Raw genomic sequence first — 144,179 nt, 5'->3', positions numbered from 1 at the left:
AACTCTTACTCTGGCCTAATAGCTACTGTCTTAACTCGTACTCTGGCCTCATAGCTACTGTCTTAACTCTTACTCTGGCCTCATAGCTATTGTCTTAACTCTTACTCTGGCCTAATGGTTAAGGTCTTGGACTCTTACTCTGGCCTCATAGCTACTGTCTTAACTCTTACTCTGGCCTCATAGCTACTGTCTTAACTCTTACTCTGGCCTAATGGTTAAGGTCTTGGACTCTTACTCTGGCCTCATAGCTACTGTCTTAACTCTTACTCTGGCCTCATAGCTACTGTCTCAACTCTTACTCTGGCCTAATAGCTACTGTCTTAACTCTTACTCTGGCCTCATAGCTACTGTCTTAACTCTTACTCTGGCCTCATAGCTACTGTCTTAACTCTTACTCTGGCCTAATGGTTAATGTCTGGGACTCTTACTCTGGCCTCATAGCTACTGTCTTAACTCTTACTCTGGCCTCATAGCTACTGTCTTAACTCTTACTCTGGCCTAATAGCTACTGTCTTAACTCTTACTCTGGCCTAATGGTTAATGTCTTGGACTCTTACTCTGGCCTAATAGCTACTGTCTTAACTCTTACTCTGGCTTAATGGTTAAGGTCTTGGACTCTTACTCTGGCCTCATAGCTACTGTCTTAACTCTTACTCTGGCCTAATGGTTAAGGTCTTGGACTCTTACTCTGGCCTCATAGCTACTGTCTTAACTCTTACTCTGGCCTCATAGCTACTGTCTTAACTCTTACTCTGGCCTAATATCTACTGTCTAAACTCTTACTCTGGCCTCATAGCTACTGTCTTAACTCTTACTCTGGCCTCATAGCTACTGTCTTAACTCTTACTCTGGCCTAATAGCTACTGTCTTAACTCTTACTCTGGCCTCATAGCTACTGTCTTAACTCTTACTCTGGCCTAATAGCTACTGTCTTAACTCTTACTCTGGCCTCATAGCTACTGTCTTAACTCTTACTCTGGCCTAATAGCTACTGTCTTAACTCTTCCTCTGGCCTCATAGCTACTGTCTTAACTCTTACTCTGGCCTAATGGTTAAGGTCTTGGACTCTTACTCTGGCCTCATAGCTACTGTCTTAACTCCTCTTACTCTGGCCTCATAGCTACTGTCTTAACTCTTACTCTGGCCTAATGGTTAAGGTCTTGGACTCTTACTCTGGCCTCATAGCTACTGTCTTAACTCTTACTCTGGCCTCATAGCTACTGTCTTAACTCTTACACTGGCCTAATGGTTAAGGTCTTGGACTCTTACTCTGGCCTCATAGCTACTGTCTTAACTCTTACTCTGGCCTCATAGCTACTGTCTTAACTCTTACTCTGGCCTCATAGCTACAGTGTTAACTCTTACTCTGGCCGAATGGTTAAGGTCTTGGACTCTTACTCTGGCCTCATAGCTACTGTCTTAACTCTTACTCTGGCCTCATAGCTATTGTCTTAACTCTTACTCTGGCCTCATAGCTACTGTCTTAACTCTTACTCTGGCCTAATGGTTAAGGTCTTGGACTCTTAATCTGGCCTCATAGCTACTGTCTTAACTCTTACTCTGGCCTAATAGCTACTGTCTTAACTCTTACTCTGGCCTAATGGTTAAGGTCTTGGACTCTCACTCTGGCCTAATAGCTACTGTCTTAACTCTTACTCTGGCCTAATAGCTACTGTCTTAACTCTTACTCTGGCCTAATGGTTAAGGTCTTGGACTCTTACTCTGGCCTCATAGCTACTGTCTTAACTCTTACTCTGGCCTCATAGCTACTGTCTTAACTCTTACTCTGGCCTCATAGCTACTGTCTTATCTCTTACTCTGGCCGAATGGTTAAGGTCTTGGACTCTTACTCTGGCCTCATAGCTACTGTCTTAACTCTTACTCTGGCCTCATAGCTACTGTCCTAACTCTTACTCTGGCCTAATGGTTAAGGTCTTGGACTCTTACTCTGGCCTCATAGCTACTGTCTTAACTCTTACTCTGGCCTAATGGTTAAGGTCTTAACTCTTTCTCTGGCCTAATAGCTACTGTCTTAACACTTACTCTGGCCTCATAGCTACTGTCTTAACTCTTACTCTGGCCTCATAGCTACTGTCTTAACTCTTACTCTGGCCTAATGGTTAAGGTCTTGGACTCTTACTCTGGCCTCATAGCTACTGTCTTAACTCTTACTCTGGCCTAATGGTTTAGGTCTTGGACTCTTACTCTGGCCTCATAGCTACTGTCTTAACTCTTACTCTGGCCTAATGGTTAAGGTCTTGGACTCTTACTCTGGCCTCATAGCTACTGTCTTAACTCTTACTCTGGCCTCATAGCTACTGTCTTAACTCTTACTCTGGCCTAATACCTACTGTCTTAACTCTTACTCCGGCCTAATAGCTACTGTCTTAACTTTTACGCTGGCCTAATGGTTAAGGTCTTGGACTCTTACTCTGGCCTAATAGCTACTGTCTTAACTCTTACTCTGGCCTAATAGCTACTGTCTTAACTCTTACTCTGGCCTAATAGCTACTGTCTTAACTCGTACTCTGGCCTCATAGCTACTGTCTTAACTCTTACTCTGGCCTCATAGCTATTGTCTTAACTCTTACTCTGGCCTAATGGTTAAGGTCTTGGACTCTTACTCTGGCCTCATAGCTACTGTCTTAACTCTTACTCTGGCCTCATAGCTACTGTCTTAACTCTTACTCTGGCCTAATGGTTAAGGTCTTGGACTCTTACTCTGGCCTCATAGCTACTGTCTTAACTCTTACTCTGGCCTCATAGCTACTGTCTCAACTCTTACTCTGGCCTAATAGCTACTGTCTTAACTCTTACTCTGGCCTCATAGCTACTGTCTTAACTCTTACTCTGGCCTCATAGCTACTGTCTTAACTCTTACTCTGGCCTAATGGTTAATGTCTGGGACTCTTACTCTGGCCTCATAGCTACTGTCTTAACTCTTACTCTGGCCTCATAGCTACTGTCTTAACTCTTACTCTGGCCTAATAGCTACTGTCTTAACTCTTACTCTGGCCTAATGGTTAATGTCTTGGACTCTTACTCTGGCCTAATAGCTACTGTCTTAACTCTTACTCTGGCCTAATGGTTAAGGTCTTGGACTCTTACTCTGGCCTCATAGCTACTGTCTTAACTCTTACTCTGGCCTAATGGTTAAGGTCTTGGACTCTTACTCTGGCCTCATAGCTACTGTCTTAACTCTTACTCTGGCCTCATAGCTACTGTCTTAACTCTTACTCTGGCCTAATATCTACTGTCTAAACTCTTACTCTGGCCTCATAGCTACTGTCTTAACTCTTACTCTGGCCTCATAGCTACTGTCTTAACTCTTACTCTGGCCTAATAGCTACTGTCTTAACTCTTACTCTGGCCTCATAGCTACTGTCTTAACTCTTACTCTGGCCTAATAGCTACTGTCTTAACTCTTACTCTGGCCTCATAGCTACTGTCTTAACTCTTACTCTGGCCTAATAGCTACTGTCTTAACTCTTCCTCTGGCCTCATAGCTACTGTCTTAACTCTTACTCTGGCCTAATGGTTAAGGTCTTGGACTCTTACTCTGGCCTCATAGCTACTGTCTTAACTCCTCTTACTCTGGCCTCATAGCTACTGTCTTAACTCTTACTCTGGCCTAATGGTTAAGGTCTTGGACTCTTACTCTGGCCTCATAGCTACTGTCTTAACTCTTACTCTGGCCTCATAGCTACTGTCTTAACTCTTACACTGGCCTAATGGTTAAGGTCTTGGACTCTTACTCTGGCCTCATAGCTACTGTCTTAACTCTTACTCTGGCCTCATAGCTACTGTCTTAACTCTTACTCTGGCCTCATAGCTACAGTGTTAACTCTTACTCTGGCCGAATGGTTAAGGTCTTGGACTCTTACTCTGGCCTCATAGCTACTGTCTTAACTATTACTCTGGCCTCATAGCTATTGTCTTAACTCTTACTCTGGCCTCATAGCTACTGTCTTAACTCTTACTCTGGCCTAATGGTTAAGGTCTTGGACTCTTAATCTGGCCTCATAGCTACTGTCTTAACTCTTACTCTGGCCTAATAGCTACTGTCTTAACTCTTACTCTGGCCTAATGGTTAAGGTCTTGGACTCTCACTCTGGCCTAATAGCTACTGTCTTAACTCTTACTCTGGCCTAATAGCTACTGTCTTAACTCTTACTCTGGCCTAATGGTTAAGGTCTTGGACTCTTACTCTGGCCTCATAGCTACTGTCTTAACTCTTACTCTGGCCTCATAGCTACTGTCTTAACTCTTACTCTGGCCTCATAGCTACTGTCTTATCTCTTACTCTGGCCGAATGGTTAAGGTCTTGGACTCTTACTCTGGCCTCATAGCTACTGTCTTAACTCTTACTCTGGCCTCATAGCTACTGTCCTAACTCTTACTCTGGCCTAATGGTTAAGGTCTTGGACTCTTACTCTGGCCTCATAGCTACTGTCTTAACTCTTACTCTGGCCTAATGGTTAAGGTCTTAACTCTTTCTCTGGCCTAATAGCTACTGTCTTAACACTTACTCTGGCCTCATAGCTACTGTCTTAACTCTTACTCTGGCCTCATAGCTACTGTCTTAACTCTTACTCTGGCCTAATGGTTAAGGTCTTGGACTCTTACTCTGGCCTCATAGCTACTGTCTTAACTCTTACTCTGGCCTAATGGTTTAGGTCTTGGACTCTTACTCTGGCCTCATAGCTACTGTCTTAACTCTTACTCTGGCCTAATGGTTAAGGTCTTGGACTCTTACTCTGGCCTCATAGCTACTGTCTTAACTCTTACTCTGGCCTCATAGCTACTGTCTTAACTCTTACTCTGGCCTAATACCTACTGTCTTAACTCTTACTCCGGCCTAATAGCTACTGTCTTAACTTTTACGCTGGCCTAATGGTTAAGGTCTTGGACTCTTACTCTGGCCTAATAGCTACTGTCTTAACTCTTACTCTGGCCTAATAGCTACTGTCTTAACTCTTACTCTGGCCTAATGGTTAAGGTCTTGGACTCTTACTCTGGCCTAATAGCTACTGTCTTAACTCTTACTCTATCCTAATAGCTACTGTCTTAACTCTTACTCTGGCCTAATGGTTAAGGTCTTGGACTCTTACTCTGGCCTCATAGCTACTGTCTTAACTCTTACTCTGGCCTCATAGCTACTGTGTTAACTCTTACTCTGGCCGAATGGTTAAGGTCTTGGACTCTTACTCTGGCCTCATAGCTACTGTCTTAACTCTTACTCTGGCCTCATAGCTACTGTATTAACTCTTACTCTGGCCTAATAGCTACTGTCTTAACTCTTACTCTGGCCTCATAGCTACTGTCTTAACTCTTACTCTGGCCTCATAGCTACTGTCTTAACTCTTACTCTGGCCTAATGGTTAAGGTCTTGGACTCTTACTCTGGCCTCATAGCTACTGTCTTAACTCTTACTCTGGCCTCATAGCTACTGTCTTAACTCTTACTCTGGCCTAATAGCTACTGTCTTAACTCTTACTCTGGCCTAATGGTTAATGTCTTGGACTCTTACTCTGGCCTAATAGCTACTGTCTTAACTCTTACTCTGGCCTAATGGTTAAGGTCTTGGACTCTTACTCTGGCCTCATAGCTACTGTTTTAACTCTTACTCTGGCCTAATGGTTAAGGTCTTGGACTCTTACTCTGGCCTCATAGCTACTGTCTTAACTCTTACTCTGGCCTCATAGCTACTGTCTTAACTCTTACTCTGGCCTAATATCTACTGTCTAAACTCTTACTCTGGCCTCATAGCTACTGTCTTAACTCTTACTCTGGCCTCATAGCTACTGTCTTAACTCTTACTCTGGCCTAATAGCTACTGTCTTAACTCTTACTCTGGCCTCATAGCTACTGTCTTAACTCTTACTCTGGCCTAATAGCTACTGTCTTAACTCTTACTCTGGCCTCATAGCTACTGTCTTAACTCTTACTCTGGCCTAATAGCTACTGTCTTAACTCTTACTCTGGCCTCATAGCTACTGTCTTAACTCTTACTCTGGCCTAATGGTTAAGGTCTTGGACTCTTACTCTGGCCTCATAGCTACTGTCTTAACTCTTACTATGGCCTCATAGCTACTGTCTTAACTCTTACTCTGGCCTAATGGTTAAGGTCTTGGACTCTTACTCTGGCCTCATAGCTACTGTCTTAACTCTTACTCTGGCCTCATAGCTACTGTCTTAACTCTTACACTGGCCTAATGGTTAAGGTCTTGGACTCTTACTCTGGCCTCATAGCTACTGTCTTAACTCTTACTCTGGCCTCATAGCTACTGTCTTAACTCTTACTCTGGCCTCATAGCTACAGTCTTAACTCTTACTCTGGCCTCATAGCTACAGTCTTAACTCTTACTCTGGCCTCATAGCTACTGTCTTAACTCTTACTCTGGCCTCATAGCTATTGTCTTAACTCTTACTCTGGCCTCATAGCTACTGTCTTAACTCTTACTCTGGCCTAATGGTTAAGGTCTTGGACTCTTAATCTGGCCTCATAGCTACTGTCTTAACTCTTACTCTGGCCTAATAGCTACTGTCTTAACTCTTACTCTGGCCTCATAGCTACTGTCGTAACTCTTACTCTGGCCTAATAGCTACTGTCTTAACTCTTACTCTGGCCAAATAGCTACTGTCTTAACTCTTACTCTGGCCTCATAGCTACTGTCTTAACCCTTACTCTGGCCTAATGGTTAAGGTCTTGGACTCTTACTCTGGCCTCATAGCTACTGTCTTAACTCTTACTCTGGCCTCATAGCTACTGTCTTAACTCTTACTCTGGCCTAATGGTTAAGGTCTTGGACTCTTACTCTGGCCTCATAGCTACTGTCTTAACTCTTACTCTGGCCTCATAGCTACTGTCTTAACTATTACTCTGGCCTAATAGCTACTGTCTTAACTCTTACTCCGGGCTAATAGCTACTGTCTTAACTCTTACGCTGGCCTAATGGTTAAGGTCTTGGACTCTTACTCTGGCCTAATAGCTACTGTCTTAACTCTTACTCTGGCCTAATAGCTACTGTCTTAACTCTTACTCTGGCCGAATGGTTAAGGTCTTGGACTCTCACTCTCGCCTAATAGCTACTGTCTTAACTCTTACTCTGGCCTAATAGCTACTGTCCTAACTCTTACTCTGGCCTAATGGTTAAGGTCTTGGACTCTTACTCTGGCCTCATAGCTACTGTCTTAACTCTTACTCTGGCCTCATAGCTACTGTCTTAACTCTTACTCTGGCCTCATAGCTACTGTCTTATCTCTTACTCTGGCCGAATGGTTAAGGTCTTGGACTCTTACTCTGGCCTCATAGCTTCTGTCTTAACTCTTACTCTGGCCTCATAGCTACTGTCTTAACTCTTACTCTGGCCTAATGGTTAAGGTCTTAACTCTTTCTCTGGCCTAATAGCTACTGTCTTAACACTTACTCTGGCCTCATAGCTACTGTCTTAACTCTTACTCTGGCCTCATAGCTACTGTCTTAACTCTTACTCTGGCCTCATATCTACTGTCTTAACTCTTACTCTGGCCTAATGGTTAAGGTCTTGAACTCTTACTCTGGCCTCATAGCTACTGTCTTAACTCTTACTCTGGCCTCATAGCTACTGTCTTAACTCTTACTCTGGCCTAATGGTTAAGGTCTTGGACTCTTACTCTGGCCTCATATCTACTGTCTTAACTCTTACTCTGGCCTAATAGCTACTGTCTTAACTCTTACTCTGGCCTAATAGCTACTGTCTTAACTCGTACTCTGGCCTCATAGCTACTGTCTTAACTCTTACTCTGGCCTCATAGCTATTGTCTTAACTCTTACTCTGGCCTAATGGTTAAGGTCTTGGACTCTTACTCTGGCCTCATAGCTACTGTCTTAACTCTTACTCTGGCCTAATGGTTAAGGTCTTGGACTCTTACTCTGGCCTCATAGCTACTGTCTTAACTCTTACTCTGGCCTCATAGCTACTGTCTCAACTCTTACTCTGGCCTAATAGCTACTGTCTTAACTCTTACTCTGGCCTCATAGCTACTGTCTTAACTCTTACTCTGGCCTAATGGTTAATGTCTGGGACTCTTACTCTGGCCTCATAGCTACTGTCTTAACTCTTACTCTGGCCTCATAGCTACTGTCTTAACTCTTACTCTGGCCTAATGGTTAAGGTCTTGGACTCTTACTCTGGCCTAATGGTTAAGGTCTTGGACTCTTACTCTGGCCTCATAGCTACTGTCTTAACTCTTACTCTGGCCTCATAGCTACTGTCTTAACTCTTACTCTGGCCTAATAGCTACTGTCTTAACTCTTACTCTGGCCTCATAGCTACTGTCTTAACTCTTACTCTGGCCTAATAGCTACTGTCTTAACTCTTACTCTGGCCTCATAGCTACTGTCTTAACCCTTACTCTGGCCTAATGGTTAAGGTCTTGGACTCTTACTCTGGCCTCATAGCTACTGTCTTAACTCTTACTCTGGCCTCATAGCTACTGTCTTAACTCTTACTCTGGCCTAATGGTTAAGGTCTTGGACTCTTACTCTGGCCTCATAGCTACTGTCTTAACTCTTACTCTGGCCTCATAGCTACTGTCTTAACTATTACTCTGGCCTAATAGCTACTGTCTTAACTCTTACTCCGGCCTAATAGCTACTGTCTTAACTCTTACGCTGGCCTAATGGTTAAGGTCTTGGACTCTTACTCTGGCCTAATAGCTACTGTCTTAACTCTTACTCTGGCCTAATAGCTACTGTCTTAACTCTTACTCTGGCCTAATGGTTAAGGTCTTGGACTCTCACTCTGGCCTAATAGCTACTGTCTTAACTCTTACTCTGGCCTAATAGCTACTGTCTTAACTCTTACTCTGGCCTAATGGTTAAGGTCTTGGACTCTTACTCTGGCCTCATAGCTACTGTCTTAACTCTTACTCTGGCCTCATAGCTACTGTCTTAACTCTTACTCTGGCCTCATAGCTACTGTCTTATCTCTTACTCTGGCCGAATGGTTAAGGTCTTGGACTCTTACTCTGGCCTCATAGCTACTGTCTTAACTCTTACTCTGGCCTCATAGCTACTGTCCTAACTCTTACTCTGGCCTAATGGTTAAGGTCTTGGACTCTTACTCTGGCCTCATAGCTACTGTCTTAACTCTTACTCTGGCCTAATGGTTAAGGTCTTGGACTCTTACTCTGGCCTCATAGCTACTGTCTTAACTCTTACTCTGGCCTAATGGTTAAGGTCTTGGACTCTTACTCTGGCCTCATAGCTACTGTCTTAACTCTTACTCTGGCCTAATGGTTAAGGTCTTGGACTCTTACTCTGGCCTCATAGCTACTGTCTTAACTCTTACTCTGGCCTAATGGTTAAGGTCTTGGACTCTTACTCTGGCCTCATAGCTACTGTCTTAACTCTTACTCTGGCCTAATGGTTAAGGTCTTGGACTCTTACTCTGGCCTCATAGCTACTGTCTTAACTCTTACTCTGGCCTCATAGCTACTGTCTTAACTCTTACTCTGGCCTAATAGCTACTGTCTTAACTCTTACGCTGGCCTCATAGCTACTGTCTTAACTCTTACTCTGGCCTCATAGCTACTGTCTTAACTCTTACTCTGGCCTAATAGCTACTGTCTTAACTCTTACTCTGGCCTAATAGCTACTGTCTTAACTCTTACTCTGGCCTCATAGCTACTATCTTAACCCTTACTCTGGCCTAATGGTTAAGGTCTTGGACTCTTACTCTGGCCTCATAGCTACTGTCTTAACTCTTACTCTGGCCTCATAGCTACTGTCTTAACTCTTACTCTGGCCTAATGGTTAAGGTCTTGGACTCTTACTCTGGCCTCATAGCTACTGTCTTAACTCTTACTCTGGCCTCATAGCTACTGTCTTAACTATTACTCTGGCCTAATAGCTACTGTCTTAACTCTTACTCCGGGCTAATAGCTACTGTCTTAACTCTTACGCTGGCCTAATGGTTAAGGTCTTGGACTCTTACTCTGGCCTAATAGCTACTGTCTTAACTCTTACTCTGGCCTAATAGCTACTGTCTTAACTCTTACTCTGGCCGAATGGTTAAGGTCTTGGACTCTCACTCTCGCCTAATAGCTACTGTCTTAACTCTTACTCTGGCCTAATAGCTACTGTCCTAACTCTTACTCTGGCCTAATGGTTAAGGTCTTGGACTCTTACTCTGGCCTCATAGCTACTGTCTTAACTCTTACTCTGGCCTCATAGCTACTGTCTTAACTCTTACTCTGGCCTCATAGCTACTGTCTTATCTCTTACTCTGGCCGAATGGTTAAGGTCTTGGACTCTTACTCTGGCCTCATAGCTTCTGTCTTAACTCTTACTCTGGCCTCATAGCTACTGTCTTAACTCTTACTCTGGCCTAATGGTTAAGGTCTTAACTCTTTCTCTGGCCTAATAGCTACTGTCTTAACACTTACTCTGGCCTCATAGCTACTGTCTTAACTCTTACTCTGGCCTCATAGCTACTGTCTTAACTCTTACTCTGGCCTCATATCTACTGTCTTAACTCTTACTCTGGCCTAATGGTTAAGGTCTTGAACTCTTACTCTGGCCTCATAGCTACTGTCTTAACTCTTACTCTGGCCTCATAGCTACTGTCTTAACTCTTACTCTGGCCTAATGGTTAAGGTCTTGGACTCTTACTCTGGCCTCATATCTACTGTCTTAACTCTTACTCTGGCCTAATAGCTACTGTCTTAACTCTTACTCTGGCCTAATAGCTACTGTCTTAACTCGTACTCTGGCCTCATAGCTACTGTCTTAACTCTTACTCTGGCCTCATAGCTATTGTCTTAACTCTTACTCTGGCCTAATGGTTAAGGTCTTGGACTCTTACTCTGGCCTCATAGCTACTGTCTTAACTCTTACTCTGGCCTAATGGTTAAGGTCTTGGACTCTTACTCTGGCCTCATAGCTACTGTCTTAACTCTTACTCTGGCCTCATAGCTACTGTCTCACTTCTTACTCTGGCCTAATAGCTACTGTCTTAACTCTTACTCTGGCCTCATAGCTACTGTCTTAACTCTTACTCTGGCCTCATAGCTACTGTCTTAACTCTTACTCTGGCCTAATGGTTAATGTCTGGGACTCTTACTCTGGCCTCATAGCTACTGTCTTAACTCTTACTCTGGCCTCATAGCTACTGTCTTAACTCTTACTCTGGCCTAATGGTTAAGGTCTTGGACTCTTACTCTGGCCTAATGGTTAAGGTCTTGGACTCTTACTCTGGCCTCATAGCTACTGTCTTAACTCTTACTCTGGCCTCATAGCTACTGTCTTAACTCTTACTCTGGCCTAATAGCTACTGTCTTAACTCTTACTCTGGCCTCATAGCTACTGTCTTAACTCTTACTCTGGCCTAATAGCTACTGGCTTAACTCTTACTCTGGCCTAATAGCTACTGTCTTAACTCTTACTCTGGCCTCATAGCTACTGTCTTAACCCTTACTCTGGCCTAATGGTTAAGGTCTTGGACTCTTACTCTGGCCTCATAGCTACTGTCTTAACTCTTACTCTGGCCTCATAGCTACTGTCTTAACTCTTACTCTGGCCTAATGGTTAAGGTCTTGGACTCTTACTCTGGCCTCATAGCTACTGTCTTAACTCTTACTCTGGCCTCATAGCTACTGTCTTAACTATTACTCTGGCCTAATAGCTACTGTCTTAACTCTTACTCCGGCCTAATAGCTACTGTCTTAACTCTTACGCTGGCCTAATGGTTAAGGTCTTGGACTCTTACTCTGGCCTAATAGCTACTGTCTTAACTCTTACTCTGGCCTAATAGCTACTGTCTTAACTCTTACTCTGGCCTAATGGTTAAGGTCTTGGACTCTCACTCTGGCCTAATAGCTACTGTCTTAACTCTTACTCTGGCCTAATAGCTACTGTCTTAACTCTTACTCTGGCCTAATGGTTAAGGTCTTGGACTCTTACTCTGGCCTCATAGCTACTGTCTTAACTCTTACTCTGGCCTCATAGCTACTGTCTTAACTCTTACTCTGGCCTCATAGCTACTGTCTTATCTCTTACTCTGGCCGAATGGTTAAGGTCTTGGACTCTTACTCTGGCCTCATAGCTACTGTCTTAACTCTTACTCTGGCCTCATAGCTACTGTCCTAACTCTTACTCTGGCCTAATGGTTAAGGTCTTGGACTCTTACTCTGGCCTCATAGCTACTGTCTTAACTCTTACTCTGGCCTAATGGTTAAGGTCTTAACTCTTTCTCTGGCCTAATAGCTACTGTCTTAACACTTACTCTGGCCTCATAGCTACTGTCTTAACTCTTACTCTGGCCTCATAGCTACTGTCTTAACTCTTACTCTGGCCTAATGGTTAAGGTCTTGGACTCTTACTCTGGCCTCATAGCTACTGTCTTAACTCTTACTCTGGCCTAATGGTTAAGGTCTTGGACTCTTACTCTGGCCTCATAGCTACTGTCTTAACTCTTACTCTGGCCTCATAGCTACTGTCTTAACTCTTACTCTGGCCTAATAGCTACTGTCTTAACTCTTACTCCGGCCTAATAGCTACTGTCTTAACTCTTACGCTGGCCTAATGGTTAAGGTCTTGGACTCTTACTCTGGCCTAATAGCTACTGTCTTAACTCTTACTCTGGCCTCATAGCTACTGTCTTAACTCTTACTCTGGCCTAATGGTTAAGGTCTTGGACTCTTACTCTGGCCTCATATCTACTGTCTTAACTCTTACTCTGGCCTAATAGCTACTGTCTTAACTCTTACTCTGGCCTAATAGCTACTGTCTTAACTCGTACTCTGGCCTTATAGCTACTATCTTAACTCTTACTCTGGCCTCATAGCTATTGTCTTAACTCTTACTCTGGCCTAATGGTTAAGGTCTTGGACTCTTACTCTGGCCTCATAGCTACTGTCTTAACTCTTACTCTGGCCTCATAGCTACTGTCTTAACTCTTACTCTGGCCTAATGGTTAAGGTCTTCGACTCTTACTCTGGCCTCATAGCTACTGTCTTAACTCTTACTCTGGCCTCATAGCTACTGTCTCAACTCTTACTCTGGCCTAATAGCTACTGTCTTAACTTTTACTCTGGCCTCATAGCTACTGTCTTAACTCTTACTCTGGCCTCATAGCTACTGTCTTAACTCTTACTCTGGCCTAATGGTTAATGTCTGGGACTCTTACTCTGGCCTCATAGCTACTGTCTTAACTCTTACTCTGGCCTCATAGCTACTGTCTTAACTCTTACTCTGGCCTAATGGTTAAGGTCTTGGACTCTTACTCTGGCCTAATGGTTAAGGTCTTGGACTCTTACTCTGGCCTCATAGCTACTGTCTTAACTCTTACTCTGGCCTCATAGCTACTGTCTTAACTCTTACTCTGGCCTAATAGCTACTGTCTTAACTCTTACGCTGGCCTCATAGCTACTGTCTTAACTCTTACTCTGGCCTCATAGCTACTGTCTTAACTCTTACTCTGGCCTAATAGCTACTGTCTTAACTCTTACTCTGGCCTAATAGCTACTGTCTTAACTCTTACTCTGGCCTCATAGCTACTGTCTTAACCCTTACTCTGGCCTAATGGTTAAGGTCTTGGACTCTTACTCTGGCCTCATAGCTACTGTCTTAACTCTTACTCTGGCCTCATAGCTACTGTCTTAACTCTTACTCTGGCCTAATGGTTAAGGTCTTGGACTCTTACTCTGGCCTCATAGCTACTGTCTTAACTCTTACTCTGGCCTCATAGCTACTGTCTTAACTATTACTCTGGCCTAATAGCTACTGTCTTAACTCTTACTCTGGGCTAATAGCTACTGTCTTAACTCTTACGCTGGCCTAATGGTTAAGGTCTTGGACTCTTACTCTGGCCTAATAGCTACTGTCTTAACTCTTACTCTGGCCTAATACCTACTGTCTTAACTCTTACTCTGGCCTAATGGTTAAGGTCTTGGACTCTCACTCTGGCCTAATAGCTACTGTCTTAACTCTTACTCTGGCCTAATAGCTACTGTCTTAACTCTTACTCTGGCCTAATGGTTAAGGTCTTGGACTCTTACTCTGGCCTCATAGCTACTGTCTTAACTCTTACTCTGGCCTCATAGCTACTGTCTTAACCTTTACTCTGGCCTCAAAGCTACTGTCTTATCTCTTACTCTGGCCGAATGGTTAAGGTCTTGGACTCTTACTCTGGCCTCATAGCTACTGTCTTAACTCTTACTCTGGCCTCATAGCTACTGTCCTAACTCTTACTCTGGCCTAATGGTTAAGGTCTTGGACTCTTACTCTGGCCTCATAGCTACTGTCTTAACTCTTACTCTGGCCTAATGGTTAAGGTCTTAACTCTTTCTCTGGCCTAATAGCTACTGTCTTAACACTTACTCTGGCCTCATAGCTACTGTCTTAACTCTTACTCTGGCCTCATAGCTACTGTCTTAACTCTTACTCTGGCCTCATATCTACTGTCTTAACTCTTACTCTGGCCTAATGGTTAAGGTCTTGAACTCTTACTCTGGCCTCATAGCTACTGTCTTAACTCTTACTCTGGCCTCATAGCTACTGTCTTAACTCTTACTCTGGCCTAATGGTTAAGGTCTTGGACTCTTACTCTGGCCTCATATCTACTGTCTTAACTCTTACTCTGGCCTAATAGCTACTGTCTTAACTCTTACTCTGGCCTAATAGCTACTGTCTTAACTCGTACTCTGGCCTCATAGCTACTGTCTTAACTCTTACTCTGGCCTTATAGCTATTGTCTTAACTCTTACTCTGGCCTAATGGTTAAGGTCTTGGACTCTTACTCTGGCCTCATAGCTACTGTCTTAACTCTTACTCTGGCCTCATAGCTACTGTCTTAACTCTTACTCTGGCCTAATGGTTAAGGTCTTGGACTCTTACTCTGGCCTCATAGCTACTGTCTTAACTCTTACTCTGGCCTCATAGCTACTGTCTCAACTCTTACTCTGGCCTAATAGCTACTGTCTTAACTCTTACTCTGGCCTCATAGCTACTGTCTTAACTCTTACTCTGGCCTCATAGCTACTGTCTTAAATCTTACTCTGGCCTAATGGTTAATGTCTGGGACTCTTACTCTGGCCTCATAGCTACTGTCTTAACTCTTACTCTGGCCTCATAGCTACTGTCTTAACTCTTACTCTGGCCTAATGGTTAAGGTCTTGGACTCTTACTCTGGCCTAATGGTTAAGGTCTTGGACTCTTACTCTGGCCTCATAGCTACTGTCTTAACTCTTACTCTGGCCTCATAGCTACTGTCTTAACTCTTACTCTGGCCTAATAGCTACTGTCTTAACTCTTACGCTGGCCTCATAGCTACTGTCTTAACTCTTACTCTGGCCTCATAGCTACTGTCTTAACTCTTACTCTGGCCTAATAGCTACTGTCTTAACTCTTACTCTGGCCTAATAGCTACTGTCTTAACTCTTACTCTGGCCTAATAGCTACTGTCTTAACTCTTACTCTGGCCTAATGGTTAAGGTCTTGGACTCTTACTCTGGCCTCATAGCTACTGTCTTAACTCTTACTCTGGCCTCATAGCTACTGTCTTAACTCTTACTCTGGCCTCATAGCTACTGTCTTATCTCTTACTCTGGCCGAATGGTTAAGGTCTTGGACTCTTACTCTGGCCTCATAGCTACTGTCTTAACTCTTACTCTGGCCTCATAGCTACTGTCCTAACTCTTACTCTGGCCTAATGGTTAAGGTCTTGGACTCTTACTCTGGCCTCATAGCTACTGTCTTAACTCTTACTCTGGCCTAATGGTTAAGGTCTTAACTCTTTCTCTGGCCTAATAGCTACTGTCTTAACACTTACTCTGGCCTCATAGCTACTGTCTTAACTCTTACTCTGGCCTCATAGCTACTGTCTTAACTCTTACTCTGGCCTAATGGTTAAGGTCTTGGACTCTTACTCTGGCCTCATAGCTACTGTCTTAACTCTTACTCTGGCCTAATGGTTAAGGTCTTGGACTCTTACTCTGGCCTCATAGCTACTGTCTTAACTCTTACTCTGGCCTAATGGTTAAGGTCTTGGACTCTTACTCTGGCCTCATAGCTACTGTCTTAACTCTTACTCTGGCCTCATAGCTACTGTCTTAACTCTTACTCTAGCCTAATAGCTACTGTCTTAACTCTTACTCCGGCCTAATAGCTACTGTCTTAACTCTTACGCTGGCCTAATGGTTAAGGTCTTGGACTCTTACTCTGGCCTAATAGCTACTGTCTTAACTCTTACTCTGGCCTAATAGCTACTGTCTTAACTCTTACTCTGGCCTAATGGTTAAGGTCTTGGACTCTTACTCTGGCCTAATAGCTACTGTCTTAACTCTTACTCTATCCTAATAGCTACTGTCTTAACTCTTACTCTGGCCTAATGGTTAAGGTCTTGGACTCTTACTCTGGCCTCATAGCTACTGTCTTAACTCTTACTCTGGCCTCATAGCTACTGTGTTAACTCTTACTCTGGCCGAATGGTTAAGGTCTTGGACTCTTACTCTGGCCTCATAGCTACTGTCTTAACTCTTACTCTGGCCTCATAGCTACTGTCTTAACTCTTACTCTGGCCTAATAGCTACTGTCTTAACTCTTACTCTGGCCTCATAGCTACTGTCTTAACTCTTACTCTGGCCTCATAGCTACTGTCTTAACTCTTACTCTGGCCTAATGGTTAAGGTCTTGGACTCTTACTCTGGCCTCATAGCTACTGTCTTAACTCTTACTCTGGCCTCATAGCTACTGTCTTAACTCTTACTCTGGCCTAATAGCTACTGTCTTAACTCTTACTCTGGCCTAATGGTTAATGTCTTGGACTCTTACTCTGGCCTAATAGCTACTGTCTTAACTCTTACTCTGGCCTAATGGTTAAGGTCTTGGACTCTTACTCTGGCCTCATAGCTACTGTCTTAACTCTTACTCTGGCCTAATGGTTAAGGTCTTGGACTCTTACTCTGGCCTCATAGCTACTGTCTTAACTCTTACTCTGGCCTCATAGCTACTGTCTTAACTCTTACTCTGGCCTAATATCTACTGTCTAAACTCTTACTCTGGCCTCATAGCTACTGTCTTAACTCTTACTCTGGCCTCATAGCTACTGTCTTAACTCTTACTCTGGCCTAATAGCTACTGTCTTAACTCTTACTCTGGCCTCATAGCTACTGTCTTAACTCTTACTCTGGCCTAATAGCTACTGTCTTAACTCTTACTCTGGCCTCATAGCTACTGTCTTAACTCTTACTCTGGCCTCATAGCTACTGTCTTAACTCTTACTCTGGCCTCATAGCTACTGTCTTAACTATTACTCTGGCCTAATAGCTACTGTCTTAACTCTTACTCCGTCCTAATAGCTACTGTCTTAACTCTTACGCTGGCCTAATGGTTAAGGTCTTGGACTCTTACTCTGGCCTAATAGCTACTGTCTTAACTCTTACTCTGGCCTAATAGCTACTGTCTTAACTCTTACTCTGGCCTAATGGTTAAGGTCTTGGACTCTCACTCTGGCCTAATAGCTACTGTCTTAACTCTTACTCTGGCCTAATAGCTACTGTCTTAACTCTTACTCTGGCCTAATGGTTAAGGTCTTGGACTCTTACTCTGGCCTCATAGCTACTGTCTTAACTCTTACTCTGGCCTCATAGCTACTGTCTTAACTCTTACTCTGGCCTCATAGCTACTGTCTTATCTCTTACTCTGGCCGAATGGTTAAGGTCTTGGACTCTTACTCTGGCCTCATAGCTACTGTCTTAACTCTTACTCTGGCCTCATAGCTACTGTCCTAACTCTTACTCTGGCCTAATGGTTAAGGTCTTGGACTCTTACTCTGGCCTCATAGCTACTGTCTTAACTCTTACTCTGGCCTAATGGTTAAGGTCTTAACTCTTTCTCTGGCCTAATAGCTACTGTCTTAACACTTACTCTGGCCTCATAGCTACTGTCTTAACTCTTACTCTGGCCTCATAGCTACTGTCTTAACTCTTACTCTGGCCTAATGGTTAAGGTCTTGGACTCTTACTCTGGCCTCATAGCTACTGTCTTAACTCTTACTCTGGCCTAATGGTTAAGGTCTTGGACTCTTACTCTGGCCTCATAGCTACTGTCTTAACTCTTACTCTGGCCTAATGGTTAAGGTCTTGGACTCTTACTCTGGCCTCATAGCTACTGTCTTAACTCTTACTCTGGCCTCATAGCTACTGTCTTAACTCTTACTCTAGCCTAATAGCTACTGTCTTAACTCTTACTCCGGCCTAATAGCTACTGTCTTAACTCTTACGCTGGCCTAATGGTTAAGGTCTTGGACTCTTACTCTGGCCTAATAGCTACTGTCTTAACTCTTACTCTGGCCTAATAGCTACTGTCTTAACTCTTACTCTGGCCGAATGGTTAAGGTCTTGGACTCTTACTCTGGCCTCATAGCTACTGTCTTAACTCTTACTCTGGCCTCATAGCTACTGTCCTAACTCTTACTCTGGCCTAATGGTTAAGGTCTTGGACTCTTACTCTGGCCTCATAGCTACTGTCTTAACTCTTACTCTGGCCTAATGGTTAAGGTCTTAACTCTTTCTCTGGCCTAATAGCTACTGTCTTAACACTTACTCTGGCCTCATAGCTACTGTCTTAACTCTTACTCTGGCCTCATAGCTACTGTCTTAACTCTTACTCTGGCCTCATATCTACTGTCTTAACTCTTACTCTGGCCTAATGGTTAAGGTCTTGAACTCTTACTCTGGCCTCATAGCTACTGTCTTAACTCTTACTCTGGCCTCATAGCTACTGTCTTAACTCTTACTCTGGCCTAATGGTTAAGGTCTTGGACTCTTACTCTGGCCTCATATCTACTGTCTTAACTCTTACTCTGGCCTAATAGCTACTGTCTTAACTCTTACTCTGGCCTAATAGCTACTGTCTTAACTCGTACTCTGGCCTCATAGCTACTGTCTTAACTCTTACTCTGGCCTTATAGCTATTGTCTTAACTCTTACTCTGGCCTAATGGTTAAGGTCTTGGACTCTTACTCTGGCCTCATAGCTACTGTCTTAACTCTTACTCTGGCCTCATAGCTACTGTCTTAACTCTTACTCTGGCCTAATGGTTAAGGTCTTGGACTCTTACTCTGGCCTCATAGCTACTGTCTTAACTCTTACTCTGGCCTCATAGCTACTGTCTCAACTCTTACTCTGGCCTAATAGCTACTGTCTTAACTCTTACTCTGGCCTCATAGCTACTGTCTTAACTCTTACTCTGGCCTCATAGCTACTGTCTTAAATCTTACTCTGGCCTAATGGTTAATGTCTGGGACTCTTACTCTGGCCTCATAGCTACTGTCTTAACTCTTACTCTGGCCTCATAGCTACTGTCTTAACTCTTACTCTGGCCTAATGGTTAAGGTCTTGGACTCTTACTCTGGCCTAATGGTTAAGGTCTTGGACTCTTACTCTGGCCTCATAGCTACTGTCTTAACTCTTACTCTGGCCTCATAGCTACTGTCTTAACTCTTACTCTGGCCTAATAGCTACTGTCTTAACTCTTACGCTGGCCTCATAGCTACTGTCTTAACTCTTACTCTGGCCTCATAGCTACTGTCTTAACTCTTACTCTGGCCTAATAGCTACTGTCTTAACTCTTACTCTGGCCTAATAGCTACTGTCTTAACTCTTACTCTGGCCTAATAGCTACTGTCTTAACTCTTACTCTGGCCTAATGGTTAAGGTCTTGGACTCTTACTCTGGCCTCATAGCTACTGTCTTAACTCTTACTCTGGCCTCATAGCTACTGTCTTAACTCTTACTCTGGCCTCATATCTACTGTCTTAACTCTTACTCTGGCCTAATGGTTAAGGTCTTGAACTCTTACTCTGGCCTCATAGCTACTGTCTTAACTCTTACTCTGGCCTCATAGCTACTGTCTTAACTCTTACTCTGGCCTAATGGTTAAGGTCTTGGACTCTTACTCTGGCCTCATATCTACTGTCTTAACTCTTACTCTGGCCTAATAGCTACTGTCTTAACTCTTACTCTGGCCTAATAGCTACTGTCTTAACTCGTACTCTGGCCTCATAGCTACTGTCTTAACTCTTACTCTGGCCTTATAGCTATTGTCTTAACTCTTACTCTGGCCTAATGGTTAAGGTCTTGGACTCTTACTCTGGCCTCATAGCTACTGTCTTAACTCTTACTCTGGCCTCATAGCTACTGTCTTAACTCTTACTCTGGCCTAATGGTTAAGGTCTTGGACTCTTACTCTGGCCTCATAGCTACTGTCTTAACTCTTACTCTGGCCTCATAGCTACTGTCTCAACTCTTACTCTGGCCTAATAGCTACTGTCTTAACTCTTACTCTGGCCTCATAGCTACTGTCTTAACTCTTACTCTGGCCTCATAGCTACTGTCTTAAATCTTACTCTGGCCTAATGGTTAATGTCTGGGACTCTTACTCTGGCCTCATAGCTACTGTCTTAACTCTTACTCTGGCCTCATAGCTACTGTCTTAACTCTTACTCTGGCCTAATGGTTAAGGTCTTGGACTCTTACTCTGGCCTAATGGTTAAGGTCTTGGACTCTTACTCTGGCCTCATAGCTACTGTCTTAACTCTTACTCTGGCCTCATAGCTACTGTCTTAACTCTTACTCTGGCCTAATAGCTACTGTCTTAACTCTTACGCTGGCCTCATAGCTACTGTCTTAACTCTTACTCTGGCCTCATAGCTACTGTCTTAACTCTTACTCTGGCCTAATAGCTACTGTCTTAACTCTTACTCTGGCCTAATAGCTACTGTCTTAACTCTTACTCTGGCCTAATAGCTACTGTCTTAACTCTTACTCTGGCCTAATGGTTAAGGTCTTGGACTCTTACTCTGGCCTCATAGCTACTGTCTTAACTCTTACTCTGGCCTCATAGCTACTGTCTTAACTCTTACTCTGGCCTCATAGCTACTGTCTTATCTCTTACTCTGGCCGAATGGTTAAGGTCTTGGACTCTTACTCTGGCCTCATAGCTACTGTCTTAACTCTTACTCTGGCCTCATAGCTACTGTCCTAACTCTTACTCTGGCCTAATGGTTAAGGTCTTGGACTCTTACTCTGGCCTCATAGCTACTGTCTTAACTCTTACTCTGGCCTAATGGTTAAGGTCTTAACTCTTTCTCTGGCCTAATAGCTACTGTCTTAACACTTACTCTGGCCTCATAGCTACTGTCTTAACTCTTACTCTGGCCTCATAGCTACTGTCTTAACTCTTACTCTGGCCTAATGGTTAAGGTCTTGGACTCTTACTCTGGCCTCATAGCTACTGTCTTAACTCTTACTCTGGCCTAATGGTTAAGGTCTTGGACTCTTACTCTGGCCTCATAGCTACTGTCTTAACTCTTACTCTGGCCTAATGGTTAAGGTCTTGGACTCTTACTCTGGCCTCATAGCTACTGTCTTAACTCTTACTCTGGCCTCATAGCTACTGTCTTAACTCTTACTCTAGCCTAATAGCTACTGTCTTAACTCTTACTCCGGCCTAATAGCTACTGTCTTAACTCTTACGCTGGCCTAATGGTTAAGGTCTTGGACTCTTACTCTGGCCTAATAGCTACTGTCTTAACTCTTACTCTGGCCTAATAGCTACTGTCTTAACTCTTACTCTGGCCTAATGGTTAAGGTCTTGGACTCTTACTCTGGCCTAATAGCTACTGTCTTAACTCTTACTCTATCCTAATAGCTACTGTCTTAACTCTTACTCTGGCCTAATGGTTAAGGTCTTGGACTCTTACTCTGGCCTCATAGCTACTGTCTTAACTCTTACTCTGGCCTCATAGCTACTGTGTTAACTCTTACTCTGGCCGAATGGTTAAGGTCTTGGACTCTTACTCTGGCCTCATAGCTACTGTCTTAACTCTTACTCTGGCCTCATAGCTACTGTCTTAACTCTTACTCTGGCCTAATAGCTACTGTCTTAACTCTTACTCTGGCCTCATAGCTACTGTCTTAACTCTTACTCTGGCCTCATAGCTACTGTCTTAACTCTTACTCTGGCCTAATGGTTAAGGTCTTGGACTCTTACTCTGGCCTCATAGCTACTGTCTTAACTCTTACTCTGGCCTCATAGCTACTGTCTTAACTCTTACTCTGGCCTAATAGCTACTGTCTTAACTCTTACTCTGGCCTAATGGTTAATGTCTTGGACTCTTACTCTGGCCTAATAGCTACTGTCTTAACTCTTACTCTGGCCTAATGGTTAAGGTCTTGGACTCTTACTCTGGCCTCATAGCTACTGTCTTAACTCTTACTCTGGCCTAATGGTTAAGGTCTTGGACTCTTACTCTGGCCTCATAGCTACTGTCTTAACTCTTACTCTGGCCTCATAGCTACTGTCTTAACTCTTACTCTGGCCTAATATCTACTGTCTAAACTCTTACTCTGGCCTCATAGCTACTGTCTTAACTCTTACTCTGGCCTCATAGCTACTGTCTTAACTCTTACTCTGGCCTAATAGCTACTGTCTTAACTCTTACTCTGGCCTCATAGCTACTGTCTTAACTCTTACTCTGGCCTAATAGCTACTGTCTTAACTCTTACTCTGGCCTCATAGCTACTGTCTTAACTCTTACTCTGGCCTCATAGCTACTGTCTTAACTCTTACTCTGGCCTCATAGCTACTGTCTTAACTATTACTCTGGCCTAATAGCTACTGTCTTAACTCTTACTCCGTCCTAATAGCTACTGTCTTAACTCTTACGCTGGCCTAATGGTTAAGGTCTTGGACTCTTACTCTGGCCTAATAGCTACTGTCTTAACTCTTACTCTGGCCTAATAGCTACTGTCTTAACTCTTACTCTGGCCTAATGGTTAAGGTCTTGGACTCTCACTCTGGCCTAATAGCTACTGTCTTAACTCTTACTCTGGCCTAATAGCTACTGTCTTAACTCTTACTCTGGCCTAATGGTTAAGGTCTTGGACTCTTACTCTGGCCTCATAGCTACTGTCTTAACTCTTACTCTGGCCTCATAGCTACTGTCTTAACTCTTACTCTGGCCTCATAGCTACTGTCTTATCTCTTACTCTGGCCGAATGGTTAAGGTCTTGGACTCTTACTCTGGCCTCATAGCTACTGTCTTAACTCTTACTCTGGCCTCATAGCTACTGTCCTAACTCTTACTCTGGCCTAATGGTTAAGGTCTTGGACTCTTACTCTGGCCTCATAGCTACTGTCTTAACTCTTACTCTGGCCTAATGGTTAAGGTCTTAACTCTTTCTCTGGCCTAATAGCTACTGTCTTAACACTTACTCTGGCCTCATAGCTACTGTCTTAACTCTTACTCTGGCCTCATAGCTACTGTCTTAACTCTTACTCTGGCCTAATGGTTAAGGTCTTGGACTCTTACTCTGGCCTCATAGCTACTGTCTTAACTCTTACTCTGGCCTAATGGTTAAGGTCTTGGACTCTTACTCTGGCCTCATAGCTACTGTCTTAACTCTTACTCTGGCCTAATGGTTAAGGTCTTGGACTCTTACTCTGGCCTCATAGCTACTGTCTTAACTCTTACTCTGGCCTCATAGCTACTGTCTTAACTCTTACTCTAGCCTAATAGCTACTGTCTTAACTCTTACTCCGGCCTAATAGCTACTGTCTTAACTCTTACGCTGGCCTAATGGTTAAGGTCTTGGACTCTTACTCTGGCCTAATAGCTACTGTCTTAACTCTTACTCTGGCCTAATAGCTACTGTCTTAACTCTTACTCTGGCCTAATGGTTAAGGTCTTGGACTCTTACTCTGGCCTAATAGCTACTGTCTTAACTCTTACTCTATCCTAATAGCTACTGTCTTAACTCTTACTCTGGCCTAATGGTTAAGGTCTTGGACTCTTACTCTGGCCTCATAGCTACTGTCTTAACTCTTACTCTGGCCTCATAGCTACTGTGTTAACTCTTACTCTGGCCGAATGGATAAGGTCTTGGACTCTTACTCTGGCCTCATAGCTACTGTCTTAACTCTTACTCTGGCCTCATAGCTACTGTCTTAACTCTTACTCTGGCCTAATAGCTACTGTCTTAACTCTTACTCTGGCCTCATAGCTACTGTCTTAACTCTTACTCTGGCCTCATAGCTACTGTCTTAACTCTTACTCTGGCCTAATGGTTAAGGTCTTGGACTCTTACTCTGGCCTCATAGCTACTGTCTTAACTCTTACTCTGGCCTCATAGCTACTGTCTTAACTCTTACTCTGGCCTAATAGCTACTGTCTTAACTCTTACTCTGGCCTAATGGTTAATGTCTTGGACTCTTACTCTGGCCTAATAGCTACTGTCTTAACTCTTACTCTGGCCTAATGGTTAAGGTCTTGGACTCTTACTCTGGCCTCATAGCTACTGTCTTAACTCTTACTCTGGCCTAATGGTTAAGGTCTTGGACTCTTACTCTGGCCTCATAGCTACTGTCTTAACTCTTACTCTGGCCTCATAGCTACTGTCTTAACTCTTACTCTGGCCTAATATCTACTGTCTAAACTCTTACTCTGGCCTCATAGCTACTGTCTTAACTCTTACTCTGGCCTCATAGCTACTGTCTTAACTCTTACTCTGGCCTAATAGCTACTGTCTTAACTCTTACTCTGGCCTCATAGCTACTGTCTTAACTCTTACTCTGGCCTAATAGCTACTGTCTTAACTCTTACTCTGGCCTCATAGCTACTGTCTTAACTCTTACTCTGGCCTAATAGCTACTGTCTTAACTCTTACTCTGGCCTCATAGCTACTGTCTTAACTCTTACTCTGGCCTAATGGTTAAGGTCTTGGACTCTTACTCTGGCCTCATAGCTACTGTCTTAACTCTTACTCTGGCCTCATAGCTACTGTCTTAACTCTTACTCTGGCCTAATGGTTAAGGTCTTGGACTCTTACTCTGGCCTCATAGCTACTGTCTTAACTCTTACTCTGGCCTCATAGCTACTGTCTTAACTCTTACACTGGCCTAATGGTTAAGGTCTTGGACTCTTACTCTGGCCTCATAGCTACTGTCTTAACTCTTACTCTGGCCTCATAGCTACTGTCTTAACTCTTACTCTGGCCTCATAGCTACAGTCTTAACTCTTACTCTGGCCTCATAGCTACTGTCTTAACTCTTACTCTGGCCTCATAGCTATTGTCTTAACTCTTACTCTGGCCTCATAGCTACTGTCTTAACTCTTACTCTGGCCTAATGGTTAAGGTCTTGGACTCTTAATCTGGCCTCATAGCTACTGTCTTAACTCTTACTCTGGCCTAATAGCTACTGTCTTAACTCTTACTCTGGCCTCATAGCTACTGTCTTAACTCTTACTCTGGCCTAATAGCTACTGTCTTAACTCTTACTCTGGCCAAATAGCTACTGTCTTAACTCTTACTCTGGCCTCATAGCTACTGTCTTAACCCTTACTCTGGCCTAATGGTTAAGGTCTTGGACTCTTACTCTGGCCTCATAGCTACTGTCTTAACTCTTACTCTGGCCTCATAGCTACTGTCTTAACTCTTACTCTGGCCTAATGGTTAAGGTCTTGGACTCTTACTCTGGCTTCATAGCTACTGTCTTAACTCTTACTCTGGCCTCATAGCTACTGTCTTAACTCTTACTCTGGCCTCATAGCTACTGTCCTAACTCTTACTCTAGCCTATTAGCTACTGTCTTAACTCTTACTCTGGCCTAATAGCTACTGTGTTAACTCTTACTCTGGCCTAATAGCTACTGTCTTAACTCTTACTGTGGCCTCATAGCTACTGTCTTAACTCTTACTCTGGCCTAATAGCTACTGTCTTAACTCTTACTCTGGCCTAATGGTTAATGTCTTGGACTCTTACTCTGGCCTAATAGCTACTGTCTTAACTCTTACTCTGGCCTAATGGTTAAGGTCTTGGACTCTTACTCTGGCCTCATAGCTACTGTCTTAACTCTTACTCTGGCCTAATGGTTAAGGTCTTGGACTCTTACTCTGGCCTCATAGCTACTGTCTTAACTCTTACTCTGGCCTCATAGCTACTGTCTTAACTCTTACTCTGGCCTAATAGCTACTGTCTTAACTCTTACTCTGGCCTCATAGCTACTGTCTTAACTCTTACTCTGGCCTAATAGCTACTGTCTTAACTCTTACTCTGGCCAAATAGCTACTGTCTTAACTCTTACTCTGGCCTCATAGCTACTGTCTTAACCCTTACTCTGGCCTAATAGTTAAGGTCTTGGACTCTTACTCTGGCCTCATAGCTACTGTCTTAACTCTTACTCTGGCCTCATAGCTACTGTCTTAACTCTTACTCTGGCCTAATGGTTAAGGTCTTGGACTCTTACTCTGGCTTCATAGCTACTGTCTTAACTCTTACTCTGGCCTCATAGCTACTGTCTTAACTCTTACTCTGGCCTCATAGCTACTGTCCTAACTCTTACTCTAGCCTCATAGCTACTGTCTTAACTCTTACTCTGGCCTAATAGCTACTCTGTTAACTCTTACTCTGGCCTAATAGCTACTGTGTTAACTCTTACTGTGGCCTCATAGCTACTGTCTTAACTCTTACTCTGGCCTAATAGCTACTGTCTTAACTCTTACTCTGGCCTAATGGTTAAGGTCTTGGACTGTTACTCTGGCCTCATAGCTACTGTCTTAACTCTTACTCTGGCCTCATAGCTACTGTCTCAACTCTTACTCTGGCCTAATAGCTACTGTCTTAACTCTTACTCTGGCCTCATAGCTACTGTCTTAACTCTTACTCTGGACCCATAGCTACTGTCTTAACTCTTACTCTGGCCTAATGGTTAATGTCTTGGACACTTACTATGGCCTCATAGCTACTGTCTTAACTCTTACTCTGGCCTCATAGCTACTGTCTTAACTCTTACTCTGGCCTAATGGTTAAGGTCTTGGACTCTTACTCTGGCCTAATGGTTAAGGTCTTGGACTCTTATTCTGGCTTCATAGCTACTGTCTTAACTCTTACTCTGGCCTCATAGCTACTGTCTTAACTCTTACTCTGGCCTAATAGCTACTGTCTTAACTCTTACGCTGGACTCATAGCTACTGTCTTAACTCTTACTCTTGCCTCATAGCTACTGTCTTAACTCTTACTCTGGCCTAATAGCTACTGTCTTAACTCTTACTCTGGCCTAATAGCTACTGTCTTAACTCTTACTCTGGCCTCATAGCTACTGTCTTAACCCTTACTCTGGCCTAATGGTTAAGGTCTTGGACTCTTACTCTGGCCTCATAGCTACTGTCTTAACTCTTACTCTGGCCTCATAGCTACTGTCTTAACTCTTACTCTGGCCTAATGGTTAAGGTCTTGGACTCTTACTCTGGCTTCATAGCTACTGTCTTAACTCTTACTCTGGCCTCATAGCTACTGTCTTAACTCTTACTCTGGCCTCATAGCTACTGTCCTAACTCTTACTCTAGCCTCATAGCTACTGTCTTAACTCTTACTCTGGCCTCATAGCTACTGTCTTAACTCTTACTCTGGCCTCATAGCTACAGTCTTAACTCTTACTCTGGCCTCATAGCTACTGTCTTAACTCTTACTCTGGCCTAATAGCTACTGTCTTAACTCTTACTCTGGCCTCATAGCTACTGTCTTAACTCTTACTCTGGCCTCATAGCTATTGTCTTAACTCTTACTCTGGCCTCATAGCTACTGTCTTAACTCTTACTCTGGCCTAATGGTTAAGGTCTTGGACACTTACTCTGGCCTCATAGCTACTGTCTTAACTCTTACTCTGGCCTCATAGCTACTTTCTTAACTCTTACTCTGGCCTAATGGTTAAGGTCTTGGACTCTTACTCTGGCCTCATAGCTACTGTCTTAACTCTTACTCTGGCCTCATAGCTACTGTCTTATCTCTTACTCTGGCCTAATGGTTAAGGTCTTGGACTCTTACTCTGGCCTCATAGCTACTGTCCTAACTCTTACTCTGGCCTCATGGCTACTGTTTTAACTCTTACTCTGGCCTGATGGTTAAGGTCTTAGACTCTTACACTGGCCTCATAGCTACTGTCTTAACTCTTACTCTGGCCTCATAGCTACTGTCTTAACTCTTACTCTGGCCTAATGGTTAAGGTCTTGGACTCTTAATCTGGCCTCATAGCTACTGTCTTAACTCTTACTCTGGCCTAATAGCTACTGTCTTAACTCTTACTCTGGCCTCATAGCTACTGTCTTAACTCTTACTCTGGCCTAATAGCTACTGTCTTAACCCTTACTCTGGCCTAATGGTTAAGGTCTTGGACTCTTACTCTGGCCTCATAGCTACTGTCTTAACTCTTACTCTGGCCTCATAGCTACTGTCTTAACTCTTACTCTGGCCTAATGGTTAAGGTCTTGGACTCTTACTCTGGCTTCATAGCTACTGTCTTAACTCTTACTCTGGCCTCATATCTACTGTCTTAACTCTTACTCTGGCCTCATAGCTACTGTCCTAACTCTTACTCTAGCCTATTAGCTACTGTCTTAACTCTTACTCTGGCCTAATAGCTACTGTGTTAACTCTTACTCTGGCCTAATAGCTACTGTCTTAACTCTTACTGTGGCCTCATAGCTACAGTCTTAACTCTTACTCTGGCCTAATAGCTACTGTCTTAACTCTTACTCTGGCCTAATGGTTAATGTCTTGGACTCTTACTCTGGCCTAATAGCTACTGTCTTAACTCTTACTCTGGCCTAATGGTTAAGGTCTTGGACTCTTACTCTGGCCTCAAAGCTACTGTCTTAACTCTTACTCTGGCCTAATGGTTAAGGTCTTGGACTCTTACTCTGGCCTCATAGCTACTGTCTTAACTCTTACTCTGGCCTCATAGCTACTGTCTTAACTCTTACTCTGGCCTAATAGCTACTGTCTTAACTCTTACTCTGGCCTCATAGCTACTGTCTTAACTCTTACTCTGGCCTAATAGCTACTGTCTTAACTCTTACTCTGGCCAAATAGCTACTGTCTTAACTCTTACTCTGGCCTCATAGCTACTGTCTTAACCCTTACTCTGGCCTAATGGTTAAGGTCTTGGACTCTTACTCTGGCCTCATAGCTACTGTCTTAACTCTTACTCTGGCCTCATAGCTACTGTCTTAACTCTTACTCTGGCCTAATGGTTAAGGTCTTGGACTCTTACTCTGGCTTCATAGCTACTGTCTTAACTCTTACTCTGGCCTCATAGCTACTGTCTTAACTCTTACTCTGGCCTCATAGCTACTGTCCTAACTCTTACTCTAGCCTCATAGCTACTGTCTTAACTCTTACTCTGGCCTAATAGCTACTGTGTTAACTCTTACTCTGGCCTAATAGCTACTGTCTTAACTCTTACTGTGGCCTCATAGCTACTGTCTTAACTCTTACTCTGGCCTAATAGCTACTGTCTTAACTCTTACTCTGGCCTAATGGTTAAGGTCTTGGACTCTTACTCTGGCCTCATAGCTACTGTCTTAACTCTTACTCTGGCCTCATAGCTACTGTCTCAACTCTTACTCTGGCCTAATAGCTACTGTCTTAACTCTTACTCTGGCCTCATAGCTACTGTCTTAACTCTTACTCTGGCCTCATAGCTACTGTCTTAACTCTTACTCTGGCCTAATGGTTAATGTCTTGGACTCTTACTATGGCCTCATAGCTACTGTCTTAACTCTTACTCTGGCCTCATAGCTACTGTCTTAACTCTTACTCTGGCCTAATGGTTAAGGTCTTGGACTCTTACTCTGGCCTAATGGTTAAGGTCTTGGACTCTTATTCTGGCTTCATAGCTACTGTCTTAACTCTTACTCTGGCCTCATAGCTACTGTCTTAACTCTTACTCTGGCCTAATAGCTACTGTCTTAACTCTTACGCTGGACTCATAGCTACTGTCTTAACTCTTACTCTTGCCTCATAGCTACTGTCTTAACTCTTACTCTGGCCTAATAGCTACTGTCTTAACTCTTACTCTGGCCTAATAGCTACTGTCTTAACTCTTACTCTGGCCTCATAGCTACTGTCTTAACCCTTACTCTGGCCTAATGGTTAAGGTCTTGGACTCTTACTCTGGCCTCATAGCTACTGTCTTAACTCTTACTCTGGCCTCATAGCTACTGTCTTAACTCTTACTCTGGCCTAATGGTTAAGGTCTTGGACTCTTACTCTGGCTTCATAGCTACTGTCTTAACTCTTACTCTGGCCTCATAGCTACTGTCTTAACTCTTACTCTGGCCTCATAGCTACTGTCCTAACTCTTACTCTAGCCTCATAGCTACTGTCTTAACTCTTACTCTGGCCTCATAGCTACTGTCTTAACTCTTACTCTGGCCTCATAGCTACAGTCTTAACTCTTACTCTGGCCTCATAGCTACTGTCTTAACTCTTACTCTGGCCTAATAGCTACTGTCTTAACTCTTACTCTGGCCTCATAGCTACTGTCTTAACTCTTACTCTGGCCTCATAGCTATTGTCTTAACTCTTACTCTGGCCTCATAGCTACTGTCTTAACTCTTACTCTGGCCTAATGGTTAAGGTCTTGGACACTTACTCTGGCCTCATAACTACTGTCTTAACTCTTACTCTGGCCTCATAGCTACTTTCTTAACTCTTACTCTGGCCTAATGGTTAAGGTCTTGGACTCTTACTCTGGCCTCATAGCTACTGTCTTAACTCTTACTCTGGCCTCATAGCTACTGTCTTATCTCTTACTCTGGCCTAATGGTTAAGGTCTTGGACTCTTACTCTGGCCTCATAGCTACTGTCCTAACTCTTACTCTGGCCTCATGGCTACTGTTTTAACTCTTACTCTGGCCTGATGGTTAAGGTCTTAGACTCTTACACTGGCCTCATAGCTACTGTCTTAACTCTTACTCTGGCCTCATAGCTACTGTCTTAACTCTTACTCTGGCCTCATAGCTACTGTCCTAACTCTTACTCTGGCATAATGGTTAAGGTCTTGGACTCTTACTCTGGCCTCATAGCTACTGTCTTAACTCTTACTCTGGCCTAATGGTTAAGGTCTTAACTCTTTCTCTGGCCTAATAGCTACTGTCTTAACACTTACTCTGGCCTCATAGCTACTGTCTTAACTCTTACTCTGGCCTCATAGCTACTGTCTTAACTCTTACTCTGGCCTAATGGTTAAGGTCTTGGACTCTTACTCTGGCCTCATAGCTACTGTCTTAACTCTTACTCTGGCCTAATGGTTAAGGTCTTGGACTCTTACTCTGGCCTCATAGCTACTGTCTTAACTCTTACTCTGGCCTAATGGTTAAGGTCTTGGACTCTTACTCTGGCCTCATAGCTACTGTCTTAACTCTTACTCTGGCCTCATAGCTACTGTCTTAACTCTTACTCTAGCCTAATAGCTACTGTCTTAACTCTTACTCCGGCCTAATAGCTACTGTCTTAACTCTTATGCTGGCCTAATGGTTAAGGTCTTGGACTCTTACTCTGGCCTAATAGCTACTGTCTTAACTCTTACTCTGGCCTAATAGCTACTGTCTTAACTCTTACTCTGGCCTAATGGTTAAGGTCTTGGACTCTTACTCTGGCCTAATAGCTACTGTCTTAACTCTTACTCTATCCTAATAGCTACTGTCTTAACTCTTACTCTGGCCTAATGGTTAAGGTCTTGGACTCTTACTCTGGCCTCATAGCTACTGTCTTAACTCTTACTCTGGCCTCATAGCTACTGTGTTAACTCTTACTCTGGCCGAATGGTTAAGGTCTTGGACTCTTACTCTGGCCTCATAGCTACTGTCTTAACTCTTACTCTGGCCTCATAGCTACTGTCTTAACTCTTACTCTGGCCTAATAGCTACTGTCTTAACTCTTACTCTGGCCTCATAGCTACTGTCTTAACTCTTACTCTGGCCTCATAGCTACTGTCTTAACTCTTACTCTGGCCTAAAGGTTAAGGTCTTGGACTCTTACTCTGGCCTCATAGCTACTGTCTTAACTCTTACTCTGGCCTCATAGCTACTGTCTTAACTCTTACTCTGGCCTAATAGCTACTGTCTTAACTCTTACTCTGGCCTAATGGTTAATGTCTTGGACTCTTACTCTGGCCTAATAGCTACTGTCTTAACTCTTACTCTGGCCTAATGGTTAAGGTCTTGGACTCTTACTCTGGCCTCATAGCTACTGTCTTAACTCTTACTCTGGCCTAATGGTTAAGGTCTTGGACTCTTACTCTGGCCTCATAGCTACTGTCTTAACTCTTACTCTGGCCTCATAGCTACTGTCTTAACTCTTACTCTGGCCTAATGGTTAAGGTCTTGGACTCTTACTCTGGCTTCATAGCTACTGTCTTAACTCTTACTCTGGCCTCATAGCTACTGTCTTAACTCTTACTCTGGCCTCATAGCTACTGTCCTAACTCTTACTCTAGCCTCATAGCTACTGTCTTAACTCTTACTCTGGCCTAATAGCTACTGTGTTAACTCTTACTCTGGCCTAATAGCTACTGTCTTAACTCTTACTGTGGCCTCATAGCTACTGTCTTAACTCTTACTCTGGCCTAATAGCTACTGTCTTAACTCTTACTCTGGCCTAATGGTTAAGGTCTTGGACTCTTACTCTGGCCTCATAGCTACTGTCTTAACTCTTACTCTGGCCTCATAGCTACTGTCTCAACTCTTACTCTGGCCTAATAGCTACTGTCTTAACTCTTACTCTGGCCTCATAGCTACTGTCTTAACTCTTACTCTGGCCTCATAGCTACTGTCTTAACTCTTACTCTGGCCTAATGGTTAATGTCTTGGACTCTTACTATGGCCTCATAGCTACTGTCTTAACTCTTACTCTGGCCTCATAGCTACTGTCTTAACTCTTACTCTGGCCTAATGGTTAAGGTCTTGGACTCTTACTCTGGCCTAATGGTTAAGGTCTTGGACTCTTATTCTGGCTTCATAGCTACTGTCTTAACTCTTACTCTGGCCTCATAGCTACTGTCTTAACTCTTACTCTGGCCTAATAGCTACTGTCTTAACTCTTACGCTGGACTCATAGCTACTGTCTTAACTCTTACTCTTGCCTCATAGCTACTGTCTTAACTCTTACTCTGGCCTAATAGCTACTGTCTTAACTCTTACTCTGGCCTAATAGCTACTGTCTTAACTCTTACTCTGGCCTCATAGCTACTGTCTTAACCCTTACTCTGGCCTAATGGTTAAGGTCTTGGACTCTTACTCTGGCCTCATAGCTACTGTCTTAACTCTTACTCTGGCCTCATAGCTACTGTCTTAACTCTTACTCTGGCCTAATGGTTAAGGTCTTGGACTCTTACTCTGGCTTCATAGCTACTGTCTTAACTCTTACTCTGGCCTCATAGCTACTGTCTTAACTCTTACTCTGGCCTCATAGCTACTGTCCTAACTCTTACTCTAGCCTCATAGCTACTGTCTTAACTCTTACTCTGGCCTCATAGCTACTGTCTTAACTCTTACTCTGGCCTCATAGCTACAGTCTTAACTCTTACTCTGGCCTCATAGCTACTGTCTTAACTCTTACTCTGGCCTAATAGCTACTGTCTTAACTCTTACTCTGGCCTCATAGCTACTGTCTTAACTCTTACTCTGGCCTCATAGCTATTGTCTTAACTCTTACTCTGGCCTCATAGCTACTGTCTTAACTCTTACTCTGGCCTAATGGTTAAGGTCTTGGACACTTACTCTGGCCTCATAGCTACTGTCTTAACTCTTACTCTGGCCTCATAGCTACTTTCTTAACTCTTACTCTGGCCTAATGGTTAAGGTCTTGGACTCTTACTCTGGCCTCATAGCTACTGTCTTAACTCTTACTCTGGCCTCATAGCTACTGTCTTATCTCTTACTCTGGCCTAATGGTTAAGGTCTTGGACTCTTACTCTGGCCTCATAGCTACTGTCCTAACTCTTACTCTGGCCTCATGGCTACTGTTTTAACTCTTACTCTGGCCTGATGGTTAAGGTCTTAGACTCTTACACTGGCCTCATAGCTACTGTCTTAACTCTTACTCTGGCCTCATAGCTACTGTCTTAACTCTTACTCTGGCCTCATAGCTACTGTCCTAACTCTTACTCTGGCCTAATGGTTAAGGTCTTGGACTCTTACTCTGGCCTCATAGCTACTGTCTTAACTCTTACTCTGGCCTAATGGTTAAGGTCTTAACTCTTTCTCTGGCCTAATAGCTACTGTCTTAACACTTACTCTGGCCTCATAGCTACTGTCTTAACTCTTACTCTGGCCTCATAGCTACTGTCTTAACTCTTACTCTGGCCTAATGGTTAAGGTCTTGGACTCTTACTCTGGCCTCATAGCTACTGTCTTAACTCTTACTCTGGCCTAATGGTTAAGGTCTTGGACTCTTACTCTGGCCTCATAGCTACTGTCTTAACTCTTACTCTGGCCTAATGGTTAAGGTCTTGGACTCTTACTCTGGCCTCATAGCTACTGTCTTAACTCTTACTCTGGCCTCATAGCTACTGTCTTAACTCTTACTCTAGCCTAATAGCTACTGTCTTAACTCTTACTCCGGCCTAATAGCTACTGTCTTAACTCTTATGCTGGCCTAATGGTTAAGGTCTTGGACTCTTACTCTGGCCTAATAGCTACTGTCTTAACTCTTACTCTGGCCTAATAGCTACTGTCTTAACTCTTACTCTGGCCTAATGGTTAAGGTCTTGGACTCTTACTCTGGCCTAATAGCTACTGTCTTAACTCTTACTCTATCCTAATAGCTACTGTCTTAACTCTTACTCTGGCCTAATGGTTAAGGTCTTGGACTCTTACTCTGGCCTCATAGCTACTGTCTTAACTCTTACTCTGGCCTCATAGCTACTGTGTTAACTCTTACTCTGGCCGAATGGTTAAGGTCTTGGACTCTTACTCTGGCCTCATAGCTACTGTCTTAACTCTTACTCTGGCCTCATAGCTACTGTCTTAACTCTTACTCTGGCCTAATAGCTACTGTCTTAACTCTTACTCTGGCCTCATAGCTACTGTCTTAACTCTTACTCTGGCCTCATAGCTACTGTCTTAACTCTTACTCTGGCCTAAAGGTTAAGGTCTTGGACTCTTACTCTGGCCTCATAGCTACTGTCTTAACTCTTACTCTGGCCTCATAGCTACTGTCTTAACTCTTACTCTGGCCTAATAGCTACTGTCTTAACTCTTACTCTGGCCTAATGGTTAATGTCTTGGACTCTTACTCTGGCCTAATAGCTACTGTCTTAACTCTTACTCTGGCCTAATGGTTAAGGTCTTGGACTCTTACTCTGGCCTCATAGCTACTGTCTTAACTCTTACTCTGGCCTAATGGTTAAGGTCTTGGACTCTTACTCTGGCCTCATAGCTACTGTCTTAACTCTTACTCTGGCCTCATAGCTACTGTCTTAACTCTTACTCTGGCCTAATATCTACTGTCTAAACTCTTACTCTGGCCTCATAGCTACTGTCTTAACTCTTACTCTGGCCTCATAGCTACTGTCTTAACTCTTACTCTGGCCTAATAGCTACTGTCTTAACTCTTACTCTGGCCTCATAGCTACTGTCTTAACTCTTACTCTGGCCTAATAGCTACTGTCTTAACTCTTACTCTGGCCTCATAGCTACTGTCTTAACTCTTACTCTGGCCTAATAGCTACTGTCTTAACTCTTACTCTGGCCTCATAGCTACTGTCTTAACTCTTACTCTGGCCTAATGGTTAAGGTCTTGGACTCTTACTCTGGCCTCATAGCTACTGTCTTAACTCTTACTCTGGCCTCATAGCTACTGTCTTAACTCTTACTCTGGCCTCATAGCTACTGTCTTAACTCTTACTCTGGCCTAATGGTTAAGGTCTTGGACTCTTACTCTGGCCTCATAGCTACTGTCTTAACTCTTACTCTGGCCTCATAGCTACTGTCTTAACTCTTACACTGGCCTAATGGTTAAGGTCTTGGACTCTTACTCTGGCCTCATAGCTACTGTCTTAACTCTTACTCTGGCCTCATAGCTACTGTCTTAACTCTTACGCTGGCCTCATAGCTACAGTCTTAACTCTTACTCTGGCCTCATAGCTACTGTCTTAACTCTTACTCTGGCCTCATAGCTATTGTCTTAACTCTTACTCTGGCCTCATAGCTACTGTCTTAACTCTTACTCTGGCCTAATGGTTAAGGTCTTGGACTCTTAATCTGGCCTCATAGCTACTGTCTTAACTCTTACTCTGGCCTAATAGCTACTGTCTTAACTCTTACTCTGGCCTCATAGCTACTGTCTTAACTCTTACTCTGGCCTAATAGCTACTGTCTTAACTCTTACTCTGGCCAAATAGCTACTGTCTTAACTCTTACTCTGGCCTCATAGCTACTGTCTTAACCCTTACTCTGGCCTAATGGTTAAGGTCTTGGACTCTTACTCTGGCCTCATAGCTACTGTCTTAACTCTTACTCTGGCCTCATAGCTACTGTCTTAACTCTTACTCTGGCCTAATGGTTAAGGTCTTGGACTCTTACTCTGGCTTCATAGCTACTGTCTTAACTCTTACTCTGGCCTCATAGCTACTGTCTTAACTCTTACTCTGGCCTCATAGCTACTGTCCTAACTCTTACTCTAGCCTATTAGCTACTGTCTTAACTCTTACTCTGGCCTAATAGCTACTGTGTTAACTCTTACTCTGGCCTAATAGCTACTGTCTTAACTCTTACTGTGGCCTCATAGCTACTGTCTTAACTCTTACTCTGGCCTAATAGCTACTGTCTTAACTCTTACTCTGGCCTAATGGTTAATGTCTTGGACTCTTACTCTGGCCTAATAGCTACTGTCTTAACTCTTACTCTGGCCTAATGGTTAAGGTCTTGGACTCTTACTCTGGCCTCATAGCTACTGTCCTAACTCTTACTCTGGCCTAATGGTTAAGGTCTTGGACTCTTACTCTGGCCTCATAGCTACTGTCTTAACTCTTACTCTGGCCTCATAGCTACTGTCTTAACTCTTACTCTGGCCTAATAGCTACTGTCTTAACTCTTACTCTGGCCTCATAGCTACTGTCTTAACTCTTACTCTGGCCTAATAGCTACTGTCTTAACTCTTACGCTGGACTCATAGCTACTGTCTTAACTCTTACTCTTGCCTCATAGCTACTGTCTTAACTCTTACTCTGGCCTAATAGCTACTGTCTTAACTCTTACTCTGGCCTAATAGCTACTGTCTTAACTCTTACTCTGGCCTCATAGCTACTGTCTTAACCCTTACTCTGGCCTAATGGTTAAGGTCTTGGACTCTTACTCTGGCCTCATAGCTACTGTCTTAACTCTTACTCTGGCCTCATAGCTACTGTCTTAACTCTTACTCTGGCCTAATGGTTAAGGTCTTGGACTCTTACTCTGGCTTCATAGCTACTGTCTTAACTCTTACTCTGGCCTCATAGCTACTGTCTTAACTCTCACTCTGGCCTCATAGCTACTGTCCTAACTCTTACTCTAGCCTCATAGCTACTGTCTTAACTCTTACTCTGGCCTCATAGCTACTGTCTTAACTCTTACTCTGGCCTCATAGCTACAGTCTTAACTCTTACTCTGGCCTCATAGCTACTGTCTTAACTCTTACTCTGGCCTAATAGCTACTGTCTTAACTCTTACTCTGGCCTCATAGCTACTGTCTTAACTCTTACTCTGGCCTCATAGCTATTGTCTTAACTCTTACTCTGGCCTCATAGCTACTGTCTTAACTCTTACTCTGGCCTAATGGTTAAGGTCTTGGACACTTACTCTGGCCTCATAGCTACTGTCTTAACTCTTACTCTGGCCTCATAGCTACTTTCTTAACTCTTACTCTGGCCTAATGGTTAAGGTCTTGGACTCTTACTCTGGCCTCATAGCTACTGTCTTAACTCTTACTCTGGCCTCATAGCTACTGTCTTATCTCTTACTCTGGCCTAATGGTTAAGGTCTTGGACTCTTACTCTGGCCTCATAGCTACTGTCCTAACTCTTACTCTGGCCTCATGGCTACTGTTTTAACTCTTACTCTGGCCTGATGGTTAAGGTCTTAGACTCTTACACTGGCCTCATAGCTACTGTCTTAACTCTTACTCTGGCCTCATAGCTACTGTCTTAACTCTTACTCTGGCCTCATAGCTACTGTCCTAACTCTTACTCTGGCCTAATGGTTAAGGTCTTGGACTCTTACTCTGGCCTCATAGCTACTGTCTTAACTCTTACTCTGGCCTAATGGTTAAGGTCTTAACTCTTTCTCTGGCCTAATAGCTACTGTCTTAACACTTACTCTGGCCTCATAGCTACTGTCTTAACTCTTACTCTGGCCTCATAGCTACTGTCTTAACTCTTACTCTGGCCTAATGGTTAAGGTCTTGGACTCTTACTCTGGCCTCATAGCTACTGTCTTAACTCTTACTCTGGCCTAATGGTTAAGGTCTTGGACTCTTACTCTGGCCTCATAGCTACTGTCTTAACTCTTACTCTGGCCTAATGGTTAAGGTCTTGGACTCTTACTCTGGCCTCATAGCTACTGTCTTAACTCTTACTCTGGCCTCATAGCTACTGTCTTAACTCTTACTCTAGCCTAATAGCTACTGTCTTAACTCTTACTCCGGCCTAATAGCTACTGTCTTAACTCTTACTCTGGCCTAATGGTTAAGGTCTTGGACTCTTACTCTGGCCTAATAGCTACTGTCTTAACTCTTACTCTGGCCTAATAGCTACTGTCTTAACTCTTACTCTGGCCTAATGGTTAAGGTCTTGGACTCTTACTCTGGCCTAATAGCTACTTTCTTAACTCTTACTCTATCCTAATAGCTACTGTCTTAACTCTTACTCTGGCCTAATGGTTAAGGTCTTCGACTCTTACTCTGGCCTCATAGCTACTGTCTTAACTCTTACTCTGGCCTCATAGCTACTGTGTTAACTCTTACTCTGGCCGAATGGTTAACGTCTTGGACTCTTACTCTGGCCTCATAGCTACTGTCTTAACTCTTACTCTGGCCTCATAGCTACTGTCTTAACTCTTACTCTGGCCTAATGGTTAAGGTCTTGGACTCTTACTCTGGCCTCATAGCTACTGTCTTAACTCTTACTCTGGCCTCATAGCTACTGTCTTAACTCTTACTCTGGCCTAATAGCTACTGTCTTAACTCTTACTCTGGCCTAATGGTTAATGTCTTGGACTCTTACTCTGGCCTAATAGCTACTGTCTTAACTCTTACTCTGGCCTAATGGTTAAGGTCTTGGACTCTTACTCTGGCCTCATAGCTACTGTCTTAACTCTTACTCTAGCCTAATGGTTAAGGTCTTGGACTCTTACTCTGGCCTCATAGCTACTGTCTTAACTCTTACTCTGGCCTCATAGCTACTGTCTTAACTCTTACTCTGGCCTAATATCTACTGTCTAAACTCTTACTCTGGCCTCATAGCTACTGTCTTAACTCTTACTCTGGCCTCATAGCTACTGTCTTAACTCTTACTCTGGCCTAATAGCTACTGTCTTAACTCTTACTCTGGCCTCATAGCTACTGTCTTAACTCTTACTCTGGCCTAATAGCTACTGTCTTAACTCTTACTCTGGCCTCATAGCTACTGTCTTAACTCTTACTCTGGCCTAATAGCTACTGTCTTAACTCTTACTCTGGCCTCATAGCTACTGTCTTAACTCTTACTCTGGCCTAATGGTTAAGGTCTTGGACTCTTACTCTGGCCTCATAGCTACTGTCTTAACTCTTACTCTGGCCTCATAGCTACTGTCTTAACTCTTACTCTGGCCTCATAGCTACTGTCTTAACTCTTACTCTGGCCTAATGGTTAAGGTCTTGGACTCTTACTCTGGCCTCATAGCTACTGTCTTAACTCTTACTCTGGCCTCATAGCTACTGTCTTAACTCTTACACTGGCCTAATGGTTAAGGTCTTGGACTCTTACTCTGGCCTCATAGCTACTGTCTTAACTCTTACTCTGGCCTCATAGCTACTGTCTTAACTCTTACTCTGGCCTCATAGCTACAGTCTTAACTCTTACTCTGGCCTCATAGCTACAGTCTTAACTCTTACTCTGGCCTCATAGCTACTGTCTTAACTCTTACTCTGGCCTCATAGCTATTGTCTTAACTCTTACTCTGGCCTCATAGCTACTGTCTTAACTCTTACTCTGGCCTAATGGTTAAGGTCTTGGACTCTTAATCTGGCCTCATAGCTACTGTCTTAACTCTTACTCTGGCCTAATAGCTACTGTCTTAACTCTTACTCTGGCCTCATAGCTACTGTCTTAACTCTTACTCTGGCCTAATAGCTACTGTCTTAACTCTTACTCTGGCCAAATAGCTACTGTCTTAACTCTTACTCTGGCCTCATAGCTACTGTCTTAACCCTTACTCTGGCCTAATGGTTAAGGTCTTGGACTCTTACTCTGGCCTCATAGCTACTGTCTTAACTCTTACTCTGGCCTCATAGCTACTGTCTTAACTCTTACTCTGGCCTAATGGTTAAGGTCTTGGACTCTTACTCTGGCTTCATAGCTACTGTCTTAACTCTTACTCTGGCCTCATAGCTACTGTCTTAACTCTTACTCTGGCCTCATAGCTACTGTCCTAACTCTTACTCTAGCCTATTAGCTACTGTCTTAACTCTTACTCTGGCCTAATAGCTACTGTGTTAACTCTTACTCTGGCCTAATAGCTACTGTCTTAACTCTTACTGTGGCCTCATAGCTACTGTCTTAACTCTTACTCTGGCCTAATAGCTACTGTCTTAACTCTTACTCTGGCCTAATGGTTAATGTCTTGGACTCTTACTCTGGCCTAATAGCTACTGTCTTAACTCTTACTCTGGCCTAATGGTTAAGGTCTTGGACTCTTACTCTGGCCTCATAGCTACTGTCCTAACTCTTACTCTGGCCTAATGGTTAAGGTCTTGGACTCTTACTCTGGCCTCATAGCTACTGTCTTAACTCTTACTCTGGCCTCATAGCTACTGTCTTAACTCTTACTCTGGCCTAATAGCTAATGTCTTAACTCTTACTCTGGCCTCATAGCTACTGTCTTAACTCTTACTCTGGCCTAATAGCTACTGTCTTAACTCTTACTCTGGCCAAATAGCTACTGTCTTAACTCTTACTCTGGCCTCATAGCTACTGTCTTAACCCTTACTCTGGCCTAATGGTTAAGGTCTTGGACTCTTACTCTGGCCTCATAGCTACTGTCTTAACTCTTACTCTGGCCTCATAGCTACTGTCTTAACTCTTACTCTGGCCTAATGGTTAAGGTCTTGGACTCTTACTCTGGCTTCATAGCTACTGTCTTAACTCTTACTCTGGCCTCATAGCTACTGTCTTAACTCTTACTCTGGCCTCATAGCTACTGTCCTAACTCTTACTCTAGCCTCATAGCTACTGTCTTAACTCTTACTCTGGCCTAATAGCTACTGTGTTAACTCTTACTCTGGCCTAATAGCTACTGTCTTAACTCTTACTGTGGCCTCATAGCTACTGTCTTAACTCTTACTCTGGCCTAATAGCTACTGTCTTAACTCTTACTCTGGCCTAATGGTTAAGGTCTTGGACTCTTACTCTGGCCTCATAGCTACTGTCTTAACTCTTACTCTGGCCTCATAGCTACTGTCTCAACTCTTACTCTGGCCTAATAGCTACTGTCTTAACTCTTACTCTGGCCTCATAGCTACTGTCTTAACTCTTACTCTGGCCTCATAGCTACTGTCTTAACTCTTACTCTGGCCTAATGGTTAATGTCTTGGACTCTTACTATGGCCTCATAGCTACTGTCTTAACTCTTACTCTGGCCTCATAGCTACTGTCTTAACTCTTACTCTGGCCTAACGGTTAAGGTCTTGGACTCTTACTCTGGCCTAATGGTTAAGGTCTTGGACTCTTATTCTGGCTTCATAGCTACTGTCTTAACTCTTACTCTGGCCTCATAGCTACTGTCTTAACTCTTACTCTGGCCTAATAGCTACTGTCTTAACTCTTACGCTGGACTCATAGCTACTGTCTTAACTCTTACTCTTGCCTCATAGCTACTGTCTTAACTCTTACTCTGGCCTAATAGCTACTGTCTTAACTCTTACTCTGGCCTAATAGCTACTGTCTTAACTCTTACTCTGGCCTCATAGCTACTGTCTTAACCCTTACTCTGGCCTAATGGTTAAGGTCTTGGACTCTTACTCTGGCCTCATAGCTACTGTCTTAACTCTTACTCTGGCCTCATAGCTACTGTCTTAACTCTTACTCTGGCCTAATGGTTAAGGTCTTGGACTCTTACTCTGGCTTCATAGCTACTGTCTTAACTCTTACTCTGGCCTCATAGCTACTGTCTTAACTCTTACTCTGGCCTCATAGCTACTGTCCTAACTCTTACTCTAGCCTCATAGCTACTGTCTTAACTCTTACTCTGGCCTCATAGCTACTGTCTTAACTCTTACTCTGGCCTCATAGCTACAGTCTTAACTCTTACTCTGGCCTCATAGCTACTGTCTTAACTCTTACTCTGGCCTAATAGCTACTGTCTTAACTCTTACTCTGGCCTCATAGCTACTGTCTTAACTCTTACTCTGGCCTCATAGCTATTGTCTTAACTCTTACTCTGGCCTCATAGCTACTGTCTTAACTCTTACTCTGGCCTAATGGTTAAGGTCTTGGACACTTACTCTGGCCTCATAGCTACTGTCTTAACTCTTACTCTGGCCTCATAGCTACTTTCTTAACTCTTACTCTGGCCTAATGGTTAAGGTCTTGGACTCTTACTCTGGCCTCATAGCTACTGTCTTAACTCTTACTCTGGCCTCATAGCTACTGTCTTATCTCTTACTCTGGCCTAATGGTTAAGGTCTTGGACTCTTACTCTGGCCTCATAGCTACTGTCCTAACTCTTACTCTGGCCTCATGGCTACTGTTTTAACTCTTACTCTGGCCTGATGGTTAAGGTCTTAGACTCTTACACTGGCCTCATAGCTACTGTCTTAACTCTTACTCTGGCCTCATAGCTACTGTCTTAACTCTTACTCTGGCCTAATGGTTAAGGTCTTGGACTCTTACTCTGGCCTAATGGTTAAGGTCTTGGACTCTTACTCTGGCATCATAGCTACTGTCTTAACTCTTACTCTGGCCTCGTAGCTACTGTCTTCACTCTTACTCTGGCCTCATAGCTACTGTCTTAACTCTTACTCTGGCCTCATAGCTACTGTCTTAACTCTTACTCTGGCCTAATGGTTAAGGTCTTGGACTCTTACTCTGGCTCCATAGCTACTGTCTTAACTCTTACTCTGGCCTAATAGCTACTGTCTTAACTCTTACTCTGGCCTCATAGCTACTGTCTTAACTCTTTCTCTGGCCTAATAGCTACTGTCTTAACTCTTACTCTGGCCTCATAGCTACTGTCTTAACTCTTACTCTGGCCTCATAGCTACTGTCTTAACTCTTACTCTGGCCTAATGGTTAAGGTCTTGGACTCTTACTCTGGCCTCATAGCTACTGTCTTAACTCTTACTCTAGCCTAATGGTTAAGGTCTTGGACTCTTACTCTGGCCTCATAGCTACTGTCTTAACTCTTACTCTGGCCTCATAGCTACTGTCTTAACTCTTACTCTGGCCTAATAGCTACTGTCTTAACTCTTACTCCGGCCTAATAGCTACTGTCTTAACTCTTACGCTGGCCTAATGGTTAAGGTCTTGGACTCTTACTCTGGCCTAATAGCTACTGTCTTAACTCTTACTCTGGCCTAATAGCTACTGTCTTAACTCTTACTCTGGCCTAATGGTTAAGGTCTTGGACTCTTACTCTGGCCTAATAGCTACTGTCTTAACTCTTACTCTGGCCTAATAGCTACTGTCATAACTCTTACTCTGGCCTAATGGTTAAGGTCTTGGACTCTTACTCTGGCCTCATAGCTACTGTCTTAACTCTTACTCTGGCCTCATAGCTACTGTCTTAACTCTTACTCTGGCCTCATGGCTACTGTCTTATCTCTTACTCTGGCCTCATAGCTACTGTCTTAACTCTTACTCTGGCCTCATAGCTACTGTCTTAACTCTTACTCTGGCCTAATGGTTAAGGTCTTGGACTCTTACTCTGGCCTAATGGTTAAGGTCTTGGACTCTTATTCTGGCTTCATAGCTACTGTCTTAACTCTTACTCTGGCCTCATAGCTACTGTCTTAACTCTTACTCTGGCCTAATAGCTACTGTCTTAACTCTTACTCTTGCCTCATAGCTACTGTCTTAACTCTTACTCTGGCCTAATAGCTACTGTCTTAACTCTTACTCTGGCCTCATAGCTACTGTCTTAACCCTTACTCTAGCCTAATGGTTAAGGTCTTGGACTCTTACTCTGGCCTCATAGCTACTGTCTTAACTCTTACTCTGGCCTCATAGCTACTGTCTTAACTCTTACTCTGGCCTAATGGTTAAGGTCTTGGACTCTTACTCTGGCTTCATAGCTACTGTCTTAACTCTTACTCTGGCCTCATAGCTACTGTCTTAACTCTTACTCTGGCCTCATAGCTACTGTCCTAACTCTTACTCTAGCCTCATAGCTACTGTCTTAACTCTTACTCTGGCCTCATAGCTACTGTCTTAACTCTTACTCTGGCCTCATAGCTACAGTTTTAACTCTTACTCTGGCCTCATAGCTACTGTCTTAACTCTTACTCTGGCCTAATAGCTACTGTCTTAACTCTTACTCTGGCCTCATAGCTACTGTCTTAACTCTTACTCTGGCCTCATAGCTATTGTCTTAACTCTTACTCTGGCCTCATAGCTACTGTCTTAACTCTTACTCTGGCCTAATGGTTAAGGTCTTGGACACTTACTCTGGCCTCATAGCTACTGTCTTAACTCTTACTCTGGCCTCATAGCTACTGTCTTAACTCTTACTCTGGCCTAAAGGTTAAGGTCTTGGACTCTTACTCTGGCCTCATAGCTACTGTCTTAACTCTTACTCTGGCCTCATAGCTACTGTCTTATCTCTTACTCTGGCCTAATGGTTAAGGTCTTGGACTCTTACTCTGGCCTCATAGCTACTGTCCTAACTCTTACTCTGGCCTCATGGCTACTGTTTTAACTCTTACTCTGGCCTAATGGTTAAGGTCTTAGACTCTTACACTGGCCTCATAGCTACTGTCTTAACTCTTACTCTGGCCTCATAGCTACCGTCTTAACTCTTACTCTGGACTGATGGTTAAGGTCTTGGACTCTTACTCTGGCGTCATAGCTACTGTCTTAACTCTTACTCTGGCCTCATAGCTACTGTCTTCACTCTTACTCTGGCCTCATAGCTACTGTCTTAACTCTTACTCTGGCCTCATAGCTACTGTCTTAACTCTTACTCTGGCCTAATGGTTAAGGTCTTGGACTCTTACTCTGGCTCCATAGCTACTGTCTTAACTCTTACTCTGGCCTAATAGCTACTGTCTTAACTCTTATTCTGGCCTCATAGCTACTGTCTTAACTCTTTCTCTGGCCTAATAGCTACTGTCTTAACTCTTACTCTGGCCTCATAGCTACTGTCTTAACTCTTACTCTGGCCTCATAGCTACTGTCTTAACTCTTACTCTGGCCTCATAGCTACTGTCTTAACCCTTACTCTGGCCTAATGGTTAAGGTCTTGGCCTCTTACTCTGGCCTCATAGCTACTGTCTTAACTCTTACTCTGGCCTCATAGCTACTGTCTTAACTCTTACTCTGGCCTAATGGTTAAGGTCTTGGACTCTTACTCTGGCTTCATAGCTACTGTCTTAACTCTTACTCTGGCCTCATAGCTACTGTCTTAACTCTCACTCTGGCCTCATAGCTACTGTCCTAACTCTTACTCTAGCCTCATAGCTACTGTCTTAACTCTTACTCTGGCCTCATAGCTACTGTCTTAACTCTTACTCTGGCCTCATAGCTACAGTCTTAACTCTTACTCTGGCCTCATAGCTACTGTCTTAACTCTTACTCTGGCCTAATAGCTACTGTCTTAACTCTTACTCTGGCCTCATAGCTACTGTCTTAACTCTTACTCTGGCCTCATAGCTATTGTCTTAACTCTTACTCTGGCCTCATAGCTACTGTCTTAACTCTTACTCTGGCCTAATGGTTAAGGTCTTGGACACTTACTCTGGCCTCATAGCTACTGTCTTAACTCTTACTCTGGCCTCATAGCTACTTTCTTAACTCTTACTCTGGCCTAATGGTTAAGGTCTTGGACTCTTACTCTGGCCTCATAGCTACTGTCTTAACTCTTACTCTGGCCTCATAGCTACTGTCTTATCTCTTACTCTGGCCTAATGGTTAAGGTCTTGGACTCTTACTCTGGCCTCATAGCTACTGTCCTAACTCTTACTCTGGCCTCATGGCTACTGTTTTAACTCTTACTCTGGCCTGATGGTTAAGGTCTTAGACTCTTACACTGGCCTCATAGCTACTGTCTTAACTCTTACTCTGGCCTCATAGCTACTGTCTTAACTCTTACTCTGGCCTCATAGCTACTGTCCTAACTCTTACTCTGGCCTAATGGTTAAGGTCTTGGACTCTTACTCTGGCCTCATAGCTACTGTCTTAACTCTTACTCTGGCCTAATGGTTAAGGTCTTAACTCTTTCTCTGGCCTAATAGCTACTGTCTTAACACTTACTCTGGCCTCATAGCTACTGTCTTAACTCTTACTCTGGCCTCATAGCTACTGTCTTAACTCTTACTCTGGCCTAATGGTTAAGGTCTTGGACTCTTACTCTGGCCTCATAGCTACTGTCTTAACTCTTACTCTGGCCTAATGGTTAAGGTCTTGGACTCTTACTCTGGCCTCATAGCTACTGTCTTAACTCTTACTCTGGCCTAATGGTTAAGGTCTTGGACTCTTACTCTGGCCTCATAGCTACTGTCTTAACTCTTACTCTGGCCTCATAGCTACTGTCTTAACTCTTACTCTAGCCTAATAGCTACTGTCTTAACTCTTACTCCGGCCTAATAGCTACTGTCTTAACTCTTACTCTGGCCTAATGGTTAAGGTCTTGGACTCTTACTCTGGCCTAATAGCTACTGTCTTAACTCTTACTCTGGCCTAATAGCTACTGTCTTAACTCTTACTCTGGCCTAATGGTTAAGGTCTTGGACTCTTACTCTGGCCTAATAGCTACTGTCTTAACTCTTACTCTATCCTAATAGCTACTGTCTTAACTCTTACTCTGGCCTAATGGTTAAGGTCTTCGACTCTTACTCTGGCCTCATAGCTACTGTCTTAACTCTTACTCTGGCCTCATAGCTACTGTGTTAACTCTTACTCTGGCCGAATGGTTAAGGTCTTGGACTCTTACTCTGGCCTCATAGCTACTGTCTTAACTCTTACTCTGGCCTCATAGCTACTGTCTTAACTCTTACTCTGGCCTAATGGTTAAGGTCTTGGACTCTTACTCTGGCCTCATAGCTACTGTCTTAACTCTTACTCTGGCCTCATAGCTACTGTCTTAACTCTTACTCTGGCCTAATAGCTACTGTCTTAACTCTTACTCTGGCCTAATGGTTAATGTCTTGGACTCTTACTCTGGCCTAATAGCTACTGTCTTAACTCTTACTCTGGCCTAATGGTTAAGGTCTTGGACTCTTACTCTGGCCTCATAGCTACTGTCTTAACTCTTACTCTGGCCTAATGGTTAAGGTCTTGGACTCTTACTCTGGCCTCATAGCTACTGTCTTAACTCTTACTCTGGCCTCATAGCTACTGTCTTAACTCTTACTCTGGCCTAATATCTACTGTCTAAACTCTTACTCTGGCCTCATAGCTACTGTCTTAACTCTTACTCTGGCCTCATAGCTACTGTCTTAACTCTTACTCTGGCCTAATAGCTACTGTCTTAACTCTTACTCTGGCCTCATAGCTACTGTCTTAACTCTTACTCTGGCCTAATAGCTACTGTCTTAACTCTTACTCTGGCCTCATAGCTACTGTCTTAACTCTTACTCTGGCCTAATAGCTACTGTCTTAACTCTTACTCTGGCCTCATAGCTACTGTCTTAACTCTTACTCTGGCCTAATGGTTAAGGTCTTGGACTCTTACTCTGGCCTCATAGCTACTGTCTTAACTCTTACTCTGGCCTCATAGCTACTGTCTTAACTCTTACTCTGGCCTCATAGCTACTGTCTTAACTCTTACTCTGGCCTAATGGTTAAGGTCTTGGACTCTTACTCTGGCCTCATAGCTACTGTCTTAACTCTTACTCTGGCCTCATAGCTACTGTCTTAACTCTTACACTGGCCTAATGGTTAAGGTCTTGGACTCTTACTCTGGCCTCATAGCTACTGTCTTAACTCTTACTCTGGCCTCATAGCTACTGTCTTAACTCTTACTCTGGCCTCATAGCTACAGTCTTAACTCTTACTCTGGCCTCATAGCTACAGTCTTAACTCTTACTCTGGCCTCATAGCTACTGTCTTAACTCTTACTCTGGCCTCATAGCTATTGTCTTAACTCTTACTCTGGCCTCATAGCTACTGTCTTAACTCTTACTCTGGCCTAATGGTTAAGGTCTTGGACTCTTAATCTGGCCTCATAGCTACTGTCTTAACTCTTACTCTGGCCTAATAGCTACTGTCTTAACTCTTACTCTGGCCTCATAGCTACTGTCTTAACTCTTACTCTGGCCTAATAGCTACTGTCTTAACTCTTACTCTGGCCAAATAGCTACTGTCTTAACTCTTACTCTGGCCTCATAGCTACTGTCTTAACCCTTACTCTGGCCTAATGGTTAAGGTCTTGGACTCTTACTCTGGCCTCATAGCTACTGTCTTAACTCTTACTCTGGCCTCATAGCTACTGTCTTAACTCTTACTCTGGCCTAATGGTTAAGGTCTTGGACTCTTACTCTGGCTTCATAGCTACTGTCTTAACTCTTACTCTGGCCTCATAGCTACTGTCTTAACTCTTACTCTGGCCTCATAGCTACTGTCCTAACTCTTACTCTAGCCTATTAGCTACTGTCTTAACTCTTACTCTGGCCTAATAGCTACTGTGTTAACTCTTACTCTGGCCTAATAGCTACTGTCTTAACTCTTACTGTGGCCTCATAGCTACTGTCTTAACTCTTACTCTGGCCTAATAGCTACTGTCTTAACTCTTACTCTGGCCTAATGGTTAATGTCTTGGACTCTTACTCTGGCCTAATAGCTACTGTCTTAACTCTTACTCTGGCCTAATGGTTAAGGTCTTGGACTCTTACTCTGGCCTCATAGCTACTGTCCTAACTCTTACTCTGGCCTAATGGTTAAGGTCTTGGACTCTTACTCTGGCCTCATAGCTACTGTCTTAACTCTTACTCTGGCCTCATAGCTACTGTCTTAACTCTTACTCTGGCCTAATAGCTAATGTCTTAACTCTTACTCTGGCCTCATAGCTACTGTCTTAACTCTTACTCTGGCCTAATAGCTACTGTCTTAACTCTTACTCTGGCCAAATAGCTACTGTCTTAACTCTTACTCTGGCCTCATAGCTACTGTCTTAACCCTTACTCTGGCCTAATGGTTAAGGTCTTGGACTCTTACTCTGGCCTCATAGCTACTGTCTTAACTCTTACTCTGGCCTCATAGCTACTGTCTTAACTCTTACTCTGGCCTAATGGTTAAGGTCTTGGACTCTTACTCTGGCTTCATAGCTACTGTCTTAACTCTTACTCTGGCCTCATAGCTACTGTCTTAACTCTTACTCTGGCCTCATAGCTACTGTCCTAACTCTTACTCTAGCCTCATAGCTACTGTCTTAACTCTTACTCTGGCCTAATAGCTACTGTGTTAACTCTTACTCTGGCCTAATAGCTACTGTCTTAACTCTTACTGTGGCCTCATAGCTACTGTCTTAACTCTTACTCTGGCCTAATAGCTACTGTCTTAACTCTTACTCTGGCCTAATGGTTAAGGTCTTGGACTCTTACTCTGGCCTCATAGCTACTGTCTTAACTCTTACTCTGGCCTCATAGCTACTGTCTCAACTCTTACTCTGGCCTAATAGCTACTGTCTTAACTCTTACTCTGGCCTCATAGCTACTGTCTTAACTCTTACTCTGGCCTCATAGCTACTGTCTTAACTCTTACTCTGGCCTAATGGTTAATGTCTTGGACTCTTACTATGGCCTCATAGCTACTGTCTTAACTCTTACTCTGGCCTCATAGCTACTGTCTTAACTCTTACTCTGGCCTAATGGTTAAGGTCTTGGACTCTTACTCTGGCCTAATGGTTAAGGTCTTGGACTCTTATTCTGGCTTCATAGCTACTGTCTTAACTCTTACTCTGGCCTCATAGCTACTGTCTTAACTCTTACTCTGGCCTAATAGCTACTGTCTTAACTCTTACGCTGGACTCATAGCTACTGTCTTAACTCTTACTCTTGCCTCATAGCTACTGTCTTAACTCTTACTCTGGCCTAATAGCTACTGTCTTAACTCTTACTCTGGCCTAATAGCTACTGTCTTAACTCTTACTCTGGCCTCATAGCTACTGTCTTAACCCTTACTCTGGCCTAATGGTTAAGGTCTTGGACTCTTACTCTGGCCTCATAGCTACTGTCTTAACTCTTACTCTGGCCTCATAGCTACTGTCTTAACTCTTACTCTGGCCTAATGGTTAAGGTCTTGGACTCTTACTCTGGCTTCATAGCTACTGTCTTAACTCTTACTCTGGCCTCATAGCTACTGTCTTAACTCTTACTCTGGCCTCATAGCTACTGTCCTAACTCTTACTCTAGCCTCATAGCTACTGTCTTAACTCTTACTCTGGCCTCATAGCTACTGTCTTAACTCTTACTCTGGCCTCATAGCTACAGTCTTAACTCTTACTCTGGCCTCATAGCTACTGTCTTAACTCTTACTCTGGCCTAATAGCTACTGTCTTAACTCTTACTCTGGCCTCATAGCTACTGTCTTAACTCTTACTCTGGCCTCATAGCTATTGTCTTAACTCTTACTCTGGCCTCATAGCTACTGTCTTAACTCTTACTCTGGCCTAATGGTTAAGGTCTTGGACACTTACTCTGGCCTCATAGCTACTGTCTTAACTCTTACTCTGGCCTCATAGCTACTTTCTTAACTCTTACTCTGGCCTAATGGTTAAGGTCTTGGACTCTTACTCTGGCCTCATAGCTACTGTCTTAACTCTTACTCTGGCCTCATAGCTACTGTCTTATCTCTTACTCTGGCCTAATGGTTAAGGTCTTGGACTCTTACTCTGGCCTCATAGCTACTGTCCTAACTCTTACTCTGGCCTCATGGCTACTGTTTTAACTCTTACTCTGGCCTGATGGTTAAGGTCTTAGACTCTTACACTGGCCTCATAGCTACTGTCTTAACTCTTACTCTGGCCTCATAGCTACTGTCTTAACTCTTACTCTGGCCTAATGGTTAAGGTCTTGGACTCTTACTCTGGCCTAATGGTTAAGGTCTTGGACTCTTACTCTGGCATCATAGCTACTGTCTTAACTCTTACTCTGGCCTCGTAGCTACTGTCTTCACTCTTACTCTGGCCTCATAGCTACTATCTTAACTCTTACTCTGGCCTCATAGCTACTGTCTTAACTCTTACTCTGGCCTAATGGTTAAGGTCTTGGACTCTTACTCTGGCTCCATAGCTACTGTCTTAACTCTTACTCTGGCCTAATAGCTACTGTCTTAACTCTTACTCTGGCCTCATAGCTACTGTCTTAACTCTTTCTCTGGCCTAATAGCTACTGTCTTAACTCTTACTCTGGCCTCATAGCTACTGTCTTAACTCTTACTCTGGCCTCATAGCTACTGTCTTAACTCTTACTCTGGCCTAATGGTTAAGGTCTTGGACTCTTACTCTGGCCTCATAGCTACTGTCTTAACTCTTACTCTAGCCTAATGGTTAAGGTCTTGGACTCTTACTCTGGCCTCATAGCTACTGTCTTAACTCTTACTCTGGCCTCATAGCTACTGTCTTAACTCTTACTCTGGCCTAATAGCTACTGTCTTAACTCTTACTCCGGCCTAATAGCTACTGTCTTAACTCTTACGCTGGCCTAATGGTTAAGGTCTTGGACTCTTACTCTGGCCTAATAGCTACTGTCTTAACTCTTACTCTTTCCTAATAGCTACTGTCTTAACTCTTACTCTGGCCTAATGGTTAAGGTCTTGGACTCTTACTCTGGCCTAATAGCTACTGTCTTAACTCTTACTCTGGCCTAATAGCTACTGTCATAACTCTTACTCTGGCCTAATGGTTAAGGTCTTGGACTCTTACTCTGGCCTCATAGCTACTGTCTTAACTCTTACTCTGGCCTCATAGCTACTGTCTTAACTCTTACTCTGGCCTCATGGCTACTGTCTTATCTCTTACTCTGGCCTCATAGCTACTGTCTTAACTCTTACTCTGGCCTCATAGCTACTGTCTTAACTCTTACTCTGGCCTAATGGTTAAGGTCTTGGACTCTTACTCTGGCCTAATGGTTAAGGTCTTGGACTCTTATTCTGGCTTCATAGCTACTGTCTTAACTCTTACTCTGGCCTCATAGCTACTGTCTTAACTCTTACTCTGGCCTAATAGCTACTGTCTTAACTCTTACTCTTGCCTCATAGCTACTGTCTTAACTCTTACTCTGGCCTAATAGCTACTGTCTTAACTCTTACTCTGGCCTCATAGCTACTGTCTTAACCCTTACTCTAGCCTAATGGTTAAGGTCTTGGACTCTTACTCTGGCCTCATAGCTACTGTCTTAACTCTTACTCTGGCCTCATAGCTACTGTCTTAACTCTTACTCTGGCCTAATGGTTAAGGTCTTGGACTCTTACTCTGGCTTCATAGCTACTGTCTTAACTCTTACTCTGGCCTCATAGCTACTGTCTTAACTCTTACTCTGGCCTCATAGCTACTGTCCTAACTCTTACTCTAGCCTCATAGCTACTGTCTTAACTCTTACTCTGGCCTCATAGCTACTGTCTTAACTCTTACTCTGGCCTCATAGCTACAGTTTTAACTCTTACTCTGGCCTCATAGCTACTGTCTTAACTCTTACTCTGGCCTAATAGCTACTGTCTTAACTCTTACTCTGGCCTCATAGCTACTGTCTTAACTCTTACTCTGGCCTCATAGCTATTGTCTTAACTCTTACTCTGGCCTCATAGCTACTGTCTTAACTCTTACTCTGGCCTAATGGTTAAGGTCTTGGACACTTACTCTGGCCTCATAGCTACTGTCTTAACTCTTACTCTGGCCTCATAGCTACTGTCTTAACTCTTACTCTGGCCTAAAGGTTAAGGTCTTGGACTCTTACTCTGGCCTCATAGCTACTGTCTTAACTCTTACTCTGGCCTCATAGCTACTGTCTTATCTCTTACTCTGGCCTAATGGTTAAGGTCTTGGACTCTTACTCTGGCCTCATAGCTACTGTCCTAACTCTTACTCTGGCCTCATGGCTACTGTTTTAACTCTTACTCTGGCCTAATGGTTAAGGTCTTAGACTCTTACACTGGCCTCATAGCTACTGTCTTAACTCTTACTCTGGCCTCATAGCTACCGTCTTAACTCTTACTCTGGACTGATGGTTAAGGTCTTGGACTCTTACTCTGGCGTCATAGCTACTGTCTTAACTCTTACTCTGGCCTCATAGCTACTGTCTTCACTCTTACTCTGGCCTCATAGCTACTGTCTTAACTCTTACTCTGGCCTCATAGCTACTGTCTTAACTCTTACTCTGGCCTAATGGTTAAGGTCTTGGACTCTTACTCTGGCTCCATAGCTACTGTCTTAACTCTTACTCTGGCCTAATAGCTACTGTCTTAACTCTTATTCTGGCCTCATAGCTACTGTCTTAACTCTTTCTCTGGCCTAATAGCTACTGTCTTAACTCTTACTCTGGCCTCATAGCTACTGTCTTAACTCTTACTCTGGCCTCATAGCTACTGTCTTAACTCTTACTCTGGCCTAATGGTTAAGGTCTTGGACTATAACTCTGGTCTCATAGCTACTGTCTTAACTCTTACTCTGGCCTAATGGTTAAGGTCTTGGACTCTTACTCTGGCCTCATAGCTACTGTCTTAACTCTTACTCTGGCCTAATGGTTAAGGTCTTGGACTCTTACTCTGGCCTCATAGCTACTGTCTTAACTCTTACTCTGGCCTCATAGCTACTGTCTTAACTCTTACTCTGGCCTAATAGCTACTGTCTTAACTCTTACTCCGGCCTAATAGCTACTGTCTTAACTCTTACGCTGGCCTAATGGTTAAGGTCTTGGACTCTTACTCTGGCCTAATAGCTACTGTCTTAACTCTTACTCTGGCCTAATAGCTACTGTCTTAACTCTTACTCTGGCCTAATGGTTAAGGTCTTGGACTCTTACTCTGGCCTCATAGCTACTGTCTTAACTCTTACTCTGGCCTCATAGCTACTGTCTTAACTCTTACTCTGGCCTCATAGCTACTGTCTTATCTCTTACTCTGGCCGAATGGTTAAGGTCTTGGACTCTTACTCTGGCCTCATAGCTACTGTCTTAACTCTTACTCTGGCCTAATGGTTACGGTCTTAACTCTTTCTCTGGCCTAATAGCTACTGTCTTAACACTTACTCTGGCCTCATAGCTACTGTCTTAACTCTTACTCTGGCCTCATAGCTACTGTCTTAACTCTTACTCTGGCCTCATAGCTACTGTCTTATCTCTTACTCTGGCCGAATGGTTAAGGTCTTGGACTCTTACTCTGGCCTAATAGCTACTGTCTTAACTCTTATTCTGGCCTCATAGCTACTGTCTTAACTCTTGATCTTGCCTAATAGCTACTGTCTTAACTCTTACTCTGGCCTCATAGCTACTGTCTTAACTCTTACTCTGGCCTCATAGCTACTGTCTTAACTCTTACTCTGGCCTAATGGTTAAGGTCTTGGACTATAACTCTGGCCTCATAGCTACTGTCTTAACTCTTACTCTGGCCTAATGGTTAAGGTCTTGGACTCTTACTCTGGCCTCATAGCTACTGTCTTAACTCTTACTCTGGCCTAATGGTTAAGGTCTTGGACTCTTACTCTGGCCTCATAGCTACTGTCTTAACTCTTACTCTGGCCTCATAGCTACTGTCTTAACTCTTACTCTGGCCTAATAGCTACTGTCTTAACTCTTACTCCGGCCTAATAGCTACTGTCTTAACTCTTACGCTGGCCTAATGGTTAAGGTCTTGGACTCTTACTCTGGCCTAATAGCTACTGTCTTAACTCTTACTCTGGCCTAATAGCTACTGTCTTAACTCTTACTCTGGCCTAATGGTTAAGGTCTTGGACTCTTACTCTGGCCTCAAAGCTACTGTCTTAACTCTTACTCTGGCCTAATGGTTAAGGTCTTGGACTCTTACTCTGGCTTCATAGCTACTGTCTTAACTCTTACTCTGGCCTCATAGCTACTGTCTTAACTCTTACTCTGGCCTCATAGCTACTGTCCTAACTCTTACTCTAGCCTCATAGCTACTGTCTTAACTCTTACTCTGGCCTCATAGCTACTGTCTTAACTCTTACTCTGGCCTCATAGCTACAGTTTTAACTCTTACTCTGGCCTCATAGCTACTGTCTTAACTCTTACTCTGGCCTAATAGCTACTGTCTTAACTCTTACTCTGGCCTCATAGCTACTGTCTTAACTCTTACTCTGGCCTCATAGCTATTGTCTTAACTCTTACTCTGGCCTCATAGCTACTGTCTTAACTCTTACTCTGGCCTAATGGTTAAGGTCTTGGACACTTACTCTGGCCTCATAGCTACTGTCTTAACTCTTACTCTGGCCTCATAGCTACTGTCTTAACTCTTACTCTGGCCTAAAGGTTAAGGTCTTGGACTCTTACTCTGGCCTCATAGCTACTGTCTTAACTCTTACTCTGGCCTCATAGCTACTGTCTTATCTCTTACTCTGGCCTAATGGTTAAGGTCTTGGACTCTTACTCTGGCCTCATAGCTACTGTCCTAACTCTTACTCTGGCCTCATGGCTACTGTTTTAACTCTTACTCTGGCCTAATGGTTAAGGTCTTAGACTCTTACACTGGCCTCATAGCTACTGTCTTAACTCTTACTCTGGCCTCATAGCTACCGTCTTAACTCTTACTCTGGACTGATGGTTAAGGTCTTGGACTCTTACTCTGGCATCATAGCTACTGTCTTAACTCTTACTCTGGCCTCATAGCTACTGTCTTCACTCTTACTCTGGCCTCATAGCTACTGTCTTAACTCTTACTCTGGCCTCATAGCTACTGTCTTAACTCTTACTCTGGCCTAATGGTTAAGGTCTTGGACTCTTACTCTGGCTCCATAGCTACTGTCTTAACTCTTACTCTGGCCTAATAGCTACTGTCTTAACTCTTATTCTGGCCTCATAGCTACTGTCTTAACTCTTTCTCTGGCCTAATAGCTACTGTCTTAACTCTTACTCTGGCCTCATAGCTACTGTCTTAACTCTTACTCTGGCCTCATAGCTACTGTCTTAACTCTTACTCTGGCCTAATGGTTAAGGTCTTGGACTATAACTCTGGTCTCATAGCTACTGTCTTAACTCTTACTCTGGCCTAATGGTTAAGGTCTTGGACTCTTACTCTGGCCTCATAGCTACTGTCTTAACTCTTACTCTGGCCTAATGGTTAAGGTCTTGGACTCTTACTCTGGCCTCATAGCTACTGTCTTAACTCTTACTCTGGCCTCATAGCTACTGTCTTAACTCTTACTCTGGCCTAATAGCTACTGTCTTAACTCTTACTCCGGCCTAATAGCTACTGTCTTAACTCTTACGCTGGCCTAATGGTTAAGGTCTTGGACTCTTACTCTGGCCTAATAGCTACTGTCTTAACTCTTACTCTGGCCTAATAGCTACTGTCTTAACTCTTACTCTGGCCTAATGGTTAAGGTCTTGGACTCTTACTCTGGCCTCATAGCTACTGTCTTAACTCTTACTCTGGCCTCATAGCAACTGTCTTAACTCTTACTCTGGCCTCATAGCTACTGTCTTATCTCTTACTCTGGCCGAATGGTTAAGGTCTTGGACTCTTACTCTGGCCTCATAGCTACTGTCTTAACTCTTACTCTGGCCTAATGGTTACGGTCTTAACTCTTTCTCTGGCCTAATAGCTACTGTCTTAACACTTACTCTGGCCTCATAGCTACTGTCTTAACTCTTACTCTGGCCTCATAGCTACTGTCTTAACTCTTACTCTGGCCTAATGGTTAAGGTCTTGGACTCTTACTCTGGCTCCATAGCTACTGTCTTAACTCTTACTCTGGCCTAATAGCTACTGTCTTAACTCTTATTCTGGCCTCATAGCTACTGTCTTAACTCTTTCTCTGGCCTAATAGCTACTGTCTTAACTCTTACTCTGGCCTCATAGCTACTGTCTTAACTCTTACTCTGGCCTCATAGCTACTGTCTTAACTCTTACTCTGGCCTAATGGTTAAGGTCTTGGATTATAACTCTGGCCTCATAGCTACTGTCTTAACTCTTACTCTGGCCTAATGGTTAAGGTCTTGGACTCTTACTCTGGCCTCATAGCTACTGTCTTAACTCTTACTCTGGCCTAATGGTTAAGGTCTTGGACTCTTACTCTGGCCTCATAGCTACTGTCTTAACTCTTACTCTGGCCTCATAGCTACTGTCTTAACTCTTACTCTGGCCTAATAGCTACTGTCTTAACTCTTACTCCGGCCTAATAGCTACTGTCTTAACTCTTACGCTGGCCTAATGGTTAAGGTCTTGGACTCTTACTCTGGCCTAATAGCTACTGTCTTAACTCTTACTCTGGCCTAATAGCTACTGTCTTAACTCTTACTCTGGCCTAATGGTTAAGGTCTTGGACTCTTACTCTGGCCTCAAAGCTACTGTCTTAACTCTTACTCTGGCCTCATAGCTACTGTCTTAACTCTTACTCTGGCCTCATAGCTACTGTCTTATCTCTTACTCTGGCCGAATGGTTAAGGTCTTGGACTCTTACTCTGGCCTCATAGCTACTGTCTTAACTCTTACTCTGGCCTAATGGTTACGGTCTTAACTCTTTCTCTGGCCTAATAGCTACTGTCTTAACACTTACTTCGGCCTCATAGCTACTGTCTTAACTCTTACTCTGGGCTCATAGCTACTGTCTTAACTCTTACTCTGGCCTAATGGTTAAGGTCTTGGACTCTTACTCTGGCCTCATAGCTACTGTCTTAACTCTTACTCTGGCCTAATGGTTAAGGTCTTGGACTCTTACTCTGGCCTCATAGATACTGTCTTAACTCTTACTCTGGCATAATGGTTAAGGTCTTGGACTCTTACTCTGGCCTCATAGCTACTGTCTTAACTCTTACTCTGGCCTAATATCTACTGTCTAAACTCTTACTCTGGCCTCATAGCTACTGTCTTAACTCTTACTCTGGCCTCATAGCTACTGTCTTAACTCTTACTCTGGCCTAATAGCTACTGTCTTAACTCTTACTCTGGCCTCATAGCTACTGTCTTAACTCTTACTCTGGCCTAATAGCTACTGTCTTAACTCTTACTCTGGCCTCATAGCTACTGTCTTAACTCTTACTCTGGCCTAATAGCTACTGTCTTAACTCTTACTCTGGCCTCATAGCTACTGTCTTAACTCTTACTCTGGCCTAATGGTTAAGGTCTTGGACTCTTACTCTGGCCTCATAGCTACTGTCTTAACTCTTACTCTGGCCTCATAGCTACTGTCTTAACTCTTACTCTGGCCTAATGGTTAAGGTCTTGGACTCTTACTCTGGCCTCATAGCTACTGTCTTAACTCTTACTCTGGCCTCATAGCTACTGTCTTAACTCTTACACTGGCCTAATGGATAAGGTCTTGGACTCTTACTCTGGCCTCATAGCTACTGTCTTAACTCTTACTCTGGCCTCATAGCTACAGTCTTAACTCTTACTCTGGCCTCATAGCTACAGTCTTAACTCTTACTCTGGCCTCATAGCTACTGTCTTAACTCTTACTCTGGCCTCATAGCTATTGTCTTAACTCTTACTCTGGCCTCATAACTACTGTCTTAACTCTTACTCTGGCCTAATGGTTAATGTCTTGGACTCTTAATCTGGCCTCATAGCTACTGTCTTAACTCTTACTCTGGCCTAATAGCTACTGTCTTAACTCTTACTCTGGCCTCATAGCTACTGTCTTAACTCTTACTCTGGCCTAATAGCTACTGTCTTAACTCTTACTCTGGCCAAATAGCTACTGTCTTAACTCTTACTCTGGCCTCATAGCTACTGTCTTAACCCTTACTCTGGCCTAATGGTTAAGGTCTTGGACTCTTACTCTGGCCTCATAGCTACTGTCTTAACTCTTACTCTGGCCTCATAGCTACTGTCTTAACTCTTACTCTGGCCTAATGGTTAAGGTCTTGGACTCTTACTCTGGCTTCATAGCTACTGTCTTAACTCTTACTCTGGCCTCATAGCTACTGTCTTAACTCTTACTCTGGCCTCATAGCTACTGTCCTAACTCTTACTCTAGCCTATTAGCTACTGTCTTAACTCTTACTCTGGCCTAATAGCTACTGTGTTAACTCTTACTCTGGCCTAATAGCTACTGTCTTAACTCTTACTGTGGCCTCATAGCTACTGTCTTAACTCTTACTCTGGCCTAATAGCTACTGTCTTAACTCTTACTCTGGCCTAATGGTTAATGTCTTGGACTCTTACTCTGGCCTAATAGCTACTGTCTTAACTCTTACTCTGGCCTAATGGTTAAGGTCTTGGACTCTTATTCTGGCCTCATAGCTACTGTCTTAACTCTTACTCTGGCCTAATGGTTAAGGTCTTGGACTCTTACTCTGGCCTCATAGCTACTGTCTTAACTCTTACTCTGGCCTCATAGCTACTGTCTTAACTCTTACTCTGGCCTAATAGCTACTGTCTTAACTCTTACTCTGGCCTCATAGCTACTGTCTTAACTCTTACTCTGGCCTAATAGCTACTGTCTTAACTCTTACTCTGGCCAAATAGCTACTGTCTTAACTCTTACTCTGGCCTCATAGCTACTGTCTTAACCCTTACTCTGGCCTAATGGTTAAGGTCTTGGACTGTTACTCTGGCCTCATAGCTACTGTCTTAACTCTTACTCTGGCCTCATAGCTACTGTCTTAACTCTTACTCTGGCCTAATGGTTAAGGTCTTGGACTCTTACTCTGGCTTCATAGCTACTGTCTTAACTCTTACTCTGGCCTCATAGCTACTGTCTTAACTCTTACTCTGGCCTCATAGCTACTGTCCTAACTCTTACTCTAGCCTCATAGCTACTGTCTTAACTCTTACTCTGGCCTAATAGCTACTGTGTTAACTCTTACTCTGGCCTAATAGCTACTGTCTTAACTCTTACTCTGGCCTCATAGCTACTGTCTTAACTCTTACTCTGGCCTAATGGTTAAGGTCTTGGACTCTTACTCTGGCCTCATAGCTACTGTCTTAACTCTTACTCTGGCCTCATAGCTACTGTCTTAACTCTTACTCTGGCCTAATGGTTAAGGTCTTGGACTCTTACTCTGGCCTCATAGCTACTGTCTTAACTCTTACTCTGGCCTCATAGCTACTGTCTTAACTCTTACACTGGCCTAATGGATAAGGTCTTGGACTCTTACTCTGGCCTCATAGCTACTGTCTTAACTCTTACTCTGGCCTCATAGCTACAGTCTTAACTCTTACTCTGGCCTCATAGCTACAGTCTTAACTCTTACTCTGGCCTCATAGCTACTGTCTTAACTCTTACTCTGGCCTCATAGCTATTGTCTTAACTCTTACTCTGGCCTCATAACTACTGTCTTAACTCTTACTCTGGCCTAATGGTTAATGTCTTGGACTCTTAATCTGGCCTCATAGCTACTGTCTTAACTCTTACTCTGGCCTAATAGCTACTGTCTTAACTCTTACTCTGGCCTCATAGCTACTGTCTTAACTCTTACTCTGGCCTAATAGCTACTGTCTTAACTCTTACTCTGGCCAAATAGCTACTGTCTTAACTCTTACTCTGGCCTCATAGCTACTGTCTTAACCCTTACTCTGGCCTAATGGTTAAGGTCTTGGACTCTTACTCTGGCCTCATAGCTACTGTCTTAACTCTTACTCTGGCCTCATAGCTACTGTCTTAACTCTTACTCTGGCCTAATGGTTAAGGTCTTGGACTCTTACTCTGGCTTCATAGCTACTGTCTTAACTCTTACTCTGGCCTCATAGCTACTGTCTTAACTCTTACTCTGGCCTCATAGCTACTGTCCTAACTCTTACTCTAGCCTATTAGCTACTGTCTTAACTCTTACTCTGGCCTAATAGCTACTGTGTTAACTCTTACTCTGGCCTAATAGCTACTGTCTTAACTCTTACTGTGGCCTCATAGCTACTGTCTTAACTCTTACTCTGGCCTAATAGCTACTGTCTTAACTCTTACTCTGGCCTAATGGTTAATGTCTTGGACTCTTACTCTGGCCTAATAGCTACTGTCTTAACTCTTACTCTGGCCTAATGGTTAAGGTCTTGGACTCTTATTCTGGCCTCATAGCTACTGTCTTAACTCTTACTCTGGCCTAATGGTTAAGGTCTTGGACTCTTACTCTGGCCTCATAGCTACTGTCTTAACTCTTACTCTGGCCTCATAGCTACTGTCTTAACTCTTACTCTGGCCTAATAGCTACTGTCTTAACTCTTACTCTGGCCTCATAGCTACTGTCTTAACTCTTACTCTGGCCTAATAGCTACTGTCTTAACTCTTACTCTGGCCAAATAGCTACTGTCTTAACTCTTACTCTGGCCTCATAGCTACTGTCTTAACCCTTACTCTGGCCTAATGGTTAAGGTCTTGGACTGTTACTCTGGCCTCATAGCTACTGTCTTAACTCTTACTCTGGCCTCATAGCTACTGTCTTAACTCTTACTCTGGCCTAATGGTTAAGGTCTTGGACTCTTACTCTGGCTTCATAGCTACTGTCTTAACTCTTACTCTGGCCTCATAGCTACTGTCTTAACTCTTACTCTGGCCTCATAGCTACTGTCCTAACTCTTACTCTAGCCTCATAGCTACTGTCTTAACTCTTACTCTGGCCTAATAGCTACTGTGTTAACTCTTACTCTGGCCTAATAGCTACTGTCTTAACTCTTACTGTGGCCTCATAGCTACTGTCTTAACTCTTACTCTGGCCTAATAGCTACTGTCTTAACTCTTACTCTGGCCTAATGGTTAAGGTCTTGGACTCTTACTCTGGCCTCATAGCTACTGTCTTAACTCTTACTCTGGCCTCATAGCTACTGTCTCAACTCTTACTCTGGCCTAATAGCTACTGTCTTAACTCTTACTCTGGCCTCATAGCTACTGTCTTAACTCTTACTCTGGCCTCATAGCTACTGTCTTAACTCTTACTCTGGCCTAATGGTTAATGTCTTGGACTCTTACTATGGCCTCATAGCTACTGTCTTAACTCTTACTCTGGCCTCATAGCTACTGTCTTAACTCTTACTCTGGCCTAATGGTTAAGGTCTTGGACTCTTACTCTGGCCTAATGGTTAAGGTCTTAGACTCTTATTCTGGCTTCATAGCTACTGTCTTAACTCTTACTCTGGCCTCATAGCTACTGTCTTAACTCTTACTCTGGCCTAATAGCTACTGTCTTAACTCTTACGCTGGACTCATAGCTACTGTCTTAACTCTTACTCTTGCCTCATAGCTACTGTCTTAACTCTTACTCTGGCCTAATAGCTACTGTCTTAACTCTTACTCTGGCCTAATAGCTACTGTCTTAACTCTTACTCTGGCCTCATAGCTACTGTCTTAACCCTTACTCTGGCCTAATGGTTAAGGTCTTGGACTCTTACTCTGGCCTCATAGCTACTGTCTTAACTCTTACTCTGGCCTCATAGCTACTGTCTTAACTCTTACTCTGGCCTAATGGTTAAGGTCTTGGACTCTTACTCTGGCTTCATAGCTACTGTCTCAACTCTTACTCTGGCCTCATAGCTACTGTCTTAACTCTTACTCTGGCCTCATAGCTACTGTCCTAACTCTTACTCTAGCCTCATAGCTACTGTCTTAACTCTTACTCTGGCCTCATAGCTACTGTCTTAACTCTTACTCTGGCCTAATGGTTAAGGTCTTGGACACTTACTCTGGCCTCATAGCTACTGTCTTAACTCTTACTCTGGCCTCATAGCTACTTTCTTAACTCTTACTCTGGCCTAATGGTTAAGGTCTTGGACTCTTACTCTGGCCTCATAGCTACTGTCTTAACTCTTACTCTGGCCTCATAGCTACTGTCTTATCTCTTACTCTGGCCTAATGGTTAAGGTCTTGGACTCTTACTCTGGCCTCATAGCTACTGTCCTAACTCTTACTCTGGCCTCATGGCTACTGTTTTAACTCTTACTCTGGCCTGATGGTTAAGGTCTTAGACTCTTACACTGGCCTCATAGCTACTGTCTTAACTCTTACTCTGGCCTCATAGCTACTGTCTTAACTCTTACTCTGGCCTAATGGTTAAGGTCTTGGACTCTTACTCTGGCCTAATGGTTAAGGTCTTGGACTCTTACTCTGGCATCATAGCTACTGTCTTAACTCTTACTCTGGCCTCGTAGCTACTGTCTTCACTCTTACTCTGGCCTCATAGCTACTATCTTAACTCTTACTCTGGCCTCATAGCTACTGTCTTAACTCTTACTCTGGCCTAATGGTTAAGGTCTTGGACTCTTACTCTGGCTCCATAGCTACTGTCTTAACTCTTACTCTGGCCTAATAGCTACTGTCTTAACTCTTACTCTGGCCTCATAGCTACTGTCTTAACTCTTTCTCTGGCCTAATAGCTACTGTCTTAACTCTTACTCTGGCCTCATAGCTACTGTCTTAACTCTTACTCTGGCCTCATAGCTACTGTCTTAACTCTTACTCTGGCCTAATGGTTAAGGTCTTGGACTCTTACTCTGGCCTCATAGCTACTGTCTTAACTCTTACTCTAGCCTAATGGTTAAGGTCTTGGACTCTTACTCTGGCCTCATAGCTACTGTCTTAACTCTTACTCTGGCCTCATAGCTACTGTCTTAACTCTTACTCTGGCCTAATAGCTACTGTCTTAACTCTTACTCCGGCCTAATAGCTACTGTCTTAACTCTTACGCTGGCCTAATGGTTAAGGTCTTGGACTCTTACTCTGGCCTAATAGCTACTGTCTTAACTCTTACTCTTTCCTAATAGCTACTGTCTTAACTCTTACTCTGGCCTAATGGTTAAGGTCTTGGACTCTTACTCTGGCCTAATAGCTACTGTCTTAACTCTTACTCTGGCCTAATAGCTACTGTCATAACTCTTACTCTGGCCTAATGGTTAAGGTCTTGGACTCTTACTCTGGCCTCATAGCTACTGTCTTAACTCTTACTCTGGCCTCATAGCTACTGTCTTAACTCTTACTCTGGCCTCATGGCTACTGTCTTATCTCTTACTCTGGCCTCATAGCTACTGTCTTAACTCTTACTCTGGCCTCATAGCTACTGTCTTAACTCTTACTCTGGCCTAATGGTTAAGGTCTTGGACTCTTACTCTGGCCTAATGGTTAAGGTCTTGGACTCTTATTCTGGCTTCATAGCTACTGTCTTAACTCTTACTCTGGCCTCATAGCTACTGTCTTAACTCTTACTCTGGCCTAATAGCTACTGTCTTAACTCTTACTCTTGCCTCATAGCTACTGTCTTAACTCTTACTCTGGCCTAATAGCTACTGTCTTAACTCTTACTCTGGCCTCATAGCTACTGTCTTAACCCTTACTCTAGCCTAATGGTTAAGGTCTTGGACTCTTACTCTGGCCTCATAGCTACTGTCTTAACTCTTACTCTGGCCTCATAGCTACTGTCTTAACTCTTACTCTGGCCTAATGGTTAAGGTCTTGGACTCTTACTCTGGCTTCATAGCTACTGTCTTAACTCTTACTCTGGCCTCATAGCTACTGTCTTAACTCTTACTCTGGCCTCATAGCTACTGTCCTAACTCTTACTCTAGCCTCATAGCTACTGTCTTAACTCTTACTCTGGCCTCATAGCTACTGTCTTAACTCTTACTCTGGCCTCATAGCTACAGTTTTAACTCTTACTCTGGCCTCATAGCTACTGTCTTAACTCTTACTCTGGCCTAATAGCTACTGTCTTAACTCTTACTCTGGCCTCATAGCTACTGTCTTAACTCTTACTCTGGCCTCATAGCTATTGTCTTAACTCTTACTCTGGCCTCATAGCTACTGTCTTAACTCTTACTCTGGCCTAATGGTTAAGGTCTTGGACACTTACTCTGGCCTCATAGCTACTGTCTTAACTCTTACTATGGCCTCATAGCTACTGTCTTAACTCTTACTCTGGCCTAAAGGTTAAGGTCTTGGACTCTTACTCTGGCCTCATAGCTACTGTCTTAACTCTTACTCTGGCCTCATAGCTACTGTCTTATCTCTTACTCTGGCCTAATGGTTAAGGTCTTGGACTCTTACTCTGGCCTCATAGCTACTGTCCTAACTCTTACTCTGGCCTCATGGCTACTGTTTTAACTCTTACTCTGGCCTAATGGTTAAGGTCTTAGACTCTTACACTGGCCTCATAGCTACTGTCTTAACTCTTACTCTGGCCTCATAGCTACCGTCTTAACTCTTACTCTGGACTGATGGTTAAGGTCTTGGACTCTTACTCTGGCGTCATAGCTACTGTCTTAACTCTTACTCTGGCCTCATAGCTACTGTCTTCACTCTTACTCTGGCCTCATAGCTACTGTCTTAACTCTTACTCTGGCCTCATAGCTACTGTCTTAACTCTTACTCTGGCCTAATGGTTAAGGTCTTGGACTCTTACTCTGGCTCCATAGCTACTGTCTTAACTCTTACTCTGGCCTAATAGCTACTGTCTTAACTCTTATTCTGGCCTCATAGCTACTGTCTTAACTCTTTCTCTGGCCTAATAGCTACTGTCTTAACTCTTACTCTGGCCTCATAGCTACTGTTTTAACTCTTACTCTGGCCTCATAGCTACTGTCTTAACTCTTACTCTGGCCTAATGGTTAAGGTCTTGGACTATAACTCTGGTCTCATAGCTACTGTCTTAACTCTTACTCTGGCCTAATGGTTAAGGTCTTGGACTCTTACTCTGGCCTCATAGCTACTGTCTTAACTCTTACTCTGGCCTAATGGTTAAGGTCTTGGACTCTTACTCTGGCCTCATAGCTACTGTCTTAACTCTTACTCTGGCCTCATAGCTACTGTCTTAACTCTTACTCTGGCCTAATAGCTACTGTCTTAACTCTTACTCCGGCCTAATAGCTACTGTCTTAACTCTTACGCTGGCCTAATGGTTAAGGTCTTGGACTCTTACTCTGGCCTAATAGCTACTGTCTTAACTCTTACTCTGGCCTAATAGCTACTGTCTTAACTCTTACTCTGGCCTAATGGTTAAGGTCTTGGACTCTTACTCTGGCCTCATAGCTACTGTCTTAACTCTTACTCTGGCCTCATAGCTACTGTCTTAACTCTTACTCTGGCCTCATAGCTACTGTCTTATCTCTTACTCTGGCCGAATGGTTAAGGTCTTGGACTCTTACTCTGGCCTCATAGCTACTGTCTTAACTCTTACTCTGGCCTAATGGTTACGGTCTTAACTCTTTCTCTGGCCTAATAGCTACTGTCTTAACACTTACTCTGGCCTCATAGCTACTGTCTTAACTCTTACTCTGGCCTCATAGCTACTGTCTTAACTCTTACTCTGGCCTCATAGCTACTGTCTTATCTCTTACTCTGGCCGAATGGTTAAGGTCTTGGACTCTTACTCTGGCCTAATAGCTACTGTCTTAACTCTTATTCTGGCCTCATAGCTACTGTCTTAACTCTTGATCTTGCCTAATAGCTACTGTCTTAACTCTTACTCTGGCCTCATAGCTACTGTCTTAACTCTTACTCTGGCCTCATAGCTACTGTCTTAACTCTTACTCTGGCCTAATGGTTAAGGTCTTGGACTATAACTCTGGCCTCATAGCTACTGTCTTAACTCTTACTCTGGCCTAATGGTTAAGGTCTTGGACTCTTACTCTGGCCTCATAGCTACTGTCTTAACTCTTACTCTGGCCTAATGGTTAAGGTCTTGGACTCTTACTCTGGCCTCATAGCTACTGTCTTAACTCTTACTCTGGCCTCATAGCTACTGTCTTAACTCTTACTCTGGCCTAATAGCTACTGTCTTAACTCTTACTCCGGCCTAATAGCTACTGTCTTAACTCTTACGCTGGCCTAATGGTTAAGGTCTTGGACTCTTACTCTGGCCTAATAGCTACTGTCTTAACTCTTACTCTGGCCTAATAGCTACTGTCTTAACTCTTACTCTGGCCTAATGGTTAAGGTCTTGGACTCTTACTCTGGCCTCAAAGCTACTGTCTTAACTCTTACTCTGGCCTAATGGTTAAGGTCTTGGACTCTTACTCTGGCTTCATAGCTACTGTCTTAACTCTTACTCTGGCCTCATAGCTACTGTCTTAACTCTTACTCTGGCCTCATAGCTACTGTCCTAACTCTTACTCTAGCCTCATAGCTACTGTCTTAACTCTTACTCTGGCCTCATAGCTACTGTCTTAACTCTTACTCTGGCCTCATAGCTACAGTTTTAACTCTTACTCTGGCCTCATAGCTACTGTCTTAACTCTTACTCTGGCCTAATAGCTACTGTCTTAACTCTTACTCTGGCCTCATAGCTACTGTCTTAACTCTTACTCTGGCCTCATAGCTATTGTCTTAACTCTTACTCTGGCCTCATAGCTACTGTCTTAACTCTTACTCTGGCCTAATGGTTAAGGTCTTGGACACTTACTCTGGCCTCATAGCTACTGTCTTAACTCTTACTCTGGCCTCATAGCTACTGTCTTAACTCTTACTCTGGCCTAAAGGTTAAGGTCTTGGACTCTTACTCTGGCCTCATAGCTACTGTCTTAACTCTTACTCTGGCCTCATAGCTACTGTCTTATCTCTTACTCTGGCCTAATGGTTAAGGTCTTGGACTCTTACTCTGGCCTCATAGCTACTGTCCTAACTCTTACTCTGGCCTCATGGCTACTGTTTTAACTCTTACTCTGGCCTAATGGTTAAGGTCTTAGACTCTTACACTGGCCTCATAGCTACTGTCTTAACTCTTACTCTGGCCTCATAGCTACCGTCTTAACTCTTACTCTGGACTGATGGTTAAGGTCTTGGACTCTTACTCTGGCATCATAGCTACTGTCTTAACTCTTACTCTGGCCTCATAGCTACTGTCTTCACTCTTACTCTGGCCTCATAGCTACTGTCTTAACTCTTACTCTGGCCTCATAGCTACTGTCTTAACTCTTACTCTGGCCTAATGGTTAAGGTCTTGGACTCTTACTCTGGCTCCATAGCTACTGTCTTAACTCTTACTCTGGCCTAATAGCTACTGTCTTAACTCTTATTCTGGCCTCATAGCTACTGTCTTAACTCTTTCTCTGGCCTAATAGCTACTGTCTTAACTCTTACTCTGGCCTCATAGCTACTGTCTTAACTCTTACTCTGGCCTCATAGCTACTGTCTTAACTCTTACTCTGGCCTAATGGTTAAGGTCTTGGACTATAACTCTGGTCTCATAGCTACTGTCTTAACTCTTACTCTGGCCTAATGGTTAAGGTCTTGGACTCTTACTCTGGCCTCATAGCTACTGTCTTAACTCTTACTCTGGCCTAATGGTTAAGGTCTTGGACTCTTACTCTGGCCTCATAGCTACTGTCTTAACTCTTACTCTGGCCTCATAGCTACTGTCTTAACTCTTACTCTGGCCTAATAGCTACTGTCTTAACTCTTACTCCGGCCTAATAGCTACTGTCTTAACTCTTACGCTGGCCTAATGGTTAAGGTCTTGGACTCTTACTCTGGCCTAATAGCTACTGTCTTAACTCTTACTCTGGCCTAATAGCTACTGTCTTAACTCTTACTCTGGCCTAATGGTTAAGGTCTTGGACTCTTACTCTGGCCTCATAGCTACTGTCTTAACTCTTACTCTGGCCTCATAGCAACTGTCTTAACTCTTACTCTGGCCTCATAGCTACTGTCTTATCTCTTACTCTGGCCGAATGGTTAAGGTCTTGGACTCTTACTCTGGCCTCATAGCTACTGTCTTAACTCTTACTCTGGCCTAATGGTTACGGTCTTAACTCTTTCTCTGGCCTAATAGCTACTGTCTTAACACTTACTCTGGCCTCATAGCTACTGTCTTAACTCTTACTCTGGCCTCATAGCTACTGTCTTAACTCTTACTCTGGCCTAATGGTTAAGGTCTTGGACTCTTACTCTGGCTCCATAGCTACTGTCTTAACTCTTACTCTGGCCTAATAGCTACTGTCTTAACTCTTATTCTGGCCTCATAGCTACTGTCTTAACTCTTTCTCTGGCCTAATAGCTACTGTCTTAACTCTTACTCTGGCCTCATAGCTACTGTCTTAACTCTTACTCTGGCCTCATAGCTACTGTCTTAACTCTTACTCTGGCCTAATGGTTAAGGTCTTGGATTATAACTCTGGCCTCATAGCTACTGTCTTAACTCTTACTCTGGCCTAATGGTTAAGGTCTTGGACTCTTACTCTGGCCTCATAGCTACTGTCTTAACTCTTACTCTGGCCTAATGGTTAAGGTCTTGGACTCTTACTCTGGCCTCATAGCTACTGTCTTAACTCTTACTCTGGCCTCATAGCTACTGTCTTAACTCTTACTCTGGCCTAATAGCTACTGTCTTAACTCTTACTCCGGCCTAATAGCTACTGTCTTAACTCTTACGCTGGCCTAATGGTTAAGGTCTTGGACTCTTACTCTGGCCTAATAGCTACTGTCTTAACTCTTACTCTGGCCTAATAGCTACTGTCTTAACTCTTACTCTGGCCTAATGGTTAAGGTCTTGGACTCTTACTCTGGCCTCAAAGCTACTGTCTTAACTCTTACTCTGGCCTCATAGCTACTGTCTTAACTCTTACTCTGGCCTCATAGCTACTGTCTTATCTCTTACTCTGGCCGAATGGTTAAGGTCTTGGACTCTTACTCTGGCCTCATAGCTACTGTCTTAACTCTTACTCTGGCCTAATGGTTACGGTCTTAACTCTTTCTCTGGCCTAATAGCTACTGTCTTAACACTTACTTCGGCCTCATAGCTACTGTCTTAACTCTTACTCTGGGCTCATAGCTACTGTCTTAACTCTTACTCTGGCCTAATGGTTAAGGTCTTGGACTCTTACTCTGGCCTCATAGCTACTGTCTTAACTCTTACTCTGGCCTAATGGTTAAGGTCTTGGACTCTTACTCTGGCCTCATAGATACTGTCTTAACTCTTACTCTGGCATAATGGTTAAGGTCTTGGACTCTTACTCTGGCCTCATAGCTACTGTCTTAACTCTTACTCTGGCCTAATATCTACTGTCTAAACTCTTACTCTGGCCTCATAGCTACTGTCTTAACTCTTACTCTGGCCTCATAGCTACTGTCTTAACTCTTACTCTGGCCTAATAGCTACTGTCTTAACTCTTACTCTGGCCTCATAGCTACTGTCTTAACTCTTACTCTGGCCTAATAGCTACTGTCTTAACTCTTACTCTGGCCTCATAGCTACTGTCTTAACTCTTACTCTGGCCTAATAGCTACTGTCTTAACTCTTACTCTGGCCTCATAGCTACTGTCTTAACTCTTACTCTGGCCTAATGGTTAAGGTCTTGGACTCTTACTCTGGCCTCATAGCTACTGTCTTAACTCTTACTCTGGCCTCATAGCTACTGTCTTAACTCTTACTCTGGCCTAATGGTTAAGGTCTTGGACTCTTACTCTGGCCTCATAGCTACTGTCTTAACTCTTACTCTGGCCTCATAGCTACTGTCTTAACTCTTACACTGGCCTAATGGATAAGGTCTTGGACTCTTACTCTGGCCTCATAGCTACTGTCTTAACTCTTACTCTGGCCTCATAGCTACAGTCTTAACTCTTACTCTGGCCTCATAGCTACAGTCTTAACTCTTACTCTGGCCTCATAGCTACTGTCTTAACTCTTACTCTGGCCTCATAGCTATTGTCTTAACTCTTACTCTGGCCTCATAACTACTGTCTTAACTCTTACTCTGGCCTAATGGTTAATGTCTTGGACTCTTAATCTGGCCTCATAGCTACTGTCTTAACTCTTACTCTGGCCTAATAGCTACTGTCTTAACTCTTACTCTGGCCTCATAGCTACTGTCTTAACTCTTACTCTGGCCTAATAGCTACTGTCTTAACTCTTACTCTGGCCAAATAGCTACTGTCTTAACTCTTACTCTGGCCTCATAGCTACTGTCTTAACCCTTACTCTGGCCTAATGGTTAAGGTCTTGGACTCTTACTCTGGCCTCATAGCTACTGTCTTAACTCTTACTCTGGCCTCATAGCTACTGTCTTAACTCTTACTCTGGCCTAATGGTTAAGGTCTTGGACTCTTACTCTGGCTTCATAGCTACTGTCTTAACTCTTACTCTGGCCTCATAGCTACTGTCTTAACTCTTACTCTGGCCTCATAGCTACTGTCCTAACTCTTACTCTAGCCTATTAGCTACTGTCTTAACTCTTACTCTGGCCTAATAGCTACTGTGTTAACTCTTACTCTGGCCTAATAGCTACTGTCTTAACTCTTACTGTGGCCTCATAGCTACTGTCTTAACTCTTACTCTGGCCTAATAGCTACTGTCTTAACTCTTACTCTGGCCTAATGGTTAATGTCTTGGACTCTTACTCTGGCCTAATAGCTACTGTCTTAACTCTTACTCTGGCCTAATGGTTAAGGTCTTGGACTCTTATTCTGGCCTCATAGCTACTGTCTTAACTCTTACTCTGGCCTAATGGTTAAGGTCTTGGACTCTTACTCTGGCCTCATAGCTACTGTCTTAACTCTTACTCTGGCCTCATAGCTACTGTCTTAACTCTTACTCTGGCCTAATAGCTACTGTCTTAACTCTTACTCTGGCCTCATAGCTACTGTCTTAACTCTTACTCTGGCCTAATAGCTACTGTCTTAACTCTTACTCTGGCCAAATAGCTACTGTCTTAACTCTTACTCTGGCCTCATAGCTACTGTCTTAACCCTTACTCTGGCCTAATGGTTAAGGTCTTGGACTGTTACTCTGGCCTCATAGCTACTGTCTTAACTCTTACTCTGGCCTCATAGCTACTGTCTTAACTCTTACTCTGGCCTAATGGTTAAGGTCTTGGACTCTTACTCTGGCTTCATAGCTACTGTCTTAACTCTTACTCTGGCCTCATAGCTACTGTCTTAACTCTTACTCTGGCCTCATAGCTACTGTCCTAACTCTTACTCTAGCCTCATAGCTACTGTCTTAACTCTTACTCTGGCCTAATAGCTACTGTGTTAACTCTTACTCTGGCCTAATAGCTACTGTCTTAACTCTTACTCTGGCCTCATAGCTACTGTCTTAACTCTTACTCTGGCCTAATGGTTAAGGTCTTGGACTCTTACTCTGGCCTCATAGCTACTGTCTTAACTCTTACTCTGGCCTCATAGCTACTGTCTTAACTCTTACTCTGGCCTAATGGTTAAGGTCTTGGACTCTTACTCTGGCCTCATAGCTACTGTCTTAACTCTTACTCTGGCCTCATAGCTACTGTCTTAACTCTTACACTGGCCTAATGGATAAGGTCTTGGACTCTTACTCTGGCCTCATAGCTACTGTCTTAACTCTTACTCTGGCCTCATAGCTACAGTCTTAACTCTTACTCTGGCCTCATAGCTACAGTCTTAACTCTTACTCTGGCCTCATAGCTACTGTCTTAACTCTTACTCTGGCCTCATAGCTATTGTCTTAACTCTTACTCTGGCCTCATAACTACTGTCTTAACTCTTACTCTGGCCTAATGGTTAATGTCTTGGACTCTTAATCTGGCCTCATAGCTACTGTCTTAACTCTTACTCTGGCCTAATAGCTACTGTCTTAACTCTTACTCTGGCCTCATAGCTACTGTCTTAACTCTTACTCTGGCCTAATAGCTACTGTCTTAACTCTTACTCTGGCCAAATAGCTACTGTCTTAACTCTTACTCTGGCCTCATAGCTACTGTCTTAACCCTTACTCTGGCCTAATGGTTAAGGTCTTGGACTCTTACTCTGGCCTCATAGCTACTGTCTTAACTCTTACTCTGGCCTCATAGCTACTGTCTTAACTCTTACTCTGGCCTAATGGTTAAGGTCTTGGACTCTTACTCTGGCTTCATAGCTACTGTCTTAACTCTTACTCTGGCCTCATAGCTACTGTCTTAACTCTTACTCTGGCCTCATAGCTACTGTCCTAACTCTTACTCTAGCCTATTAGCTACTGTCTTAACTCTTACTCTGGCCTAATAGCTACTGTGTTAACTCTTACTCTGGCCTAATAGCTACTGTCTTAACTCTTACTGTGGCCTCATAGCTACTGTCTTAACTCTTACTCTGGCCTAATAGCTACTGTCTTAACTCTTACTCTGGCCTAATGGTTAATGTCTTGGACTCTTACTCTGGCCTAATAGCTACTGTCTTAACTCTTACTCTGGCCTAATGGTTAAGGTCTTGGACTCTTATTCTGGCCTCATAGCTACTGTCTTAACTCTTACTCTGGCCTAATGGTTAAGGTCTTGGACTCTTACTCTGGCCTCATAGCTACTGTCTTAACTCTTACTCTGGCCTCATAGCTACTGTCTTAACTCTTACTCTGGCCTAATAGCTACTGTCTTAACTCTTACTCTGGCCTCATAGCTACTGTCTTAACTCTTACTCTGGCCTAATAGCTACTGTCTTAACTCTTACTCTGGCCAAATAGCTACTGTCTTAACTCTTACTCTGGCCTCATAGCTACTGTCTTAACCCTTACTCTGGCCTAATGGTTAAGGTCTTGGACTGTTACTCTGGCCTCATAGCTACTGTCTTAACTCTTACTCTGGCCTCATAGCTACTGTCTTAACTCTTACTCTGGCCTAATGGTTAAGGTCTTGGACTCTTACTCTGGCTTCATAGCTACTGTCTTAACTCTTACTCTGGCCTCATAGCTACTGTCTTAACTCTTACTCTGGCCTCATAGCTACTGTCCTAACTCTTACTCTAGCCTCATAGCTACTGTCTTAACTCTTACTCTGGCCTAATAGCTACTGTGTTAACTCTTACTCTGGCCTAATAGCTACTGTCTTAACTCTTACTGTGGCCTCATAGCTACTGTCTTAACTCTTACTCTGGCCTAATAGCTACTGTCTTAACTCTTACTCTGGCCTAATGGTTAAGGTCTTGGACTCTTACTCTGGCCTCATAGCTACTGTCTTAACTCTTACTCTGGCCTCATAGCTACTGTCTCAACTCTTACTCTGGCCTAATAGCTACTGTCTTAACTCTTACTCTGGCCTCATAGCTACTGTCTTAACTCTTACTCTGGCCTCATAGCTACTGTCTTAACTCTTACTCTGGCCTAATGGTTAATGTCTTGGACTCTTACTATGGCCTCATAGCTACTGTCTTAACTCTTACTCTGGCCTCATAGCTACTGTCTTAACTCTTACTCTGGCCTAATGGTTAAGGTCTTGGACTCTTACTCTGGCCTAATGGTTAAGGTCTTAGACTCTTATTCTGGCTTCATAGCTACTGTCTTAACTCTTACTCTGGCCTCATAGCTACTGTCTTAACTCTTACTCTGGCCTAATAGCTACTGTCTTAACTCTTACGCTGGACTCATAGCTACTGTCTTAACTCTTACTCTTGCCTCATAGCTACTGTCTTAACTCTTACTCTGGCCTAATAGCTACTGTCTTAACTCTTACTCTGGCCTAATAGCTACTGTCTTAACTCTTACTCTGGCCTCATAGCTACTGTCTTAACCCTTACTCTGGCCTAATGGTTAAGGTCTTGGACTCTTACTCTGGCCTCATAGCTACTGTCTTAACTCTTACTCTGGCCTCATAGCTACTGTCTTAACTCTTACTCTGGCCTAATGGTTAAGGTCTTGGACTCTTACTCTGGCTTCATAGCTACTGTCTCAACTCTTACTCTGGCCTCATAGCTACTGTCTTAACTCTTACTCTGGCCTCATAGCTACTGTCCTAACTCTTACTCTAGCCTCATAGCTACTGTCTTAACTCTTACTCTGGCCTCATAGCTACTGTCTTAACTCTTACTCTGGCCTCATAGCTACAGTCTTAACTCTTACTCTGGCCTCATAGCTACTGTCTTAACTCTTACTCTGGCCTAATAGCTACTGTCTTAACTCTTACTCTGGCCTCATAGCTACTGTCTTAACTCTTACTCTGGCCTCATAGCTATTGTCTTAACTCTTACTCTGGCCTCATAGCTACTGTCTTAACTCTTACTCTGGCCTAATGGTTAAGGTCTTGGACACTTACTCTGGCCTCATAGCTACTGTCTTAACTCTTACTCTGGCCTAATGGTTAAGGTCTTGGACTCTTACTCTGGCCTCATAGCTACTGTCTTAACTCTTACTCTGGCCTCATAGCTACTGTCTTATCTCTTACTCTGGCCTAATGGTTAAGGTCTTGGACTCTTACTCTGGCCTCATAGCTACTGTCCTAACTCTTACTCTGGCCTCATGGCTACTGTTTTAACTCTTACTCTGGCCTGATGGTTAAGGTCTTAGACTCTTACACTGGCCTCATAGCTACTGTCTTAACTCTTACTCTGGCCTCATAGCTACTGTCTTAACTCTTACTCTGGCCTAATGGTTAAGGTCTTGGACTCTTACTCTGGCCTAATGGTTAAGGTCTTGGACTCTTACTCTGGCATCATAGCTACTGTCTTAACTCTTACTCTGGCCTCGTAGCTACTGTCTTCACTCTTACTCTGGCCTTATAGCTACTGTCTTAACTCTTACTCTGGCCTCATAGCTACTGTCTTAACTCTTACTCTGGCCTAATGGTTAAGGTCTTGGACTCTTACTCTGGCTCCATAGCTACTGTCTTAACTCTTACTCTGGCCTAATAGCTACTGTCTTAACTCTTACTCTGGCCTCATAGCTACTGTCTTAACTCTTTCTCTGGCCTAATAGCTACTGTCTTAACTCTTACTCTGGCCTCATAGCTACTGTTTTAACTCTTACTCTGGCCTCATAGCTACTGTCTTAACTCTTACTCTGGCCTAATGGTTAAGGTCTTGGACTCTTACTCTGGCCTCATAGCTACTGTCTTAACTCTTACTCTGGCCTAATGGTTAAGGTCTTGGACTCTTACTCTGGCCTCATAGCTACTGTCTTAACTCTTACTCTAGCCTAATGGTTAAGGTCTTGGACTCTTACTCTGGCCTCATAGCTACTGTCTTAACTCTTACTCTGGCCTCATAGCTACTGTCTTAACTCTTACTCTGGCCTAATAGCTACTGTCTTAACTCTTACTCCGGCCTAATAGCTACTGTCTTAACTCTTACGCTGGCCTAATGGTTAAGGTCTTGGACTCTTACTCTGGCCTAATAGCTACTGTCTTAACTCTTACTCTGGCCTAATGGTTAAGGTCTTGGACTCTTACTCTGGCCTAATAGCTACTGTCTTAACTCTTACTCTGGCCTAATAGCTACTGTCTTAACTCTTACTCTGGCCTAATGGTTAAGGTCTTGGACTCTTACTCTGGCCTCATAGCTACTGTCTTAACTCTTACTCTGGCCTCATAGCTACTGTCTTAACTCTTACTCTGGCCTCATAGCTACTGTCTTATCTCTTACTCTGGCCTCATAGCTACTGTCTTAACTCTTACTCTGGCCTCATAGCTACTGTCTTAACTCTTACTCTGGCCTAATGGTTAAGGTCTTGGACTCTTACTCTGGCCTAATGGTTAAGGTCTTGGACTCTTATTCTGGCTTCATAGCTACGGTCTTAACTAGGGCTGGGCGTAGTTCGCGAAGTAGCACTTCGCGAAGCTACGCAAAGTGAAGTTCGCACTACGCGAGCTACGCGTAGCAGTTCGCGAACTGCATAGTAACATGTTCGCACTGTGCAAGATGTTGTTTTCAATGATTGCACAGTGCGGACAAGCAACCGGCACTGTGCAATCATTGAAAATGGCATCTTGCACAGTGCGAGCTGTAGTTTTCTGCTGCTCGAGTAGATTTTTACTCGAGCAGCAGCTTTCTCAACGCGAACTGGTAGTTTCTCATCGCGAGCTGTCGCGAGCATACGCGACCCCTCGCAATGAGAAACCTGACCTCCTCGCGTTGGGAATCTCGCCGGGAGGTTTATTTTCCATGCTCGCGATCGCGAACAAGGAAAAAGTCTCGCCGGGATGTCATTTTGCTTGCTCGCGGTCGCCAACTTGACGTTGATGACCGCGAGCAAGCAAAAAATGACCGCAACACTACGCTACGCGTGTTCGCACTGTGCTACGTGCAGTTCGCGTAGTGCGAAGTAGCGCGAACTTCGCAAACTACGCGAGCGTAGCGTAGTGCTTCGCCCAGGCCTAGTCTTAACTCTTACTCTGGCCTCATAGCTACTGTCTTAACTCTTACTCTGGCCTAATAGCTACTGTCTTAATTCTTACGCTGGACTCATAGCTACTGTCTTAACTCTTACTCTTGCCTCATAGCTACTGTCTTAACTCTTACTCTGGCCTAATAGCTACAGTCTTAACTCTTACTATGGCCTAATAGCTACTGTCTTAACTCTTACTCTGGCCTCATAGCTACTGTCTTAACCCTTACTCTGGCCTAATGGTTAAGGTCTTGGACTCTTACTCTGGCCTCATAGCTACTGTCTTAACTCTTACTCTGGCCTCATAGCTACTGTCTTAACTCTTACTCTGGCCTAATGGTTAAGGTCTTGGACTCTTACTCTGGCTTCATAGCTACTGTCTTAACTCTTACTCTGGCCTCATAGCTACTGTCTTAACTCTTACTCTGGCCTCATAGCTACTGTCTTATCTCTTACTCTGGCCGAATGGTTAAGGTCTTGGACTCTTACTCTGGCCTCATAGCTACTGTCTTAACTCTTACTCTGGCCTCATAGCTACTGTCCTAACTCTTACTCTGGCCTAATGGTTAAGGTCTTAACTCTTTCTCTGGCCTAATAGCTACTGTCTTAACACTTACTCTGGCCTCATAGCTACTGTCTTAACTCTTACTCTGGCCTCATAGCTACTGTCTTAACTCTTACTCTGGCCTAATGGTTAAGGTCTTGGACTCTTACTCTGGCCTCATAGCTACTGTCTTAACTCTTACTCTGGCCTAATGGTTAAGGTCTTGGACTCTTACTCTGGCCTCATAGCTACTGTCTTAACTCTTACTCTGGCCTAATGGTTAAGGTCTTGGACTCTTACTCTGGCCTCATAGCTACTGTCTTAACTCTTACTCTGGCCTCATAGCTACTGTCTTAACTCTTACTCTGGCCTAATAGCTACTGTCTTAACTCTTACTCCGGCCTAATAGGTACTGTCTTAACTCTTATGCTGGCCTAATGGTTAAGGTCTTGGACTCTTACTCTGGCCTAATAGCTACTGTCTTAACTCTTACTCTGGCCTAATAGCTACTGTCTTAACTCTTACTCTGGCCTAATGGTTAAGGTCTTAAGCTCTTACTCTGGCCTCATAGCTACTGTCTTAACTCTTACTCTGGCCTCATAGCTACTGTCTTAACTCTTACTCTGGCCTAATGGTTAAGGTCTTGGACTCTTACTCTGGCCTCATAGCTACTGTCTTAACTCTTACTCTGGCCTCATAGCTACTGTCTTAACTCTTACTCTGGCCTCATAGCTACTGTCTTAACTCTTACTCTGGCCTAATAGCTACTGTCTTAACTCTTACTCCGGCCTAATAGCTACTGTCTTAACTCTTACGCTGGCCTAATGGTTAAGGTCTTGGACTCTTACTCTGGCCTAATAGCTACTGTCTTAACTCTTACTCTGGCCTAATGGTTAAGGTCTTGGACTCTTACTCTGGCCTAATAGCTACTGTCTTAACTCTTACTCTGGCCTAATAGCTACTGTCTTAACTCTTACTCTGGCCTAATGGTTAAGGTCTTGGACTCTTACTCTGGCCTCATAGCTACTGTCTTAACTCTTACTCTGGCCTCATAGCTACTGTCTTAACTCTTACTCTGGCCTCATAGCTACTGTCTTATCTCTTACTCTGGCCTCATAGCTACTGTCTTAACTCTTACTCTGGCCTCATAGCTACTGTCTTAACTCTTACTCTGGCCTAATGGTTAAGGTCTTGGACTCTTACTCTGGCCTAATGGTTAAGGTCTTGGACTCTTATTCTGGCTTCATAGCTACGGTCTTAACTCTTACTCTGGCCTCATAGCTACTGTCTTAACTCTTACTCTGGCCTAATAGCTACTGTCTTAACTCTTACGCTGGACTCATAGCTACTGTCTTAACTCTTACTCTTGCCTCATAGCTACTGTCTTAACTCTTACTCTGGCCTAATAGCTACAGTCTTAACTCTTACTATGGCCTAATAGCTACTGTCTTAACTCTTACTCTGGCCTCATAGCTACTGTCTTAACCCTTACTCTGGCCTAATGGTTAAGGTCTTGGACTCTTACTCTGGCCTCATAGCTACTGTCTTAACTCTTACTCTGGCCTCATAGCTACTGTCTTAACTCTTACTCTGGCCTAATGGTTAAGGTCTTGGACTCTTACTCTGGCTTCATAGCTACTGTCTTAACTCTTACTCTGGCCTCATAGCTACTGTCTTAACTCTTACTCTGGCCTCATAGCTACTGTCTTATCTCTTACTCTGGCCGAATGGTTAAGGTCTTGGACTCTTACTCTGGCCTCATAGCTACTGTCTTAACTCTTACTCTGGCCTCATAGCTACTGTCCTAACTCTTACTCTGGCCTAATGGTTAAGGTCTTAACTCTTTCTCTGGCCTAATAGCTACTGTCTTAACACTTACTCTGGCCTCATAGCTACTGTCTTAACTCTTACTCTGGCCTCATAGCTACTGTCTTAACTCTTACTCTGGCCTAATGGTTAAGGTCTTGGACTCTTACTCTGGCCTCATAGCTACTGTCTTAACTCTTACTCTGGCCTAATGGTTAAGGTCTTGGACTCTTACTCTGGCCTCATAGCTACTGTCTTAACTCTTACTCTGGCCTAATGGTTAAGGTCTTGGACTCTTACTCTGGCCTCATAGCTACTGTCTTAACTCTTACTCTGGCCTCATAGCTACTGTCTTAACTCTTACTCTGGCCTAATAGCTACTGTCTTAACTCTTACTCCGGCCTAATAGGTACTGTCTTAACTCTTATGCTGGCCTAATGGTTAAGGTCTTGGACTCTTACTCTGGCCTAATAGCTACTGTCTTAACTCTTACTCTGGCCTAATAGCTACTGTCTTAACTCTTACTCTGGCCTAATGGTTAAGGTCTTAAGCGCTTACTCTGGCCTAATAGCTACTGTCTTAACTCTTACTCTATCCTAATAGCTACTGTCTTAACTCTTACTCTGGCCTAATGGTTAAGGTCTTGGACTCTTACTCTGGCCTCATAGCTACTGTCTTAACTCTTACTCTGGCCTCATAGCTACTGTGTTAACTCTTACTCTGGCCGAATGGTTAAGGTCTTGGACTCTTACTCTGGCCTCATAGCTACTGTCTTAACTCTTACTCTGGCCTAATGGTTAAGGTCTTGGACTCTTACTCTGGCCTCATAGCTACTGTCTTAACTCTTACTCTGGCCTCATAGCTACTGTCTTAACTCTTACTCTGGCCTAATGGTTAAGGTCTTGGACTCTTACTCTGGCTTCATAGCTACTGTCTTAACTCTTACTCTGGCCTCATAGCTACTGTCTTAACTCTTACTCTGGCCTCATAGCTACTGTCCTAACTCTTACTCTAGCCTATTAGCTACTGTCTTAACTCTTACTCTGGCCTAATAGCTACTGTGTTAACTCTTACTCTGGCCTAATAGCTACTGTCTTAACTCTTACTGTGGCCTCATAGCTACTGTCTTAACTCTTACTCTGGCCTAATAGCTACTGTCTTAACTCTTACTCTGGCCTAATGGTTAATGTCTTGGACTCTTACTCTGGCCTAATAGCTACTGTCTTAACTCTTACTCTGGCCTAATGGTTAAGGTCTTGGACTCTTATTCTGGCCTCATAGCTACTGTCTTAACTCTTACTCTGGCCTAATGGTTAAGGTCTTGGACTCTTACTCTGGCCTCATAGCTACTGTCTTAACTCTTACTCTGGCCTCATAGCTACTGTCTTAACTCTTACTCTGGCCTAATAGCTACTGTCTTAACTCTTACTCTGGCCTCATAGCTACTGTCTTAACTCTTACTCTGGCCTAATAGCTACTGTCTTAACTCTTACTCTGGCCAAATAGCTACTGTCTTAACTCTTACTCTGGCCTCATAGCTACTGTCTTAACCCTTACTCTGGCCTAATGGTTAAGGTCTTGGACTGTTACTCTGGCCTCATAGCTACTGTCTTAACTCTTACTCTGGCCTCATAGCTACTGTCTTAACTCTTACTCTGGCCTAATGGTTAAGGTCTTGGACTCTTACTCTGGCTTCATAGCTACTGTCTTAACTCTTACTCTGGCCTCATAGCTACTGTCTTAACTCTTACTCTGGCCTCATAGCTACTGTCCTAACTCTTACTCTAGCCTCATAGCTACTGTCTTAACTCTTACTCTGGCCTAATAGCTACTGTGTTAACTCTTACTCTGGCCTAATAGCTACTGTCTTAACTCTTACTGTGGCCTCATAGCTACTGTCTTAACTCTTACTCTGGCCTAATAGCTACTGTCTTAACTCTTACTCTGGCCTAATGGTTAAGGTCTTGGACTCTTATTCTGGCTTCATAGCTTCGGTCTTAACTCTTACTCTGGCCTCATAGCTACTGTCTTAACTCTTACTCTGGCCTAATAGCTACTGTCTTAACTCTTACGCTGGACTCATAGCTACTGTCTTAACTCTTACTCTTGCCTCATAGCTACTGTCTTAACTCTTACTCTGGCCTAATAGCTACAGTCTTAACTCTTACTATGGCCTAATAGCTACTGTCTTAACTCTTACTCTGGCCTCATAGCTACTGTCTTAACCCTTACTCTGGCCTAATGGTTAAGGTCTTGGACTCTTACTCTGGCCTCATAGCTACTGTCTTAACTCTTACTCTGGCCTCATAGCTACTGTCTTAACTCTTACTCTGGCCTAATGGTTAAGGTCTTGGACTCTTACTCTGGCTTCATAGCTACTGTCTTAACTCTTACTCTGGCCTCATAGCTACTGTCTTAACTCTTACTCTGGCCTCATAGCTACTGTCTTATCTCTTACTCTGGCCGAATGGTTAAGGTCTTGGACTCTTACTCTGGCCTCATAGCTACTGTCTTAACTCTTACTCTGGCCTCATAGCTACTGTCCTAACTCTTACTCTGGCCTAATGGTTAAGGTCTTAACTCTTTCTCTGGCCTAATAGCTACTGTCTTAACACTTACTCTGGCCTCATAGCTACTGTCTTAACTCTTACTCTGGCCTCATAGCTACTGTCTTAACTCTTACTCTGGCCTAATGGTTAAGGTCTTGGACTCTTACTCTGGCCTCATAGCTACTGTCTTAACTCTTACTCTGGCCTAATGGTTAAGGTCTTGGACTCTTACTCTGGCCTCATAGCTACTGTCTTAACTCTTACTCTGGCCTAATGGTTAAGGTCTTGGACTCTTACTCTGGCCTCATAGCTACTGTCTTAACTCTTACTCTGGCCTCATAGCTACTGTCTTAACGCTTACTCTGGCCTAATAGCTACTGTCTTAACTCTTACTCCGGCCTAATAGGTACTGTCTTAACTCTTATGCTGGCCTAATGGTTAAGGTCTTGGACTCTTACTCTGGCCTAATAGCTACTGTCTTAACTCTTACTCTGGCCTAATAGCTACTGTCTTAACTCTTACTCTGGCCTAATGGTTAAGGTCTTAAGCTCTTACTCTGGCCTAATAGCTACTGTCTTAACTCTTACTCTATCCTAATAGCTACTGTCTTAACTCTTACTCTGGCCTAATGGTTAAGGTCTTGGACTCTTACTCTGGCCTCATAGCTACTGTCTTAACTCTTACTCTGGCCTCATAGCTACTGTGTTAACTCTTACTCTGGCCGAATGGTTAAGGTCTTGGACTCTTACTCTGGCCTCATAGCTACTGTCTTAACTCTTACTCTGGCCTAATGGTTAAGGTCTTGGACTCTTACTCTGGCCTCATAGCTACTGTCTTAACTCTTACTCTGGCCTCATAGCTACTGTCTTAACTCTTACTCTGGCCTAATGGTTAAGGTCTTGGACTCTTACTCTGGCTTCATAGCTACTGTCTTAACTCTTACTCTGGCCTCATAGCTACTGTCTTAACTCTTACTCTGGCCTCATAGCTACTGTCCTAACTCTTACTCTAGCCTATTAGCTACTGTCTTAACTCTTACTCTGGCCTAATAGCTACTGTGTTAACTCTTACTCTGGCCTAATAGCTACTGTCTTAACTCTTACTGTGGCCTCATAGCTACTGTCTTAACTCTTACTCTGGCCTAATAGCTACTGTCTTAACTCTTACTCTGGCCTAATGGTTAATGTCTTGGACTCTTACTCTGGCCTAATAGCTACTGTCTTAACTCTTACTCTGGCCTAATGGTTAAGGTCTTGGACTCTTATTCTGGCCTCATAGCTACTGTCTTAACTCTTACTCTGGCCTAATGGTTAAGGTCTTGGACTCTTACTCTGGCCTCATAGCTACTGTCTTAACTCTTACTCTGGCCTCATAGCTACTGTCTTAACTCTTACTCTGGCCTAATAGCTACTGTCTTAACTCTTACTCTGGCCTCATAGCTACTGTCTTAACTCTTACTCTGGCCTAATAGCTACTGTCTTAACTCTTACTCTGGCCAAATAGCTACTGTCTTAACTCTTACTCTGGCCTCATAGCTACTGTCTTAACCCTTACTCTGGCCTAATGGTTAAGGTCTTGGACTGTTACTCTGGCCTCATAGCTACTGTCTTAACTCTTACTCTGGCCTCATAGCTACTGTCTTAACTCTTACTCTGGCCTAATGGTTAAGGTCTTGGACTCTTACTCTGGCTTCATAGCTACTGTCTTAACTCTTACTCTGGCCTCATAGCTACTGTCTTAACTCTTACTCTGGCCTCATAGCTACTGTCCTAACTCTTACTCTAGCCTCATAGCTACTGTCTTAACTCTTACTCTGGCCTAATAGCTACTGTGTTAACTCTTACTCTGGCCTAATAGCTACTGTCTTAACTCTTACTGTGGCCTCATAGCTACTGTCTTAACTCTTACTCTGGCCTAATAGCTACTGTCTTAACTCTTACTCTGGCCTAATGGTTAAGGTCTTGGACTCTTACTCTGGCCTCATAGCTACTGTCTTAACTCTTACTCTGGCCTCATAGCTACTGTCTCAACTCTTACTCTGGCCTAATAGCTACTGTCTTAACTCTTACTCTGGCCTCATAGCTACTGTCTTAACTCTTACTCTGGCCTCATAGCTACTGTCTTAACTCTTACTCTGGCCTAATGGTTAATGTCTTGGACTCTTACTATGGCCTCATAGCTACTGTCTTAACTCTTACTCTGGCCTCATAGCTACTGTCTTAACTCTTACTCTGGCCTAATGGTTAAGGTCTTGGACTCTTACTCTGGCCTAATGGTTAAGGTCTTGGACTCTTATTCTGGCTTCATAGCTACTGTCTTAACTCTTACTCTGGCCTCATAGCTACTGTCTTAACTCTTACTCTGGCCTAATAGCTACTGTCTTAACTCTTACGCTGGACTCATAGCTACTGTCTTAACTCTTACTCTTGCCTCATAGCTACTGTCTTAACTCTTACTCTGGCCTAATAGCTACTGTCTTAACTCTTACTCTGGCCTAATAGCTACTGTCTTAACTCTTACTCTGGCCTCATAGCTACTGTCTTAACCCTTACTCTGGCCTAATGGTTAAGGTCTTGGACTCTTACTCTGGCCTCATAGCTACTGTCTTAACTCTTACTCTGGCCTCATAGCTACTGTCTTAACTCTTACTCTGGCCTAATGGTTAAGGTCTTGGACTCTTACTCTGGCTTCATAGCTACTGTCTCAACTCTTACTCTGGCCTCATAGCTACTGTCTTAACTCTTACTCTGGCCTCATAGCTACTGTCCTAACTCTTACTCTAGCCTCATAGCTACTGTCTTAACTCTTACTCTGGCCTCATAGCTACTGTCTTAACTCTTACTCTGGCCTCATAGCTACAGTCTTAACTCTTACTCTGGCCTCATAGCTACTGTCTTAACTCTTACTCTGGCCTAATAGCTACTGTCTTAACTCTTACTCTGGCCTCATAGCTACTGTCTTAACTCTTACTCTGGCCTCATAGCTATTGTCTTAACTCTTACTCTGGCCTCATAGCTACTGTCTTAACTCTTACTCTGGCCTCATAGCTACAGTCTTAACTCTTACTCTGGCCTCATAGCTACTGTCTTAACTCTTACTCTGGCCTAATAGCTACTGTCTTAACTCTTACTCTGGCCTCATAGCTACTGTCTTAACTCTTACTCTGGCCTCATAGCTATTGTCTTAACTCTTACTCTGGCCTCATAGCTACTGTCTTAACTCTTACTCTGGCCTAATGGTTAAGGTCTTGGACACTTACTCTGGCCTCATAGCTACTGTCTTAACTCTTACTCTGGCCTCATAGCTACTTTCTTAACTCTTACTCTGGCCTAATGGTTAAGGTCTTGGACTCTTACTCTGGCCTCATAGCTACTGTCTTAACTCTTACTCTGGCCTCATAGCTACTGTCGTATCTCTTACTCTGGCCTAATGGTTAAGGTCTTGGACTCTTACTCTGGCCTCATAGCTACTGTCCTAACTCTTACTCTGGCCTCATGGCTACTGTTTTAACTCTTACTCTGGCCTGATGGTTAAGGTCTTAGACTCTTACACTGGCCTCATAGCTACTGTCTTAACTCTTACTCTGGCCTCATAGCTACTGTCTTAACTCTTACTCTGGCCTAATGGTTAAGGTCTTGGACTCTTACTCTGGCCTAATGGTTAAGGTCTTGGACTCTTACTCTGGCATCATAGCTACTGTCTTAACTCTTACTCTGGCCTCGTAGCTACTGTCTTCACTCTTACTCTGGCCTCATAGCTACTGTCTTAACTCTTACTCTGGCCTCATAGCTACTGTCTTAACTCTTACTCTGGCCTAATGGTTAAGGTCTTGGACTCTTACTCTGGCTCCATAGCTACTGTCTTAACTCTTACTCTGGCCTAATAGCTACTGTCTTAACTCTTACTCTGGCCTCATAGCTACTGTCTTAACTCTTTCTCTGGCCTAATAGCTACTGTCTTAACTCTTACTCTGGCCTCATAGCTACTGTCTTAACTCTTACTCTGGCCTCATAGCTACTGTCTTAACTCTTACTCTGGCCTAATGGTTAAGGTCTTGGACTCTTACTCTGGCCTCATAGCTACTGTCTTAACTCTTACTCTGGCCTAATGGTTAAGGTCTTGGACTCTTACTCTGGCCTCATAGCTACTGTCTTAACTCTTACTCTGGCCTCATAGCTACTGTCTTAACTCTTACTCTGGCCTAATGGTTAAGGTCTTGGACTCTTACTCTGGCTTCATAGCTACTGTCTTAACTCTTACTCTGGCCTCATAGCTACTGTCTTAACTCTTACTCTGGCCTCATAGCTACTGTCCTAACTCTTACTCTAGCCTATTAGCTACTGTCTTAACTCTTACTCTGGCCTAATAGCTACTGTGTTAACTCTTACTCTGGCCTAATAGCTACTGTCTTAACTCTTACTGTGGCCTCATAGCTACTGTCTTAACTCTTACTCTGGCCTAATAGCTACTGTCTTAACTCTTACTCTGGCCTAATGGTTAATGTCTTGGACTCTTACTCTGGCCTAATAGCTACTGTCTTAACTCTTACTCTGGCCTAATGGTTAAGGTCTTGGACTCTTATTCTGGCCTCATAGCTACTGTCTTAACTCTTACTCTGGCCTAATGGTTAAGGTCTTGGACTCTTACTCTGGCCTCATAGCTACTGTCTTAACTCTTACTCTGGCCTCATAGCTACTGTCTTAACTCTTACTCTGGCCTAATAGCTACTGTCTTAACTCTTACTCTGGCCTCATAGCTACTGTCTTAACTCTTACTCTGGCCTAATAGCTACTGTCTTAACTCTTACTCTGGCCAAATAGCTACTGTCTTAACTCTTACTCTGGCCTCATAGCTACTGTCTTAACCCTTACTCTGGCCTAATGGTTAAGGTCTTGGACTGTTACTCTGGCCTCATAGCTACTGTCTTAACTCTTACTCTGGCCTCATAGCTACTGTCTTAACTCTTACTCTGGCCTAATGGTTAAGGTCTTGGACTCTTACTCTGGCTTCATAGCTACTGTCTTAACTCTTACTCTGGCTTCATAGCTACTGTCTTAACTCTTACTCTGGCCTCATAGCTACTGTCCTAACTCTTACTCTAGCCTCATAGCTACTGTCTTAACTCTTACTCTGGCCTAATAGCTACTGTGTTAACTCTTACTCTGGCCTAATAGCTACTGTCTTAACTCTTACTGTGGCCTCATAGCTACTGTCTTAACTCTTACTCTGGCCTAATAGCTACTGTCTTAACTCTTACTCTGGCCTAATGGTTAAGGTCTTGGACTCTTATTCTGGCTTCATAGCTTCGGTCTTAACTCTTACTCTGGCCTCATAGCTACTGTCTTAACTCTTACTCTGGCCTAATAGCTACTGTCTTAACTCTTACGCTGGACTCATAGCTACTGTCTTAACTCTTACTCTTGCCTCATAGCTACTGTCTTAACTCTTACTCTGGCCTAATAGCTACAGTCTTAACTCTTACTATGGCCTAATAGCTACTGTCTTAACTCTTACTCTGGCCTCATAGCTACTGTCTTAACCCTTACTCTGGCCTAATGGTTAAGGTCTTGGACTCTTACTCTGGCCTCATAGCTACTGTCTTAACTCTTACTCTGGCCTCATAGCTACTGTCTTAACTCTTACTCTGGCCTAATGGTTAAGGTCTTGGACTCTTACTCTGGCTTCATAGCTACTGTCTTAACTCTTACTCTGGCCTCATAGCTACTGTCTTAATTCTTACTCTGGCCTCATAGCTACTGTCTTATCTCTTACTCTGGCCGAATGGTTAAGGTCTTGGACTCTTACTCTGGCCTCATAGCTACTGTCTTAACTCTTACTCTGGCCTCATAGCTACTGTCCTAACTCTTACTCTGGCCTAATGGTTAAGGTCTTAACTCTTTCTCTGGCCTAATAGCTACTGTCTTAACACTTACTCTGGCCTCATAGCTACTGTCTTAACTCTTACTCTGGCCTCATAGCTACTGTCTTAACTCTTACTCTGGCCTAATGGTTAAGGTCTTGGACTCTTACTCTGGCCTCATAGCTACTGTCTTAACTCTTACTCTGGCCTAATGGTTAAGGTCTTGGACTCTTACTCTGGCCTCATAGCTACTGTCTTAACTCTTACTCTGGCCTAATGGTTAAGGTCTTGGACTCTTACTCTGGCCTCATAGCTACTGTCTTAACTCTTACTCTGGCCTCATAGCTACTGTCTTAACGCTTACTCTGGCCTAATAGCTACTGTCTTAACTCTTACTCCGGCCTAATAGGTACTGTCTTAACTCTTATGCTGGCCTAATGGTTAAGGTCTTGGACTCTTACTCTGGCCTAATAGCTACTGTCTTAACTCTTACTCTGGCCTAATAGCTACTGTCTTAACTCTTACTCTGGCCTAATGGTTAAGGTCTTAAGCTCTTACTCTGGCCTAATAGCTACTGTCTTAACTCTTACTCTATCCTAATAGCTACTGTCTTAACTCTTACTCTGGCCTAATGGTTAAGGTCTTGGACTCTTACTCTGGCCTCATAGCTACTGTCTTAACTCTTACTCTGGCCTCATAGCTACTGTGTTAACTCTTACTCTGGCCGAATGGTTAAGGTCTTGGACTCTTACTCTGGCCTCATAGCTACTGTCTTAACTCTTACTCTGGCCTAATGGTTAAGGTCTTGGACTCTTACTCTGGCCTCATAGCTACTGTCTTAACTCTTACTCTGGCCTCATAGCTACTGTCTTAACTCTTACTCTGGCCTAATGGTTAAGGTCTTGGACTCTTACTCTGGCTTCATAGCTACTGTCTTAACTCTTACTCTGGCCTCATAGCTACTGTCTTAACTCTTACTCTGGCCTCATAGCTACTGTCCTAACTCTTACTCTAGCCTATTAGCTACTGTCTTAACTCTTACTCTGGCCTAATAGCTACTGTGTTAACTCTTACTCTGGCCTAATAGCTACTGTCTTAACTCTTACTGTGGCCTCATAGCTACTGTCTTAACTCTTACTCTGGCCTAATAGCTACTGTCTTAACTCTTACTCTGGCCTAATGGTTAATGTCTTGGACTCTTACTCTGGCCTAATAGCTACTGTCTTAACTCTTACTCTGGCCTAATGGTTAAGGTCTTGGACTCTTATTCTGGCCTCATAGCTACTGTCTTAACTCTTACTCTGGCCTAATGGTTAAGGTCTTGGACTCTTACTCTGGCCTCATAGCTACTGTCTTAACTCTTACTCTGGCCTCATAGCTACTGTCTTAACTCTTACTCTGGCCTAATAGCTACTGTCTTAACTCTTACTCTGGCCTCATAGCTACTGTCTTAACTCTTACTCTGGCCTAATAGCTACTGTCTTAACTCTTACTCTGGCCAAATAGCTACTGTCTTAACTCTTACTCTGGCCTCATAGCTACTGTCTTAACCCTTACTCTGGCCTAATGGTTAAGGTCTTGGACTGTTACTCTGGCCTCATAGCTACTGTCTTAACTCTTACTCTGGCCTCATAGCTACTGTCTTAACTCTTACTCTGGCCTAATGGTTAAGGTCTTGGACTCTTACTCTGGCTTCATAGCTACTGTCTTAACTCTTACTCTGGCCTCATAGCTACTGTCTTAACTCTTACTCTGGCCTCATAGCTACTGTCCTAACTCTTACTCTAGCCTCATAGCTACTGTCTTAACTCTTACTCTGGCCTAATAGCTACTGTGTTAACTCTTACTCTGGCCTAATAGCTACTGTCTTAACTCTTACTGTGGCCTCATAGCTACTGTCTTAACTCTTACTCTGGCCTAATAGCTACTGTCTTAACTCTTACTCTGGCCTAATGGTTAAGGTCTTGGACTCTTACTCTGGCCTCATAGCTACTGTCTTAACTCTTACTCTGGCCTCATAGCTACTGTCTCAACTCTTACTCTGGCCTAATAGCTACTGTCTTAACTCTTACTCTGGCCTCATAGCTACTGTCTTAACTCTTACTCTGGCCTCATAGCTACTGTCTTAACTCTTACTCTGGCCTAATGGTTAATGTCTTGGACTCTTACTATGGCCTCATAGCTACTGTCTTAACTCTTACTCTGGCCTCATAGCTACTGTCTTAACTCTTACTCTGGCCTAATGGTTAAGGTCTTGGACTCTTACTCTGGCCTAATGGTTAAGGTCTTGGACTCTTATTCTGGCTTCATAGCTACTGTCTTAACTCTTACTCTGGCCTCATAGCTACTGTCTTAACTCTTACTCTGGCCTAATAGCTACTGTCTTAACTCTTACGCTGGACTCATAGCTACTGTCTTAACTCTTACTCTTGCCTCATAGCTACTGTCTTAACTCTTACTCTGGCCTAATAGCTACTGTCTTAACTCTTACTCTGGCCTAATAGCTACTGTCTTAACTCTTACTCTGGCCTCATAGCTACTGTCTTAACCCTTACTCTGGCCTAATGGTTAAGGTCTTGGACTCTTACTCTGGCCTCATAGCTACTGTCTTAACTCTTACTCTGGCCTCATAGCTACTGTCTTAACTCTTACTCTGGCCTAATGGTTAAGGTCTTGGACTCTTACTCTGGCTTCATAGCTACTGTCTCAACTCTTACTCTGGCCTCATAGCTACTGTCTTAACTCTTACTCTGGCCTCATAGCTACTGTCCTAACTCTTACTCTAGCCTCATAGCTACTGTCTTAACTCTTACTCTGGCCTCATAGCTACTGTCTTAACTCTTACTCTGGCCTCATAGCTACAGTCTTAACTCTTACTCTGGCCTCATAGCTACTGTCTTAACTCTTACTCTGGCCTAATAGCTACTGTCTTAACTCTTACTCTGGCCTCATAGCTACTGTCTTAACTCTTACTCTGGCCTCATAGCTATTGTCTTAACTCTTACTCTGGCCTCATAGCTACTGTCTTAACTCTTACTCTGGCCTCATAGCTACAGTCTTAACTCTTACTCTGGCCTCATAGCTACTGTCTTAACTCTTACTCTGGCCTAATAGCTACTGTCTTAACTCTTACTCTGGCCTCATAGCTACTGTCTTAACTCTTACTCTGGCCTCATAGCTATTGTCTTAACTCTTACTCTGGCCTCATAGCTACTGTCTTAACTCTTACTCTGGCCTAATGGTTAAGGTCTTGGACACTTACTCTGGCCTCATAGCTACTGTCTTAACTCTTACTCTGGCCTCATAGCTACTTTCTTAACTCTTACTCTGGCCTAATGGTTAAGGTCTTGGACTCTTACTCTGGCCTCATAGCTACTGTCTTAACTCTTACTCTGGCCTCATAGCTACTGTCGTATCTCTTACTCTGGCCTAATGGTTAAGGTCTTGGACTCTTACTCTGGCCTCATAGCTACTGTCCTAACTCTTACTCTGGCCTCATGGCTACTGTTTTAACTCTTACTCTGGCCTGATGGTTAAGGTCTTAGACTCTTACACTGGCCTCATAGCTACTGTCTTAACTCTTACTCTGGCCTCATAGCTACTGTCTTAACTCTTACTCTGGCCTAATGGTTAAGGTCTTGGACTCTTACTCTGGCCTAATGGTTAAGGTCTTGGACTCTTACTCTGGCATCATAGCTACTGTCTTAACTCTTACTCTGGCCTCGTAGCTACTGTCTTCACTCTTACTCTGGCCTCATAGCTACTGTCTTAACTCTTACTCTGGCCTCATAGCTACTGTCTTAACTCTTACTCTGGCCTAATGGTTAAGGTCTTGGACTCTTACTCTGGCTCCATAGCTACTGTCTTAACTCTTACTCTGGCCTAATAGCTACTGTCTTAACTCTTACTCTGGCCTCATAGCTACTGTCTTAACTCTTTCTCTGGCCTAATAGCTACTGTCTTAACTCTTACTCTGGCCTCATAGCTACTGTCTTAACTCTTACTCTGGCCTCATAGCTACTGTCTTAACTCTTACTCTGGCCTAATGGTTAAGGTCTTGGACTCTTACTCTGGCCTCATAGCTACTGTCTTAACTCTTACTCTGGCCTAATGGTTAAGGTCTTGGACTCTTACTCTGGCCTCATAGCTACTGTCTTAACTCTTACTCTAGCCTAATGGTTAAGGTCTTGGACTCTTACTCTGGCCTCATAGCTACTGTCTTAACTCTTACTCTGGCCTCATAGCTACTGTCTTAACTCTTACTCTGGCCTAATAGCTACTGTCTTAACTCTTACTCCGGCCTAATAGCTACTGTCTTAACTCTTACGCTGGCCTAATGGTTAAGGTCTTGGACTCTTACTCTGGCCTAATAGCTACTGTCTTAACTCTTACTCTGGCCTAATGGTTAAGGTCTTGGACTCTTACTCTGGCCTAATAGCTACTGTCTTAACTCTTACTCTGGCCTAATAGCTACTGTCTTAACTCTTACTCTGGCCTAATGGTTAAGGTCTTGGACTCTTACTCTGGCCTCATAGCTACTGTCTTAACTCTTACTCTGGCCTCATAGCTACTGTCTTAACTCTTACTCTGGCCTCATAGCTACTGTCTTATCTCTTACTCTGGCCTCATAGCTACTGTCTTAACTCTTACTCTGGCCTCATAGCTACTGTCTTAACTCTTACTCTGGCCTAATGGTTAAGGTCTTGGACTCTTACTCTGGCCTAATGGTTAAGGTCTTGGACTCTTATTCTGGCTTCATAGCTACGGTCTTAACTCTTACTCTGGCCTCATAGCTACTGTCTTAACTCTTACTCTGGCCTAATAGCTATTGTCTTAACTCTTACGCTGGACTCATAGCTACTGTCTTAACTCTTACTCTTGCCTCATAGCTACTGTCTTAACTCTTACTCTGGCCTAATAGCTACAGTCTTAACTCTTACTATGGCCTAATAGCTACTGTCTTAACTCTTACTCTGGCCTCATAGCTACTGTCTTAACCCTTACTCTGGCCTAATGGTTAAGGTCTTGGACTCTTACTCTGGCCTCATAGCTACTGTCTTAACTCTTACTCTGGCCTCATAGCTACTGTCTTAACTCTTACTCTGGCCTAATGGTTAAGGTCTTGGACTCTTACTCTGGCTTCATAGCTACTGTCTTAACTCTTACTCTGGCCTCATAGCTACTGTCTTAACTCTTACTCTGGCCTCATAGCTACTGTCTTATCTCTTACTCTGGCCGAATGGTTAAGGTCTTGGACTCTTACTCTGGCCTCATAGCTACTGTCTTAACTCTTACTCTGGCCTCATAGCTACTGTCCTAACTCTTACTCTGGCCTAATGGTTAAGGTCTTAACTCTTTCTCTGGCCTAATAGCTACTGTCTTAACACTTACTCTGGCCTCATAGCTACTGTCTTAACTCTTACTCTGGCCTCATAGCTACTGTCTTAACTCTTACTCTGGCCTAATGGTTAAGGTCTTGGACTCTTACTCTGGCCTCATAGCTACTGTCTTAACTCTTACTCTGGCCTAATGGTTAAGGTCTTGGACTCTTACTCTGGCCTCATAGCTACTGTCTTAACTCTTACTCTGGCCTAATGGTTAAGGTCTTGGACTCTTACTCTGGCCTCATAGCTACTGTCTTAACTCTTACTCTGGCCTCATAGCTACTGTCTTAACTCTTACTCTGGCCTAATAGCTACTGTCTTAACTCTTACTCCGGCCTAATAGGTACTGTCTTAACTCTTATGCTGGCCTAATGGTTAAGGTCTTGGACTCTTACTCTGGCCTAATAGCTACTGTCTTAACTCTTACTCTGGCCTAATAGCTACTGTCTTAACTCTTACTCTGGCCTAATGGTTAAGGTCTTAAGCTCTTACTCTGGCCTAATAGCTACTGTCTTAACTCTTACTCTATCCTAATAGCTACTGTCTTAACTCTTACTCTGGCCTAATGGTTAAGGTCTTGGACTCTTACTCTGGCCTCATAGCTACTGTCTTAACTCTTACTCTGGCCTCATAGCTACTGTGTTAACTCTTACTCTGGCCGAATGGTTAAGGTCTTGGACTCTTACTCTGGCCTCATAGCTACTGTCTTAACTCTTACTCTGGCCTCATAGCTACTGTCTTAACTCTTACTCTGGCCTAATAGCTACTGTCTTAACTCTTACTCTGGCCTCATAGCTACTGTCTTAACTCTTACTCTGACCTCATAGCTACTGTCTTAACTCTTACTCTGGCCTAATGGTTAAGGTCTTGGACTCTTACTCTGGCCTCATAGCTACTGTCTTAACTCTTACTCTGGCCTCATAGCTACTGTCTTAACTCTTACTCTGGCCTAATAGCTACTGTCTTAACTCTTACTCTGGCCTAATGGTTAATGTCTTGGACTCTTACTCTGGCCTAATAGCTACTGTCTTAACTCTTACTCTGGCCTAATGGTTAAGGTCTTGGACTCTTACTCTGGCCTCATAGCTACTGTCTTAACTCTTACTCTGGCCTAATGGTTAAGGTCTTGGACTCTTACTCTGGCCTCATAGCTACTGTCTTAACTCTTACTCTGGCCTCATAGCTACTGTATTAACTCTTACTCTGGCCTAATATCTACTGTCTAAACTCTTACTCTGGCCTCATAGCTACTGTCTTAACTCTTACTCTGGCCTCATAGCTACTGTCTTAACTCTTACTCTGGCCTAATAGCTACTGTCTTAACTCTTACTCTGGCCTCATAGCTACTGTCTTAACTCTTACTCTGGCCTAATAGCTACTGTCTTAACTCTTACTCTGGCCTCATAGCTACTGTCTTAACTCTTACTCTGGCCTAATAGCTACTGTCTTAACTCTTACTCTGGCCTCATAGCTACTGTCTTAACTCTTACTCTGGCCTAATGGTTAAGGTCTTGGACTCTTACTCTGGCCTCATAGCTACTGTCTTAACTCTTACTCTGGCCTCATAGCTACTGTCTTAACTCTTACTCTAGCCTAATGGTTAAAGTCTTGGACTCTTACTCTGGCCTCATAGCTACTGTCTTAACTCTTACTCTGGCCTCATAGCTACTGTCTTAACTCTTACACTGGCCTAATGGTTAAGGTCTTGGACTCTTACTCTGGCCTCATAGCTACGGTCTTAACTCTTACTCTGGCCTCATAGCTACTGTCTTAACTCTTACTCTGGCCTCATAGCTACAGTCTTAACTCTTACTCTGGCCTCATAGCTACAGTCTTAACTCTTACTCTGGCCTCATAGCTACTGTCTTAACTCTTACTCTGGCCTCATAGCTATTGTCTTAACTCTTACTCTGGCCTCATAGCTACTGTCTTAACTCTTACTCTGGCCTAATGGTTAAGGTCTTGGACTCTTAATCTGGCCTCATAGCTACTGTCTTAACTCTTACTCTGGCCTAATAGCTACTGTCTTAACTCTTACTCTGGCCTCATAGCTACTGTCTTAACTCTTACTCTGGCCTAATAGCTACTGTCTTAACTCTTACTCTGGCCAAATAGTTACTGTCTTAACTCTTACTCTGGCCTCATAGCTACTGTTTTAACCCTTACTCTGGCCTAATGGTTAAGGTCTTGGACTCTTACTCTGGCCTCATAGCTACTGTCTTAACTCTTACTCTGGCCTCATAGCTACTGTCTTAACTTTTACTCTGGCCTAATGGTTAAGGTCTTGGACTCTTACTCTGGCTTCATAGCTACTGTCTTAACTCTTACTCTGGCCTCATAGCTACTGTCTTAACTCTTACTCTGGCCTCATAGCTACTGTCCTAACTCTTACTCTAGCCTATTAGCTACTGTCTTAACTCTTACTCTGGCCTAATAGCTACTGTGTTAACTTTTACTCTGGCCTAATAGCTACTGACTTAACTCTTACTGTGGCCTCATAGCTACTGTCTTAACTCTTACTCTGGCCTAATAGCTACTGTCTTAACTCTTACTCTAGCCTAATGGTTAATGTCTTGGACTCTTACTCTGGCCTAATAGCTACTGTCTTAACTCTTACTCTGGCCTAATGGTTAAGGTCTTGGACTCTTACTCTGGCCTCATAGCTACTGTCTTAACTCTTACTCTGGCCTAATGGTTAAGGTCTTGGACTCTTACTCTGGCCTCATAGCTACTGTCTTAACTCTTACTCTGGCCTCATAGCTACTGTCTTAACTCTTACTCTGGCCTAATAGCTACTGTCTTAACTCTTACTCTGGCCTCATAGCTACTGTCTTAACTCTTACTCTGGCCTAATAGCTACTGTCTTAACTCTTACTCTGGCCAAATAGCTACTGTCTTAACTCTTACTCTGGCCTCATAGCTACTGTCTTAACCCTTACTCTGGTTAAGGTCTTGGACTCTTACTCTGGCCTCATAGCTACTGTCTTAACTCTTACTCTGGCCTAATGGTTAAGGTCTTGGACTCTTACTCTGGCCTCATAGCTACTGTCTTAACTCTTACTCTGGCCTCATAGCTACTGTCTTAACTCTTACTCTGGCCTAATAGCTACTGTCTTAACTCTTACTCTGGCCTAATGGTTAATGTCTTGGACTCTTACTCTGGCCTAATAGCTACTGTCTTAACTCTTACTCTGGCCTAATGGTTAAGGTCTTGGACTCTTACTCTGGCCTCATAGCTACTGTCTTAACTCTTACTCTGGCCTAATGGTTAAGGTCTTGGACTCTTACTCTGGCCTCATAGCTACTGTCTTAACTCTTACTCTGGCCTCATAGCTACTGTCTTAACTCTTACTCTGGCCTAATATCTACTGTCTAAACTCTTACTCTGGCCTCATAGCTACTGTCTTAACTCTTACTCTGGCCTCATAGCTACTGTCTTAACTCTTACTCTGGCCTAATAGCTACTGTCTTAACTCTTACTCTGGCCTCATAGCTACTGTCTTAACTCTTACTCTGGCCTCATAGCTACTGTCTTAACTCTTACTCTGGCCTAATAGCTACTGTCTTAACTCTTACTCTGGCCTCATAGCTACTGTCTTAACTCTTACTCTGGCCTAATGGTTAAGGTCTTGGACTCTTACTCTGGCCTCATAGCTACTGTCTTAACTCTTACTCTGGCCTCATAGCTACTGTCTTAACTCTTACTCTGGCCTAATGGTTAAGGTCTTGGACTCTTACTCTGGCCTCATAGCTACTGTCTTAACTCTTACTCTGGCCTCATAGCTACTGTCTTAACTCTTACACTGGCCTAATGGTTAAGGTCTTGGACTCTTACTCTGGCCTCATAGCTACTGTCTTAACTCTTACTCTGGCCTCATAGCTACTGTCTTAACTCTTACTCTGGCCTCATAGCTACAGTCTTAACTCTTACTCTGGCCTCATAGCTACAGTCTTAACTCTTACTCTGGCCTCATAGCTACTGTCTTAACTCTTACTCTGGCCTCATAGCTATTGTCTTAACTCTTACTCTGGCCTCATAGCTACTGTCTTAACTCTTACTCTGGCCTAATGGTTAAGGTCTTGGACTCTTAATCTGGCCTCATAGCTACTGTCTTAACTCTTACTCTGGCCTAATAGCTACTGTCTTAACTCTTACTCTGGCCTCATAGCTACTGTCTTAACTCTTACTCTGGCCTAATAGCTACTGTCTTAACTCTTACTCTGGCCAAATAGCTACTGTCTTAACTCTTACTCTGGCCTCATAGCTACTGTCTTAACCCTTACTCTGGCCTAATGGTTAAGGTCTTGGACTCTTACTCTGGCCTCATAGCTACTGTCTTAACTCTTACTCTGGCCTCATAGCTACTGTCTTAACTCTTACTCTGGCCTAATGGTTAAGGTCTTGGACTCTTACTCTGGCTTCATAGCTACTGTCTTAACTCTTACTCTGGCCTCATAGCTACTGTCTTAACTCTTACTCTGGCCTCATAGCTACTGTCCTAACTCTTACTCTAGCCTATTAGCTACTGTCTTAACTCTTACTCTGGCCTAATAGCTACTGTGTTAACTCTTACTCTGGCCTAATAGCTACTGTCTTAACTCTTACTGTGGCCTCATAGCTACTGTCTTAACTCTTACTCTGGCCTAATAGCTACTGTCTTAACTCTTACTCTGGCCTAATGGTTAATGTCTTGGACTCTTACTCTGGCCTCATAGCTACTGTCTTAACTCTTACTCTGGCCTCATAGCTACTGTCTTAACTCTTACTCTGGCCTCATAGCTACAGTCTTAACTCTTACTCTGGCCTCATAGCTACAGTCTTAACTCTTACTCTGGCCTCATAGCTACTGTCTTAACTCTTACTCTGGCCTCATAGCTATTGTCTTAACTCTTACTCTGGCCTCATAGCTACTGTCTTAACTCTTACTCTGGCCTAATGGTTAAGGTCTTGGACTCTTAATCTGGCCTCATAGCTACTGTCTTAACTCTTACTCTGGCCTAATAGCTACTGTCTTAACTCTTACTCTGGCCTCATAGCTACTGTCTTAACTCTTACTCTGGCCTAATAGCTACTGTCTTAACTCTTACTCTGGCCAAATAGCTACTGTCTTAACTCTTACTCTGGCCTCATAGCTACTGTCTTAACCCTTACTCTGGCCTAATGGTTAAGGTCTTGGACTCTTACTCTGGCCTCATAGCTACTGTCTTAACTCTTACTCTGGCCTCATAGCTACTGTCTTAACTCTTACTCTGGCCTAATGGTTAAGGTCTTGGACTCTTACTCTGGCTTCATAGCTACTGTCTTAACTCTTACTCTGGCCTCATAGCTACTGTCTTAACTCTTACTCTGGCCTCATAGCTACTGTCCTAACTCTTACTCTAGCCTATTAGCTACTGTCTTAACTCTTACTCTGGCCTAATAGCTACTGTCCTAACTCTTACTCTGGCCTCATGGCTACTGTTTTAACTCTTACTCTGGCCTGATGGTTAAGGTCTTAGACTCTTACACTGGCCTCATAGCTACTGTCTTAACTCTTACTCTGGCCTCATAGCTACTGTCTTAACTCTTACTCTGGCCTAATGGTTAAGGTCTTGGACTCTTACTCTGGCCTAATGGTTAAGGTCTTGGACTCTTACTCTGGCATCATAGCTACTGTCTTAACTCTTACTCTGGCCTCGTAGCTACTGTCTTCACTCTTACTCTGGCCTCATAGCTACTGTCTTAACTCTTACTCTGGCCTCATAGCTACTGTCTTAACTCTTACTCTGGCCTAATGGTTAAGGTCTTGGACTCTTACTCTGGCTCCATAGCTACTGTCTTAACTCTTACTCTGGCCTAATAGCTACTGTCTTAACTCTTACTCTGGCCTCATAGCTACTGTCTTAACTCTTTCTCTGGCCTAATAGCTACTGTCTTAACTCTTACTCTGGCCTCATAGCTACTGTCTTAACTCTTACTCTGGCCTCATAGCTACTGTCTTAACTCTTACTCTGGCCTAATGGTTAAGGTCTTGGACTCTTACTCTGGCCTCATAGCTACTGTCTTAACTCTTACTCTGGCCTAATGGTTAAGGTCTTGGACTCTTACTCTGGCCTCATAGCTACTGTCTTAACTCTTACTCTAGCCTAATGGTTAAGGTCTTGGACTCTTACTCTGGCCTCATAGCTACTGTCTTAACTCTTACTCTGGCCTCATAGCTACTGTCTTAACTCTTACTCTGGCCTAATAGCTACTGTCTTAACTCTTACTCCGGCCTAATAGCTACTGTCTTAACTCTTACGCTGGCCTAATGGTTAAGGTCTTGGACTCTTACTCTGGCCTAATAGCTACTGTCTTAACTCTTACTCTGGCCTAATGGTTAAGGTCTTGGACTCTTACTCTGGCCTAATAGCTACTGTCTTAACTCTTACTCTGGCCTAATAGCTACTGTCTTAACTCTTACTCTGGCCTAATGGTTAAGGTCTTGGACTCTTACTCTGGCCTCATAGCTACTGTCTTAACTCTTACTCTGGCCTCATAGCTACTGTCTTAACTCTTACTCTGGCCTCATAGCTACTGTCTTATCTCTTACTCTGGCCTCATAGCTACTGTCTTAACTCTTACTCTGGCCTCATAGCTACTGTCTTAACTCTTACTCTGGCCTAATGGTTAAGGTCTTGGACTCTTACTCTGGCCTAATGGTTAAGGTCTTGGACTCTTATTCTGGCTTCATAGCTACGGTCTTAACTCTTACTCTGGCCTCATAGCTACTGTCTTAACTCTTACTCTGGCCTAATAGCTATTGTCTTAACTCTTACGCTGGACTCATAGCTACTGTCTTAACTCTTACTCTTGCCTCATAGCTACTGTCTTAACTCTTACTCTGGCCTAATAGCTACAGTCTTAACTCTTACTATGGCCTAATAGCTACTGTCTTAACTCTTACTCTGGCCTCATAGCTACTGTCTTAACCCTTACTCTGGCCTAATGGTTAAGGTCTTGGACTCTTACTCTGGCCTCATAGCTACTGTCTTAACTCTTACTCTGGCCTCATAGCTACTGTCTTAACTCTTACTCTGGCCTAATGGTTAAGGTCTTGGACTCTTACTCTGGCTTCATAGCTACTGTCTTAACTCTTACTCTGGCCTCATAGCTACTGTCTTAACTCTTACTCTGGCCTCATAGCTACTGTCTTATCTCTTACTCTGGCCGAATGGTTAAGGTCTTGGACTCTTACTCTGGCCTCATAGCTACTGTCTTAACTCTTACTCTGGCCTCATAGCTACTGTCCTAACTCTTACTCTGGCCTAATGGTTAAGGTCTTAACTCTTTCTCTGGCCTAATAGCTACTGTCTTAACACTTACTCTGGCCTCATAGCTACTGTCTTAACTCTTACTCTGGCCTCATAGCTACTGTCTTAACTCTTACTCTGGCCTAATGGTTAAGGTCTTGGACTCTTACTCTGGCCTCATAGCTACTGTCTTAACTCTTACTCTGGCCTAATGGTTAAGGTCTTGGACTCTTACTCTGGCCTCATAGCTACTGTCTTAACTCTTACTCTGGCCTAATGGTTAAGGTCTTGGACTCTTACTCTGGCCTCATAGCTACTGTCTTAACTCTTACTCTGGCCTCATAGCTACTGTCTTAACTCTTACTCTGGCCTAATAGCTACTGTCTTAACTCTTACTCCGGCCTAATAGGTACTGTCTTAACTCTTATGCTGGCCTAATGGTTAAGGTCTTGGACTCTTACTCTGGCCTAATAGCTACTGTCTTAACTCTTACTCTGGCCTAATAGCTACTGTCTTAACTCTTACTCTGGCCTAATGGTTAAGGTCTTAAGCTCTTACTCTTGCCTAATAGCTACTGTCTTAACTCTTACTCTATCCTAATAGCTACTGTCTTAACTCTTACTCTGGCCTAATGGTTAAGGTCTTGGACTCTTACTCTGGCCTCATAGCTACTGTCTTAACTCTTACTCTGGCCTCATAGCTACTGTGTTAACTCTTACTCTGGCCGAATGGTTAAGGTCTTGGACTCTTACTCTGGCCTCATAGCTACTGTCTTAACTCTTACTCTGGCCTCATAGCTACTGTCTTAACTCTTACTCTGGCCTAATAGCTACTGTCTTAACTCTTACTCTGGCCTCATAGCTACTGTCTTAACTCTTACTCTGGCCTCATAGCTACTGTCTTAACTCTTACTCTGGCCTAATGGTTAAGGTCTTGGACTCTTACTCTGGCCTCATAGCTACTGTCTTAACTCTTACTCTGGCCTCATAGCTACTGTCTTAACTCTTACTCTGGCCTAATAGCTACTGTCTTAACTCTTACTCTGGCCTAATGGTTAATGTCTTGGACTCTTACTCTGGCCTAATAGCTACTGTCTTAACTCTTACTCTGGCCTAATGGTTAAGGTCTTGGACTCTTACTCTGGCCTCATAGCTACTGTCTTAACTCTTACTCTGGCCTAATGGTTAAGGTCTTGGACTCTTACTCTGGCCTCATAGCTACTGTCTTAACTCTTACTCTGGCCTCATAGCTACTGTATTAACTCTTACTCTGGCCTAATATCTACTGTCTAAACTCTTACTCTGGCCTCATAGCTACTGTCTTAACTCTTACTCTGGCCTCATAGCTACTGTCTTAACTCTTACTCTGGCCTAATAGCTACTGTCTTAACTCTTACTCTGGCCTCATAGCTACTGTCTTAACTCTTACTCTGGCCTAATAGCTACTGTCTTAACTCTTACTCTGGCCTCATAGCTACTGTCTTAACTCTTACTCTGGCCTAATAGCTACTGTCTTAACTCTTACTCTGGCCTCATAGCTACTGTCTTAACTCTTACTCTGGCCTAATGGTTAAGGTCTTGGACTCTTACTCTGGCCTCATAGCTACTGTCTTAACTCTTACTCTGGCCTCATAGCTACTGTCTTAACTCTTACTCTAGCCTAATGGTTAAAGTCTTGGACTCTTACTCTGGCCTCATAGCTACTGTCTTAACTCTTACTCTGGCCTCATAGCTACTGTCTTAACTCTTACACTGGCCTAATGGTTAAGGTCTTGGACTCTTACTCTGGCCTCATAGCTACGGTCTTAACTCTTACTCTGGCCTCATAGCTACTGTCTTAACTCTTACTCTGGCCTCATAGCTACAGTCTTAACTCTTACTCTGGCCTCATAGCTACAGTCTTAACTCTTACTCTGGCCTCATAGCTACTGTCTTAACTCTTACTCTGGCCTCATAGCTATTGTCTTAACTCTTACTCTGGCCTCATAGCTACTGTCTTAACTCTTACTCTGGCCTAATGGTTAAGGTCTTGGACTCTTAATCTGGCCTCATAGCTACTGTCTTAACTCTTACTCTGGCCTAATAGCTACTGTCTTAACTCTTACTCTGGCCTCATAGCTACTGTCTTAACTCTTACTCTGGCCTAATAGCTACTGTCTTAACTCTTACTCTGGCCAAATAGTTACTGTCTTAACTCTTACTCTGGCCTCATAGCTACTGTTTTAACCCTTACTCTGGCCTAATGGTTAAGGTCTTGGACTCTTACTCTGGCCTCATAGCTACTGTCTTAACTCTTACTCTGGCCTCATAGCTACTGTCTTAACTTTTACTCTGGCCTAATGGTTAAGGTCTTGGACTCTTACTCTGGCTTCATAGCTACTGTCTTAACTCTTACTCTGGCCTCATAGCTACTGTCTTAACTCTTACTCTGGCCTCATAGCTACTGTCCTAACTCTTACTCTAGCCTATTAGCTACTGTCTTAACTCTTACTCTGGCCTAATAGCTACTGTGTTAACTCTTACTCTGGCCTAATAGCTACTGTCTTAACTCTTACTGTGGCCTCATAGCTACTGTCTTAACTCTTACTCTGGCCTAATAGCTACTGTCTTAACTCTTACTCTAGCCTAATGGTTAATGTCTTGGACTCTTACTCTGGCCTAATAGCTACTGTCTTAACTCTTACTCTGGCCTAATGGTTAAGGTCTTGGACTCTTACTCTGGCCTCATAGCTACTGTCTTAACTCTTACTCTGGCCTAATGGTTAAGGTCTTGGACTCTTACTCTGGCCTCATAGCTACTGTCTTAACTCTTACTCTGGCCTCATAGCTACTGTCTTAACTCTTACTCTGGCCTAATAGCTACTGTCTTAACTCTTACTCTGGCCTCATAGCTACTGTCTTAACTCTTACTCTGGCCTAATAGCTACTGTCTTAACTCTTACTCTGGCCTCATAGCTACTGTCTTAACTCTTACTCTGGCCTCATAGCTACTGTCTTAACTCTTACTCTGGCCTAATGGTTAAGGTCTTGGACTCTTACTCTGGCCTCATAGCTACTGTCTTAACTCTTACTCTGGCCTCATAGCTACTGTCTTAACTCTTACTCTGGCCTAATAGCTACTGTCTTAACTCTTACTCTGACCTAATGGTTAAGGTCTTGGACTCTTAATCTGGCCTCATAGCTACTGTCTTAACTCTTACTCTGGCCTAATAGCTACTGTCTTAACTCTTACTCTGGCCTCATAGCTACTGTCTTAACTCTTACTCTGGCCTAATAGCTACTGTCTTAACTCTTACTCTGGCCTCATAGCTACTGTCTTAACTCTTACTCTGGCCTAATAGCTACTGTCTTAACTCTTACTCTGGCCTCATAGCTACTGTCTTAACTCTTACTCTGGCCTCATAGCTACTGTCTTAACTCTTACTCTGGCCTAATAGCTACTGTCTTAACTCTTACTCTGGCCTCATAGCTACTGTCTTAACTCTTACTCTGGCCTAATGGTTAAGGTCTTGGACTCTTACTCTGGCCTCATAGCTACTGTCTTAACTCTTACTCTGGCCTCATAGCTACTGTCTTAACTCTTACTCTGGCCTAATGGTTAAGGTCTTGGACTCTTACTCTGGCCTCATAGCTACTGTCTTAACTCTTACTCTGGCCTCATAGCTACTGTCTTAACTCTTACACTGGCCTAATGGTTAAGGTCTTGGACTCTTACTCTGGCCTCATAGCTACTGTCTTAACTCTTACTCTGGCCTCATAGCTACTGTCTTAACTCTTACTCTGGCCTCATAGCTACAGTCTTAACTCTTACTCTGGCCTCATAGCTACAGTCTTAACTCTTACTCTGGCCTCATAGCTACTGTCTTAACTCTTACTCTGGCCTCATAGCTATTGTCTTAACTCTTACTCTGGCCTCATAGCTACTGTCTTAACTCTTACTCTGGCCTAATGGTTAAGGTCTTGGACTCTTAATCTGGCCTCATAGCTACTGTCTTAACTCTTACTCTGGCCTAATAGCTACTGTCTTAACTCTTACTCTGGCCTCATAGCTACTGTCTTAACTCTTACTCTGGCCTAATAGCTACTGTCTTAACTCTTACTCTGGCCAAATAGCTACTGTCTTAACTCTTACTCTGGCCTCATAGCTACTGTCTTAACCCTTACTCTGGCCTAATGGTTAAGGTCTTGGACTCTTACTCTGGCCTCATAGCTACTGTCTTAACTCTTACTCTGGCCTCATAGCTACTGTCTTAACTCTTACTCTGGCCTAATGGTTAAGGTCTTGGACTCTTACTCTGGCTTCATAGCTACTGTCTTAACTCTTACTCTGGCCTCATAGCTACTGTCTTAACTCTTACTCTGGCCTCATAGCTACTGTCCTAACTCTTACTCTAGCCTATTAGCTACTGTCTTAACTCTTACTCTGGCCTAATAGCTACTGTGTTAACTCTTACTCTGGCCTAATAGCTACTGTCTTAACTCTTACTGTGGCCTCATAGCTACTGTCTTAACTCTTACTCTGGCCTAATAGCTACTGTCTTAACTCTTACTCTGGCCTAATGGTTAATGTCTTGGACTCTTACTCTGGCCTCATAGCTACTGTCTTAACTCTTACTCTGGCCTCATAGCTACTGTCTTAACTCTTACTCTGGCCTCATAGCTACAGTCTTAACTCTTACTCTGGCCTCATAGCTACAGTCTTAACTCTTACTCTGGCCTCATAGCTACTGTCTTAACTCTTACTCTGGCCTCATAGCTATTGTCTTAACTCTTACTCTGGCCTCATAGCTACTGTCTTAACTCTTACTCTGGCCTAATGGTTAAGGTCTTGGACTCTTAATCTGGCCTCATAGCTACTGTCTTAACTCTTACTCTGGCCTAATAGCTACTGTCTTAACTCTTACTCTGGCCTCATAGCTACTGTCTTAACTCTTACTCTGGCCTAATAGCTACTGTCTTAACTCTTACTCTGGCCAAATAGCTACTGTCTTAACTCTTACTCTGGCCTCATAGCTACTGTCTTAACCCTTACTCTGGCCTAATGGTTAAGGTCTTGGACTCTTACTCTGGCCTCATAGCTACTGTCTTAACTCTTACTCTGGCCTCATAGCTACTGTCTTAACTCTTACTCTGGCCTAATGGTTAAGGTCTTGGACTCTTACTCTGGCTTCATAGCTACTGTCTTAACTCTTACTCTGGCCTCATAGCTACTGTCTTAACTCTTACTCTGGCCTCATAGCTACTGTCCTAACTCTTACTCTAGCCTATTAGCTACTGTCTTAACTCTTACTCTGGCCTAATAGCTACTGTGTTAACTCTTACTCTGGCCTAATAGCTACTGTCTTAACTCTTACTGTGGCCTCATAGCTACTGTCTTAACTCTTACTCTGGCCTAATAGCTACTGTCTTAACTCTTACTCTGGCCTAATGGTTAATGTCTTGGACTCTTACTCTGGCCTAATAGCTACTGTCTTAACTCTTACTCTGGCCTAATGGTTAAGGTCTTGGACTCTTACTCTGGCCTCATAGCTACTGTCTTAACTCTTACTCTGGCCTAATGGTTAAGGTCTTGGACTCTTACTCTGGCCTCATAGCTACTGTCTTAACTCTTACTCTGGCCTCATAGCTACTGTCTTAACTCTTACTCTGGCCTAATAGCTACTGTCTTAACTCTTACTCTGGCCTCATAGCTACTGTCTTAACTCTTACTCTGGCCTAATAGCTACTGTCTTAACTCTTACTCTGGCCAAATAGCTACTGTCTTAACTCTTACTCTGGCCTCATAGCTACTGTCTTAACCCTTACTCTGGCCTAATGGTTAAGGTCTTGGACTCTTACTCTGGCCTCATAGCTACTGTCTTAACTCTTACTCTGGCCTCATAGCTACTGTCTTAACTCTTACTCTGGCCTAATGGTTAAGGTCTTGGACTCTTACTCTGGCTTCATAGCTACTGTCTTAACTCTTACTCTGGCCTCATAGCTACTGTCTTAACTCTTACTCTGGCCTCATAGCTACTGTCCTAACTCTTACTCTAGCCTCATAGCTACTGTCTTAACTCTTACTCTGGCCTAATAGCTACTGTGTTAACTCTTACTCTGGCCTAATAGCTACTGTCTTAACTCTTACTGTGGCCTCATAGCTACTGTCTTAACTCTTACTCTGGCCTAATAGCTACTGTCTTAACTCTTACTCTGGCCTAATGGTTAAGGTCTTGGACTCTTACTCTGGCCTCATAGCTACTGTCTTAACTCTTACTCTGGCCTCATAGCTACTGTCTCAACTCTTACTCTGGCCTAATAGCTACTGTCTTAACTCTTACTCTGGCCTCATAGCTACTGTCTTAACTCTTACTCTGGCCTCATAGCTACTGTCTTAACTCTTACTCTGGCCTAATGGTTAATGTCTTGGACTCTTACTATGGCCTCATAGCTACTGTCTTAACTCTTACTCTGGCCTCATAGCTACTGTCTTAACTCTTACTCTGGCCTAATTGTTAAGGTCTTGGACTCTTACTCTGGCCTAATGGTTAAGGTCTTGGACTCTTATTCTGGCTTCATAGCTACTGTCTTAACTCTTACTCTGGCCTCATAGCTACTGTCTTAACTCTTACTCTGGCCTAATAGCTACTGTCTTAACTCTTACGCTGGACTCATAGCTACTGTCTTAACTCTTACTCTTGCCTCATAGCTACTGTCTTAACTCTTACTCTGGCCTAATAGCTACTGTCTTAACTCTTACTCTGGCCTAATAGCTACTGTCTTAACTCTTACTCTGGCCTCATAGCTACTGTCTTAACCCTTACTCTGGCCTAATGGTTAAGGTCTTGGACTCTTACTCTGGCCTCATAGCTACTGTCTTAACTCTTACTCTGGCCTCATAGCTACTGTCTTAACTCTTACTCTGGCCTAATGGTTAAGGTCTTGGACTCTTACTCTGGCTTCATAGCTACTGTCTTAACTCTTACTCTGGCCTCATAGCTACTGTCCTAACTCTTACTCTAGCCTCATAGCTACTGTCTTAACTCTTACTCTGGCCTCATAGCTACTGTCTTAACTCTTACTCTGGCCTCATAGCTACAGTCTTAACTCTTACTCTGGCCTCATAGCTACTGTCTTAACTCTTACTCTGGCCTAATAGCTACTGTCTTAACTCTTACTCTGGCCTCATAGCTACTGTCTTAACTCTTACTCTGGCCTCATAGCTATTGTCTTAACTCTTACTCTGGCCTCATAGCTACTGTCTTAACTCTTACTCTGGCCTCATAGCTACTGTCTTAACTCTTACTCTGGCCTAATGGTTAAGGTCTTGGACTCTTACTCTGGCTTCATAGCTACTGTCTTAACTCTTACTCTGGCCTCATAGCTACTGTCCTAACTCTTACTCTAGCCTCATAGCTACTGTCCTAACTCTTACTCTAGCCTATTAGCTACTGTCTTAACTCTTACTCTGGCCTAATAGCTACTGTCTTAACTCTTACTCTGGCCTAATAGCTACTGTCTTAACTCTTACTGTGGCCTCATAGCTACTGTCTTAACTCTTACTCTGGCCTAATAGCTACTGTCTTAACTCTTACTCTGGCCTCATAGCTACTGTCTTAACCCTTACTCTGGCCTAATGGTTAAGGTCTTGGACTCTTACTCTGGCCTCATAGCTACTGTCTTAACTCTTACTCTGGCCTCATAGCTACTGTCTTAACTCTTACTCTGGCCTAATGGTTAAGGTCTTGGACTCTTACTCTGGCTTCATAGCTACTGTCTTAACTCTTACTCTGGCCTCATAGCTACTGTCTTAACTCTTACTCTGGCCTCATAGCTACTGTCCTAACTCTTACTCTAGCCTATTAGCTACTGTCTTAACTCTTAATCTGGCCTAATAGCTACTGTGTTAACTCTTACTCTGGCCTAATAGCTACTGTCTTAACTCTTACTGTGGCCTCATAGCTACTGTCTTAACTCTTACTCTGGCCTAATAGCTACTGTCTTAACTCTTACTCTGGCCTAATGGTTAATGTCTTGGACTCTTACTCTGGCCTAATAGCTACTGTCTTAACTCTTACTCTGGCCTAATGGTTAAGGTCTTGGACTCTTACTCTGGCCTCATAGCTACTGTCTTAACTCTTACTCTGGCCTAATGGTTAAGGTCTTGGACTCTTACTCTGGCCTCATAGCTACTGTCTTAACTCTTACTCTGGCCTCATAGCTACTGTCTTAACTCTTACTCTGGCCTAATGGTTAAGGTCTTGGACTCTTACTCTGGCCTCATAGCTACTGTCTTAACTCTTACTCTGGCCTCATAGCTACTGTCTTAACTCTTACTCTGGCCTAATAGCTACTGCCTTAACTCTTACTCTGGCCTCATAGCTACTGTCTTAACTCTTACTCTGGCCTAATAGCTACTGTCTTAACTCTTACTCTGGCCAAATAGCTACTGTCTTAACTCTTACTCTGGCCTCATAGCTACTGTCTTAACCCTTACTCTGGCCTAATGGTTAAGGTCCTGGACTCTTACTCTGGCCTCATAGCTACTGTCTTAACTCTTACTCTGGCCTAATGGTTAAGGTCTTGGACTCTTACTCTGGCCTCATAGCTACTGTCTTAACTCTTACTCTGGCCTCATAGCTACTGTCTTAACTCTTACTCTGGCCTAATAGCTACTGTCTTAACTCTTACTCTGGCCTAATGGTTAATGTCTTGGACTCTTACTCTGGCCTAATAGCTACTGTCTTAACTCTTACTCTGGCCTAATGGTTAAGGTCTTGGACTCTTACTCTGGCCTCATAGCTACTGTCTTAACTCTTACTCTGGCCTAATGGTTAAGGTCTTGGACTCTTACTCTGGCCTCATAGCTACTGTCTTAACTCTTACTCTGGCCTCATAGCTACTGTCTTAACTCTTACTCTGGCCTAATATCTACTGTCTAAACTCTTACTCTGGCCTCATAGCTACTGTCTTAACTCTTACTCTGGCCTCATAGCTACTGTCTTAACTCTTACTCTGGCCTAATAGCTACTGTCTTAACTCTTACTCTGGCCTCATAGCTACTGTCTTAACTCTTACTCTGGCCTAATAGCTACTGTCTTAACTCTTACTCTGGCCTCATAGCTACTGTCTTAACTCTTACTCTGGCCTAATAGCTACTGTCTTAACTCTTACTCTGGCCTCATAGCTACTGTCTTAACTCTTACTCTGGCCTAATGGTTAAGGTCTTGGACTCTTACTCTGGCCTCATAGCTACTGTCTTAACTCTTACTCTGGCCTCATAGCTACTGTCTTAACTCTTACTCTGGCCTAATGGTTAAGGTCTTGGACTCTTACTCTGGCCTCATAGCTACTGTCTTAACTCTTACTCTGGCCTCATAGCTACTGTATTAACTCTTACACTGGCCTAATGGTTAAGGTCTTGGACTCTTACTCTGGCCTCATAGCTACTGTCTTAACTCTTACTCTGGCCTCATAGCTACTGTCTTAACTCTTACTCTGGCCTCATAGCTACAGTCTTAACTCTTACTCTGGCCTCATAGCTACAGTCTTAACTCTTACTCTGGCCTCATAGCTACTGTCTTAACTCTTACTCTGGCCTCATAGCTATTGTCTTAACTCTTACTCTGGCCTCATAGCTACTGTCTTAACTCTTACTCTGGCCTAATAGCTACTGTCTTAACTCTTACTCTGGCCAAATAGCTACTGTCTTAACTCTTACTCTGGCCTCATAGCTACTGTCTTAACCCTTACTCTGGCCTAATGGTTAAGGTCTTGGACTCTTACTCTGGCCTCATAGCTACTGTCTTAACTCTTACTCTGGCCTCATAGCTACTGTCTTAACTCTTACTCTGGCCTAATGGTTAAGGTCTTGGACTCTTACTCTGGCTTCATAGCTACTGTCTTAACTCTTACTCTGGCCTCATAGCTACTGTCTTAACTCTTACTCTGGCCTCATAGCTACAGTCCTAACTCTTACTCTAGCCTATTAGCTACTGTCTTAACTCTTACTCTGGCCTAATAGCTACTGTGTTAACTCTTACTCTGGCCTAATAGCTACTGTCTTAACTCTTACTGTGGCCTCATAGCTACTGTCTTAACTCTTACTCTGGCCTAATAGCTACTGTCTTAACTCTTACTCTGGCCTAATGGTTAATGTCTTGGACTCTTACTCTGGCCTAATAGCTACTGTCTTAACTCTTACTCTGGCCTAATGGTTAAGGTCTTGGACTCTTACTCTGGCCTCATAGCTACTGTCTTAACTCTTACTCCGGCCTAATGGTTAAGGTCTTGGACTCTTACTCTGGCCTCATAGCTACTGTCTTAACTCTTACTCTGGCCTCATAGCTACTGTCTTAACTCTTACTCTGGCCTAATAGCTACTGTCTTAACTCTTACTCTGGCCTCATAGCTACTGTCTTAACTCTTACTCTGGCCTAATAGCTACTGTCTTAACTCTTACTCTGGCCAAATAGCTACTGTCTTAACTCTTACTCTGGCCTCATAGCTACTGTCTTAACCCTTACTCTGGCCTAATGGTTAAGGTCTTGGACTCTTACTCTGGCCTCATAGCTACTGTCTTAACTCTTACTCTGGCCTCATAGCTACTGTCTTAACTCTTACTCTGGCCTAATGGTTAAGGTCTTGGACTCTTACTCTGGCTTCATAGCTACTGTCTTAACTCTTACTCTGGCCTCATAGCTACTGTCTTAACTCTTACTCTGGCCTCATAGCTACTGTCCTAACTCTTACTCTAGCCTCATAGCTACTGTCTTAACTCTTACTCTGGCCTAATAGCTACTGTGTTAACTCTTACTCTGGCCTAATAGCTACTGTCTTAACTCTTACTGTGGCCTCATAGCTACTGTCTTAACTCTTACTCTGGCCTAATAGCTACTGTCTTAACTCTTACTCTGGCCTAATGGTTAAGGTCTTGGACTCTTACTCTGGCCTCATAGCTACTGTCTTAACTCTTACTCTGGCCTCATAGCTACTGTCTCAACTCTTACTCTGGCCTCATAGCTACTGTCTTAACTCTTACTCTGGCCTCATAGCTACTGTCTTAACTCTTACTCTGGCCTCATAGCTACTGTCTTAACTCTTACTCTGGCCTAATGGTTAATGTCTTGGACTCTTACTATGGCCTCATAGCTACTGTCTTAACTCTTACTCTGGCCTCATAGCTACTGTCTTAACTCTTACTCTGGCCTAATTGTTAAGGTCTTGGACTCTTACTCTGGCCTAATGGTTAAGGTCTTGGACTCCTATTCTGGCTTCATAGCTACTGTCTTAACTCTTACTCTGGCCTAATGGTTAAGGTCTTGGACTCTTACTCTAGCCTCATAGCTACTGTCTTAACTCTTACTCTGGCCTCATAGCTACTGTCTTAACTCTTACTCTGGCCTCATAGCTACAGTCTTAACTCTTACTCTGGCCTCATAGCTACTGTCTTAACTCTTACTCTGGCCTAATAGCTACTGTCTTAACTCTTACTCTGGCCTCATAGCTACTGTCTTAACTCTTACTCTGGCCTCATAGCTATTGTCTTAACTCTTACTCTGGCCTCATAGCTACTGTCTTAACTCTTACTCTGGCCTCATAGCTACTGTCTTAACTCTTACTCTGGCCTAATGGTTAAGGTCTTGGACTCTTACTCTGGCTTCATAGCTACTGTCTTAACTCTTACTCTGGCCTCATAGCTACTGTCCTAACTCTTACTCTAGCCTCATAGCTACTGTCTTAACTCTTACTCTGGCCTCATAGCTACTGTCTTAACTCTTACTCTGGCCTCATAGCTACAGTCTTAACTCTTACTCTGGCCTCATAGCTACTGTCTTAACTCTTACTCTGGCCTAATAGCTACTGTCTTAACTCTTACTCTGGCCTCATAGCTACTGTCTTAACTCTTACTCTGGCCTCATAGCTATTGTCTTAACTCTTACTCTGGCCTCATAGCTACTGTCTTAACTCTTACTCTGGCCTAATGGTTAAGGTCTTGGACACGTACTCTGGCCTCATAGCTACTGTCTTAACTCTTACTCTGGCCTCATAGCTACTTTCTTAACTCTTACTCTGGCCTAATGGTTAAGGTCTTGGACTCTTACTCTGGCCTCATAGCTACTGTCTTAACTCTTACTCTGGCCTCATAGCTACTGTCTTATCTCTTACTCTGGCCTAATGGTTAAGGTCTTGGACTCTTACTCTGGCCTCATAGCTACTGTCCTAACTCTTACTCTGGCCTCATGGCTACTGTTTTAACTCTTACTTTGGCCTGATGGTTAAGGTCTTAGACTCTTACACTGGCCTCATAGCTACTGTCTTAACTCTTACTCTGGCCTCATAGCTACTGTCTTAACTCTTACTCTGGCCTAATGGTTAAGGTCTTGGACTCTTACTCTGGCCTAATGGTTAAGGTCTTGGACTCTTACTCTGGCATCATAGCTACTGTCTTAACTCTTACTCTGGCCTCGTAGCTACTGTCTTCACTCTTACTCTGGCCTCATAGCTACTGTCTTAACTCTTACTCTGGCCTCATAGCTACTGTCTTAACTCTTACTCTGGCCTAATGGTTAAGGTCTTGGACTCTTACTCTGGCTCCATAGCTACTGTCTTAACTCTTACTCTGGCCTAATAGCTACTGTCTTAACTCTTACTCTGGCCTCATAGCTACTGTCTTAACTCTTTCTCTGGCCTAATAGCTACTGTCTTAACTCTTACTCTGGCCTCATAGCTACTGTCTTAACTCTTACTCTGGCCTCATAGCTACTGTCTTAACTCTTACTCTGGCCTAATGGTTAAGGTCTTGGACTCTTACTCTGGCCTCATAGCTACTGTCTTAACTCTTACTCTGGCCTAATGGTTAAGGTCTTGGACTCTTACTCTGGCCTCATAGCTACTGTCTTAACTCTTACTCTGGCCTCATAGCTACTGTCTTAACTCTTACTCTGGCCTAATAGCTACTGTCTTAACTCTTACTCCGGCCTAATAGCTACTGTCTTAACTCTTACGCTGGCCTAATGGTTAAGGTCTTGGACTCTTACTCTGGCCTAATAGCTACTGTCTTAACTCTTACTCTGGCCTAATAGCTACTGTCTTAACTCTTACTCTGGCCTAATGGTTAAGGTCTTGGACTCTTACTCTGGCCTAATAGCTACTGTCTTAACTCTTACTCTGGCCTAATAGCTACTGTCTTAACTCTTACTCTGGCCTAATGGTTAAGGTCTTGGACTCTTACTCTGGCCTCATAGCTACTGTCTTAACTCTTACTCTGGCCTCATAGCTACTGTCTTAACTCTTACTCTGGCCTCATAGCTACTGTCTTATCTCTTACTCTGGCCTCATAGCTACTGTCTTAACTCTTACTCTGGCCTCATAGCTACTGTCTTAACTCTTACTCTGGCCTAATGGTTAAGGTCTTGGACTCTTACTCTGGCCTAATGGTTAAGGTCTTGGACTCTTATTCTGGCTTCATAGCTACTGTCTTAACTCTTACTCTGGCCTCATAGCTACTGTCTTAACTCTTACTCTGGCCTAATAGCTACTGTCTTAACTCTTACTCTTGCCTCATAGCTACTGTCTTAACTCTTACTCTGGCCTAATAGCTACTGTCTTAACTCTTACTCTGGCCTCATAGCTACTGTCTTAACCCTTACTCTAGCCTAATGGTTAAGGTCTTGGACTCTTACTCTGGCCTCATAGCTACTGTCTTAACTCTTACTCTGGCCTCATAGCTACTGTCTTAACTCTTACTCTGGCCTAATGGTTAAGGTCTTGGACTCTTACTCTGGCTTCATAGCTACTGTCTTAACTCTTACTCTGGCCTCATAGCTACTGTCGTAACTCTTACTCTGGCCTCATAGCTACTGTCCTAACTCTTACTCTAGCCTCATAGCTACTGTCTTAACTCTTACTCTGGCCTCATAGCTACTGTCTTAACTCTTACTCTGGCCTCATAGCTACAGTTTTAACTCTTACTCTGGCCTCATAGCTACTGTCTTAACTCTTACTCTGGCCTAATAGCTACTGTCTTAACTCTTACTCTGGCCTCATAGCTACTGTCTTAACTCTTACTCTGGCCTCATAGCTATTGTCTTAACTCTTACTCTGGCCTCATAGCTACTGTCTTAACTCTTACTCTGGCCTAATGGTTAAGGTCTTGGACACTTACTCTGGCCTCATAGCTACTGTCTTAACTCTTACTCTGGCCTCATAGCTACTGTCTTAACTCTTACTCTGGCCTAATGGTTAAGGTCTTGGACTCTTACTCTGGCCTCATAGCTACTGTCTTAACTCTTACTCTGGCCTCATAGCTACTGTCTTATCTCTTACTATGGCCTAATGGTTAAGGTCTTGGACTCTTACTCTGGCCTCATAGCTACTGTCCTAACTCTTACTCTGGCCTCATGGCTACTGTTTTAACTCTTACTCTGGCCTAATGGTTAAGGTCTTAGACTCTTACACTGGCCTCATAGCTACTGTCTTAACTCTTACTCTGGCCTCATAGCTACCGTCTTAACTCTTACTCTGGACTGATGGTTAAGGTCTTGGACTCTTACTCTGGCGTCATAGCTACTGTCTTAACTCTTACTCTGGCCTCATAGCTACTGTCTTCACTCTTACTCTGGCCTCATAGCTACTGTCTTAACTCTTACTCTGGCCTCATAGCTACTGTCTTAACTCTTACTCTGGCCTAATGGTTAAGGTCTTGGACTCTTACTCTGGCCTAATGGTTAAGGTCTTGGACTCTTATTCTGGCTTCATAGCTACTGTCTTAACTCTTACTCTGGCCTCATAGCTACTGTCTTAACTCTTACTCTGGCCTAATAGCTACTGTCTTAACTCTTACGCTGGACTCATAGCTACTGTCTTAACTCTTACTCTTGCCTCATAGCTACTGTCTTAACTCTTACTCTGGCCTAATAGCTACTGTCTTAACTCTTACTCTGGCCTAATAGCTACTGTCTTAACTCTTACTCTGGCCTCATTGCTACTGTCTTAACCCTTACTCTGGCCTAATGGTTAAGGTCTTGGACTCTTACTCTGGCCTCATAGCTACTGTCCTAACTCTTACTCTAGCCTCATAGCTACTGTCTTAACTCTTACTCTGGCCTCATAGCTACTGTCTTAACTCTTACTCTGGCCTCATAGCTACAGTCTTAACTCTTACTCTGGCTTCATAGCTACTGTCTTAACTCTTACTCTGGCCTAATAGCTACTGTCTTAACTATTACTCTGGCCTCATAGCTACTGTCTTAACTCTTACTCTGGCCTCATAGCTATTGTCTTAACTCTTACTCTGGCCTCATAGCTACTGTCTTAACTCTTACTCTGGCCTAATGGTTAAGGTCTTGGACACTTACTCTGGCCTCATAGCTACTGTCTTAACTCTTACTCTGGCCTCATAGCTACTTTCTTAACTCTTACTCTGGCCTAATGGTTAAGGTCTTGGACTCTTACTCTGGCCTCATAGCTACTGTCTTAACTCTTACTCTGGCCTCATAGCTACTGTCTTATCTCTTACTCTGGCCTAATGGTTAAGGTCTTGGACTCTTACTCTGGCCTCATAGCTACTGTCCTAACTCTTACTCTGGCCTCATGGCTACTGTTTTAACTCTTACTCTGGCCTGATGGTTAAGGTCTTAGACTCTTACACTGGCCTCATAGCTACTGTCTTAACTCTTACTCTGGCCTCATAGCTACTGTCTTAACTCTTACTCTGGCCTAATGGTTAAGGTCTTGGACTCTTACTCTGGCCTAATGGTTAAGGTCTTGGACTCTTACTCTGGCATCATAGCTACTGTCTTAACTCTTACTCTGGCCTCGTAGCTACTGTCTTCACTCTTACTCTGGCCTCATAGCTACTGTCTTAACTCTTACTCTGGCCTCATAGCTACTGTCTTAACTCTTACTCTGGCCTAATGGTTAAGGTCTTGGACTCTTACTCTGGCCTCATAGCTACTGTCTTAACTCTTACTCTGGCCTCATAGCTACTGTCTTAACTCTTACACTGGCCTAATGGTTAAGGTCTTGGACTCTTACTCTGGCCTCATAGCTACTGTCTTACTCTTACTCTGGCCTCATAGCTACTGTCTTAACTCTTACTCTGGCCTAATAGCTACTCTCTTAACTCTTACTCTGGCCTAATGGTTAAGGTCTTGGACTCTTACTCTGGCCTCATAGCTACTGTCTTAACTCTTACTCTGGCCTTATAGCTACTGTCTTAACTCTTACTCTGGCCTCATAGCTACTGTCTTATCTCTTACTCTGGCCGAATGGTTAAGGTCTTGGACTCTTACTCTGGCCTCATAGCTACTGTCTTAACTCTTACTCTGGCCTAATGGTTAAGGTCTTAACTCTTTCTCTGGCCTAATAGCTACTGTCTTAACACTTACTCTGGCCTCATAGCTACTGTCTTAACTCTTACTCTGGCCTCATAGCTACTGTCTTAACTCTTACTCTGGCCTAATGGTTAAGGTCTTGGACTCTTACTCTGGCCTCATAGCTACTGTCTTAACTCGTACTCTGGCCTAATGGTTAAGGTCTTGGACTCTTACTCTGGCCTCATAGCTACTGTCTTAACTCTTACTCTGGCCTAATGGTTAAGGTCTTGGACTCTTACTCTGGCCTCATAGCTACTGTCTTAACTCTTACTCTGGCCTCATAGCTACTGTCTTAACTCTTACTCTGGCCTAATAGCTACTGTCTTAACTCTTACTCCGGCCTAATAGCTACTGTCTTAACTCTTACGCTGGCCTAATGGTTAAGGTCTTGGACTCTTACTCTGGCCTAATAGCTACTGTCTTAACTCTTACTCTGGCCTAATAGCTACTGTCTTAACTCTTACTCTGGCCTAATGGTTAAGGTCTTGGACTCTTACTCTGGCCTAATAGCTACTGTCTTAACTCTTACTCTGGCCTAATAGCTACTGTCTTAACTCTTACTCTGGCCTAATGGTTAAGGTCTTGGACTCTTACTCTGGCCTCATAGCTACTGTCTTAACTCTTACTCTGGCCTCATAGCTACTGTGTTAACTCTTACTCTGGCCGAATGGTTAAGGTCTTGGACTCTTACTCTGGCCTCATAGCTACTGTCTTAACTCTTACTCTGGCCTCATAGCTACTGTCTTAACTCTTACTCTGGTCTAATAGCTACTGTCTTAACTCTTACTCTGGCCTCATAGCTACTGTCTTAACACTTACTCTGGCCTCATAGCTACTGTCTTAACTCTTACTCTGGCCTAATGGTTAAGGTCTTGGACTCTTACTCTGGCCTAATAGCTACTGTCTTAACTCTTACTCTGGCCTAATAGCTACTGTCTTAACTCTTACTCTGGCCTAATGGTTAAGGTCTTGGACTCTTACTCTGGCCTCATAGCTACTGTCTTAACTCTTACTCTGGCCTCATAGCTACTGTGTTAACTCTTACTCTGGCCGAATGGTTAAGGTCTTGGACTCTTACTCTGGCCTCATAGCTACTGTCTTAACTCTTACTCTGGCCTCATAGCTACTGTCTTAACTCTTACTCTGGTCTAATAGCTACTGTCTTAACTCTTACTCTGGCCTCATAGCTACTGTCTTAACTCTTACTCTGGCCTCATAGCTACTGTCTTAACTCTTACTCTGGCCTAATGGTTAAGGTCTTGGACTCTTACTCTGGCCTCATAGCTACTGTCTTAACTCTTACTCTGGCCTCATAGCTACTGTCTTAACTCTTACTCTGGCCTAATAGCTACTGTCTTAACTCTTACTCTGGCCTAATGGTTAAGGTCTTGGACTCTTACTCTGGCCTAATAGCTACTGTCTTAACTCTTACTCTGGCCTAATGGTTAAGGTCTTGGACTCTTACTCTGGCCTCATAGCTACTGTCTTAACTCTTACTCTGGCCTAATGGTTAAGGTCTTGGACTCTTACTCTGGCCTCATAGCTACTGTCTTAACTCTTACTCTGGCCTCATAGCTACTGTCTTAACTCTTACTCTGGCCTAATATCTACTGTCTAAACTCTTACTCTGGCCTAATAGCTACTGTCTTAACTCTTACTCTGGCCTCATAGCTACTGTCTTAACTCTTACTCTGGCCTAATAGCTACTGTCTTAACTCTTACTCTGGCCTCATAGCTACTGTCTTAACTCTTACTCTGGCCTAATGGTTAAGGTCTTGGACTCTTACTCTGGCCTCATAGCTACTGTCTTAACTCTTACTCTGGCCTCATAGCTACTGTCTTAACTCTTACTCTGGCCTAATGGTTAAGGTCTTGGACTCTTACTCTGGCCTCATAGCTACTGTCTTAACTCTTACTCTGGCCTCATAGCTACTGTCTTAACTCTTACTCTGGCCTAATGGTTAAGGTCTTGGACTCTTACTCTGGCCTCATAGCTACTGTCTTAACTCTTACTCTGGCCTCATAGCTACTGTCTTAACTCTTACTCTGGCCTCATAGCTACAGTCTTAACTCTTACTCTGGCCTCATAGCTACAGTCTTAACTCTTACTCTGGCCTCATAGCTACTGTCTTAACTCTTACTCTGGCCTCATAGCTATTGTCTTAACTCTTACTCTGGCCTCATAGCTACTGTCTTAACTCTTACTCTGGCCAAATGGTTAAGGTCTTGGACTCTTAATCTGGCCTCATAGCTACTGTCTTAACTCTTACTCTGGCCTAATAGCTACTGTCTTAACTCTTACTCTGGCCTAATAGCTACTGTCTTAACTCTTACTCTGGCCTAATAGCTACTGTCTTAACTCTTACTCTGGCCAAATAGCTACTGTCTTAACTCTTACTCTGGCCTCATAGCTACTGTCTTAACCCTTACTCTGGCCTAATGGTTAAGGTCTTGGACTCTTACTCTGGCCTCATAGCTACTGTCTTAACTCTTACTCTGGCCTCATAGCTACTGTCTTAACTCTTACTCTGGCCTAATGGTTAAGGTCTTGGACTCTTACTCTGGCTTCATAGCTACTGTCTTAACTCTTACTCTGGCCTCATAGCTACTGTCTTAACTCTTACTCTGGCCTCATAGCTACTGTCCTAACTCTTACTCTAGCCTCATAGCTACTGTCTTAACTCTTACTCTGGCCTAATAGCTACTGTGTTAACTCTTACTCTGGCCTAATAGCTACTGTCTTAACTCTTACTGTGGCCTCATAGCTACTGTCTTAACTCTTACTCTGGCCTAATAGCTACTGTCTTAACTCTTACTCTGGCCTCATAGCTACTGTCTTAACTCTCACTCTGGCCTAATAGCTACTGTCTTAACTCTTACTCTGGCCTAATAGCTACTGTCTTAACTCTTACTCTGGCCTCATAGCTACTGTCTTAACTCTTACTCTGGCCTAATGGTTAAGGTCTTGGACTCTTACTCTGGCCTCATATCTACTGTCTTAACTCTTACTCTGGCCTCATAGCTACTGTCTTAACTCTTACTCTGGCCTAATGGTTAAGGTCTTGAACTCTTACTCTGGCCTCATAGCTACTGTCTTAACTCTTACTCTAGCCTCATAGCTACTGTCTTAACTCTTACTCTGGCCTAATAGCTACTGTCTTAACTCTTACACTGGCCTAATAGCTACTGTCTTAACTCTTACTCTGGCCTAATAGCTACTGTCTTAACTCGTACTCTGGCCTCATAGCTACTGTCTTAACTCTTACTCTGGCCTCATAGCTATTGTCTTAACTCTTACTCTGGCCTAATGGTTAAGGTCTTGGACTCTTACTCTGGCCTCATAGTTACTGTCTTAACTCTTACTCTGGCCTCATAGCTACTGTCTTAACTCTTACTCTGGCCTAATGGTTAAGGTCTTGGACTCTTACTCTGGCCTCATAGCTACTGTCTTAACTCTTACTCTGGCCTCATAGCTACTGTCTCAACTCTTACTCTGGCCTAATAGCTACTGTCTTAACTCTTACTCTGGCCTCATAGCTACTGTCTTAACTCTTACTCTGGCCTCATAGCTACTGTCTTAACTCTTACTCTGGCCTAATGGTTAATGTCTGGGACTCTTACTCTGGCCTCATAGCTACTGTCTTAACTCTTACTCTGGCCTCATAGCTACTGTCTTAACTCTTACTCTGGCCTAATGGTTAAGGTCTTGGACTCTTACTCTGGCCTAATGGTTAAGGTCTTGGACTCTTACTCTGGCCTCATAGCTACTGTCTTAACTCTTACTCTGGCCTCATAGCTACTGTCTTAACTCTTACTCTGGCCTAATAGCTACTGTCTTAACTCTTACGCTGGCCTCATAGCTACTGTCTTAACTCTTACTCTGGCCTCATAGCTACTGTCTTAACTCTTACTCTGGCCTAATAGCTACTGTCTTAACTCTTACTCTGGCCTAATAGCTACTGTCTTAACTCTTACTCTGGCCTCATAGCTACTGTCTTAACCCTTACTCTGGCCTAATGGTTAAGGTCTTGGACTCTTACTCTGGCCTCATTGCTACTGTCTTAACTCTTACTCTGGCCTCATAGCTACTGTCTTAACTCTTACTCTGGCCTGATGGTTAAGGTCTTGGACTCTTACTCTGGCTTCATAGCTACTGTCTTAACTCTTACTCTGGCCTCATAGCTACTGTCTTAACTCTTACTCTGGTCTCATAGCTACTGTCCTAACTCTTACTCTAGCCTCATAGCTACTGTCTTAACTCTTACTCTGGCCTCATAGCTACTGTCTTAACTCTTACTCTGGCCTCATAGCTACAGTCTTAACTCTTACTCTGGCCTCATAGCTACTGTATTAACTCTTACTCTGGCCTAATAGCTACTGTCTTAACTCTTACTCTGGCCTAATAGCTACTGTCTTAATTCTTACTCTGGCCTCATAGCTACTGTCTTAACTCTTACTCTGGCCTCATAGCTATTGTCTTAACTCTTACTCTGGCCTCATAGCTACTGTCTTAACTCTTACTCTGGCCTAATGGTTAAGGTCTTGGACTCTTACTCTGGCCTCATAGCTACTGTCTTAACTCTTACTCTGGCCTCATAGCTACTGTCTTAACTCTTACTCTGGCCTCATAGCTACTGTCTTATCTCTTACTCTGGCCGAATGGTTAAGGTCTTGGACTCTTACTCTGGCCTCATAGCTACTGTCTTAATTCGTACTCTGGCCTCATAGCTACTGTCTTAACTCTTACTCTGGCCTAATGGTTAAGGTCTTGGACTCTTACTCTGGCCTCATAGCTACTGTCTTAACTCTTACTCTGGCCTAATGGTTAAGGTCTTGGACTCTTACTCTGGCCTCATAGCTACTGTCTTAACTCTTACTCTGGCCTAATGGTTAAGGTCTTGGACTCTTACTCTGGCCACATAGCTACTGTCTTAACTCTTACTCTGGCCTCATAGCTACTGTCTTAACTCTTACTCTGGCCTAATGGTTAAGGTCTTGGACTCTTACTCTGGCTTCATAGCTACTGTCTTAACTCTTACTCTGGCCTCATAGCTACTGTCTTAACTCTTACTCTGGCCTCATAGCTACTGTCCTAACTCTTACTCTAGCCTCATAGCTACTGTCTTAACTCTTACTCTGGCCTAATAGCTACTGTGTTAACTCTTACTCTGGCCTAATAGCTACTGTCTTAACTCTTACTGTGGCCTCATAGCTACTGTCTTAACTCTTACTCTGGCCTAATAGCTACTGTCTTAACTCTTACTCTGGCCTCATAGCTACTGTCTTAACTCTTACTCTGGCCTAATAGCTACTGTCTTAACTCTTACTCTGGCCTAATAGCTACTGTCTTAACTCTTACTCTGGCCTCATAGCTACTGTCTTAACTCTTACTCTGGCCTAATGGTTAAGGTCTTGGACTCTTACTCTGGCCTCATATCTACTGTCTTAACTCTTACTCTGGCCTCATAGCTACTGTCTTAACTCTTACTCTGGCCTAATGGTTAAGGTCTTGGACTCTTACTCTGGCCTAATAGCTACTGTCTTAACTCTTACTCTGGCCTAATAGCTACTGTCTTAACTCTTACTCTGGCCAAATGGTTAAGGTCTTGGACTCTTACTCTGGCCTCATAGCTACTGTCTTAACTCTTAATCTGGCCTCATAGCTACTGTGTTAACTCTTACTCTGGCCGAATGGTTAAGGTCTTGGACTCTTACTCTGGCCTCATAGCTACTGTCTTAACTCTTACTCTGGCCTCATAGCTACTGTCTTAACTCTTACTCTGGCCTCATAGCTACTGTCTTAACTCTTACTCTGGCCTCATAGCTACTGTATTAACTCTTACTCTGGCCTAATGGTTAAGGTCTTGGACTCTTACTCTGGCCTCATAGCTACTGTCTTAACTCTTACTCTGGCCTCATAGCTACTGTCTTAACTCTTACTCTGGCCTCATAGCTACTGTCTTAACTCTTACTCTGGCCTAATAGCTACTGTCTTAACTCTTACTCCGGCCTAATAGCTACTGTCTTAACTCTTACGCTGGCCTAATGGTTAAGGTCTTGGACTCTTACTCTGGCCTAATAGCTACTGTCTTAACTCTTACTCTGGCCTAATAGCTACTGTCTTAACTCTTACTCTGGCCTAATGGTTAAGGTCTTGGACTCTTACTCTGGCCTAATAGCTACTGTCTTAACTCTTACTCTGGCCTAATAGCTACTGTCTTAACTCTTACTCTGGCCTAATGGTTAAGGTCTTGGACTCTTACTCTGGCCTCATAGCTACTGTCTTAACTCTTACTCTGGCCTCATAGCTACTGTGTTAACTCTTACTCTGGCCGAATGGTTAAGGTCTTGGACTCTTACTCTGGCCTCATAGCTACTGTCTTAACTCTTACTCTGGCCTCATAGCTACTGTCTTAACTCTTACTCTGGTCTAATAGCTACTGTCTTAACTCTTACTCTGGCCTCATAGCTACTGTCTTAACTCTTACTCTGGCCTCATAGCTACTGTCTTAACTCTTACTCTGGCCTAATGGTTAAGGTCTTGGACTCTTACTCTGGCCTAATAGCTACTGTCTTAACTCTTACTCTGGCCTAATAGCTACTGTCTTAACTCTTACTCTGGCCTAATGGTTAAGGTCTTGGACTCTTACTCTGGCCTCATAGCTACTGTCTTAACTCTTACTCTGGCCTCATAGCTACTGTGTTAACTCTTACTCTGGCCGAATGGTTAAGGTCTTGGACTCTTACTCTGGCCTCATAGCTACTGTCTTAACTCTTACTCTGGCCTCATAGCTACTGTCTTAACTCTTACTCTGGTCTAATAGCTACTGTCTTAACTCTTACTCTGGCCTCATAGCTACTGTCTTAACTCTTACTCTGGCCTCATAGCTACTGTCTTAACTCTTACTCTGGCCTAATGGTTAAGGTCTTGGACTCTTACTCTGGCCTCATAGCTACTGTCTTAACTCTTACTCTGGCCTCATAGCTACTGTCTTAACTCTTACTCTGGCCTAATAGCTACTGTCTTAACTCTTACTCTGGCCTAATGGTTAAGGTCTTGGACTCTTACTCTGGCCTAATAGCTACTGTCTTAACTCTTACTCTGGCCTAATGGTTAAGGTCTTGGACTCTTACTCTGGCCTCATAGCTACTGTCTTAACTCTTACTCTGGCCTAATGGTTAAGGTCTTGGACTCTTACTCTGGCCTCATAGCTACTGTCTTAACTCTTACTCTGGCCTCATAGCTACTGTCTTAACTCTTACTCTGGCCTAATATCTACTGTCTAAACTCTTACTCTGGCCTAATAGCTACTGTCTTAACTCTTACTCTGGCCTCATAGCTACTGTCTTAACTCTTACTCTGGCCTAATAGCTACTGTCTTAACTCTTACTCTGGCCTCATAGCTACTGTCTTAACTCTTACTCTGGCCTAATGGTTAAGGTCTTGGACTCTTACTCTGGCCTCATAGCTACTGTCTTAACTCTTACTCTGGCCTCATAGCTACTGTCTTAACTCTTACTCTGGCCTAATGGTTAAGGTCTTGGACTCTTACTCTGGCCTCATAGCTACTGTCTTAACTCTTACTCTGGCCTCATAGCTACTGTCTTAACTCTTACTCTGGCCTAATGGTTAAGGTCTTGGACTCTTACTCTGGCCTCATAGCTACTGTCTTAACTCTTACTCTGGCCTCATAGCTACTGTCTTAACTCTTACTCTGGCCTCATAGCTACAGTCTTAACTCTTACTCTGGCCTCATAGCTACAGTCTTAACTCTTACTCTGGCCTCATAGCTACTGTCTTAACTCTTACTCTGGCCTCATAGCTATTGTCTTAACTCTTACTCTGGCCTCATAGCTACTGTCTTAACTCTTACTCTGGCCAAATGGTTAAGGTCTTGGACTCTTAATCTGGCCTCATAGCTACTGTCTTAACTCTTACTCTGGCCTAATAGCTACTGTCTTAACTCTTACTCTGGCCTAATAGCTACTGTCTTAACTCTTACTCTGGCCTAATAGCTACTGTCTTAACTCTTACTCTGGCCAAATAGCTACTGTCTTAACTCTTACTCTGGCCTCATAGCTACTGTCTTAACACTTACTCTGGCCTAATGGTTAAGGTCTTGGACTCTTACTCTGGCCTCATAGCTACTGTCTTAACTCTTACTCTGGCCTCATAGCTACTGTCTTAACTCTTACTCTGGCCTAATGGTTAAGGTCTTGGACTCTTACTCTGGCTTCATAGCTACTGTCTTAACTCTTACTCTGGCCTCATAGCTACTGTCTTAACTCTTACTCTGGCCTCATAGCTACTGTCCTAACTCTTACTCTAGCCTCATAGCTACTGTCTTAACTCTTACTCTGGCCTAATAGCTACTGTGTTAACTCTTACTCTGGCCTAATAGCTACTGTCTTAACTCTTACTGTGGCCTCATAGCTACTGTCTTAACTCTTACTCTGGCCTAATAGCTACTGTCTTAACTCTTACTCTGGCCTCATAGCTACTGTCTTAACTCTCACTCTGGCCTAATAGCTACTGTCTTAACTCTTACTCTGGCCTAATAGCTACTGTCTTAACTCTTACTCTGGCCTCATAGCTACTGTCTTAACTCTTACTCTGGCCTAATGGTTAAGGTCTTGGACTCTTACTCTGGCCTCATATCTACTGTCTTAACTCTTACTCTGGCCTCATAGCTACTGTCTTAACTCTTACTCTGGCCTAATGGTTAAGGTCTTGAACTCTTACTCTGGCCTCATAGCTACTGTCTTAACTCTTACTCTAGCCTCATAGCTACTGTCTTAACTCTTACTCTGGCCTCATAGCTACTGTCTTAACTCTTACTCTGGCCTAATATCTACTGTCTAAACTCTTACTCTGGCCTAATAGCTACTGTCTTAACTCTTACTCTGGCCTCATAGCTACTGTCTTAACTCTTACTCTGGCCTAATAGCTACTGTCTTAACTCTTACTCTGGCCTCATAGCTACTGTCTTAACTCTTACTCTGGCCTAATGGTTAAGGTCTTGGACTCTTACTCTGGCCTCATAGCTACTGTCTTAACTCTTACTCTGGCCTCATAGCTACTGTCTTAACTCTTACTCTGGCCTAATGGTTAAGGTCTTGGACTCTTACTCTGGCCTCATAGCTACTGTCTTAACTCTTACTCTGGCCTCATAGCTACTGTCTTAACTCTTACTCTGGCCTAATGGTTAAGGTCTTGGACTCTTACTCTGGCCTCATAGCTACTGTCTTAACTCTTACTCTGGCCTCATAGCTACTGTCTTAACTCTTACTCTGGCCTCATAGCTACAGTCTTAACTCTTACTCTGGCCTCATAGCTACAGTCTTAACTCTTACTCTGGCCTCATAGCTATTGTCTTAACTCTTACTCTGGCCTCATAGCTACTGTCTTAACTCTTACTCTGGCCAAATGGTTAAGGTCTTGGACTCTTAATCTGGCCTCATAGCTACTGTCTTAACTCTTACTCTGGCCTAATAGCTACTGTCTTAACTCTTACTCTGGCCTAATAGCTACTGTCTTAACTCTTACTCTGGCCTAATAGCTACTGTCTTAACTCTTACTCTGGCCAAATAGCTACTGTCTTAACTCTTACTCTGGCCTCATAGCTACTGTCTTAACACTTACTCTGGCCTAATGGTTAAGGTCTTGGACTCTTACTCTGGCCTCATAGCTACTGTCTTAACTCTTACTCTGGCCTCATAGCTACTGTCTTAACTCTTACTCTGGCCTAATGGTTAAGGTCTTGGACTCTTACTCTGGCTTCATAGCTACTGTCTTAACTCTTACTCTGGCCTCATAGCTACTGTCTTAACTCTTACTCTGGCCTCATAGCTACTGTCCTAACTCTTACTCTAGCCTCATAGCTACTGTCTTAACTCTTACTCTGGCCTAATAGCTACTGTGTTAACTCTTACTCTGGCCTAATAGCTACTGTCTTAACTCTTACTGTGGCCTCATAGCTACTGTCTTAACTCTTACTCTGGCCTAATGGTTAAGGTCTTGGACTCTTACTCTGGCCTCATATCTACTGTCTTAACTCTTACTCTGGCCTCATAGCTACTGTCTTAACTCTTACTCTGGCCTAATGGTTAAGGTCTTGAACTCTTACTCTGGCCTCATAGCTACTGTCTTAACTCTTACTCTAGCCTCATAGCTACTGTCTTAACTCTTACTCTGGCCTCATAGCTACTGTCTTAACTCTTACTCTGGCCTAATATCTACTGTCTAAACTCTTACTCTGGCCTAATAGCTACTGTCTTAACTCTTACTCTGGCCTCATAGCTACTGTCTTAACTCTTACTCTGGCCTAATAGCTACTGTCTTAACTCTTACTCTGGCCTCATAGCTACTGTCTTAACTCTTACTCTGGCCTAATGGTTAAGGTCTTGGACTCTTACTCTGGCCTCATAGCTACTGTCTTAACTCTTACTCTGGCCTCATAGCTACTGTCTTAACTCTTACTCTGGCCTAATGGTTAAGGTCTTGGACTCTTACTCTGGCCTCATAGCTACTGTCTTAACTCTTACTCTGGCCTCATAGCTACTGTCTTAACTCTTACTCTGGCCTAATGGTTAAGGTCTTGGACTCTTACTCTGGCCTCATAGCTACTGTCTTAACTCTTACTCTGGCCTCATAGCTACTGTCTTAACTCTTACTCTGGCCTCATAGCTACAGTCTTAACTCTTACTCTGGCCTCATAGCTACAGTCTTAACTCTTACTCTGGCCTCATAGCTACTGTCTTAACTCTTACTCTGGCCTCATAGCTATTGTCTTAACTCTTACTCTGGCCTCATAGCTACTGTCTTAACTCTTACTCTGGCCAAATGGTTAAGGTCTTGGACTCTTAATCTGGCCTCATAGCTACTGTCTTAACTCTTACTCTGGCCTAATAGCTACTGTCTTAACTCTTACTCTGGCCTAATAGCTACTGTCTTAACTCTTACTCTGGCCTAATAGCTACTGTCTTAACTCTTACTCTGGCCAAATAGCTACTGTCTTAACTCTTACTCTGGCCTCATAGCTACTGTCTTAACACTTACTCTGGCCTAATGGTTAAGGTCTTGGACTCTTACTCTGGCCTCATAGCTACTGTCTTAACTCTTACTCTGGCCTCATAGCTACTGTCTTAACTCTTACTCTGGCCTAATGGTTAAGGTCTTGGACTCTTACTCTGGCTTCATAGCTACTGTCTTAACTCTTACTCTGGCCTCATAGCTACTGTCTTAACTCTTACTCTGGCCTCATAGCTACTGTCCTAACTCTTACTCTAGCCTCATAGCTACTGTCTTAACTCTTACTCTGGCCTAATAGCTACTGTGTTAACTCTTACTCTGGCCTAATAGCTACTGTCTTAACTCTTACTGTGGCCTCATAGCTACTGTCTTAACTCTTACTCTGGCCTAATAGCTACTGTCTTAACTCTTACTCTGGCCTCATAGCTACTGTCTTAACTCTCACTCTGGCCTAATAGCTACTGTCTTAACTCTTACTCTGGCCTAATAGCTACTGTCTTAACTCTTACTCTGGCCTCATAGCTACTGTCTTAACTCTTACTCTGGCCTAATGGTTAAGGTCTTGGACTCTTACTCTGGCCTCATATCTACTGTCTTAACTCTTACTCTGGCCTCATAGCTACTGTCTTAACTCTTACTCTGGCCTAATGGTTAAGGTCTTGAACTCTTACTCTGGCCTCATAGCTACTGTCTTAACTCTTACTCTAGCCTCATAGCTACTGTCTTAACTCTTACTCTGGCCTAATAGCTACTGTCTTAACTCTTACTCTGGCCTAATAGCTACTGTCTTAACTCTTACTCTGGCCTAATAGCTACTGTCTTAACTCGTACTCTGGCCTCATAGCTACTGTCTTAACTCTTACTCTGGCCTCATAGCTATTGTCTTAACTCTTACTCTGGCCTAATGGTTAAGGTCTTGGACTCTTACTCTGGCCTCATAGTTACTGTCTTAACTCTTACTCTGGCCTCATAGCTACTGTCTTAACTCTTACTCTGGCCTAATGGTTAAGGTCTTGGACTCTTACTCTGGCCTCATAGCTACTGTCTTAACTCTTACTCTGGCCTCATAGCTACTGTCTCAACTCTTACTCTGGCCTAATAGCTACTGTCTTAACTCTTACTCTGGCCTCATAGCTACTGTCTTAACTCTTACTCTGGCCTCATAGCTACTGTCTTAACTCTTACTCTGGCCTAATGGTTAATGTCTGGGACTCTTACTCTGGCCTCATAGCTACTGTCTTAACTCTTACTCTGGCCTCATAGCTACTGTCTTAACTCTTACTCTGGCCTAATGGTTAAGGTCTTGGACTCTTACTCTGGCCTAATGGTTAAGGTCTTGGACTCTTACTCTGGCCTCATAGCTACTGTCTTAACTCTTACTCTGGCCTCATAGCTACTGTCTTAACTCTTACTCTGGCCTAATAGCTACTGTCTTAACTCTTACGCTGGCCTCATAGCTACTGTCTTAACTCTTACTCTGGCCTCATAGCTACTGTCTTAACTCTTACTCTGGCCTAATAGCTACTGTCTTAACTCTTACTCTGGCCTAATAGCTACTGTCTTAACTCTTACTCTGGCCTCATAGCTACTGTCTTAACCCTTACTCTGGCCTAATGGTTAAGGTCTTGGACTCTTACTCTGGCCTCATTGCTACTGTCTTAACTCTTACTCTGGCCTCATAGCTACTGTCTTAACTCTTACTCTGGCCTGATGGTTAAGGTCTTGGACTCTTACTCTGGCTTCATAGCTACTGTCTTAACTCTTACTCTGGCCTCATAGCTACTGTCTTAACTCTTACTCTGGTCTCATAGCTACTGTCCTAACTCTTACTCTAGCCTCATAGCTACTGTCTTAACTCTTACTCTGGCCTCATAGCTACTGTCTTAACTCTTACTCTGGCCTCATAGCTACAGTCTTAACTCTTACTCTGGCCTCATAGCTACTGTATTAACTCTTACTCTGGCCTAATAGCTACTGTCTTAACTCTTACTCTGGCCTAATAGCTACTGTCTTAATTCTTACTCTGGCCTCATAGCTACTGTCTTAACTCTTACTCTGGCCTCATAGCTATTGTCTTAACTCTTACTCTGGCCTCATAGCTACTGTCTTAACTCTTACTCTGGCCTAATGGTTAAGGTCTTGGACTCTTACTCTGGCCTCATAGCTACTGTCTTAACTCTTACTCTGGCCTCATAGCTACTGTCTTAACTCTTACTCTGGCCTCATAGCTACTGTCTTATCTCTTACTCTGGCCGAATGGTTAAGGTCTTGGACTCTTACTCTGGCCTCATAGCTACTGTCTTAACTCGTACTCTGGCCTCATAGCTACTGTCTTAACTCTTACTCTGGCCTAATGGTTAAGGTCTTGGACTCTTACTCTGGCCTCATAGCTACTGTCTTAACTCTTACTCTGGCCTAATGGTTAAGGTCTTAACTCTTTCTCTGGCCTAATAGCTACTGTCTTAACACTTACTCTGGCCTCATAGCTACTGTCTTAACTCTTACTCTAGCCTCATAGCTACTGTCTTAACTCTTACTCTGGCCTAATGGTTAAGGTCTTGGACTCTTACTCTGGCCTCATAGCTACTGTCTTAACTCTTACTCTGGCCTAATGGTTAAGGTCTTGGACTCTTACTCTGGCCTCATAGCTACTGTCTTAACTCTTACTCTGGCCTAATGGTTAAGGTCTTGGACTCTTACTCTGGCCACATAGCTACTGTCTTAACTCTTACTCTGGCCTCATAGCTACTGTCTTAACTCTTACTCTGGCCTAATGGTTAAGGTCTTGGACTCTTACTCTGGCTTCATAGCTACTGTCTTAACTCTTACTCTGGCCTCATAGCTACTGTCTTAACTCTTACTCTGGCCTCATAGCTACTGTCCTAACTCTTACTCTAGCCTCATAGCTACTGTCTTAACTCTTACTCTGGCCTAATAGCTACTGTGTTAACTCTTACTCTGGCCTAATAGCTACTGTCTTAACTCTTACTGTGGCCTCATAGCTACTGTCTTAACTCTTACTCTGGCCTAATAGCTACTGTCTTAACTCTTACTCTGGCCTCATAGCTACTGTCTTAACTCTTACTCTGGCCTAATAGCTACTGTCTTAACTCTTACTCTGGCCTAATAGCTACTGTCTTAACTCTTACTCTGGCCTCATAGCTACTGTCTTAACTCTTACTCTGGCCTAATGGTTAAGGTCTTGGACTCTTACTCTGGCCTCATATCTACTGTCTTAACTCTTACTCTGGCCTCATAGCTACTGTCTTAACTCTTACTCTGGCCTAATGGTTAAGGTCTTGGACTCTTACTCTGGCCTAATAGCTACTGTCTTAACTCTTACTCTGGCCTAATAGCTACTGTCTTAACTCTTACTCTGGCCAAATGGTTAAGGTCTTGGACTCTTACTCTGGCCTCATAGCTACTGTCTTAACTCTTAATCTGGCCTCATAGCTACTGTGTTAACTCTTACTCTGGCCGAATGGTTAAGGTCTTGGACTCTTACTCTGGCCTCATAGCTACTGTCTTAACTCTTACTCTGGCCTCATAGCTACTGTCTTAACTCTTACTCTGGCCTCATAGCTACTGTCTTAACTCTTACTCTGGCCTCATAGCTACTGTCTTAACTCTTACTCTGGCCTAATGGTTAAGGTCTTGGACTCTTACTCTGGCCTCATAGCTACTGTCTTAACTCTTACTCTGGCCTCATAGCTACTGTCTTAACTCTTACTCTGGCCTAATAGCTACTGTCTTAACTCTTACTCTGGCCTAATGGTTAAGGTCTTGGACTCTTACTCTGGCCTAATAGCTACTGTCTTAACTCTTACTCTGGCCTAATGGTTAAGGTCTTGGACTCTTACTCTGGCCTCATAGCTACTGTCTTAACTCTTACTCTGGCCTATTGGTTAAGGTCTTGGACTCTTACTCTGGCCTCATAGCTACTGTCTTAACTCTTACTCTGGCCTCATAGCTACTGTCTTAACTCTTACTCTGGCCTCATAGCTACTGTCTAAACTCTTACTCTGGCCTCATAGCCACTGTCTTAACTGTTACTCTGGCCTCATAGCTACTGTCTTAACTCTTACTCTGGCCTAATAGCTACTGTCTTAACTCTTACTCTGGCCTCATAGCTACTGTCTTAACTCTTACTCTGGCCTAATAGCTACTGTCTTAACTCTTACTCTGGCCTCATAGCTACTGTCTTAACTCTTACTCTGGCCTAATAGCTACTGTCTTAACTCTTACTCTGGCCTCATAGCTACTGTCTTAACTCTTACTCTGGCCTCATAGCTACTGTCTTAACTCTTACTCTGGCCTAATGGTTAAGGTCTTGGACTCTTACTCTGGCCTCATAGCTACTGTCTTAACTCTTACTCTGGCCTCATAGCTACTGTCTTAACTCTTACACTGGCCTAATGGTTAAGGTCTTGGACTCTTACTCTGGCCTCATAGCTACTGTCTTAACTCTTACTCTGGCCTCATAGCTACTGTCTTAACTCTTACTCTGGCCTAATAGCTACTCTCTTAACTCTTACTCTGGCCTAATGGTCAAGGTCTTGGACTCTTACTCTGGCCTCATAGCTACTGTCTTAACTCTTACTCTGGCCTCATAGCTACTGTCTTAACTCTTACTCTGGCCTAATGGTTAAGGTCTTGGACTCTTACTCTGGCCTCATAGCTACTGTCTTAATTCTTACTCTGGCCTCATAGCTACTGTCTTAACTCTTACTCTGGCCTAATAGCTACAGTCTTAACTCTTACTCTGGCCTCATAGCTACAGTCTTAACTCTTACTCTGGCCTCATAGCTACTGTCTTAACTCTTACTCTGGCCTCATAGCTATTGTCTTAACTCTTACTCTGGCCTCATAGCTACTGTCTTAACTCTTACTCTGGCCTAATGGTTAAGGTCTTGGACTCTTAATCTGGCCTCATAGCTACTGTCTTAACTCTTACTCTGGCCTAATAGCTACTGTCTTAACTCTTACTCTGGCCTCATAGCTACTGTCTTAACTCTTACTCTGGCCTAATAGCTACTGTCTTAACTCTTACTCTGGCCAAATAGCTACTGTCTTAACTCTTACTCTGGCCTCATAGCTACTGTCTTAACTCTTACTCTGGCCTAATAGCTACTGTCTTAACTCTTACTCTGGCCTCATAGCTACTGTCTAAACCCTTACTCTGGCCTCATAGCCACTGTCTTAACTGTTACTCTGGCCTCATAGCTACTGTCTTAACTCTTACTCTGGCCTAATAGCTACTGTCTTAACTCTTACTCTGGCCTCATAGCTACTGTCTTAACTCTTACTCTGGCCTAATAGCTACTGTCTTAACTATTACTCTGGCCTCATAGCTACTGTCTTAACTCTTACTCTGGCCTAATAGCTACTGTCTTAACTCTTACTCTGGCCTCATAGCTACTGTCTTAACTCTTACTCTGGCCTCATAGCTACTGTCTTAACTCTTACTCTGGCCTAATGGTTAAGGTCTTGGACTCTTACTCTGGCCTCATAGCTACTGTCTTAACTCTTACTCTGGCCTCATAGCTACTGTCTTAACTCTTACACTGGCCTAATGGTTAAGGTCTTGGACTCTTACTCTGGCCTCATAGCTACTGTCTTAACTCTTACTCTGGCCTCATAGCTACTGTCTTAACTCTTACTCTGGCCTAATAGCTACTCTCTTAACTCTTACTCTGGCCTAATGGTCAAGGTCTTGGACTCTTACTCTGGCCTCATAGCTACTGTCTTAACTCTTACTCTGGCCTCATAGCTACTGTCTTAACTCTTACTCTGGCCTAATGGTTAAGGTCTTGGACTCTTACTCTGGCCTCATAGCTACTGTCTTAATTCTTACTCTGGCCTCATAGCTACTGTCTTAACTCTTACTCTGGCCTAATAGCTACAGTCTTAACTCTTACTCTGGCCTCATAGCTACAGTCTTAACTCTTACTCTGGCCTCATAGCTACTGTCTTAACTCTTACTCTGGCCTCATAGCTATTGTCTTAACTCTTACTCTGGCCTCATAGCTACTGTCTTAACTCTTACTCTGGCCTAATGGTTAAGGTCTTGGACTCTTAATCTGGCCTCATAGCTACTGTCTTAACTCTTACTCTGGCCTAATAGCTACTGTCTTAACTCTTACTCTGGCCTCATAGCTACTGTCTTAACTCTTACTCTGGCCTAATAGCTACTGTCTTAACTCTTACTCTGGCCAAATAGCTACTGTCTTAACTCTTACTCTGGCCTCATAGCTACTGTCTTAACCCTTACTCTGGCCTAATGGTTAAGGTCTTGGACTCTTACTCTGGCCTCATAGCTACTGTCTTAACTCTTACTCTGGCCTCATAGCTACTGTCTTAACTCTTACTCTGGCCTAATGGTTAAGGTCTTGGACTCTTACTCTGGCTTCATAGCTACTGTCTTAACTCTTACTCTGGCCTCATAGCTACTGTCTTAACTCTTACTCTGGCCTCATAGCTACTGTCCTAACTCTTACTCTAGCCTCATAGCTACTGTCTTAACTCTTACTCTGGCCTAATAGCTACTGTGTTAACTCTTACTCTGGCCTAATAGCTACTGTCTTAACTCTTACTGTGGCCTCATAGCTACTGTCTTAACTCTTACTCTGGCCTAATAGCTACTGTCTTAACTCTTACTCTGGCCTCATAGCTACTGTCTTAACTCTTACTCTGGCCTAATAGCTACTGTCTTAACTCTTACTCTGGCCTAATAGCTACTGTCTTAACTCTTACTCTGGCCTCATAGCTACTGTCTTAACTCTTACTCTTGCCTAATGGTTAAGGTCTTGGACTCTTACTCTGGCCTCATATCTACTGTCTTAACTCTTACTCTGGCCTCATAGCTACTGTCTTAACTCTTACTCTGGCCTAATGGTTAAGGTCTTGGACTCTTACTCTGGCCTCATAGCTACTGTCTTAACTCTTACTCTGGCCTCATAGCTACTGTCTTAACTCTTACTCTGGCCTAATAGCTACTGTCTTAACTCTTACTCCGGCCTAATAGCTACTGTCTTAACTCTTACGCTGGCCTAATGGTTAAGGTCTTGGACTCTTACTCTGGCCTAATAGCTACTGTCTTAACTCTTACTCTGGCCTAATGGTTAAGGTCTTGGACTCTTACTCTGGCCTCATAGCTACTGTCTTAACTCTTACTCTGGCCTCATAGCTACTGTCTTAACTCTTACTCTGGCCTCATAGCTACTGTCTTATCTCTTACTCTGGCCGAATGGTTAAGGTCTTGGACTCTTACTCTGGCCTCATAGCTACTGTCTTAACTCTTACTCTGGCCTAATGGTTACGGTCTTAACTCTTTCTCTGGCCTAATAGCTACTGTCTTAACACTTACTCTGGCCTCATAGCTACTGTCTTAACTCTTACTCTGGCCTCATAGCTACTGTCTTAACTCTTACTCTGGCCTAATGGTTAAGGTCTTGGACTCTTACTCTGGCCTCATAGCTACTGTCTTAACTCTTACTCTGGCCTAATGGTTAAGGTCTTGGACTCTTACTCTGGCCTCATAGATACTGTCTTAACTCTTACTCTGGCCTAATGGTTAAGGTCTTGGACTCTTACTCTGGCCTCATAGCTACTGTCTTAACTCTTACTCTGGCCTCATAGCTACTGTCTTAACTCTTACTCTGGCCTAATAGCTACTGTCTTAACTCTTACTCTGGCCTAATGGTTAAGGTCTTGGACTCTTACTCTGGCCTCATAGCTACTGTCTTAACTCTTACTCTGGCCTTATAGCTACTGTCTTAACTCTTACTCTGGCCTCATAGCTACTGTCTTATCTCTTACTCTGGCCGAATGGTTAAGGTCTTGGACTCTTACTCTGGCCTCATAGCTACTGTCTTAACTCTTACTCTGGCCTAATGGTTAAGGTCTTAACTCTTTCTCTGGCCTAATAGCTACTGTCTTAACACTTACTCTGGCCTCATAGCTACTGTCTTAACTCTTACTCTGGCCTCATAGCTACTGTCTTAACTCTTACTCTGGCCTAATGGTTAAGGTCTTGGACTCTTACTCTGGCCTCATAGCTACTGTCTTAACTCTTACTCTGGCCTAATGGTTAAGGTCTTGGACTCTTACTCTGGCCTCATAGCTACTGTCTTAACTCTTACTCTGGCCTAATGGTTAAGGTCTTGGACTCTTACTCTGGCCTCATAGCTACTGTCTTAACTCTTACTCTGGCCTCATAGCTACTGTCTTAACTCTTACTCTGGCCTAATAGCTACTATCTTAACTCTTACTCCGGCCTAATAGCTACTGTCTTAACTCTTACGCTGGCCTAATGGTTAAGGTCTTGGACTCTTACTCTGGCCTCATAGCTACTGTCTTAACTCTTACTCTGGCCTAATGGTTAAGGTCTTGGACTCTTACTCTGGCCTCATAGCTACTGTCTTAACTCTTACTCTGGCCTCATAGCTACTGTCTTAACTCTTACTCTGGCCTAATATCTACTGTATAAACTCTTACTCTGGCCTAATAGCTACTGTCTTAACTCTTACTCTGGCCTCATAGCCACTGTCTTAACTCTTACTCTGGCCTAATAGCTACTGTCTTAACTCTTACTCTGGCCTCATAGCTACTGTCTTAACTCTTACTCTGGCCTAATGGTTAAGGTCTTGGACTCTTACTCTGGCCTCATAGCTACTGTCTTAGCTCTTACTCTGGCCTCATAGCTACTGTCTGAACTCTTACTCTGGCCTAATGGTTAAGGTCTTGGACTCTTACTCTGGCCTCATAGCTACTGTCTTAACTCTTACTCTGGCCTCATAGCTACTGTCTTAACTCTTACACTGGCCTAATGGTTAAGGTCTTGGACTCTTACTCTGGCCTCATAGCTACTGTCTTAACTCTTACTCTGGCCTTATAGCTACTGTCTTAACTCTTACTCTGGCCTAATAGCTACTCTCTTAACTCTTACTCTGGCCTAATGGTTAAGGTCTTGGACTCTTACTCTGGCCTCATAGCTACTGTCTTAACTCTTACTCTGGCCTCATAGCTATTGTCTTAACTCTTACTCTGGCCTAATGGTTAAGGTCTTGGACTCTTACTCTGGCCTCATAGCTACTGTCTTAACTCTTACTCTGGCCTCATAGCTACTGTCTTAACTCTTACTCTGGCCTCATAGCTACTGTCTTAACTCTTACTCTGGCCTAATGGTTAAGGTCTTGGACTCTTACTCTGGCCTCATAGCTACTGTCTTAACTCTTACTCTGGCCTCATAGCTACTGTCTTAACTCTTACTCTGGCCTAATAGCTACTGTCTTAACTCTTACGCTGGCCTCATAGCTACTGTCTTAACTCTTACTCTGGCCTCATAGCTACTGTCTTAACTCTTACTCTGGCCTAATAGCTACTGTCTTAACTCTTACTCTGGCCTAATAGCTACTGTCTTAACTCTTACTCTGGCCTCATAGCTACTGTCTTAACCCTTACTCTGGCCTAATGGTTAAGGTCTTGGACTCTTACTCTGGCCTCATAGCTACTGTCTTAACTCTTACTCTGGCCTCATAGCTACTGTCTTAACTCTTACTCTGGCCTAATGGTTAAGGTCTTGGACTCTTACTCTGGCTTCATAGCTACTGTCTTAACTCTTACTCTGGCCTCATAGCTACTGTCTTAACTCTTACTCTGGTCTCATAGCTACTGTCCTAACTCTTACTCTAGCCTCATAGCTACTGTCTTAACTCTTACTCTGGCCTCATAGCTACTGTCTTAACTCTTACTCTGGCCTCATAGCTACAGTCTTAACTCTTACTCTGGCCTCATAGCTACTGTCTTAACTCTTACTCTGGCCTAATGTTTAAGGTCTTGGACTCTTACTCTGGCCTCATAGCTACTGTCTTAACTCTTACTCTGGCCTAATAGCTACTGTCTTAACTCTTACTCTGGCCTCACAGCTACTGTCTTAAATCTTACTCTGGCCTCATAGCTACTGTTGTAACTCTTACTCTGGCCTCATAGCTACTGTCTTAACTCTTACACTGGCCTAATGGTTAAGGTCTTGGACTCTTACTCTGGCCTCATAGCTACTGTCTTAACTCTTACTCTGGCCTCATAGCTACTGTCTTAACTCTTACTCTGGCCTAATAGCTACTCTCTTAACTCTTACTCTGGCCTAATGGTCAAGGTCTTGGACTCTTACTCTGGCCTCATAGCTACTGTCTTAACTCTTACTCTGGCCTCATAGCTACTGTCTTAACTCTTACTCTGGCCTAATGGTTAAGGTCTTGGACTCTTACTCTGGCCTCATAGCTACTGTCTTAATTCTTACTCTGGCCTCATAGCTACTGTCTTAACTCTTACTCTGGCCTAATAGCTACAGTCTTAACTCTTACTCTGGCCTCATAGCTACAGTCTTAACTCTTACTCTGGCCTCATAGCTACTGTCTTAACTCTTACTCTGGCCTCATAGCTATTGTCTTAACTCTTACTCTGGCCTCATAGCTACTGTCTTAACTCTTACTCTGGCCTAATGGTTAAGGTCTTGGACTCTTAATCTGGCCTCATAGCTACTGTCTTAACTCTTACTCTGGCCTAATAGCTACTGTCTTAACTCTTACTCTGGCCTCATAGCTACTGTCTTAACTCTTACTCTGGCCTAATAGCTACTGTCTTAACTCTTACTCTGGCCAAATAGCTACTGTCTTAACTCTTACTCTGGCCTCATAGCTACTGTCTTAACCCTTACTCTGGCCTAATGGTTAAGGTCTTGGACTCTTACTCTGGCCTCATAGCTACTGTCTTAACTCTTACTCTGGCCTCATAGCTACTGTCTTAACTCTTACTCTGGCCTAATGGTTAAGGTCTTGGACTCTTACTCTGGCTTCATAGCTACTGTCTTAACTCTTACTCTGGCCTCATAGCTACTGTCTTAACTCTTACTCTGGCCTCATAGCTACTGTCCTAACTCTTACTCTAGCCTCATAGCTACTGTCTTAACTCTTACTCTGGCCTAATAGCTACTGTGTTAACTCTTACTCTGGCCTAATAGCTACTGTCTTAACTCTTACTGTGGCCTCATAGCTACTGTCTTAACTCTTACTCTGGCCTAATAGCTACTGTCTTAACTCTTACTCTGGCCTCATAGCTACTGTCTTAACTCTTACTCTGGCCTAATAGCTACTGTCTTAACTCTTACTCTGGCCTAATAGCTACTGTCTTAACTCTTACTCTGGCCTCATAGCTACTGTCTTAACTCTTACTCTGGCCTAATGGTTAAGGTCTTGGACTCTTACTCTGGCCTCATATCTACTGTCTTAACTCTTACTCTGGCCTCATAGCTACTGTCTTAACTCTTACTCTGGCCTAATGGTTAAGGTCTTGGACTCTTACTCTGGCCTCATAGCTACTGTATTAACTCTTACTCTGGCCTCATAGCTACTGTCTTAACTCTTACTCTGGCCTAATAGCTACTGTCTTAACTCTTACTCCGGCCTAATAGCTACTGTCTTAACTCTTACGCTGGCCTAATGGTTAAGGTCTTGGACTCTTACTCTGGCCTAATAGCTACTGTCTTAACTCTTACTCTGGCCTAATAGCTACTGTCTTAACTCTTACTCTGGCCTAATGGTTAAGGTCTTGGACTCTTACTCTGGCCTCATAGCTACTGTCTTAACTCTTACTCTGGCCTCATAGCTACTGTCTTAACTCTTACTCTGGCCTCATAGCTACTGTCTTATCTCTTACTCTGGCCGAATGGTTAAGGTCTTGGACTCTTACTCTGGCCTCATAGCTACTGTCTTAACTCTTACTCTGGCCTAATGGTTACGGTCTTAACTCTTTCTCTGGCCTAATAGCTACTGTCTTAACACTTACTCTGGCCTCATAGCTACTGTCTTAACTCTTACTCTGGCCTCATAGCTACTGTCTTAACTCTTACTCTGGCCTAATGGTTAAGGTCTTGGACTCTTACTCTGGCCTCATAGCTACTGTCTTAACTCTTACTCTGGCCTAATGGTTAAGGTCTTGGACTCTTACTCTGGCCTCATAGATACTGTCTTAACTCTTACTCTGGCCTAATGGTTAAGGTCTTGGACTCTTACTCTGGCCTCATAGCTACTGTCTTAACTCTTACTCTGGCCTCATAGCTACTGTCTTAACTCTTACTCTGGCCTAATAGCTACTGTCTTAACTCTTACTCTGGCCTAATGGTTAAGGTCTTGGACTCTTACTCTGGCCTCATAGCTACTGTCTTAACTCTTACTCTGGCCTTATAGCTACTGTCTTAACTCTTACTCTGGCCTCATAGCTACTGTCTTATCTCTTACTCTGGCCGAATGGTTAAGGTCTTGGACTCTTACTCTGGCCTCATAGCTACTGTCTTAACTCTTACTCTGGCCTAATGGTTAAGGTCTTAACTCTTTCTCTGGCCTAATAGCTACTGTCTTAACACTTACTCTGGCCTCATAGCTACTGTCTTAACTCTTACTCTGGCCTCATAGCTACTGTCTTAACTCTTACTCTGGCCTAATGGTTAAGGTCTTGGACTCTTACTCTGGCCTCATAGCTACTGTCTTAACTCTTACTCTGGCCTAATGGTTAAGGTCTTGGACTCTTACTCTGGCCTCATAGCTACTGTCTTAACTCTTACTCTGGCCTAATGGTTAAGGTCTTGGACTCTTACTCTGGCCTCATAGCTACTGTCTTAACTCTTACTCTGGCCTCATAGCTACTGTCTTAACTCTTACTCTGGCCTAATAGCTACTGTCTTAACTCTTACTCCGGCCTAATAGCTACTGTCTTAACTCTTACGCTGGCCTAATGGTTAAGGTCTTGGACTCTTACTCTGGCCTCATAGCTACTGTCTTAACTCTTACTCTGGCCTAATGGTTAAGGTCTTGGACTCTTACTCTGGCCTCATAGCTACTGTCTTAACTCTTACTCTGGCCTCATAGCTACTGTCTTAACTCTTACTCTGGCCTAATATCTACTGTATAAACTCTTACTCTGGCCTAATAGCTACTGTCTTAACTCTTACTCTGGCCTCATAGCCACTGTCTTAACTCTTACTCTGGCCTAATAGCTACTGTCTTAACTCTTACTCTGGCCTCATAGCTACTGTCTTAACTCTTACTCTGGCCTAATGGTTAAGGTCTTGGACTCTTACTCTGGCCTCATAGCTACTGTCTTAGCTCTTACTCTGGCCTCATAGCTACTGTCTGAACTCTTACTCTGGCCTAATGGTTAAGGTCTTGGACTCTTACTCTGGCCTCATAGCTACTGTCTTAACTCTTACTCTGGCCTCATAGCTACTGTCTTAACTCTTACACTGGCCTAATGGTTAAGGTCTTGGACTCTTACTCTGGCCTCATAGCTACTGTCTTAACTCTTACTCTGGCCTTATAGCTACTGTCTTAACTCTTACTCTGGCCTAATAGCTACTCTCTTAACTCTTACTCTGGCCTAATGGTTAAGGTCTTGGACTCTTACTCTGGCCTCATAGCTACTGTCTTAACTCTTACTCTGGCCTCATAGCTATTGTCTTAACTCTTACTCTGGCCTAATGGTTAAGGTCTTGGACTCTTACTCTGGCCTCATAGCTACTGTCTTAACTCTTACTCTGGCCTCATAGCTACTGTCTTAACTCTTACTCTGGCCTCATAGCTACTGTCTTAACTCTTACTCTGGCCTAATGGTTAAGGTCTTGGACTCTTACTCTGGCCTCATAGCTACTGTCTTAACTCTTACTCTGGCCTCATAGCTACTGTCTTAACTCTTACTCTGGCCTAATAGCTACTGTCTTAACTCTTACGCTGGCCTCATAGCTACTGTCTTAACTCTTACTCTGGCCTCATAGCTACTGTCTTAACTCTTACTCTGGCCTAATAGCTACTGTCTTAACTCTTACTCTGGCCTAATAGCTACTGTCTTAACTCTTACTCTGGCCTCATAGCTACTGTCTTAACCCTTACTCTGGCCTAATGGTTAAGGTCTTGGACTCTTACTCTGGCCTCATAGCTACTGTCTTAACTCTTACTCTGGCCTCATAGCTACTGTCTTAACTCTTACTCTGGCCTAATGGTTAAGGTCTTGGACTCTTACTCTGGCTTCATAGCTACTGTCTTAACTCTTACTCTGGCCTCATAGCTACTGTCTTAACTCTTACTCTGGTCTCATAGCTACTGTCCTAACTCTTACTCTAGCCTCATAGCTACTGTCTTAACTCTTACTCTGGCCTCATAGCTACTGTCTTAACTCTTACTCTGGCCTCATAGCTACAGTCTTAACTCTTACTCTGGCCTCATAGCTACTGTCTTAACTCTTACTCTGGCCTAATGTTTAAGGTCTTGGACTCTTACTCTGGCCTCATAGCTACTGTCTTAACTCTTACTCTGGCCTAATAGCTACTGTCTTAACTCTTACTCTGGCCTCACAGCTACTGTCTTAAATCTTACTCTGGCCTCATAGCTACTGTTGTAACTCTTACTCTGGCCTCATAGCTACTGTCTTAACTCTTACTCTGGCCTAATGGTTAAGGTCTTGGACTCTTACTCTGGCCTCATAGCTACTGTCTTAACTCTTACTCTGGCCTAATGGTTAAGGTCTTGGACTCTTACTCTGGCCACATAGCTACTGTCTTAACTCTTACTCTGGCCTCATAGCTACTGTCTTAACTCTTACTCTGGCCTAATGGTTAAGGTCTTGGACTCTTACTCTGGCTTCATAGCTACTGTCTTAACTCTTACTCTGGCCTCATAGCTACTGTCTTAACTCTTACTCTGGCCTCATAGCTACTGTCCTAACTCTTACTCTAGCCTCATAGCTACTGTCTTAACTCTTACTCTGGCCTAATAGCTACTGTGTTAACTCTTACTCTGGCCTAATAGCTACTGTCTTAACTCTTACTGTGGCCTCATAGCTACTGTCTTAACTCTTACTCTGGCCTAATAGCTACTGTCTTAACTCTTACTCTGGCCTAATAGCTACTGTCTTAACTCTTACTCTGGCCTAATAGCTACTGTCTTAACTCTTACTCTGGCCTCATAGCTACTGTCTTAACTCTTACTCTGGCCTAATGGTTAAGGTCTTGGACTCTTACTCTGGCCTCATATCTACTGTCTTAACCCTTACTCTGGCCTCATAGCTACTGTCTTAACTCTTACTCTGGCCTAATGGTTAAGGTTTTGGACTCTTACTCTGGCCTAATAGCTACTGTCTTAACTCTTACTCTGGCCTAATAGCTACTGTCTTAACTCTTACTCTGGCCTAATGGTTAAGGTCTTGGACTCTTACTATGGCCTCATAGCTACTGTCTTAACTCTTAATCTGGCCTCATAGCTACTGTGTTAACTCTTACTCTGGCCGAATGGTTAAGGTCTTGGACTCTTACTCTGGCCTCATAGCTACTGTCTTAACTCTTACTCTGGCCTCATAGCTACTGTCTTAACTCTTACTCTGGCCTCATAGCTACTGTCTTACCTCTTACTCTGGCCTAATGGTTAAGGTCTTGGACTCTTACTCTGGCCTCATAGCTACTGTCTTAACTCTTACTCTGGCCTCATAGCTACTGTCTTAACTCTTACTCTGGCCTAATAGCTACTGTCTTAACTCTTACTCTGGCCTAATGGTTAAGGTCTTGGACTCTTACTCTGGCCTAATAGCTACTGTCTTAACTCTTACTCTGGCCTAATGGTTAAGGTCTTGGACTCTTACTCTGGCCTCATAGCTACTGTCTTAACTCTTACTCTGGCCTAATGGTTAAGGTCTTGGACTCTTACTCTGGCCTCATAGCTACTGTCTTAACTCTTACTCTGGCCTCATAGCTACTGTCTTAACTCTTACTCTGGCCTCATAGCTACTGTCTAAACTCTTATTCTGGCCTCATAGCCACTGTCTTAACTCCTACTCTGGCCTAATAGCTATTGTCTTAACTCTTACTCTGGCCTCATAGCTACTGTCTTAACTCTTACTCTGGCCTAATGGTTAAGGTCTCGAACTCTTACTCTGGCCTCATAGCTACTGTCTTAACTCTTACTCTGGCCTCATAGCTACTGTCTTAACTCTTACTCTGGC

This window comes from Triturus cristatus, chromosome 10 (genome assembly GCF_964204655.1).
Source record: "Triturus cristatus chromosome 10, aTriCri1.1, whole genome shotgun sequence".
Classification (NCBI taxonomy): Eukaryota; Metazoa; Chordata; class Amphibia; order Caudata; family Salamandridae; genus Triturus; species Triturus cristatus.
Note: the sequence above shows the minus strand (reverse complement) of the source record.